General features: G+C 38.5%; 5 protein-coding genes across 5 annotated transcripts; 2 read left to right on the top strand and 3 right to left on the bottom strand.

The window, feature by feature from the left end:
• Positions 1–38,281: 38,281 nt before the first annotated feature.
• Positions 38,282–40,927, bottom strand: LOC127416196 (insulinoma-associated protein 1a-like). Its single transcript, XM_051655400.1, has one exon. The coding sequence runs from the start codon at positions 40,515–40,517 to the stop codon at positions 39,261–39,263; it is 1,257 nt and encodes a 418-aa protein (XP_051511360.1). The 5' UTR covers positions 40,518–40,927; the 3' UTR covers positions 38,282–39,260.
• A 2,023-nt stretch (positions 40,928–42,950) lies between these two features.
• On the bottom strand, positions 42,951–94,019 carry LOC127416201 (cilia- and flagella-associated protein 61-like). The gene is made up of 25 exons (XM_051655408.1): positions 93,877–94,019; positions 93,441–93,576; positions 93,280–93,356; positions 92,956–93,023; positions 92,735–92,852; positions 92,036–92,168; positions 89,195–89,413; positions 89,004–89,072; positions 88,768–88,889; positions 84,861–84,900; positions 83,488–83,627; positions 82,998–83,124; positions 82,832–82,909; positions 80,796–81,002; positions 80,587–80,715; positions 71,587–71,714; positions 65,744–65,836; positions 63,605–63,773; positions 60,893–61,067; positions 52,795–53,087; positions 52,184–52,511; positions 48,055–48,137; positions 46,626–46,831; positions 43,916–44,012; positions 42,951–43,727 (listed from the first exon to the last, which is right to left on the bottom strand). Exons 1-25 carry the CDS (start codon positions 94,017–94,019, stop codon positions 43,530–43,532), a joined length of 3,576 nt encoding a protein of 1,191 aa, XP_051511368.1. The 3' UTR covers positions 42,951–43,529.
• Positions 94,020–95,614: 1,595 nt separating this feature from the next.
• Positions 95,615–108,172, top strand: LOC127416174 (crooked neck-like protein 1). Its single transcript, XM_051655369.1, has 14 exons — positions 95,615–95,798; positions 95,959–96,111; positions 98,631–98,722; positions 98,814–98,972; positions 99,095–99,261; positions 100,101–100,279; positions 100,373–100,543; positions 100,654–100,845; positions 100,946–101,005; positions 104,289–104,369; positions 104,459–104,698; positions 104,797–104,898; positions 104,985–105,233; positions 107,702–108,172. Exons 1-14 carry the CDS (start codon positions 95,751–95,753, stop codon positions 108,065–108,067), a joined length of 2,259 nt encoding a protein of 752 aa, XP_051511329.1. The 5' UTR covers positions 95,615–95,750; the 3' UTR covers positions 108,068–108,172.
• Positions 108,173–110,339: 2,167 nt separating this feature from the next.
• Positions 110,340–113,706, bottom strand: LOC127416175 (N-alpha-acetyltransferase 20-like). The gene is made up of 6 exons (XM_051655371.1): positions 113,606–113,706; positions 112,654–112,678; positions 112,467–112,557; positions 111,051–111,186; positions 110,827–110,972; positions 110,340–110,665 (listed from the first exon to the last, which is right to left on the bottom strand). Exons 1-6 carry the CDS (start codon positions 113,704–113,706, stop codon positions 110,580–110,582), a joined length of 585 nt encoding a protein of 194 aa, XP_051511331.1. The 3' UTR covers positions 110,340–110,579.
• A 2,341-nt stretch (positions 113,707–116,047) lies between these two features.
• On the top strand, positions 116,048–143,917 carry cd109 (CD109 molecule). The gene is made up of 33 exons (XM_051655318.1): positions 116,048–116,140; positions 116,854–117,020; positions 117,136–117,164; positions 117,299–117,535; positions 117,853–117,978; positions 120,031–120,070; positions 120,409–120,490; positions 121,066–121,159; positions 121,588–121,723; positions 121,883–121,992; positions 122,435–122,713; positions 124,384–124,482; positions 124,580–124,642; positions 126,017–126,193; positions 127,078–127,230; positions 127,740–127,829; positions 127,949–128,018; positions 130,399–130,504; positions 130,822–130,936; positions 131,041–131,154; positions 131,796–132,014; positions 134,349–134,490; positions 134,588–134,764; positions 134,844–134,925; positions 135,067–135,295; positions 136,540–136,711; positions 137,051–137,232; positions 137,811–137,969; positions 139,913–139,978; positions 141,564–141,700; positions 141,834–141,990; positions 142,129–142,231; positions 142,637–143,917. Exons 1-33 carry the CDS (start codon positions 116,070–116,072, stop codon positions 142,831–142,833), a joined length of 4,380 nt encoding a protein of 1,459 aa, XP_051511278.1. The 5' UTR covers positions 116,048–116,069; the 3' UTR covers positions 142,834–143,917.
• Positions 143,918–144,179: the final 262 nt, after the last annotated feature.

Raw genomic sequence — 144,179 nt, 5'->3', positions numbered from 1 at the left:
TGCTCAAGCATGACAGATGTGTGTGGACACACCAGACAATGGCGTGGCGGGATAAGTGGGTTCCTGATCTCTGAGGCGGGGGGGACAGCAGCTTGTGTCCGGGACGCCCGCGTGGGGCGAGGGAGAACTCCACAGTACCAGCACTGCCGCACAGTGCCGAATGGTAATACACACTCTCTCTCACTTACACACACAAAAACACACACACACTCAGACCTGTCACGGCCACTACAGAGACGGACCCTGCTGATCGGCTCCTAATGGACATCTGCTATAAATGCCTCACACCCGTTTCTCGGATGAGAGAGAGATTAGCGTGTGTCGTAAATGGGCATCCTTTCTCTCTGCTCACCTCAACCAATCAAAGCAAACTTACAAGAAATTATGCAAAATCCCCTCGGCTGAGTGGAAAATACACCATATGAAGTAACACACGATCCATGAGAAAGGATGAATCAGCAGGGATTCGCATGTCAATACATCTGAAACTGGGCTGACTTTAAATTAGCAGTGGACAGCAGCTAATTCACTCCCTGCTTCCGTAGGGAGTTCACCAGAGTTGGGGATGCTCCTTTGAAACTGGAAATAGCTTTATCAAATATTAACACCAATAACATTGACCACTGCAGTCCAATTCCCGAACAAATGACTCTCATGAGCAAGTTTTTTTTTACTGCGCAATTGAATCTACTGCACGACACATACAATGTGACCAGTGTAGTCTGATTCCTGAAGAAATGACTCTCATGAGTCAGTTCTTTTGAATCTATAGTGTAAAACATACAGTGCAACCAGTGTAGCCCGATTCTTGAATGAATGATGCTTATGAGTTGGTGCTTTTGAATCTACAGCACGAAACTTACATTGCAACCAGTGTTGTCTGATTCCTTAATCGAATTACTCTAATGAGCTGGTTCTTTTTAATTTACAGCCGGTTCTTTTTCATTTACAGCATGATACTGTACATACAGTGCGACCATTGCAGTCAATATTCCCAAACAAATGACTCTTATGAGCCAGTGCTTTTGAATGTACAGCACGAAACACACAGCGTAACCAGTGTAGTCTGATTCCTGAAAGAATGACTCTCATGAGCTGGTTCTTTAGAATCTATAGTGCAAAACATACAGTGCAATCGGTATTGTCAAATTCCCGAACAAATTATTTTTTTGTGTCGGTTCTTTTGAATCTGTATTGCAAACCATACAGTGCTGCCTCCCGAAAGAATGACTCTTATCAACTGGTTCTTTGTGGTGAATGAAATAGTGGTGAATAGTGACACTAGGGGTTCGCTCTTGAGAGCCCCGAACACCTCAGATCTTTGAGAAAAGACCAATGAGAACTGGCATGTGGAATTTGCGTGCCACTCCCCCGGACATACGGGTATAAAAGGAGCTGGCTCGCAACCACTCATTCAGATTTTTTCTTCGGAGCCGAGCAGTTGTACGATCAGCGAGCTATGCTGTTGGATATACGGCGCATTTCCAGTGGCTTTCTCTCCTTCTGCACGACGAGTGCAGATTTCGCCCCTGGGCGCTTCAACAGCGCTAAAAGAGTGTATATTCCTGCTAAAGAGTATATTTTCTATATTAGAGTACACACATTGATGTTGAACGTCTTTTTAAAGACGCGTCTTTATAAAAATGCCTTTGCGTCTTTGTGTGATTCCTGGATGCGGTCGATATCTCTCCGCTTCCGACAGTCATGGGTGCTGCCTCACTTGTCTGGGCAGCAATCACACTGAGGCAGCGTTTATGGATGGTTCATGTTCTCATTGCGAGAATATGACCATGGCAACGTTGTGGTCACGGCTTTCCTTCTTCCGGGGGAAAGCCACTCTAGCAGCCCCCTGTGCCTCGCCTTTTACCTCCGGGTATGAGGCCGGCCCGGCTGGTGCTGGAGGCGATTTGGGGGCTTCAATGGGCGTGTCTCTGCTGGGTAAATCCCCGTGGACCTCCCATTCCCCAGCACGCTCATTTGCCCCAGCGAGTGGAAACTTCCACCCTCCCCTGAGCCCTCGCGGCTAGATGATTGGTTCCTGGGTTCAGGGCGCCACTCACAGCCATGCCCCTTGGTCCCTTTCTTCCCGGAAGTGCACGACGAGCTGACGAGGTCATGGAGGGCACCTTTTTCTGCCCGAAACCGACCTCCCAGCTCATCCGCTCTCACTACCCTCGATGGGGGGGCGGCCCACGGGTATACGGAGGTCCCTCAGGTGGATAAGGCAGTTGCGGTGCACCTGTGCCCGCAAAGCGCAGCCACCTGGCGGGATCGCCCGGCACTCCCTTCCAAGGCCTGTTGGAAGATATAATTTCTGACGGCCAAAGCCTACAACGCCACTGGTCAGGCCGCCTCTGCCCTGCATGCCATGGCCCTCCTGCAAGTACACCAGGCTAAGGCACTAAAGGAACTGCACATGGGTAGTCCTGATCCCGATGTGATATAGGAGCTGCGCTCGGCAACCGCCCTCGCCCTCCGGGCGACGCAGGTCATGGCGCGAGCACTCGGGCTGGCGATGTCCACCCTCGTGGTCCAGGAACGCCACCTGTGGCTGAATCTAGTCGAGATGAGGGATGCGGACAAGGTTCGCTTTCTCAGTGCCCCCATCTCCCAGATCGGCCTATTCGGTGATACCGTCGAGGACTTTGCCCAGCAGTTCTCGCCGGTGAGGAAGCAGATGGAGGCTATACAACACATCTTGCCCCGGCGCAGCTCAAGATCCCATATCCGCCTCAGCCCAAGCCCAGTTCTCGGCCCTAGCGTAGAGCCCCCCGCAGGAAGCTGACACCCCCCCGCCTCACGGGCTGGCACGAGGACCCGGAAGGATCCTAAGCGCCCCTGAGATGGATGACCCAGGGAGCGAGATGTCTGCTGCAAACCCAGAGCTGGTATCCAGACCACTCCATCCCCCGGTGGAGGGCCGGGAGGTAAATCCTTGGTTTCCTTTTCTTTTATGTTCACCACACCCCAAACAGGCTGCGGTACCCACATTCTCAAAAGAGCAGTTTCCTCACTCCCTGGGTCATATAGCCTGTGTTTACGACTGCTGTTATCACGGCAGCCGGGCACTGAGCACCTGTGACTTAGACGCCATGAACGCGGGCCCCCTGCCTTTGCGTGTCCGGTCGCACCACACTCACACCCACAGCCAGGTGGTTGTGACGGACTATGAGGATGGACAAAAAGTCCCTCCTCCCCTGTTGCCGACCCCCCCGACGCCGGGTACATGGAGCAAGGTAAGTGCTTTGAGGGTCCCCTCAGTGCAGCCACAAGTTTGAGACGAAGTGAGGCTCCTCGACGTGGCATCCCCTGCTCCCTCCCACAGCGAGGCCCCACCCACAGGTACATTAAATGTGATTGTCCCCTTAGTGCCCCTTGCCTGGAGCTTGGATACGTGGCTAGCGCTTTCCAACCCATTGTGATGGTTGGCCAGGTCCATCCGACTCGGCTACGTGATTCAGTTTGCCAGGCGCCCGCCCCGGTTCAGCGGCATCCGCTTCACTTCTGTGATGGGCGAGAACGCCTCCACCTTGCATGCGGAGATTGCGACCCTTCTGTGCAAGGGCGCGATAGAGCCTGTCCCTCCAGCTGAGATGAAGAAAGGGTTTTACAGCCCTTACTTCATCGTACCGAAGAAAGGCGGTGGGTTGCGGCCAATCTTGGACCTGCGAGTTCTGAACCAGGTCTTGCACAGACTCCCATTCAAGATGCTGATGCCAAAGCACATTTTGGCGTGTGTCCGGCATCAAGATTGGTTCGAGGCGGTAGTCCTGAAGGACGCATACTTTCACGTCTCGGTTCTACCTTGATACAGACTCTTCCTATGGTTTTCTTTCGACAGCCGGGAGTATCAGTACAAGGTCCTCCCCTTCAGCCTGTCCCTGTCCCCTCGCATCTTCAAGAAAGTCGCAGAGGCAGCTCTTGCCCCGTTAAGGGAAGTGGGTGTCTGCATACTCAGCTACTTCGACGACTGGCTGATACTAGCTCACTCTCGAGAGTTGCTATGTGCACACAGGGACCTCGTGCTCAGGCACCTCAGCCAGCTAGGGCTTCGGGTCAACTGGGAAAAGAGCAAGCTCTCCCCGGTTCAGAGCATCTCTTTTCTCAGCATGGAGTTAGACTCAGTCTCAATGACTTCCCGGAAGTGCACGACGAGCTGACGAGGTCATGGAGGGCACCTTTTTCTGCCCGAAACTGACCTCCCAGCTCATCTGCTCTCACTACCCTCGATGGCGGGGCGGCCCACGGGTATACGGAGGTCCCTCAGGTGGATAAGGCAGTTGCGGTGCACCTGTGCCCGCAAAGCGCAGCCACCTGGCGGGATCGCCCGGCACTCCCTTCCCGGCGCGCGCGGTCGGTGCTGAACTGCCTGAAGTCGTTCAAGCAGAGAACAGTGGTTCCACTGAAACACTTTCAGAAGCTCCTGGGGCATATTGCATCCTCGGCACCGGTCACGCCACTAGGGTTGATGCATATGAGACTGCTTCAGCACTGGCTTCAGACTCGAGTCCCGAGATGGGCATGGTGCCGTGGCACACATCGCCGATCTGCCACCACTTGTTCAGCCCTTGGACAGACCTTACATTTCTACAGGCAGGAGTTCCCCTACAGCAAGTGTCCAGGTGCGTTGTCATTATGACAGATGACTCCAAGCGAGGCTGGGGTGCCGTGCAATGGGCATGCAGCTGCTGGTTCCTGGACAGGACCGCGACTGTGTTGGCACATCAACTGCCTCGAGTTGCTGGCAGTATTGCTTGCCCTGCGGAGGCTTTTGCCACTGATCTGGGGCAAGGATGTATTGGTCCGGACCGACAACACAGCAACAGTAGCGTATATAAATTGCCAAGGCAGCTTACGCTCACTGCACATGTTTCAACTTGCCCGCCGTCTCCTCCTATGAAGTCAGTGGCAACTGAGGTCGCTGCAGACCACTCACATCCCGGGCAACCTCAACGCCACAGTGGATACGCTGTTGCGGCAGGTGATGCTCAGGGGAGAATGGAGACTCCACCCCCAGGTGGTCCAGCTGATTTGGACTCGGTTCGGCAAAGCACAAGTAGACCTATTTGCGTACCGATAAACCTCCCACTGCCTGCTCTGGTATTTTCCGACGGAGGCCCCCCTTGGTCTGCACGCACTGGCACACAGCTGGCCCCGGGGGCTGCGCAAGTATGCGTTTCCCCCAGTGAGCCTACTTGCACAGACCCTGTGCAAGGTCAGGGAAGATGAGGAGCAGGTCACCCTCATGGCCCCATATTGGCCCACCCAGACTTGGTTCTCAGACCTCAAGCTTCTCACGACAGCACCTCCCTGGCGAATTCCCCTGAGAAAGGACCTTCTTTCTCAGGGACGGGGCACCATCTGGCACCCGTGCCCTGACCTCTGGAACCTCCACGTCTGGCCCTTGGATGGGATGTGGAAGACCTAAGTGGCCTACCACCAGCAGTGGTAGACACGATCACTCAGGCCAGAGCTCCCTCCACGAGGCAGCTTTATAACCTGAAGTGGTGTCGGTTTGCGAATTGGTGTTCTTCCTGAGCTGAAGACCCTCAGAGATGTGCAGTCGGGTCAGTGCTTTCCTTCCTGCAGGAGAGGCTGGAGGAACGGCTGTCCCCCTCCACCTTGAAGGTGTATGTGGCCGCCACTTCCTTAGGGAAGCACAACCTGATCATCAGGTCCCTGAGAGGCGCCCAGAGGCTGAATCCTCCTAGGCCACACCTGTTTCCCTCATGGGATCTCTCCATGGTCCTCCTGGGCCTTCGCGGAGCCCCCTTTGAGCCGCTAGAGTTGAAAGCCCTCTCCTTGAAGACGGCCCTCCTGATTGCGCTCACCTCCATCAAGAGGGTCAGGGACCTGCAAGCGTTCTCTGTCAGCGATACCTTCCTGGAGTTCGGTCCGGGTGACTCTCACATAATCCTGAGACCCCGGCCGGGCTATGTGCCCAAGGTTCCCACAACCCCCTTCAGGGATCAGGTGGTGAACCTGCAAGCACTGCCTCAGGAGGAGGCAGACCCAGCCCTGTCGTTGCTGTGTCTGGTGCGTACTTTGCACATCTACTTGGATTGCATGCAGAGCTTTAGACTCTCTGAGCAGATCTCCAAACACTGTCTCCAAACAGAGGCTTGCCCACTGGATCATGGATGCCATCGCCCAGGCCATGCCCGCCCCTTCAGGAATATGAGCACACTCCACAAGGAGTCTGGCATCCTCGTGGGCACTGGCCCATGGCACCTTTCTAGCAGACATCTGCAGGGCAGCGGGCTGGGTGACACCCAATACCTTAGCGAGATTTTACAATCTCCGGGTTGAGCTGGTTTCGTAAAATGTTCTGTCAGGTACGAACAGGTAAGTTCGGGAATACGGACAGCTGGCCGGGTGTATTGCTTGCGTATAGCGCCTTTCCCCTCCAAAGAGGTGAAGATGTGCGCTTCTTTTCCCATGCGAGTTCACGAACCCGTGAACCCTGGATGTCCTTCCTCCCTAGCCCTGTGGCTTGCAAATTCAGCGGAGGAATTCACAGCCGGAACCAGTACATGTGCTAATATGCCCTTACTGAGGTAGGTGCTCCAAAGGTGCCGGTTACTCCGGTAACCCCCTGTGATGTATTTTACGCAATACGGTCTCCCTGTAGTCAGACCTGCATCTCCCTTCGACAGAGCCCTCTCTGTCCCGGTCGCCATGTTTGTAGAGCTCATCCCCATTCAGGCAGGACCTAACACCGCGCCTCTTCCATGTGTGGCTCTGAGCCCACATGACGTGCTTGCCACATGCTACCTCCCCTCTGGCCAGGATGTGGTCTCCGTGGGGTCTTTTCCCCCTGAAAGAATAGGATAGGAAAAGAACACCTTCCCCGGTGCATATATTGAGCATTAAAATGGCCCCAGCCGAATAACTGAATACTCTGTGGAGAGAAAACATAGAGAGAAAAGGTCGTGGCTGGCATGGCCTGCTTCCATATTAGCTACGTCTCTTCCCCCCCAAGGATGTGGGGAACTACACGATGTTTTTTGGGGCGTTGGGGGAGGCTACGTGCAGACCGGTGCACCTGCTACTATGCACGCAGCAGCTTGCTTGCACCGGCAGTCCACGTAACATGGTTCAGCTAATTGTGGCGTTTCGTATAGGGACCCCTAGTGTCACTACATTGACACAACTTCAAGTGAGTGACAGAAGGGGAACGTCTCGGTTACTGTCATAACCTCCGTTCCCTGATGGAGGGAACGAGACATTGTGTCCCCCTTGCCACAACGCTGTACTACCCGCTGAAATGGCCGGGACCCTGTCTCGGCTCCTCAGCACAAAACCTGAATGAGTGGTTGCGAGCCAGCTCCTTTTATACCTGTATGTCCGGGGGAGTGGCATGCAAATTCCACTCGCCAATTCTCATTGGCCTTTTCTCAAAGATCTGAGGGGTTCACTACATCGACACAACGTCTCGTTCCCTCCATCAGGGAATGGAGGTTACGACAGTAATCGAGACATTTTTAGGTGAACTGTCCCTTTAAGTAGACTTATCAATTGGATCTCCATTTAAACACATTTCTGTCTAAGAGAAACAACATTGTAGATTTTTCCTTCATGTGGGAAGTTAATAGTGATTTCTCTAGCCGACTGATAACTGAAGTAGTCATTTTGTCACTTGATTAAACCAAGTTTGTCTCAGAAATTGGGTTTGTTTGTGTTGAATTCTCTGCCCTTTGTGTTTCCTGTCAGGAACAGCATGGCGGCGTGCCTGTGGAACATGTTGGAATGGCATGTGAGGACATGTCGGTGCAGAAGGCAGCTGCCACCATCAGGTGCCGGAGGAGGAACCTGCTGTCCTCCTGTGTAGCTGTGACTTGCTGGCACCTTCAGTTGCAGGAATCTCCCGATGTGAAGAACTCATTATTCACTTGTGTCCTCTCTTTGTCTCTCTCGCTTTCTATGGCTGAAGCTGTCAAACTTGTCATTGCCAGCAGAGCTGAGTGATTCCTCTGGGTTTCTCTCTCTCCCTCAGAAATGAAAATCAATGCCATGTGAAATGGAATCGCTGTTGCCCGTTCCTGCTTCATTGAAGGGAATGTTCTTACTCCAGTCATTTTTAATCAGCACAAAAGCCTGAGAGAGTTATGTTCGGTTTCTTGCTCTGTCCTTCCTCTTGTTCGTTCGCTTTTTTTTTGTTTTGTTTTTTGTCAAACATCAGATTTGTGGTTATTGCAACATGTTGTACAGTGTCCCCCCTAAAAGCATTTGCAGACTTAAAGGGTTAGTTCACCCAAAAATTTAAAATCTGTCATTATTTACTCCCATTCATGCTATTCTTTTCCACACAAAGAAAGTGAATGGTGACTGAGGCTGTCAGTCACCCAACATTCTGTGTGAGGGTGAGTGAATGATGACAGAAATTACATTTTTAGATGAACTATTCTGTTGAGCCTCATTTAAAAATGTCAGAATATCGTTGCTTTAGATAACACAATTTCAAGTCTAGTGGAATTTTCAAACAAATAATGCTAGTGCTTTTCTCAAAACTAACCACTTTTGAGAGCCATTTTTGTAACTTTTAAACGACTAATTTGGCAGTGATTTTTAGTGGATGTTTGAAGTCAGTTCCCCTCAAGTTTACACAGGTGTCCTAGCACAGTGTTTCCCAACCTTTTTTGCCGTAAGAACCCTCACAGCACCATCAGTTAGGCTCAAGTACCTGTTCATCAACACAAAAATACCAAAAATCTGTACCAAAGACTAAGTATAATTTAACGCTATCATTAATATTGATTATTATTGATCAATCCCTATTGGTTTGATCTGCTGACATCCCTATTAGGGCTGTGTATTAACAAAAATTGCATGATTTGATTCAGATTCAGTTACGATTTTGGTGCATTTAATTTGGGTATATTTCAGTTATAATGTCCATTTTGCTTATAAAAATTCTCTCTAAGCTAATGATTTTAATTATACAGGGGGCCTTCTAACTTGGTACTATTATGAAATATGAGTTTTACCATTTTTATTTTATCATTAGTTTTCCATCGTTTTGGTTACATTTGAGCTTTTGTAGAACAAGCGCTAAAACAGTACGGTCTCTTTAAGAATACCGGAAGTTAACAGCCGTGTTTTGGTTGAGTGCATGTTATCGAGAGTGGAGTCGCACAGCTACTTTATTAGAATTAAGTGTTTCTTTTTTGTAGTTTTTGATCAACAACTGACTGTAAAGAACAGTAAGGGTATTAAAAGAGACATTATTCAATTACAAATGGATCTCGTCTTTGGACACACATTACACGGAGTGAGTCGGACCAAACTTTAAATCTCAACATGTAGTAAAACGATCTCTGTACATATTTAACGACCACATTGTGTCAAACTATTTTTTTTTTTTAAACCTATCAAACTTGTGAAATTTTTTGCTTGAAAAGTGTAGAGTTGATTCCAAATAAGAGTTTGAAGTTAGCATGTTGCTAAGCTAACAATGTGATACTTTAATAAGAACACACAAATGATATGTAAATATTGGGTAAATAACATTTCGATTTCGTCCTCCAACTTGGATGGATAATTTTACTGCGTTTTTCCAAATACGTTCTGCAGTCTGTTGTGAAAAAAATCAATAAATCTTTATTTCCACTTTTTTAAATTTTCCCTGTATCTGTCTTCTGTAGTCATTTACTGTCTTTTCTCAGACTGCTGCGCTTTTGTCTGACTATCACAGATACCCTGAGGTTTTTTCCTTCCAGTTTGATGGAATCGTCTTTTTCTTTGCACTAATGACCTTCAGCACAGCTGAATCCAGAGCAGAACTCTCTGGTAAAGGTTGCAGAAGTAAAGGTTGGAGGAGTTTGAGTATAAAACCAGCTGAATCAAATGCAGCAGCAAGACTGATGTGCCTTTATTTTGTCTTGTGAAGTCAAACATCAGAAACAAAAAATAATTAATATCATCATAATCTCTGTAGTGTCTTTTATTTCACTCCCACTTCAAAATATCAGTGCTTTAGTTGACACTTGCCACTTGCACATTTGTGAACTGAATCTTAAAGCAAAATCTAAAAGCTAGTGGGTGCAGCTATCGCTAATCATTGCAACAACTAGCAAAGAACTTAGACTACATGAATATTCCAGGTTAAATACAACTAAAATAACGGTTTGCTAGCATTTTTCTTTCCTGTGTTGACATATTTCCTATTGAAACCAGAAGTTGAAATGGGACATATTGAAGGGCTTTTGTCCTTTTGTTTTTTATTAACCAACAGCCTTTAGTTTATGTCAAAGCCTGGTTAGTCTCATGTACACAGTCTTTTGACTATCAACCCAGAGCTTGATACACACTACAGCAGGGGTGGACTGGCCATCGGGAGCACCAGGCATTTTCCCAGTGGGTCACTGGGTAATTTGGGCTGTCCTGCTACTGCGTAAGTACCGACCGTCCTACAGGTGATATAGGCGGTGGCTCCAACATCCGCGCGGTAATCTCAACAAGCCAAATTGTAATAAACTCTTTAAGACAAGACCGATACAATTGGCTTTTCTCCCCAGTTTGGAATGCCCAATTCCCAAGTCCTTGTGGTGGCGTAGTGACTCGCCTCAATCCGGGTAGCGGAGGATGAATCTCAGTTTCCTCCGCGTCTGAGACCGTCAACCCGTGCATCTTATCACATGGCTTATTGAGTGCTTTACCGCGGAGACATAATGCGTGTGGAGGCTTCACACTATTCTCCGCGGCATCCACGCACAACTCACCACACACCCCATTGAGAGCGAACCACATTATAGCAACCACGACAAGGTTAACCCAACGTGACTCTACCCACCCTAACAACCAGGCCAATTTGGTTGCTTAAAAGACCTGGCTGGATTCACTCAGCACGCCCTGAATTTGAACTCACGACTCCAGGTGTGGTAGTCAGCGCTGCTTAGCTGAGCTACCCAGGCCCCCCAGTTGGCTTTTATTTTGCAATTGCTTATGCATCTGAGCACAAATCCGTATGAGCATATCAACTTTGTACCTCGTGTGGACCTGATTATTTGACATACAAATCACAATAACGGTGACAACCAAAAACAACATATTACAGTTTTTCTCAATCGCATTGGCTCAATTCTCGAATGAGAATAATTTTTTCCAAAACAATAATTTCAAGTCTCTTGAACAATTAGTTTCTTGTTCACACCAGATTTGAATTTCTTATTCATTTAAGCAAATTACACGTGTTTTGGCACATGTGTGCAAAAGAGTAAGTACAATTGTCTACAATCTGCACAATAAACTTTTCAGGGGCAGTGGTGGCTCAGTGGTTAATGCTCTAGGTTACTGATCAAAAGGTGCAAAATGTGTGATAAAATAAAAAAAAAACTTGTTTTAAAATTAAATTAAAAAGAACTAAATGCTCATGACTTGCTGATCAAAACTGATGATTTGATTCTCCATGAAATTGTCATACTCTTCACAACTTCTAAACATTCTTTCATCGTGTGAGCCATCACATGCAAAATGATCCATTCAATTATCAAAATCTGTCAGACATACATGTATATTCCATAAATATCTATGATATGGGAAGTTTGTGATGTATGCTAAATCTCTGGCCAGACCAGCAAGAGCGACAGGATGTCCACCAAGAAGATGGAAAATTGTAGTGTTATGTACTGTGAGGAGGTACATTTTGTGGCAATTTTCTGTTCACTATATATGGAGAAATGTGTAAAAATGGACATGCACATGTGAATTTTCTGTTTAAAGATAACACATTGCTTAAAAAATAAATTGACTGTATACATACAAATGTGCATATACTTTTTCTGTACAGTATTGACTTTTCCCAGTAAACTTTTATCTACTGTTGAAATCGGTATCTAAAAAGCTCAGTGTGATACACAATAGCATTCAGCTAGACAAAACTGTCATTCTTGTATTGTACAGTAAGCAGTCAGTGTCAACAAAAAAGTAGAAAAAAATGAAATTTGTAAATAACAAACATTTCCAGGGTTGACTGCCATGGTGAAAAAACATCTTGACCAGTACGGCTCACGGGATGACAAAATAAATTTTCATTTTGGTGGCATTGGCCAATTACTGACACAATAACTAGGTTTTGAAGCATGAATTAAATGTTTTGGGTGAGTTACTACATTTGCAATAGAGTTGTGATGTCCCATAAAAAAGTTGTGACAATTGCACTTACAGTTTAAAGAATGTTAAGACTGTTTCCAAAAATGAGGCAAAGCGATTGAGAAAAACTGTAAGTATAAGATGAGCTCTGAATAATCACTAAATGACAAATAACTGCAAGTTACAACAAATACAATAACATGAGCAGTACATAGTCATTTGCATAATTTATTCATACCACAAAGCATTTCTGGGAGCTGAAGCACTGCTTGCTGAATAATGCTCACCCCTATAAACATGCAGAAAATAAGTCTCTGGGCCAGAAAGTCCAGGGCCACTTTTTAGTCCCAGTCTGCCCCTGCACTGCAGCTTATTCTGGCCAAGAACCGCCCACATAGACAGGAAGATTCCATCTAACCAACATGAAAAGCGACCAAGCACAGTTCATTTTGTATTATGTGCCATTTAGAGGCAATTAGTTCAATAGTCCATGATAATGCACGCTCAACCGTGTTGGCCAAGTGCTCACATCTGTATACTCATACTTGCGTAAAGTATGTTTCTGGCTCAACATCTTTTAAAGATTTGAAACTTTGGCAAATCCAGCAAAAAAGTAACTTCCTTACTTATAGAATCATCCCGGTGCCTTTTAAACATGATTTTGTTTCCTGGCAAACTGATTAAAAACCTCTGCACCCTGACTCACCCAGTTCTTGCTTGCATGCATGCATGATTTATCATTGATAGCATTACATAGCATAGTTCAAAGGCTTCTGATATGTGTGTGTGTGTGTGTGTGTGTGTGTGTGTGTGTGTGTGTGTGTGTGTGTGTGTGTGTGTGTGTGACAGCTCTCCTTACCTCTTGCACCTTATCCTGTTTAATTTGAGTGAAATTTGTTCTCTCTCTCCACACGTGGCTGAGTAAAGAGGATTACAGTGATGCTGCATCTCCAGTGCACAGCTTTCAGTCCCCAAGCTTTGATGTGTTAAATGGGGCATCTTCAGCATGTGTGTGTTTGTGTGTGCAGGGGAGAGCAGAGAGGATAGAGAAATGCGTGTGATTAAATTAATCATTTGTCTAATGGAGCGCACAGCCTGTGCAAACCATTAAAGTTCCCTCAACCCTCGACAAATGCAAAATATCTTCAGCCTGGCTGAAAGAAGGATAGGCCATGCTTTTTTGTTCATTTGTGTCTTCATCCGAATAAATCAATGTTCGGGAGAGCTTCGTTTGCTCAATTAATCTTTCTCTGTGTTTGTACTCATTCACTGGCTCTGCAAAGTCTTATGGCGACACAGAGTAACAGGCATTCTGATGGCTGATAGTAGTCAGCTCAAGCCACAGCTGTTTCAGTTGATCTTGTAATTTGTGTTCACATATAACCACTGATCATGACCTGGGCATAGAAATCTACAGGTATTGTTATTATAATGAGCATTGTTCACTCAGCTCGCATTATGATGTCAAGAAACAAAAGAAAACAAATAAGAAAAGAAAGACAACAGAAGATCAATGTTCTGGACTTGTTATTCTATTTTTTTTTTTTTCACATTGCTTTTTAATGATAAAGTCCAAGATGCAACAAATATACCCTAACAAAAAATTATTGAGGTAATACCATATTTTTTTCTTTTGACATATTAATAACTATTAAACTTAACTTCAACGTCATTTAACTTAAAGACACATTAGCAATCGCCTAGCAACACCATAGCATGACCTAGCAACCACCCAGAACACCCTAGAAACCACCAAGTAATGCCCTAGCAACTGCCTAGAACATTTAAGAAATTGAATGGAATCCAGAATGCATTCACTTAGTAACATCCTAGTAACCTCCCAGGACACCTTAGCAACCACCTAATAACCCAGACTACCCTAAAATGCCACAGAAACAATTTAGAACACCTTCACAACTGCCTAGCAACAACAAAGAAAACCTTAGCAACCACCCAGCAACACTCTATCAAACACCAGAGAAATGCCATAGAAACCAATCAGAACACATAAGCAACCACCCAGCAACACTCCAGCAAACACCCAGAACACCCTAGAAACACCATAGAAACCAGTCAGAACACCTTAGCAATGCTCTAGTGAACACCATAGAAATGTCATAGAAACTACTCAGAACACTTTAGCAACCACCCAGAACACCCTAAAAAATGCCATAGACACCACTCAGAACACTTTAGCAACCACCCAGCAACACTCTAGCAAACACCCAAGAAATGCCATTGAAACAACTCAGAACACCTCAGCAACCACCCAGCAACAATTTAGCAAACACCCTAGACATGCCATAGAAACCAATCAGAACACAATAGCAACCACCCAGCAACATTATAGTTAAACAGCCAGAACACCCTAGAAATGCCCTAGAAACCACTCAGAACATCTTAGCAAGCATATAGCAACAGTCCAGCAAATACCCAGAACACCCTAGAAATGCCCTAGAAACCACTCAGAATGTCATAGCAACAATACAGCAACACTGCAGCAAATACCCAGAACACCCTAGAAATGCTCTAGAAACCACTTTGAACAACTTAGCAACCACCCAGCAACACTCTTGCAAACACCATAGAAACGCCACAGAACCAATCAGTACACCTTAACTACAACCCAGCAACACTCTAGGAAACACCCTAGAAAAGCCATAGAAATCAGTCATAAACACATTAGCAACACTCTAGCAAATACCATAGAAATGTCATAGAAACCACTCAGGACACCTTAGCAACCACCCAGAACACCCTAAAAAATGCCATAGACACCACACAGAACACTTCAGCAACCACCCAGCAACACCCTAGAAATGCCATAGAAACTAATCAGAACATCTTAGCAACACTCTAGCAAACACCCTAGATATGTCATAGAAACCGCTCAGAACACCTTAGAAATGCCCTAGAAACTACTCAGAACATCTTAGCAACCATACAGCAACAGTGTAGCAAATACCCAGAATACCATAGAAATGCTCTAGAAACCACTTTGAACACCTTAGCAACCACCCAGCAACACTCTTGCAAACACCATAGAAACACCACAGAAACCAGTCAGAACACCTTAACTACAACACAGCAACACTCAAGGAAACACCCTAAAAAACGCCATAGAGACCACCCAGAACACCTTAGCAACCACCCAAAACACCCTAAAAATGCCATAGACACCACTCAGAACACTTCAGCAATCACCCAGCAATACTCTAGGAAACACCCTAGAAATGCCATAGAAACTAATCAGAACATCTTAGCAACAATCTAGCAAACACCCTAGAAATGTCATAGAAATTGCTCAGAACACCTTAGAAATGCCCTAGAAACCACTCAGAACATCTTAGCAACCATACAGCAACAGTGTAGCAAATACCCAGAACACCATAGAAATGCTCTAGAAACCACTTCAAACTTCTAAGCAACCACCCAGCAACACTCTAGCAAACACCATAGAAATGCCATAGAAACTGCTCAGAACACCTTAGCAACCACCAAGCAACACTCTAGTAAACACCCTAGAAACACCATAGAAACCAATCAGAACACCTTAGCAACCACCCAGCAACACTCTAGCAAACACCCTAGCAATGTCTTCGAAACCACTCTAAACACCTTAGCAACCACCCAGCAACACTTTAGCAAACACACAAAACACCATAGAAACACCTTGGAATCCGTTCAGAACACATATGTAGTGGGTTTTAGCTTATAATGAGAAAATATGCCAGGCCAACTCCAACATCCTTGCGACAAGTTTGACACAGGCAAGCACCACTCTCATACTCGTCGGGAAATGTAAAAATCTTGTTTTTTTGTTTTTTTTTTCTGATAAGGCTCCTTTGTGATTCACTCTGTCTGCCACAATAGACATGAAGAAATCATAGAGGCCCCTTAAACATCTGGCCCCGCCCTCTGCGCAGGGATCCAGCCCCTTAACTGGGTTTAAACTACATTGTTTCTGGGCCTGTAAAGAATAAATAAAGAATACATAGTTTCTGTGAAAAGGCTGGGCGGCAGGCCGATCAGGGAGGGGGGCGCGGTCTTTATTAACCCTAGAGTGGCCAGCTAATGTGATTGAAGAGGTGCCACCTGGTTGTGTGTGTGTGTACAGTCAGCTGCCATAGATTGGGGAGAACCAGGTGCTGAGATTTGGCTCTCCTAATTGTTGCCATGTAACAACGCGCTTGACTGCACTGTGTGGCTTGGGGTGAGAGGATTAGAGCAAAGAAAGACGCTGTTGCTGAAATAGAAGTCCATTTTCTTTCTTTCTTTCTTTCCAGAACCCCACCCCCCATCCTCCACAATCCTGAAGAGGAACGAGGGATGAGGGCAGACAGAAGGAGGGACAGAAGACTGCCGTATTGTTTACTACACTGGAGGTGGAGATCTGGAGTGGATTTTGAGAGAGCGAGATATTGGCTCCATCTGTTTACGAGCTTCATGACTCTAAAACTCTTTTAAGAGTGAGACACTACTTGTACCCATTAAAGTGCACTTACTGTATACTGTAAATCTTTGAAACAAAATACCAATATGTGTCCAGCTGTGCCAAAGAAATAACACAAATGAAACCCCTTTAATATCTTGATTCTCCAAAAAGGAATGAGACTAAATAGAGAGCCAGTGAAGACGTTTGCTCAAGTTTCAGAAGTGATCTTAACAATGTCTGCTCAGATTTTCTGAGATACCATTTCTTGTGATATACTGTGAATGCATTTGACATCCTTCTGCATCCATGTGTGTGTGTTCCAGTAGTCTGGCGTCTCCTCGGCGATCCTCAGGAGTTCTCTGTCAAAGCTTAATGTGAGAGTGATGACCCCTTTCTCAACAAACACACACTTTTACTGGTTAACCCACCCTCGGCCACAGGAGACTCCATTAAAGCCTATGGAGAGATGTGACTCAACTTCGCCTCCACCCTTTCAAGCTTGTAACGACTCGTGTGTTTAATGTAACTCTATGCTCAGAACTGTTTATCTAATTGTTCGCTATTGTGTTTAACCCATCTGAGCCTCTGACAGCAGTCAACAATTGGAAACGCGGTTAATGGGTAGCAGTTGTCAGCGCGAGCTTGCTAATTTGAATAAGCAGCGAAGAGGGGCTTTCAGAACGAGACAGAGAGGGAGGCCATGTTGAGAGCCGCCATCTGTGTCCGTGTCGCTCAGTGCGGCCAAAGCAGGGAGCTCCCATATGTCACACCAAACCCCGCTGGGTATAGCACTCTTGCTGCTGTTTGTTGTTGTTATTTATTTACGAAAGCCCAAGGAATTAGAAAATCGAGAAGGGTTTTAGGTGCCAGGGCCAAAGTGGTGACAATCTGGCATTGTTGTGACTATCTAACGAGCAGGGGTGGGAATCAGCAGAGACCTGGCGATACGATATTATAATGATATCTGGATTGCGATAATATATTATTGCAATTCTTTATGTTTAGTGTAATTCAATCTTTTACTCACTTGTTTCTGATCTTCATTGGACTCTTGCGTGCTTTGCGCAACAGCGATTGAACTTCATGCTTTACTAGAACGTAGAGCCGTATAAGTAGTGTAGAGCATCAGCACGTCAGTGTCAATTGAAAAAATTTTGTGAGGGAATAGCAAAGCTTGATTCCAGCATATTTATTATTATACGAAAACAAGTTATAGACTTATATACTCAGCTTGTTCTGAGTTTGCATTTTGGTCGGATAGAAATAATTGAGCATTTGTCTTCTCACAGACTTGTTCTGATTAGAGGTATTTTTCCCCAAAAAAATAAACTGCATATAATGATTCTTAGTATTAGAATATCGGTACAGTATTGAGGTAAAATATCACAATGTTCCCCCCTTCTTCTAATTTTAAAACAGTATTGTACAGAAAAATATCACAATATCTTAAAATATTGATTTTTGTCCCAAACCTCTAATATAAATATAGTATTGTGCTGTGAAATATTGCAGTATTTTGAAATATCTATTTTATTTCCTCATCCTTAAATATCAATACAGTTTTGCATGGTAAAATATCACAATATTTTTAAACATTGATTTTCTCCCCCCACATAATATCAATAGAATATTGTGCATTAAAATATAGCAATATTTTGTAATACTGATTTTTGTCCATAATCTTTAATATCAATACAGTATTGCACGGTAAAATATCACAATATTTGAAATATTGATTTTTGTTCCCAACCTCTAAAATGAATACAGTATTGTGCTGCAATATTTTTTAAATATTAATATTGCTACAGTATCATGAGGTAAAATATTGTGATATTATTATTTTTTTTTTCCCCACCACATCTAATAAACATACAGTATCGTGAGATAAAATAGCTAAATATTTAGATATTTTTCCCCATGCACCTCTAATATCAATACAGCATTGTCAGGTTAAATAAAGTAATGTTTACCATCTCTAATATCAATACAGTATCATAAGGTAAAATGTCACAGTATTTTCAAATATTACCCACACCACCACCTCTAGTGGTGTGTGTGTGTGTGTGTGTATGTGTGTGTGTGTGTGCACGCACATGTGTTTACCATCTGCAAGGCGGTATGTGCTCATCTGCTGAATCACTGTGACCCGTTGGCCATTGTGGGACCATTTGGTGGCGTGACAGAGGCAGTCCCCAGAGCTTTTAGTGACAGGCTTGGTCTAGTGACATCACAGACACACCTCATGAACTGACATCATGGCTAGACGCTCAACTAGAGATTAAGGTGACATATTTTGCCTCAGGGCGCTTTTACACTAGAGCTTTTGGTGCAGACCCAAATCTGTTTAAAGTCCAAGTTTGGTTGTGTGGTTGAAGTGAAAACAGCGCTTATCTTGAAACAAAATTGCTGAAGAAAATTTTCATTGATAAGGTTTTTTTTTATTATTTATTTTTTTATTTTTTTTAAACAATAATGAACATGAGAAGATGAAAAAGAAAATAATAATGTGAGATGTTAACAATGCACAAACTGTTTTTGGAGAGAAAAAAAAATCTAGAAAGAATTTATTCAATAATTTCACAAATTAAAGCAAAAAGAATTTACAACTTAAAAAGTAGCTAATACTTCAGTGTACTCACTATATATTTGGATTATTTCAGGAGCTCAAGGGCAGTTTTCACATATTTTATCTTTTGATACACGCTTAATAAATGTTTACACATTTTTCAAAATGAAACACTAAACAAACATTACTATAGCGCATGACTTGTAAGGTGATTTATTTTAACGATTGCATTAAACAACCAACAACATCTACAAGCTTGTTCAGTGTACTTGTTCTGTGATCAAATTGCACGGTAGCTCAACTGATGAAGCATTGCACTTGCGATGCAAAGGATCAGGGTACCAGTCCTGAAGAGCACGTGAGTCGACACGTGAGCCAAAAGTGTCATAGAAGCACCACAAAATGAAATGGTTGCTCCAGAAATTGTGTTTTTTTATCTCATGTTTGCTTTTCTGACACTATCTGTTACGTTTAGGTCTTAGGTTTAGGGTAGGGATGTTAGTTTTGTTGATTTAAAACTCAATAGACCATAAACCTTAAAAATCTTAAAAATCTGTTTGGGAGAATATTTAACTCACTTTTAGTGCCATACAGTAAACTTTTCACTGTGGAACTGCCGTGATATGTATAATGAACACATTTATTGTCACCACAGTCATGTAATTTTCATTAGATCAGATTGAACATGTTAGTCATTGAATTTCTCATTGCTGCTTCTCTCCTCTGAAATTTATGTTGGAGAGCAGCTTGCATTTTTCATATCTCTTGCAAAACATCCACGGCATCCATTCTGTGCATGTAAAACTGTAGTTAAAGCAAAACGACAAAACCATGAATCAAAAGAATCTTCTCCACCAGAGTCGTTACCTAGCTACAGTGGTAAACAGCTTCCGCTTGTGCTCACGGTGGCACTCACATGATGATGCAAGCATGCCGTGGAGTGTAACTAATAAAATACGGTGTAAAAGGAGACCGGGTGGGGCTGGGGGTTGGGGGTTTGAATAACTCTGGTTCAGACCTAGCAATCGAACCAAGTGTGAAAAGAACCTCCGATTTGTTCTCCACAATAACCACTTCCGATCCCTCAAAAGCAGCTCCTAATGCAACTCTGAAAACCCACATGCAGATTCATTGTTCTGGGAAATAGGATCAGCCCTTACTGTAAGAGAATGCCCTATAGGCTCAATTAATCTGCCAACACAGTGCTTTTTTCTCCCTGTGTTAATTAGATGGCTCTGTTGCCTGCCAGCACAGCATGAAGATGTTGCTGTGCATCGCACAAGAAGAGCCATGGGGTCTTGGGACAGGCTCCACCCACAGCTAGCCTCTGGTGTCATCTCTGAAACGGTAATGATAACTAGTCTTATAGCTCCAGAATCCACCAGAGTTGCAGGTGCGGCCCATTCAATAAGGCATGCTAATGAAACAAAGGTGAAGTCTTACCAGCATGCTGGGAAGCTTCTTTGACTTCGTGGTCAATTGTGGTAACACTTTCCAACATTTTTCCAAGCACTTACCCAAGACTAAAGGCTGAAACATAGTCTAAGCAAGTAAGTGAAGGCAGATGCTTCTAGTAATGCAAGCTCGATTTTGTGTGTTGTTGCATTCCAAAATGTGCCAGACCGTGCAATTCGTAATACAACACAAGTACACGTTGCATTCTCAATGTTGCCATAAGAGGCGCTACAGCAGACATTAGTGTGAATTATCCGTTTCTATGATGAGTTTTCTCTTTCAAGTCAACTACTGTCATGGCAGAGCAACAGTTTAAAGAGAAATTGCTGAGGAAGTTAGTTGAAGTCACTGTATTTATAGCAATTTACCTGAATAATCCAGTTTAATGGCACAGATATTTTATGGTAACTCTTATTGCTTTCTGAGATTTGTTACTGCCACAGTAACGCAAGCAGTGTTGGGAAGAAGTTAACTATGAATAGCAACGCTACCAACTTAATGACATTTTTCAGTAGCGTGAAAGTAGCTCAGCTATTTTCACAATAGTGTAGCTTTTTCAATAACAAGCTACATTTTCCAACGTGTAGCACTGTAGCTTAAAACGCAACATTTGTAACATTGTATTGCAAATGGAGCAATGGAGCTGAGGTTGTGATCAAACACACTCACCTAAATCGTCCTCTCTCATGTAGCGCTAGGAAAACTGAATAATTTATGTGAATTGGTTCTTTCAGACAGTGTAAATGACCCGATTGCAATAAACGATTCCCTTATATTTAGTGTTGTAAACTCCAATTCATTTTAGCGAGTTGGTTATTTCAGGCGGTTCATGTAAATGAACTAGTTCACATAAATGATTCACTGATTCAGTTGAGCATCCTACAGCTTTAAAGGGATTTTGCCTTGTTCTGGGACTTTGAAAGCAAAAAAGTTAAAAAGTAGAGTCACTTTGGGTTAACCTCCTCGTGGTTGCTATAATGTGTGGTTCTCGCTCTCGGTGGGGCACGTGGTAAGTTGTGCGTGGATGCCATGGAGAATAGCGTGAAGCCTCCACACGCACTAGGCCTCAGCGGTAACGCGCTCAACAAGCCACATGATAAGATGCACGGATTGACTGTCTCAGACACGGAGGCAGCTGAGATTCGTTCTCCGCCACCCTGATTGAGGTGAGTCACTACGCCACCACAAGGATTTAGAGAGCATTGGGAATTGGGCATGCCAAATTGGGGAGAAAATAAAAGATAAAATAAAAAAATAACCATAGTAACCATAGTTTTCCTAAAGTAATATTGTAGGAACCAAAACTGTAATTACCATGTTTTTTGGTGGGAACCATTGTTTCACTATAGTAAATTCGTAGTAACCATGACCATGTAGCCATGCTTAATTCTGTGGACACTATGGTTTACTACAAATACCATTGTTAAACTACTGTATGTGTACTGTAATAAAACCATGGTTAATTATTTTCTGATTGCAGAAATAAATATCCTTTGATTGTTATAGATCCAAATACAGTATATTTTCTTCTTTAAATAGCTTTAATGTAGTTAGCTACTTTTTTTGTTAGTAGCTTGAAGTGTAGCTAAATACTTTTTTTAGCTTGTACTTTTTTAAGAGTAGCTTGTAGCTTGAGAACCGGAATATTTTTGAATCTAAATATTTAGGTAATTGCTGCTGTTCATCACTATATTTTGATTCAGTTATATAAAATAAGAGTGTTCTGTAATTTTAATAGTGTATGTAAAGTATACATTTATGTTCAATTTAATGCTGTCACCCTATTTGTTTAAACTTATGTAAGGAAAATAGAAAATAGCCATAGTTTTAAAAATAACCATAGTAATCATAGTTTTATTACAGTAATATTATTGTAACCATGATGACTGTAGTAACCATGTTTTTTTTTTTTTTTTTTTTTTGGGGTGGAAAACGTGGTTTTATTAAAGTAATGATGCCGTAACCATGACTGTCGTAACCATGGTTAATTTTGTGGTTTCCATGGATTTGCTACAAATACCATGGTTAAACTATGGGTACTATAGTAAAACCAAAGTTAATTTTTAAACTTTTTAATTTTAAACTAGAAAATAAAGTTTGTCAAGACAAACTTTGATGCTGGCTTGACCAAACTTGTCTGAAAGTTCAAAATAGATTTAAAAGCTTGAATTTGTAAGGTTTTTCAGATCCTACAGTAAAGGATAGATAGACACTGTAGATTGATAGATAGACAGACAGACAGATACGTCAATGTATGTTTATGTCATTTTTTTGGCCACTTAGAAAGTCAGATACAGGAAAACTTAAAGTCTGATTAGTTAGAAAAGACAAAGCATACTAAATCAGAGTAATCTGAAGGTCTGTACCAAATTTTGTGGATGTAGATTAAAAGCTCTAGGTTAAGAGTTAGTGTTAGAAATTTTAGGCTTTGTTGAGGGTTTTCCAAAACAAAGTCTGTTGAATGTCAAGACAACATACAGTAATAATATCATCTAATTGTTGTATATCTAAAAATATTTTCTTCTTTAAATAGCTTCAATATAGTTAGCTACATTTTGTTAGTAGATTGTAGCTAACTACTTTTTTAAAAGAGTAGCTTGTAGTAGTTTAACTAATAGTAGCTTGTAGCTTGAAAATCTAGTTTCAAAGTAGCTTCCCCAACACTGAATGCAAGAATGCACATTAAGGCAATGCATTGGCCAAGTGCTCAAATCTGTGTTTGTGTGCGTTCGTGAAGAGTTTTTTGGCCTTAGTCACTAAGAGACAGATTTTCAAATGAGTCATACTGTTCTGAGTCAAACAAGGTTTTATGTTTTTAAGATTTGTGCACCATGCGGATTTCCTTGACTGATGCGATGTATTTAGCTCAGATGTGATTACTTCAAGCAAAATTACTTTAACAGCATTCATTTTCCTCAGCACACTCACCATCATACTGATGCAACATGGACTTCTTCCAAAAAAAACGTTTGATGCATAATCAAGCTGACTTGCTGTGCTAGCGGTAAACTGATCTATAAAGGCCCTGAAATGCATATGAAAATGTAATTAGTCTGCTTATTTTGAGTAATGGAAACGAGATTGGATTAGCAGGCTCTGATTCCATCTACATCACGACAGCGGATGCATTTTCTTGCCGCTTTTAGCACCTTGTTAAGAAGCACGAGCTGATGAGGTTAATTGGAGTCTTCCAGCATGGCTTTAATGACTCGGAGGGGCAAATCTTGCGACTAACAGAACGCGTGGCACGTCTGCATGGACAAAATTCTCACAGGCTTGGGTTTTGTGATTGGCTGAATGTCAATGAGGCAATTATCCTTCAGGATTCAGGTTGGCCCGGTTGCAGAGTGCCAGGGAAGGTCAGCTTGATCCGTCGAGGTTAATTAGCTGACCTCATCTGAGGTAGGATAACTTGTGAAGGCAGCCGGCACTTTTCCACATGCTACTAGTCAAGACTGTGTACATCATTGAATTTGAGAGTTTGTTTGTTTGAGTCTTACTCTTTTGAAGCCAGTTTGGCTGACCCCTGACCTTGTTTGTTCTCACACTCGAAATTGTATCCGTATTTGCCAATAGCTGCATCTTTGTGTTCCGAATGTCGCCATTCTCAATACGTCACGGATCTACAATTGGTTAGTAATGGAGCAACCTTGTTGTTCCGTTTTCCCTTCTGTTTTCTGCTTGTGTCTTCTATCAAGTCAACACACCCACTCTGGACCACATTGAATGTCAGTGTAGACCGTTGCTAACCCTCGTGACCCCTGGAACGGGTGTCATTCATCTCAGAAAGGACAAACAATATGATGTGAACAATGAATTCAAAGCAGGGCTCTCTTTCGCTAAAATTAAATGTTAAATAGTAACTCTTAATGAATGCAATTGATTGCATCCATGCTGTCCATGGTACTGTGAAACATTGCATGCTGTGCTAAATAAATTTCACTCGAGGAATTAATGATGAACAGATGTTCAGATGGAGGTCACTAGACTGTAGGAAGATTAATCTTCTCCTGCTCGATTGACGTATTCCTTAGTGGTCTTTTAAATACCAAATGTCCATGCTTTTAAAAATATTTTGAGACAAAAACTTGTTGCTTGGTCCAAACAAGCAGATTACAGTTTAAATGTCCCTTTAAATGATTGAAAAAAATAAATAAATAATATTTCAAACACATAGAAAATGTCGTATCTACATAATAGGCATGCTTGTTTTGTTTGTTTTTAAGTTACATTCAAGGGTGTTTCTTCAACTTTGGGCACTTTTATGTCCCAGGGGTTGATTTTTTTTATAGAATTAAGCAGATTTCAAGTTGTTTTCTTTTTGTTATCATTAAAAATGGAAAGTCTCATTAAAACAGAATTGGAAACTTTTTATCAGGCCTTAATAATTTATTTTTGGGACTTTTCAAATACCTTTTATGTACAGATTTGACAGATTTAGCCTTGTCCCAGACCCAGATTTCAACATCAAAGTACGAAAATCCATTATAAAAATACAAATCATTACATGTTTAAAACTATGATCATAAGCAATGAGTGAACTAAACATAAACCATATACATTTTTATTGTGTGTAAATAATTTCTATCATTTTTTTTTTTTTTTTTAAATAACATTAGACAGTTGTGGCATCAATTCCACCACACCAATTTTTATTTTTTTTGCCACTAATAATGTTATTTATTTATTTATTTATTTTTTTTTTCAAATACTTGTGTACTTGTTAACCAAGTCAAAAAAAAAAAAAAAATGTCAATGAAGAGCATGCTTGAGATGAAAAATGAGACAAATTATGTTTGAAGAAAACAAAGAAAAATCAAGGTAAATATCACTGTAGTTTTGCCAAATTACGTGAAAAGTGTGAAAATATTATTTCATTTAGTGAATTTAGGATATATAAATGTTAGTTATGAAATTAGCCTTAGCAAGACAAAGGAGTCGGCCATTGCATTTCAAAAACTTTAAAAATGTCATTTCCATCAGCGTCATTTCCAGCACTGAATTCCATTAAACACAAAACAGAATTTGAGATGTGCTGGAAATAACACTATGCTGAGAATTTTCATGACAACATTTTGCATAATTCTCTAGTGATGCATGTACACACACTATTGGACATTGTTAGTAGAGAATTAAAAAAAAAAGTGATAAAATGTTTTAAGGAGACTAAACTTTCTAGACATACACAGTGCATATTGAAGTTGAAGAAAGAAACACCCTCAAATGTCTGTGCAATTAAAATAGATGTGTTATTGTTCAGGTAGCTAGCTATAAACGTCTCAACAGGTTAACTAACTTTAACTTATTTCAAACTGTTGCTTCACCATTTTAGTAGTTGTCCTGAAAACTGCTTGCTATAGCGCCCCTTGTGGCTTTTTCCGAGAATGCAACGAATACTTCCAACCCGATCTCATGAAAAGTCATACATAATTTACGAGGTTGCTATTTCGTGTGATGTTGCACGATTTTGTTCGTATAAACTTGTACGATTTCATCACGTGCAAATTCTCGGAAGTAAGCGGGAGTTTCGCACACGAGGATTTAAGAACATGCTTATTAATATTACGCCTTTACCCAAACCCCTTATATAAACTTAACTGATCAGTAGAGTATGTAAACATGATAGGAAGCTGTTGTGTGTGAGGCTGTAGTGAAAGTCGTGGGAATTAAAACGACTGCAGTCACACATTATCATACGAATTAGCCAAATTAAAAAAGTCGTAGGAATCCTGACGATTTCGCTGTGAGAGTGTGTTGCATACTTCCAATGCGTTATAATTCTGACACATTTCAGATGCTTTATAGTTTCTTTTACAAAAAGTGCTGTGGCAGGGCAATAGTACATGAATGGTATCAGATGGTAATACTGTGGTACTTTGACGACTGATTAGCATATTTATTTACCATGGTATTTACATGTTTTTCAAAGATTACTATTGTACAAAAAACTCATTTGTATTATTTCTAACTGAAATTTTGTTTTTAATTAGATGCCAAAATTAAATCAAATGTGGCAAAATTGACTGTAAACAAAGCACTTTATCAACAGTGAACTTTCTCTACACATGTCTCTGGTGTTGTGTTCAATCTGTTGTACCACATGTCAGTCATATAGTTACCCAAATACTTCAAATACATAAATAAAACCAAAACAAAGACACAATCGACAAATGAGCATTGCTTTTCTGTGAATTTGAGAGCCCTTTCAGATGTGCTCACAATATATTCTATGCTGAATACCACCACGGTACTCAGGAAATAACCCCTTGTGACATAGTCCTTGTTGCTATGGCACCATGGAAAGTGATACACTTCCAGAGTCCCAACAAAATACGGCGTATTTTTAAAAATGAAAGTGCTTTAGGTAGAAAATCCACCATGAACCTTTTATTGTTTGATTTTATAGAACGAAAACATCTTGTTTTGTGTGTGCGTGTGTGTTTTGAATACAATGCATTTCTGTACTTTGTGTGTGTGTGTGTGTGTGTGTGTGTGCTCAAATTGCTGGAATTCTGCTGTGTGTATTTATGTGCGTGTGTGTATGTGGCAGTTCTGAGAGTGTCCTCAGGTGCATGGTGTTGCACGCTTGAATTGGACCCTTTCAGTGATTTGTCACGGTTCTGTTGGGCCCTGCTGCGCCGGCACGTGCCAGCTAACTGCTGTGGCCCTGCTCCCTGTGTGCCAGACGGCCCACCGCTGCCGTCACCCGCCCTGCACCCGGGCACCCGGGCACCAGCTCCCAGCCCTGGCAACACAAGCACAACCCCGACACAGAATAGATGCAGCCCAGAGGCCAGACAGAGCCCCACAGGACACACACACACACACACACACACACACACACACACACACACACTGTACCCTGCAGCTCTGCAGGCTGTTCATGTGCTTCAGTCATCAGGACATCAGACAGAATCAGACAAGGTCAGTCAACATACAGTACGTTACACTACATGAAAATTAGTAATGGGGTAAGAAAAATAAACTGAATTCAAAGGGAAATCAAGATTATTTTTCTTACCACATTGGCATATAGTTTCTTGTTGTAAGTATCAACCTCGCTAAATTTGTTTAGAGTTCTCTGAAAATTAGACTAGTTACCAAAAAAAATTATCTCATCATTTACTTACCCTTATGCCATCTCAAACTCAAATGATTTTCTTTCTTCTACGAAACACGTTTTTTTGAAGGATATATGATGCTTTTGTCCATCTCATGTAAGTCAGTGGGGTCCAAAAGGGGTTTCAAGCTCCAAAAAAGACATAAAGGCAGCATGAAGGTAATCCATTTGACTCCAGTGTTTTAATCCATGTCTTCTGAAGTGCCTAGGAAACTGCAACTTCAAGATTTAGAGTGAAAAAGGAGTTTGATGGCAAAACCGATCATATTGCTTCAGAAGACATGGATTAAACCCCTCGAGTCATTTGGATTAAATTTATGCTGCCTTTATGTCCTTTTTCGGCACTTGAAAGTTTTGGACCCCATTGCATTGAATGGATATCAAACATCATATCTCCATATTAACATAGTCATTCAAGTTTGAGACGTTATTAGCGTGAGTAATTAATGAGATGATTTTCATTTTTGGGTGAACTATTTCTTTAAGGTTGTTAGACAAAAGTCAAAAATACTGTGTAAAAAAATTATTCGTTTTTTGCAGTTGATATTAAATGGAGACTTATGTATGAAGTATGAAGTGATGCTCAGTTTCAGTTTTGGTCGAAGGTCTTGCAGGTATTTTCGAAAAATGACATTCTCAAACATTAAACAATGTTCCATTATAAACGAATAGTTCTAAATTCTAATTTCTGATTGAATGAGCCACACTGAGTCTGAATGATTGCTTCTTTTCTTTCTTTCTTTCTGTCTGTCTGTCTGTCTATCTATCTATCTATCTACAGTAAATGAGTAATGAATGCTTTGTTGCTCCAATAGTGGAGGGGTTCCATGCATTCATTAGACAGCAGTAGAAACTAAATTGGTGAAAAGGGCACACACACAAACACACACACACACACACACACACACACGTTGGTGTGGCTATACTTATGAGGACTCCCCATAGACATAAAGATTTTTACACTGTACAAACTATAGATTCTATCCCCTAACACTACCCCTCATGAAAAACTTTCTGTATTTATAAATTTTCCAAAAAACATCGTTTAGTATGTTTTTTAAGTGATTTGAATTATGGGGACACTAGAAATTTCCTCATAAACCACATTTATAGCATAATACCCTTGTAATTAGGGTTTGTAACCTAAAAAAATGTCCTTGAAAACCACCCGAACCCGCCCACACACACACACACACACACACACACACACATAAACACGTTTGCTTGGCCATCTAAATGAGGATGCCCCATAGACTTCTATTGTTTTTCAATAAAGCAAAATGTTGTCAAATTTAGCAAAATTCTAGGGACAATTTTGTTCCTGATGTAATAAAAATAATACAATACTATGTTGAAAATTATTTGTTCTATTTTCATTTGATTAAAGTCACAACACTTGTGGAAATTTATCTTTCTATATATAGCCTATATGTTTAATTTCAAAATCCATTCCAGCTTCTGTTGCATTTTCATCAAAACACAGAGCACACATCAAACACACACACAAATTGATGTCAGATATCAGGTAGTCTGATGCAATCCTTCCAAAACCTTTGGGGACAATGTGTGTGTGTGTGTGCGTGCGTGCGTGCATGCGTGCGTGCGTGCATGCATGCGTACATGCGTGTGTGTGTGTGTGTGTGTGTGCCTGTAGCGGTCTGGCCCCATCAGCAGTCTGACACTGACGGAGTAGCCAGGTTTATTTGCATGATTATGGTTGTGCTTCCTGAAACAGCCCTGCCCACCATCGACCTTTCATCAACCCAAATCCTGAGCAACTCAGGGACACACAGCAGTGTGTGTGTATGTGTGTGTGTGTGTGTGTGTTGATGTTTGTAGATGCTTCTGAAGTTGCATCACTATTACTATTGCTCGTACATAGGGTTAGTAACTTGAGCAAACCCTACACCATAAATATTAAACTTCACCCAGATCGTTTGTGCTACTGACATAAATGAGACTTGGCACTTTGTGAAACTAAATGTCTTTCTATACTTGTCTGTCCTGTTTTAAACTTCAGACGTCTCGGCATTTTCTCATGATTTTCGTCTCTTGTTTTATAAATGCATTGGGACTGGCATGTTGCCGTGTGCTCTGATCAGTGAATAGATTTACAAGCATTAGGACAGGGCTATTGTGTGCTGCGGGTGAACAGGAGGTGCAGATCTTTTGTGTGGATCAGCTGTCCAACCCCCCCAGAAAGCCATCTGCAAACCTCCTGCAGAATTGTGCCTAGGGTCCCGAAACACAATAGACATGTGCCACATTTAACTGACACTCCAAACTAGCCAACACTTAACACACACACACACACGTAAGATAATTTTAATTGATGTATGTGTTCAAGAATTTCAGCCTGTGCAGATTTCTGACCTATTTTGAGTCATTAAAGTAATATTGCTGCAACTTATAGCACTTGAAGGCACATACATTTCATATGATGACAGAAAGCATAAATAAATGTTTCAGCAGCTACTTTTTCATCAACCCTGCAAAAATGCTTACCATCATGTTGTTCCAAACCTGCATGACTTTCTCGGCCTGATCTCATGAAAATTATATGACGTATAAAAAAATTAAAAAATTATGCAAATTGACATTACGCGGTTCCTTACACTTATCGCAGCAGTTCCAAGGTGAAATATCCACTGTGTCGCTAAAAGCGAGTTAAATGTTCTCCCAAACAGATGAGGTTTTTAAGTTTAATGCTCTGTCAAGTTTTAAATGAACAAAACCTCCCTACCCTAAACCTTAAACCTAAACCTAACCAATAGTGTCAAACATGAGATGAAATACGCAATTGCTATACCAACCATGTCATTTTGAGGCGCTTCTGACACTTTCGATTCATGCGTCGACTCGCATGCTCTTCATGACTCGTACGCTGGTCCTTTACATCACAAGTGCAACACTCAGTTGAGCTACTGCTCAATTTGAACACACTCAAACAAGCTGAAAAATGTAGTCGGTTACGTATAAACGTTAAAGTGTATCGCCATACAAGTCATGCATTATAGTGAAAGTGTTTAGATGTCATAAGATAGTATTGTGTGAGGAACAACGTGAACTAATAATCTGCTGTTTTACTCGTGATTTGTGTGAAAGGGAATAAAAGTCATTTTTAAAGCACCCTCTGGTGTTTATTTCACCAGGAAACTGCCTTGAAACGTATTATGAGCCATGTAAAAATCAATTTGCAAAAATGTAGGTCTGAAGAACACAAACTGAATTTTTTTTTTTTTTGTAGAATGCTTGAAAAGAGCTGAATTCCACAGAAAAATGAAATTCATACAGGTTTGCAATGACATGAGGGTGAGTAGATCACATTCGAGCGTTTCGACAATTAAGTGGATAGTTTACCCAAAAATGAAAATTCTCTCATTATTTACTCACCCTCATGATATCCCAGGTGTGTATGACTTTCTTTCTTCACCAGAACACATTTGAAGAAAAGTTGAAAAATAGAAAAATATCTTAGCTCAGTAGTTCCTTAAAATGCAAGTGAATGGAGATTTCTCTTTTGAAGCTCCAAAAATCACAGACAGTCAGCATAAACGTTATCGATATGACTCCAGCGGTTAAATTAATGTCTTCTAAAGTGATATGATCACTTTTGGTGCAAAACAAGATAAATATTTAAGTACTTTTTAACTATTAACCATCACTTCCGTTAGGCTTCACGAGAGGGTAGAGTACAAGCGGTCTCTTGTGCGATGCATTCGTGTTGCTATGATACAGACGTAATCTCAAAATCTCCACCTGGGTGAGACATCCAGGATAAGCACACAACCACACCATTGTGTGTAAAGAAACAGATAAATACAGATCTAAACCAAAATGAACCAAGCTTCTGTACAGCGTTCCTCCTTCTCACTTGTAAACAGCGCTGCTCTTCCAGATCGCAAACTTCAAATGCATGATTTAGAGTTTAAAAAAGTTCTTAAATATTTATTTTTTCTGCACCAAAAAATGTGATCGTGTCACTTTAGAAGACATTCATTTAAATGCTGGAGTTGTATCGATGATGTTTATGCTGACTGTCTGTGATTTTTGGAGCTTCAAATGAGAAATCTCTATCCACTTGCATTTTAAGGACCTACTGAGCTGAGATATTTTTCTGTTTTTCTTCAAATGTGTAGTGGTGAAGAAAGAAAGTCATACACACCTGGGATATCATTAGGGTGAGTAAATAATTAGAGAATTTTCATTTTTGCGTGAAATATCCTTTTAAATACAGGACGTCTTATTTTCGGGCAAAATACGGAGACATCCCGGCTAATACCGGACAGTTCCTAGTTCACATATGTTTGTATTTGTGGCCTACTGTATATCTTGTTAACTTCGTACGTGTAAGCGTGTGTGTGTCTTTGTCAGCCCATGTCAGCAACACCTGCCGTACTGGAAAATGCCTTGAGGTTTGTGTGCTTTGCAGTGCACACACACATACACACATGGCCTGAAAGTGCAAGTGTTTACTTTGCTCTCACTGTCTTTTTGTCTGAAAACAGAGCAGATAAGAGCTGCCATGCACCAGACCGCACACCCACGCCAACCAGAGTCTGTTCTCTCTCTTTCTTTACTTATGAGGAATGACAGCAGACAGAGAGAGCAAAGACAAACAGACGAGTGTGACCTGCAACAGGTAGGTGTGGTGGAACATGCCTGATGCAGGTCAGTATGAAGAGAGATAACGAGTTTTGTTTCATTTAAGTATTAAGTATCATGCTCATATGTTTCTCCTTAGGAGAATAGAGCTCCACAGTCTGTGACACCAGAGAATGAGGCTCAGGACCCAAACGCAGAGTGAAAATAAACAGGGAATTTATTAATACAAAATAAATAAAAAACAAACCAAAACTCCCACAAGGGGGAAAAAACAATCATAAACAACTCCATAGGGGGAAAAAGTAATCCAGGGCTGGGGCAGAATGCAGCAGGAAACAGGACTGACCGGACCGGGTAGGGATGAACAGGAACGAACATACAATAAACAGGACCAATCAACTAGACTGACTGGAAAACAAGCACACAAGACTGGAAACAAGACGAACTGGCACTGGACAGCAAACACGAGGAGACTAAAATAGGGAGAGAAATCAACAGGTTAACAAGACAGGGCAGGTGTAACTTATAAACAAATAATGGGCAAACAAGGAGGGACTGGATGACGTAAGACCGAGAGAAACGTTACAGAAAAAAACAAAGACACATGCTCTCACAAGACAACAAAACACCCGAATGGCATGAGTGCACATCGCCAAGACATTAGGCAATATACGCTCATGCCAACTGACAAACCAGACGGGAGAATCTATAGCAATACCAAACAAAGCAATACCACGCATTCTCACACAAAACAAATCCTGAGCGTACAACGTGAGGCAAATGCCACGCGATGCACGCAACAGGTGACAAAAACAAGACAAGACACCTGTGCGAGAGTTTGGCCACACACAACCCCGAAATCTCAGACCGAAGTGACCGAACCTCAGCACAACGTGAAGACAGCTTGCGTCCCGGGCGCGCAGCGTGAAGCGAGGCACACCCATGTCGCGAGAGATAGACATAAATTTGCATGCTGCAAAGATGACATAAGCGTGATGCACCCACGTCAGTAACAGACAGACATGGAGCACGTGTGTCCAGATCCCAACACAGACACAGACAGAAACCGAACCAGAAAGGAAGTCAGGACCCAGACACTGTGCTCCAGACATGAAACAAGACAGACCAAAGAGCGCACAGCAGGGAATACAACCGAAACCGTGCGCATACACAGAGACAGACAACGAAACACAAGACAGACATTGGACGATCATGCCAAGGTCCTGTCATACAAAAACCCAGACTGACAAAGTGACAGGACCATGACAGTCTGGTTCCGGAAGTAAAAATCTCCTTCACTTCCTCCATAGGGGAGTAGATTTTTTTGCAATAACTTGTAAACCTTCAAATACAGACCTACCGTGAGTTCCGTGGTTGTTAATTGATGGTAAATGCCTCTGATGAAGAAATCATTCTAATATAGTATTTAATTATGGAATTGACTATACTAATGAAGAACTACGCTACCCATGACTCTGAAGAAAAAGGATCCACCAGAATTGCAACAAACAAAGTGCGCCAAAAGAGTTCTGCAGCAATCGAATGAGGCAACAATCGGTCTCCCTACATTCTCAAATGACTTATATTTGTATATATCTGAATATTTTACAAATATTCGTTTTTTTACTTATAATCAACAACTTTTAACAGTCAATAGCTTTGTATTTTTCCATCTTTTTTCATTTGATTACGTCATTCGCAGTGCTTCATGGGATTGTAGTTCACTCCCTCCTTAAAGACATTAAGTACACAGTCTTGTATCTTTGTCTTTTTGTCTGATTTTAAGTTTGTAATGTTGTGATTCACCTCTTAGGTTGGTTTGGTTCATGACTTAGAACTCTTTTATGAAATCCCTATGGAAGAAATGAATGGGGAAAATACTTCTGGAACCAAGACGGCTGAAAAAGTGGGCGGGCACTTTTATGCTCTATTGCAAAATTTATCTCATAAATGAGCCAGTTGTTGACATAACAAGAGTATAGAGCTATGAAATTAATGTGAATAACGTAACTCAGATCATTTGGAAGCATTTGTTGAAAAATGTTTGAGTTCGCATTGAGATCCCTGCGTTTTGATTGCAGACTTTGGGATTTTATTCTTGGCAAATTTGTGACATTGTTGAAATCTTAGGAGATAAATCAGGAGACTAAAGCAAAAGTCTCCTTTTACTCTCCATTTAATCTCATTGCCGTCTGGAAAAACAAGTAGATATTAAAGAGATCTCATGTTATTTGTTAGTGGAGGAAGTATTGTGTATTTTCACTTTGTCTCTCTGTCTTTCTCCTAGCATGCACCAGTTTCATGGACCTCAGATGATAGATACCAACTATAATGTGTCCAGTTAAATCATTAAGATAAACACACACTGTAGGCAACAGCAAGTCATTCAGAGTGCCAGGTACAGTCAACATCCAACTCTCAGTGATGCTGAACTAATGCTGACTGATCACCCTGCACTGTGTGTGTGTGTGTGTGTGTGTGTGTGTGTGTTTCAGCTGTAAATCTAATGAACTGGCATTGTTCTTTGCTGTATGTTCAGATGCCTACACCTTATGTTGTTCTGATTTTTAAAAGTTGGCTACAGTGTGTGTGTGTGTGTGTGTGTGTGTGTGTGTGTGTGTGTGTGTGTGTGAAAAGGCTTTATCTGCTGTTATCTCCGCCGGCCCGCTCTGCAGCTGCTCTCCACCTGTCACTCACAGAGGGAGTGGTGCAGTCTGCGCCTGCACATGTGTGTGTGTGTGTGTGTGTGTGTGTGTGTGTGCCTGTGTGAGTTAGTTAGTGATTACGGGGTCGCAGAGGGTTGCATTCAGTAATAAAATACACTGATGGAATGTACATTACAAGTAATTAATATTTAAGATTCATTAGTTTCCAAGAAAATATTGTGTTCTGTGCAATTTCTTCATTCTTGAATGGAAAGTTCACCCAAAATTTAGAAATATTTTGTTGTCCAAACCTGTATGGCTTTCTTCTGTTAAACACAGAGGGAGAGGTTTTGATTTTGAAGAATAGTCTCACTGCTGTTTTCCATACAATGAAAGCATATAGTGACATACAGTTGATGTTCATTTAATTTTAATGGTGACATCCTATCTACAGTGGTTATTCAGATCATTTTTCTATTAAGTGTTTGAAATATTAAAAAAAGATAAGCTGTGATTTTTATAAGGTTTGGAAAATGATGCCCTCATAAAGGTGAAAATGTCTCCTGAAAAGCAGTAGAGGGGGCAAATATAGCCCTTTAATAACATTGTTATTAAATTGTTATTAAAGGAATGTTCCAGGTTTAATACAAGTTGAGCTCAGTCGACAGCATTTGTGACATAATGTTAAAATAAAAAATGACTCATCCCTTGTTTATTAATAAATGCAAAAATCTGTTACAGATGGAAGTGAATGGAGCCAATCCATAAATGTTAATATATTCACTGTTTCAAAAGTATAGCCATAAGACATAAACAATATGTGTGTGTTAACATGAGTTTAGAGTGATAAAATCACTTACTAATCTTATTTGTGTAAAGTTATAGCCAATATTATAACTTTGTTGCCATGCCGATGTAACACTGTAAACCCTGAAAGCAATTTTATCACAATAAAGTTAACATGTATAATGTTTGTATCTTGTTTTTTGGCTATACTTTTGAAACAGTGAATATATTAGGCTCCATTCGCCTCCAATGTAAATGACTGATTTTGCTTATTTTTTAAATAATTTGTATTAAGTTAATTCTATAATTCTAAATTATTTTCTGTGGTAATCAACATTATGCTACAAATGCTGTCAGTTGAGCTTAACTTGGATTGAACTTGGAACATCCCATTCATTTCTGACACTGCAAAAATAAACCTTCATAAAAGTCACACAAAGGTATTGCATAGCCTTAGAAGACTAGGACTATTGCACTAGTAATGTTGAGTCATTTGGGCTACTTTTATGTTGTTTTTGTGATGCTTTTTTTTTTAATGAGTTATTGTATGAAAACATTCTTGTCCTTTTGGTTTCCATGGATGAGGGAGAGTTAAACAGGTTTAAATGACATGAGGGTGAGTAAATGATGACAGACTTTTCATTTTTAGATCTGAATTCTGTTTCCAATACAAATAGTTTTTGTATGAAATGTAGTTTTTAAATGAATTTCTTTCAGGTTTTTAAGGCTGTGCATCCTCTTTCACTGCTTCTGTATGTTTCTTTTCTCCTGCGGTAAGGTGTGTGTATATGTGTGCATGTGTGTGTGTGTGTGCGTGTGTGTGTGTGTGTGTGTGTGTGTGTGTGTGTGGTGCTCATGGCCTTTGGGAGAGTGACTGCATAACAGTAGTGTATGTGAAGTGCTGCTCTGTGTAACAGTGGGGATTTGGTGTCTATGGTGAATTTTCTTTTCAGCATCTGCGTCTCAGAGCGACTAGAAAGTCTCCTGCATACCGACACCAAGCAAAGACTATTTTTGGTGTTTATTTGTGGTAATCGTTTGAAATTGAAAACATTAAATTAAATGACATGTAGCTGTGAAGATGTATGGAGGTAAAGTAGTAAAGTATACAGTAAAGCTTTAATGATTTAATGTAATTAGGTTAAAGGCAAAGACTTAGCAAACTGTATGCACACGGTCTGTTGTGTAAGTAAATCACTGTAATTGCTGGCTTTGTACCTTAGGTTTCAGTTTAGTTATATTGAGCTAATAAGACTCCATTTATACCACAACAGTCTCAGGTTCATATATAGCCTCAGGTCTTATCTCAACTTTAGGCACACTGTGGACTTGAAAAAAGTAAAGTCTCATTAAAACACGTTTCACTCTCTCACTAGTTTATTGAATTTGTCTACTAACAATGACATAGATTTTTCTGAAAGACATGAAAGGTTCCATCACAGTGTCATTTCACGTCTCAGATTCCGTATTGTGTTCAATAGAATTCGGTGGAGGAAATGAGGATGATGGAAATGATATTGAAATGAAATGATACAGTATGTCTAACTCCTTTTTCTTGTTGAGGCTAATTTCATAGCGAACATATTATGTATCCTAAATACACACAATCAAATAATGTTTTCACACTTTTTGCATACAGTAATTTGGCAAAATTCCAGCTTGACTGGAAATGACTCCCAATACAAATACTCTGCTCACAAGTGATATTACATTTATGTATTTATGTATTTATTTATTTTCAAACATCACTTGTCTCATATTTCATCTCAAGCATGCTCTTCACTGACAGTTTTGTTGACTTGGTTAAGAAGTACACTAACTTAAAAAAATGATTTATTAGAAGTAAAATTATTTTTTGTGGTGGAAATGATGCCACAATTACAGGACTTCTACTCTTTGTATAATATACTTTTTATACTCATCCTTTCTCTTTAGATCATAGTTTTAAACATGTAATAATTTGTATTTTTTAAATGGATTTTCATAGTTTAATATGGGGGTCTGAGACCAGGTTAAAACAGTAAAATATGCACAAATTTGAAAAATAAATGAGGCATGGTTAAAAAAATGTTTACATTAGTTTTAATGTGATCTTCATATAACAAAAACAAAAATCTATTAGTTTTAATAAAAATCAATCCCTGGGACAAGTTGAAGAACCACCTTTACATATAAATAACGGAACATGAATATTTGAAGTGTTTTTGCACTATACTAAAAATGTGGCATCACTGGGTAACCAGATACCATTTCGTTTAAGCTTTTCACCATTTGAATCACCTTTAGTATTTTTTAAAGTCATTTAAATAGTCCTGTTGTATAACAAATTCATTTTAAAAGGATGTAGTCTGTCTATTAATATGAGGTCATAAAAGTATAATAATTGTACGAGAGTAAGTATTACTAGTAAGTTATTTAAAATGCTTTTAGATGATGTCACACAGCTTGAGTCAACAGTTGCTGGACATGACTTCTAAAATGTCTGTAAATAATCTGTTTGGGCTTATTAATGCTGATTATACAGGATGTTTTGTAGAAATACACGCAAGCATCAGTGTCTTATTTGAAAAGCAGTGTTTTTCCTTTTTATTTGTTGGTTTGATTTACAGTACATAAAGACAGGTGCTATTTGTCAAAAACACTTTAAAGAAACTGTTTTAGGTTGATGTGTTTTATTAAGTGCAGATGTATCTTGGTACAAACTTCAGTTGGACATGCATATCATTGTCAAATGATGTATTTCTATGTGAATCACAGTGTCACATTTCTCTGGATTGCTGAAATGTCTTCATGGCAACAACACAAGTGGATCCCATTTCAACTTTTTGGACTGTTTATTATTATTAATATTATTATAAGCATTTTTGGACAAATAGCAGAACTGCAGAGACACACAAGCGCTGAAAACATAAATTAAATAAATAAATAAATAAATAAATAAACGATTGTATCTAATGCAAAGTGAATTCCAAACTTTCGGTTGACGAAGATCGATCTTTAGATCAATAAAGGGAAACATTTGGTTGGCGACACAAATTCAAAATCAATTAGGCGAACAAATAATTTAAATAAAACATTTGACATAAATAAATAATAATAGGATAAATAATCACAAACATATACACACAATAATAATATAAAAAAAAAATTACAAAGAACCACAATCACTCCAACATTTACATGATTAAGGCAGTTTTACAGCATGTTCAGATCTAATTCAAGGCATTTCTGGCTACACTAAAGGGAGAAACCCTTGTCGATAAGTTATTTAGAAAGCTACAGTCAAAAGTCAACAGGTTCACAAGCTATATTAAAGCTAGAATGATGGAAACACATGTACAGCCTGTGAATTCAAGGCATGTTCTAGGAATCTTAGGTCTAAAAGCTAAAAGCACTTGTGCGAAGATCCTAGAAAAATAAACGAACAGTCTAACCTGTTATTTCACCTCCTTCGGATAAACTAGGTACCTTACATTTGTCTCTGGTTCAACTGTCACTAGTGATCATCCAGGTTCATTTCTGTGGTTTTTAAGGCACAGGTTTTTTTCTTTCTTATTCTCAGCAGGCTGGACGCACAGGCATTTGGAGCAGAATAACCTGCCTGTTTTCCGACGGATGGCATTTGTTGATGTGTCTTGTTAGTCCAGGTGAGCTGTAGAACATGACGGGGCAGTATTTACAGGGATACACCTGCGCGGAGTGCTGCAGACGGATGTGCCTCTCCTGGTTGACTCTAGAGGGGAAGTTTTCTCCGCACACCGGGCACAGGTGGCACTCCGAGGCGCTCAGATTCAAAGGTGCTTGGCTTTGGGTTTTGTCGGCTCCATCGTGATGCGCCATAATGTGCTTTTTCAAGTACGCCTGACGTTTGAATTTCTTCCCACAGTGCTGACAATCATACAGGCCATCTTCAGATCCAGATTCCGACAAGCCGGGACTGGGAGTGTCTCTGTCGCTGGAAATTTCCTTGGGCTCATCACAGGCGATGCTCTTGTCGGGTGCGGGCATCTTGTTGCTCTCCTGGTTGGTGCCCGGTGGGTTTTGCGGTTTGGGTTTGTGCCAGCGCCTGTGCGATGCCAGGTTAGCCGGACAGCTGAAGAGCTTGTCGCATTCGGGACACCTGTACTCGATCCGCACAATCCGGGAGCATTTGTGTTGCGCCAGAGAGAACGGATCCGCGTAAGCCTCCTGACACAACTGGCAAATAAACTCGCCCAGCGGCTTGTCACCTGCTGCTGACTGAGATCTGGGCTTCACGGGACCCTCTTTGATCTTCAAGCCCAGCACTGGAGAGGTGGTCACCTCGTCCTCGAACTGCAGTTTCCTCATGACTTTGACTTTCTTGGATGCGGGTTTGCCTTTGCGCTCGCTGTCCGATGCGGGTCTTTTGGTGGTTACTGTGGTCGGGTTGCTGGTACCGGTTCGGTTGCTGTTGCTGGTGCCGATTTTAAGATCCACGGGGGCGAATGGCACGTGATCGGAGGTGTTGGGCTCAGCCGGGAAGGATTCCGCCGAAATTGGCGAGCCCAGATTGAAACGCCTCTCCAAGCACGCCCTCTCGTGCTCTCTGCTCACAGGTCGCGTCGGGCTGTACATGGATCGGTACACCGTCTCCGGGTTCCCGAACTGCACCGGTTTTGCCTCCTGCGCGGAAATCATAGCGCTCGAATCCGTGCGCGGCGATGCCGGACTGTGCGTAACGCGCGGCGCGTCGTGCGCGACTGGAAACACTGCCTGTTCATCCTCGTCCGAGCGGATCCGGTACGAAACAGGTATCGCTTTCTTATTTCTCTTCACTAGAAATCCTCTCGGCATCTTCGCCAACTGAAAAGGCACTCGAATCAGAGGCACACCTGGTACTATATTTGGATTGCGTGTGGCGAACTTTCCATCACAGAGGCATAGCAGCACTCTTTTTAAGCAGGAATGATGACATTGTTCTCGCCCCTTGTCGCATCATCCAATCAAATGGCATTGGAATCCCTATGGATTTGGAGAGGGGATGGTCTGCTTTGGAAATGCGGGAGGGGGGAGATTTGCAGATTGCTCAGCAGATGTACCTGAGCTTTATTATATTAGGATGCTTTAGGCACACGCGGGTTCCTCCTCTTTTCACGCTCTGATGCGTTCTATCAATGCGCGCGTGCCCTGCCTTTGTCAGCGTGCTTTCAGGGCTCCTTCACTCAAAGCATCAGAATTTGAAATTAAAATGGGTGGAAATGGCAACAAAGAAGTCGTGCAATGTGTCAATTGTTCAGTTTTACTGCGTATGCATCAAAAGCAGGGTGCAATTTTAGCATTTCAACCCTGTTTGTGCAGAAAAAAGGCAAGCTGCAAGCATAATTTGTCTTAAAACTAATTAAATAAACTATTTTAAACATTCTATTTAAGTGTTTATCATTTGCATTGTGCCATTTTAAGTTTAATTCATCATTTTAATAGCCTATATGATAGGACATAACTATGATTTCAGAACTCTATAGTAACAGGGTTGGTAATTTTATAGTTCATTTTAAAAGCTTTTTGCACCAAGTCGGGAAACTACAAGATGCTTCTTTCTTAGAAATACAATTTAAAGATGAAATGTCTACAAAGTACAAATATTCACTTTTCCATTAGCTTATCAGTTGCTGCCTATGTAACATCATGGTAACAGAGTTGACAGTTTAATTTTACATTCTCACAAGGGTGTGAATCTACATGGTGCTTCTGAAATAGAATTTAATGACTAGGCTATATTTCTACAAATATTACATTTTCAGTTTGCTTACCAGTTGTTTGCTATAAAAAATATTAATGGTAACAGGGTTGACAGTTTTACAGTTTAATTTGATATTAACAGGTCACAAAACTACAAGACGCTTTTTCAAATATTCACTTTTCAGTCATCAATTGTTTGCTATACAAAATCACAGTAACAGGGTTGACAGTTATACAGTTTAATTTGACATTACAAGGGTGTGAAACTACTCTGTGCTTCTGAAATAGAATTTCATTATAATATTTTTACAAATATCTATTTTTAAACTAGTTTAGTTGTTTACTATGTAAAATCATGGTAACAGAGTTGATATTTTAATATAGTCCCCTACAGGCAAACATAACAAAACAAGATAAAATAATAAAAAGAGACTTTAAACCTTGAACCATTTACTTCGGATGATTTTTTTATTTATTGTTCATTTAAAGAGAAAATGTGATGGTAACAGGGTTGATGCACAGGCCTACTAAGGGCAACTTCAAATCTTTTAAATAATAGCTTACATGTGCATATTTGTGAATAAATTACAAGGATAAGTTGGAAACACTGATATAGGCGTATTAGGAGTGCAGTGGAGTGTAGCTTACATAAAAATAAAGTTACTGGATTCGTGGTGATGATGTGTTTAGAATATTGACACATTACATAAGTTGCCATCAGCTATTAATTGTTATGGCAGCCGTTTTGTAGAGAGAGAACGGGAAAGATTGGAACATGTGCGACAGTTGAATGCTGCACGTATTAATCAGTCATTGCACGCATACATAATTCATAAAAAGAGGCTCCTCTCGTTTGCATGACAAAAGACACGCTTGTGCAAGCTGCAGGCAGACACGTGCGTCCACAAATCATCCTTCTGTTCAAACCGACCCATTCCTGCAGCTTTAACGGCAGTCTGTCTGAGTGTGCGTCTGCAAAAATCATCCATGCCGTCATGCTCATGCTAATATGTGGTGATGTCATTCCAATGCAACTGTCTAGCAATGGTGGAATTTCCTATAATTGCCCTACTGATCAAATCCAAACTGAGGTATACCATCAGAACCCCATAAAAAGACATTAGTTCTAGGTTAACGGGCTTACTTGCTAACTCAGACGAAGACATTTGTTGCATCTGGCAATTCTTGCTTTAGCTTTTTTAGAGTAGCCTGTGCAATTATTTCATTTAAGACCCAAGCAACCAACTTAATTACTCAGGTATGACAACAGTTAAAACGCAACTATTATTATATATTAGAGTAGCTTTAGCTTGTGAAATTATTTAATTAAAAATAAAAATCATTTTCAATTGCAAAATAAAGACCTTGAAACAAACTTGTATGGCATGAAAAAAGATAAACAAATGTTCCTATTAATTATTACAATTACAAATTATTATTCTCATCATCTGATCTGGTTGCATTTCTGTCCTTCAGAACAAAATTGACTTAAAATTTATTGTCAAGCACATGTGTTATATGACGTGTGCCTGTTGGATCATGCGTCTGTGATTTTCTGCCCAACATTCATTATCATACAGCTGCTCCTATGGTCTGTCTTTACAACCCTTCAGAGTTACCCTCATTCTGTCCTTATCTGCCCCACCACGCTTAGAAGTCATGCTGCATCCAACATCAGATCTGTACATAACATGTCACAAAGTATGTCACATGCATGGGTTATTCAAAAGCGACATACGCTTTTTAAAGGATTGTCACTCATAACACCAAAAAGGTTTGCATGTGACAAAAGCATGAAGCTTTTATTTATTTGCTCAAGTTCTTTGCCACCCCACCCCCAACACAATATGTGTTTGACCCCCAAAATATATGGTGCAGCAAATACAAAGAAATTACAAAGTACTGAGTTTTATACTCCTTAATATTTAGGGCATAGTTGACCCACAAATGAAAATTCTGTGGTCATTTACTCACCCTCATGTTGTTCCAAACCTTTTTCTGAATGTTAGCCTCAGCTCCTTTTGTGTTTCACAAAAGAAATAAAGTCATACGGGTTTGAAACTACATGAGGGTGAGGAAACGATGACAGAATTTGCATTTTTGCGTGAACTATCCCTTTAACAATGATTACAGCAGTCCTGGCTGCGCATACATAGTCAGGTGATATCTGTTGTACTTCAGATAATCCAGAACACTTTTCTTCAGAGCAAAATACGCCTCACTCTTCTGAAACATCTCGCTGAGATTCATCGGCTGGTCTGTCTCCGGTTTATCATCCACAATCTTCTGAAGAACCTCTTGAATTGACATCAAACCACACTCACCCTGCGGGACAGGACATATTAGACTTCTTGTTTGTAGTTTAAAAAATATGTAAAAAGACACCTTTGAGTGACACTTGAAAATGGATTAAAATGATCTGAAGTGTCTAGCTGACATCAAAACAGCTGTTTTCAAAAGATTGAAAGTTTGTCACAGATAGGGTAAATGGCATAAATTAAAGGATAGCTGACCTCTAGTTTTGCTGAATCCATGATTTGGCGAACTTCCTGCTCAAAGTCAGAAAAGCGGTCGTGATAAAGAGCCAAACACCAACTCTCTTGGAAAAAACTGAGGGGGAAATGTCATATCTGGTTTTAAATGGTTAGTTCACCTAAGATAAAAAATGTCATCATTTACTTGTCTTCCTGTTGGTCCAAAACTTATGGCTTTCTTTCTTCTGTGGAATACACAGGTAGAATTTCTGAGGAATCTTCAAACAGCTCTTTTTCATGCAAAGACAGTTCACTGCTTTGAAAAGGAACAGAAAAATAAATGTAGTCCATGACTTATGCGATATATTCCAAGTCTTTTGAAGCCATACGATAGCTTTGTGTGAGAAACAGATTGAATTTAGGTTGTTAATCAAACTGGCATGTCACGTTTGCTTATGACATATGCGAGACCCAATGACGTTAACCCTGGTGTGGTGCGTCAATGCGTTTATTGACTTTTTTTTAAAATCTGAACGAAGCCCAGTACTAAGATGCGATCTTTAGGGGGGCATTTTGGGCCCAGCCCCCCCTTACACCCTGCCATGATCTGAACGTAAACATTAATGAGATTTGAGAGCTTTGGCAGAAGGGAAAATTTTCAGTGAATGCCGATTTTAATATTTTGGACTGTTTCTCAAACAAAGCTATATTGCATGACTTCAGAAGACTTGGAATATAGTGCACAAGTCATATGGACTACTTCTATGCTGTTTTTTTGTCATTTTTGGACATCAATGTCACTATGATCTGTCCTGGTAGGGAAAAGAGTTCTGTGAAAATTCTTCTTTTGAGTTCCGCAGAAAAAATAACAGCATATGGGTTTGGAATGACAAGAGAATTTTTGGGTGACTCTCTGGACACACACACACACACACACACACACACACACACATGCCACTTAGCATGTTCATCTAATATGGTCCATGCAGCAGCACGGTCAGTGAATTATCTTTACGGCTCTTGATGTTCAGCCATTCTCAGTAATGACACTGACTGTCAGCCACATTCAGAGTCATGACAAAAGACCAGAGAAGAATCCTGTTTTAATAAGTCTGATCAGCACTGCTGGGTGGCTTAACTATTGTCTCATGGCGCTGTGGCCAAGCGGATTGCACACCTGCATAAACAGATTACTAATGCAGGACAATGGCTCTGATGGAAAGAGGTCACTGGTGTTAAAATATTGGAGCAGAGGTCACACCGTCAGAAATGGATATTTATATAAAGTGTGACCAGATTAGATCGGATATGATTGAGGTTTGGAGTGTCGTAAATAAAGTTGTGGTTGGAGTGTAGTTCTTCACTGGTGCACAATGTCACAAAGCCAGTCAAGAAAACATCCAGGTCATATTTTACCCCAAAATTAAAAGAATGAAATAAGAAATTATTATGCTTAAAGAAAGTGAAGCCTATTTTTTAGGCATATTAAGATCTTTTCAATTGTGAGGTTTCATGACAATTAAGAACATTTCCCCTCTAAATTCTCATTATTCTAATCTACAAAAATACTGTAATGTGCCACAAATAATGCTCTATAAATTAAATTATTAAATATTTACATGCCAATGTAGTATTTGCGGTACTGCTGTAATTTATGCTAATTTAAATATCAAAACCATTGTATTACAGTATTTTTTGTAACCTTTTTTTTGCACTGTGACATCATTTTCATGACAATTAAGAACATTTCCCTTCAAAATTCCCACTATACCAATGCAAAAACCCTGTAATTACTAAAATCTGCTTATTATAACGCTAAATTGATTAAATTGTTAAGTATTTATACATATATCATTGTAGTATTTCTTCTGTTGCCTTTAATTTATGCTGATTTAAGTAATATAAAAAACACTGTATTACAGTATTTTTTGTACTATTAAGATTTTGGTGCATATAACATTACTGTCATGACAATTAAGAACATTTTCCCTTAAAATTCTCATTATCCCAATGCAAAAAACAAACAAACTGTAATTACTAATGCACTAAAATAATGATATAATAATGAAATTGTCAAGTATTTATATCTCAGTGTAAAATTTCTTGAACTTCTGTTAATTTATGTACATTTAAATAATATAAAAACACTGTATTAGGTATTTTTGTACCATTAAGATTTGTTATTTTTTATTTTGCACTGTGACATTATTTTTTGCAACAGTTAAGCACCTCCTCCCCAAATTCTCATAACCGTAAAGAAAAAAAAAATCTCTTTTTATAGGTAAAATAATGACATATTGTTTTCATTTATAAAGTATTTATACTTTTATCTATTTTTTTGTGTATTTTGTGGTGAAATGTGAACTGGAGTTCTCCTAAAATGTACAAATTACTTACATTAAAATATCTAATTTCAATACTGTAATGAAAAAATCTAATTTCTCATTACTCGTTATTTATTTCTTTATGGTATATTTTGGGGACAAATGTGACCTGGAAATGTTTTTTTTGAGATACACCCTCTTGCACCTCTTGCGAGGTGACTTTAAAAACAGGATGTCCATTACATTGTAGCGTAGATTTAAGTGAAAGGCTTGACAAATGATCCTAACTTTCTATAAATGAGATTCAGATTAGGTCTTGGATCTGAAAGCTGTACTTTGATGAGGCCTGATTTCAGTCCTGATTTACAGTATCTGTAACAGGACAACAAACTTGTCTCTGTAAGATTTATTTAGCATGGCAGCACCTGTACATGTCATGGATCAAACCCTCGTCGTAGCGTGAGCACAGATGATTCAGCAGCAGCTGGTGTTTGCCGTAGAGGCACAGGAGGTTTGAGACAGGAAGTGCATTCTTAGAAAGACACGTGATGCTCTCCACTACATCGTGCTGGTTGAGATACAGGTGAAAGTAGTTCCCGGTTTCAGTGCGGCCGGTCACAATATCACGACCCTGCAGGATGCAAATAATTCAGACAGCAACTCAGTTCTTAAAGTCAAGTTACAGGGTGAGGAATGTATTGCGCATGTGTGATACAATCACTTATTTATAGTGTTTGTGCTATATAAGTTGTATTGAATCTTTCAACATCATGACAACTTTACACCGGTTACTTTCAGACAATTTGTGCAAGGATACTTTAAAGGGAATTATTGTAACTTTCTGTAAAGCACTGTTGACATCAAACAAATTACACACCCAGGATTTAGGTTGGAACACATACCAGAAGTTCTTCCACTTACAAAAGCATTCCCACTTCAAAAGGCCAATTTTAAAGGAATAGTTCACCGAAAATGAAAATTCATTTTCTCACCCTCATGTCATCCCAGACTTTGTTTCTTCTGCTGAACACAAATGAAGATTTTTAGAAGAATATCTCAGCTCTGTAGGTCCATACAATGCAAGTGAATAGTGGCCAGAACTTTGAAGCTCCAAAAAGCACATAAAGGCAGCATAAAAGTAATCCATACGACTCCAGTGGTTAAATTCATGTCTTCAGAGGCAACATGATAGGTGTGGGTGAGAAACAGATCAATACTTAGGTCCTTTTTTAATATGAATTCTCAGTAATTTATAAATTCCAGTAGGTGGCAATATGCAAAAAGAATGTGAATAAATCATATTTATAGAAAAAAGGGTTTACATATTGATGTGTTTCTCACCCACACCTATCATATCGCTTCTGAAGACATGGATTTAAACACTGGAGTCATATAGATTACTTTATTCTGCCTGTATGTGCTTTTTGGAGCTTCAAAGTTCTGGCCACCATTCACTTGCTTTGAATGGATCTACAGAGTTGAGATATTCTTCTAAAAATCATACATTGTGTTCAGCAGAGGAAAAAAGTCATACAGATTTGGGATGGAATGGGGGTGAGTAAATTATGAGAGATTTTTCATTTTTGGGTGAACTATCCCTTTAACAACTTTACACACTTTTCACATAATAAACAGGGTTTTACTGAAGAATTCAAATAAGTGTTTTAGCAGAAACACAAGCTTTTAAAATAAGGTTTATGTATAAATAATAATAAGCATTCTGTTGTTTTGCATTTGGCTTGACTGCTTACTGCTACTGAAATCTATAAAATACTAATTGTAGGCTTTGAATTTTGCAGTGATATAACTAATCTTTGGCCTTTGATCAATTTTGCCCCACTGCATGCTACATACTTGCCGAGCTGATGCAGTTCTGTGCTCGTTGGCAGCCGGTTTGGCAAGACTGAGGTAATTGTAGCCGCCTGGTAACCTTCCACCTGTGAATATGAAAATGACAGTGAATTATTCCTGTTGATTTTACAAATGCATTAGTTATTCATTACAATGCCAAAAATATGAAGAAGAAGCTGTTTATCTCATATCAGACATTGTTTCCGTGTAACAGATGGTCCATTTGGCTGTAATCACTTAGCCCATGATTAGATTATGCAAATTAACGGTCAATAGTTTGGTGTCAGTCAGAATTAGATGAGAGAGAAAATTGGATGACGTAATACATACTGAACTTCATGAGCTAAAAAATTTGAGCAAATCCTTCCAGTTTTTGGAACTTCGATAAACTCATCAGACCAGTCATTCTGAAAAGTGTGAGTGCTCTTTAAGTGAGACGACTTATATCTTGTAAATGCAAACACTTTGTTGTGGGTGGTTACCAGGACATTGCTATGCGGTTGTTAGGGTGTTCTAGGAGGCTCCTTACTTAAAGGAATATTCCAGGTTCAATACAAGTTAAACTCAATCGACAGCATTTGTGGCAAAATGTTGATGAATATAAAAGTTAAAATCAAGGTTACAGTGAGGCACTTACAATGGAAGTGAATGGGGCCAACTTTTGGAGGGTTTAAGGCAGAAATGTAAAGCTTATAATTTTATAATAGCACTTACATTAGTTTCTCTGGAAAAAAATTTGCAATATTTGAGCTGTAAAGTTGTTTATATCGTTGTTCTTACGGTCATTTTAGGGTTTTAGGGTTTACTGTGTCAAGGCATTGTGGCAACAAAGTTGTAACATTGGAAATATCTTTACACAGAAAAGGTTAGTAAGCAATTTTATCATGCTGAAATCATGTTAACATGCATACTGTTAACGTCTTGTGTAAGAATACACCAATATAACGGCTGACAATATTTATTGGCCAATTATTGTCCAAATTAGAACCATCTGATTATCATTTATATGCATGAAAACACTGATATGAAAACTGATGGTTAATTTATAATTAATTAGTAACACACATTGTAAAAACTCAGTGAATTCAAATGCACAATCCAGAAATAATACTAGCCACAATATGTAGAAGGGTTGGCACTCCTAAGAGCAGGTTATATTTATGTTCTCAAATTTATGTGGAAAAACCACCATTAACGGACATGACAGTTGTGAAAGCGGCAATTGGCTATAGGCTACATGATGAGGGAAACCATCAAAAATGCTTTGAAACCAGCAGACTTTGACTTCTGAAACATCAGTATAATATCCAATAATGGTGCATGATTGATTGAATTAAGATCAAAATTAAAATATGGCCTTGCACGATTACTAAACCTTAAAAGGTTATGTTTCAAAATAAAGTCTGCATTCAGCACTTCAGTCAGTGCTGTGTGAGCAAGCGGCACCCTCTAGCGGTCTTGACGGCGTAATCCATTATTCATTATACCAATATAATACAGAATTTAAAAGGGGGTTTTGCTTCTTTGGCTAAATCTTTACATTTTTCCATGATGTGGTTGACATTACTGTGGAATTGCCCAACATACTTTATGCATATTATGAACTTCTAGTGTTCTATCATGTACTGTACATGCGTGTCAAATGTGAGTTCTGTTGATTTTAACTGCACAAACAGAAGTGGAAAAATGTTTTAGCAGTACAAAATTACCTAACCTTTTCTTATAAATTAACATGTTATCATATATTGTGTTTGTTTTTGTTTTTTTTAAAAATCTTTTTAAATAGGTCTGTTATCTTTCATTGCTTTCTCTCTTTAAAATTTTGGCCTGTCATGTGTTCAACAGATCCAATCCATGTTCAATAGAAATTATTTATTGTTAGAGCAGTAAAAAAGCTTCTGTACCTCTTTCTGCATTTTAAAGCAAAATTCTTAAAATGGTCATGCCATGCATATATTTTATTTTCTTCCTTGAGGTTCACTTATAATGTTAGTAAAGATTTTAGCACAAAAAACAGTCATATGCAGTATTACATTACCTTTTTCTACCCTGTCTTTGGCCCTCTGTCTGAAATGCTCAGTTTGCTGTGTACTTCACCTTTAAGTCACACCCACTGTTATGGCCAACATCATTGATAAGCAAACGCCCTCCCGCTTTTACAAGTGTGGAACTGTATTTTCCAAGAATGAAAGAATGAAAACTCACAAGTGATTTACAAGCAATCAGTCCAGGCAATCACTGATATGAACATATGAACATATTTCCCAATTTACGAAAAGCACACAATCAAACTACAACAGTTGTTTGACTGAAATAACAATAGAAAACTGAACAAAATGATCACACTGTTTCTCCCCAATACTTATCAGGCATACAAGATTTAGTGATAAAATAACGAATGCTATTTAAACAGCGAAAATAGTCTAACACAAGCTGTGAATGTGAAGGGTTAATAAATGTGTATCAAACTGTAGGGAGAGTGTTATACGGGACGGTCGGCACGGGGATTCCCCTATTTGATCTCCCGACTTCAATACGCATCCCATGTCAGGAAATAAGCGATGGCTAGGAAATCTCCCTTGAATGATTTGCTGGTCGATCGGGGAAGGAGGTCACCCTCTATAAATTTGTGCTTAAATATGGAAAAATGGGTGTTCCAGTGCGTTCATTTCGGCCAAAATGCGTGACATCATGGCTATAATGAGACTTCATTGTTTTTCGTAGCACTCTGTGGTCTTCTGCCGTATTTCAATAATTTAATCTCAAATCAATATTTCGTGAGGAATTATGTATTTCTTTGGTAAGTAACCATGTAATAAGCATGATCCTTTGGAGTCATGATCATGGTTTATTTTGCAATAAATACAGCTGACTATACAACTCCTTACATATCAAACATACACAGGCAGATGAAACAGTAGAATTACACTGTTTACGCATTGGCATTACTGTCGTTTGCAATATTGTTGCCACTGCTACATCTTTCAATACAAGTTTCGTTGCAAAGCCTGAATCCTTGGTTCTCAGAAGAATTCATTTCATCCATGAATCCAAATAATCCAATCATTTGAATCCGAACTTCATTTGAATTAGCCACTCATTCCTAATGTTGGGATCTTTAAGAAGGTTATGCAGATATACAGTTTTTCCACAACCAGGAATACAACAACATCTGGGAACCTAACTTAAATCTTTTCACTGGTTAAAAGCAAACTACAGTTACAATAGTACCAGTTTCAGTGTTACAGTATCCCTGCTCACCGGCCACGACGATTACGTATGTTGTGGAGGTGGGGACTATGCAAATGACACTACACTGTCATGCCACAATGTAGCCTATTTCAAAACGAGTCATTTTTGCAGGGTGGAAACAATAAATGCTCTTTTTGGACTGGAGAGGAAGCTTTGAGTTCTAAAATTTACAGTATGCTTTTATATTACAATGACCTCTTTTTATGTCAAATATCAAGGAAAATTTGATTCTTCATGTCATGACCCATTTAAGTTAAATAAGTGATCTGATGACAAAATGAGGTGAGTGGCAAAATGTCGGTATGGGTATCGGCATACAGTTTTTTGTTAAAATTGTTATCGGCCAAAACTTTTCATATCGGTACATCTCTAGTCTTGTGCCTATACTTTCAAAACAGTATTTTAATGTTTACGGATTGGCCCCGTGGTGAGACAAGGTGAGACAAGTCGAAATTAATTTTTGTGAAAATCAACATTACGCCACAAATCCTTCAATTGAGCTTAACTTGCATTGAACCCAGAATATTCCTTTAAGTCAACAGAGTACACTCTAAATCTCTCTGATATTCCGGTCCTCCAATTACACTTGGGTCTCTCGTTCAATGTTTTGTGGTTCTTTTGTCCATTTTATCATCCGCCAGGCCAAATCACTCTAATCTAATTGCAAAAGTAATAGCAAACCTCTCCTCAACACGTCACAAGATTTGAGGTATAATTCATGTCGGTAGCAGAACAAGTTGCATGCCGACATTTAATACTCAAGGGGTTTGTTTAAATCCCTAGCCCGAAGTATGAGCAATAGTAATAGTGATGCTTGCCTTAGCAAACACCACTAATAGCAGCAGATGGGGAGATTGTTGACAGTGTTAGAGAGAGTGACCTTGGATCTTGGCCTGACTGTAGAGTGGAATGAGGTTCTCCAGGTCAGATGGGGGGCTGATGGTGGGCTCCAGAGTCGGGTCGAATAAGGGCAGAAGAACAGATGCCAAACTCTGCCCCACCTCCTTAGAATTAAAGCTGGAACCGGTCCATTTGTCAGCATGGTAACGGCGGGAGTATTTGGTCAAGGGGCCAGCAGCATATATAGAAGGGTCGTTGGTATGGAAGGTGCTATCTATGACCAGACGGCCATCGAACACCAAACAGGCATCATTGATAGCCTTAAAGGCATTGTAGTCAACGGTTTTATGAGAGAAGTTGAAGAAGACCTGTAAAAATCAGTTAGGATCAGTTATATACTAGATACCGTCATGTTGTTTCTAAACTGTTTGACTTTCTTTTTTCTGTGGAACACAAAAGGCAATGTTAGGCAGAATGACAGCATCAGTCACCACTGACTATCACTGTATGGAAAAAAAAAGGCAATGAAAGTGAATGGTGACTGAGACTAACATTCTCGATTAAGACATTAGAAACAAGCAGCTTAAGTTTATTTTCAACAAGATTCCTGATCATTTCAGTCTGATCTTATTAAAAACATTTTCCACTCACTCCACACTCCAGTCGTAGAGGTGGGCCATCAGTGGTGAAGGACACTGATGTTATTGGATCTGGGTGCTGTCCGTCATTGAGTTGAGCCAAGAGGCAGTTGTGATGGATGTGGACTTCCTCTTTCTTAAGAGCCTGTTTCACTGTATTTTCCACTGAGATGTCATGGAAACAGAAGGATGGGTCATCATCAGGTAGGTGGACTACATGAATCCTCCCGCCACTGATACCTAAACACATGAGGGTCTCCACGCAGGTGTAGACATCTATAGTGTTTCCATAAACCACAGCATCACCTGTTGATACACCACACACAAGCCCAACAATCAACATCATAATAGTGAATACTGAAAGACAACCAAGGCTGGACTGAATTGAAATATAATGGGCTCTCATCCAATCGCTAGCATGCTGCCTACCTAGACAGCACTGTGAGGCATCATTGGAGCCCATCTGACGTGAAAAGCAAGGCAGCAACATTATGCAGCCTTCAAAATACCTTATTTTGGCCAAAATCTAAAGTAGCATTGCATGTATCCTTCACAGAGAGGCAGTCCTAGAATGCCTTGCAATGCAATGTGTGAAAAAAATAAAATGCAACATATGGCGAGATAAAATTTGATAAATATACTTGTAGTTAATTAATTGCTGAACATTAATAACAAACCAAGTTAAATTTATTTAAGAATGGACTGTTTACCCAATATTTGTCTGTGTGTGCTATGTATTTTAACGCTTATTGGACTGTTGTGCTGTTAGCTTAGCAACATGCTATTGTCAAATTGTACTGGAATAAAATCTATGTTGAGCTTTTCAAATTCAGACCACATACGCACTAATCCGTTTTCGTTTGAACACTCCATTTTCAGTTTTCTTATGCCATAAATTTCCAAAGTATGCAGTTAGTGAAAGTGTTTTAGGTGTGTACGAGAAGCGTAAATGTAGCAAAATCAATGTGTTTTTTCAAATAAAAATGTCTTAGTATTAACATGGCCTTAAAGTTTTAGTTTACCCAAAAATTTTAATTCTCATTTACTCACCCTTATGCCGTTTCAAATTCAGATGACTTTCTTTCTGCTGCTGAACACAAAGATATTTTAATGGATATATGATGTCTATTTGTCCATACAATGCAAGTGAATGGTGACCAAATTTTAAAGCTCCAAAAAGCACATAAAGGCAGCATAAAAGTAATCCATACTACTCCAGTGGTTTAATCCATGCCTTCTGAAGCGATCCATATGTTTCTTGGTGAGAAACAGACCAAAATATAACTCGTTTTTCACTATAAATCTTGTCACCTGCAGTCTCCAGGATTGATTATGATTTGGTCGATTACACTTCCTAGTGCTTGATGCATGTGCAGAGCGCTAGATGACGCAAGGAGGTGTAATCGAGCTTGAAATCATTATCGCCAAGGAGATTGCAGATGTCAAGATGTATAGTCAAAAAGGAGTTATATTTTGGTCTGTTCAGTTTGTATGGCTTCAGAAGACATGGATTAAACCACTGGAGTTTTATGGATTATTTTTGTGCAGCTTTTATATGCTTTTGGAGCTACAAAATTGAATAACCATTCACTTGCATTTTCATTGACTCAAACTCACCTCTTGTACACTGTAGGACAAACGGACATAATTTCTACTTTAAAATATCTTTCTTTGTGTTCTGCAGAAGAAAGAAAGCCATACAGGTAGGATACTTGTTAAAACATGCATTATATTTTATTCCTTGAGAAAAAAGGCTGACTAATAATAATAATCTGATGAAGTATAAAGTGAAAAAATTATCATAAAGTGATCAATATATTGGGAGTGTGTAAAAAATAATGAAAGAAAAACGGAAACAGTGCTTCGATCAGAGTATGTCAAGTTCAAGCACCGTGGCAGTGTGCAGCAAGTTAATTTGAGTTCGAACATTGTACATTTAGCAGACATGACACAGTGTGGTGATGAAAAAAGAGCAACTGCGCTATAAACAAGGAGAGTATCAATGTGCTGGTCAACTATAAGGACGATACTGGCATGCACAGAACACTTTCCATGTGAATTTATGTACAAGAATTACTTAGAATGAATGAATTAGATAAAATCAGCATATACCGTGTGTGTGGCCTAAATGTGCCAATCCATATTAGCCTATGTGCTGTTTTCCGATTAAATGTGTGTTGTATGCAAATTAAACAAATGCATTTCACATTTGAATGAGTTACGGTTTTAAATGCAAAATGAACATTGCATATGCAATTTATACATGTGCATTTCACAAATTTAATAAGTTGTGGAATTAAATGCAAAATTTTAAACAGATGTTAAATTGTTAACATAAAATGTTATGCTATTATATTTACATAATATGTCTTGTAAGGACTATTTGAGACGATGTGCAAAAAAAAAAAAAAACATTCTGGTACTACATTGTATGTTTTTGACTTTCTTTTTTTATAAAATGTTATCATCCAAACTAATTAACAAACAAACAGATAACAACAGCAAATTGAGTACTACTGTATCAACAACTCTTCAATAAATGCCATAAATAATATACAAAAAAAGAAATATTTCAAGTTCAATACAAGTTAAACTCAGTCGACTGTTTTTGTGGCATAAAGCTAATTACCACAAAAATATTATCGACTCGTCCCTCCTTTTCTTTAAAAAAAAGCAAAAGAGGTTACAGTGGAACACTTACAATGGAAGTAAATGGGGGCCAATTTTTAGAGGGTTTAAAGGCAGAAATGTGAAGCTTATAATTTTATAAAAGCACTTACATTAATTCTTCTGGTAAAACTTGTTTATTATTTCAGCTGTAAAGTTGTTTAAATCATAATTTCTGCAGTGGACTACTAAATGACCTGGATTACAGGGTTTTACAGCGTTACGTCGCCATGGCAAAAAAGTTTACATTTAACTTTACACAGAAAAGTTTAGTAATTTTATCACACTAAAATCATGCTTCATGACATTCATATTGTTTACGCCTTGTGGCTATACTTTCAAAACAGTATTTTAACGTTTACGTATCGGCCCCCATTCACTTTCAATGTAGTGCCTCACTGTAACCCAGACATTTAGGGGTTTTTTTAAAGAAAAGGAGGGGAAAGTCAAAATCAGTTTGGGTGGTAATCCACATTATACCACAAATACTGTCAATTGAGCTTAAATTAAAACCCAAAATATTCCTTTAAAGTTGTATGGAGTTCAATTTGTTCACTGTGTTTGGCTTGGGCCTTTTCAGGTTTGAGGCAGAAATAAAGACAAAAGATTCCTAAATAACTTGACAATACTGTCTTAGAAGGCAGTAGACAGCAAGGCAGCTAGATCTTTAAGCATACAATAAAAAGACAAGTGAATGACAAGTAATCAAGTAACATTTCCTCCAATAAAAATGTGGTCTACTTAATAGTAAAATTAACTTAAGGCCATTTACCATCCTCTGGTACACACAGGGGGGAGGGAAGCAATTTATTAGGGCCTTTTGCAGAGATAATATCAGCAGCTATGAAACAGAAAAGGGTCACTTAGCAACGCACAGAAGGTCCCATTAGAAGGAGGAGAAAGAGGTAAAGAAAGGAACAGAAAATGAAGAGATCCTTTATAGCAATGTCTTTTCACAGTAGAGTCTAAAGAAGCAGAAGCCCCTCTAGAAGCCCCTCACGCCAACAGAGCTGAGATTGATTTAATTGAGATCTTTTGTGAAGGAAGGGCTTTAATGTTAACATTTAGATTCTCAAGGATGAAACTATTCAGACAGCACGCACAACAAATGCTAAATTATACAATGAATGTACAGTTACCAGCACATATACATCACTTAATACATAATGTGAAAACATCATATGAGTATTACCTAAGTGTGTGTGTGTGTGTGTGTGTATATACATGATGTACACACATTTATACACACATTTTATTAATTTACTATATTTTACATTTACATTAAAGCAATAAAGCAGGAAATAAACTATAAATGTTTAATAAAATGTATAATCAGAATAAACAATTCTTCCACCAAGTACTGTAGTTCTTAAAGGAATATTCCGGGTTCAATACAAGTTAAGCTCAATCTGCCATTTCTGCCATTAAACCCTCTGAAAATTGGTCCCATTCACTTCTGTTGTAAATGCCTCATTGGAACCTCGATTTTTGCTTTTTTCTAAAGAAAAGGAGGGTCAAAATTAATTTTTGTGGTAATCAACATTACGCCACAAATGCTGTCGACTGAGCTTAACTTGTATTGAACCCGAAATATTCCTTTAAACCTAATTGTAGTCTGTTTATGGTTGTGGAACAATGTAAATAAATATAGAATATGGGATCACAAGTGTGTGTTTCAGCATTTTACAACGGCTTAAAATGCAGCTCATTGAATCAGAATTTAGAGTCAGAACAATCCTTTTATAATAAAACAATAAGTCAATTGACGCTGTGCGTTATAGTGATTTTACCACAGGTAAGAGTGTTTTTATGTGTCACGTATTCCCTGTTTTTGTGCTTACACTTTTATTTTGAAATTCTTGTTTAGTTCCTCGTTCCTGTTAGTTTTGTAGTCCTTTGTAGTTTCCTTTCATGATTGGTTTTCCCCTGATTGTTTTCCCCAGGTGTTCCTCGTTCCCTTGTTTGCCCTTGTGTATTTAAGCCCTTGTTTCCCCTGGTTTCTTTGTCAGTCTTCACATGTGTTGGTTCCCTGTGTTTTGTTTCCTTTTATTCTGAGTTACCTTGTTTATCTTTTGTTTCATTAAAAGCTACGTTTAGATCCTCATTCGTCGTCTGCCTCGTCACATTATGCACAACATAAATAGTATTTAAAAACATAAATAACACCCTTTAAATAGTGGGAAAAACACTGTTATGCACGGCCTTTAGACATTTGCCGATATTCAATAAAAAGGTATACCGTGATAACCATGCACAATATTGTTATCATGAGCACTTCCAAATATCGTGAATATTTATAGATAACCTATTAACCAAATTGTTTAGATTTTTCTGAATACACTGTAGCATTTCCATCAATAAATCAACATTCCCAACACTCTAACTCTTACAGGAATAGGAAGACATTCCAAATTACAAGGAAACTCCAAAATTCATGTTTCTTTTTCAATTAAACTTTTCCTCAATGTTACCATTGTTGTTACTTGTTCATTTGCAATGAAAATAAACCTTAATAAATTAGATAAATGCTAAATAGAAGCACTGGACTCAGACTTTTGCAAGCTCACAAAGTCAGAAATTGTGAAAAAATTTAAATAATTGTGCTCATTGATGTCAGTGGCAGTTTATGGTGATTACTAGGGATGCGCACGGATAGTTGACATTCGGTTAACCGTTCAGCATGCCACTATTCCAATACCAAAATTACTATTTGGTTATTCTACACATGCAATAGAGGTCTTCAACCCGACCCAAACTCGATGAGTTCCAACAAACCGATGGGTTTTCCGGCCGGGTTCGGGTCGATTTTTCAAGTATAGGACCAGTTAGAGGCTGTTCAAACATGCTTTCGTGTGTATCTGAGCTGTTTTTTATATACTGTTAACACGCACTGGTTGAACGTCTTTGACTGTTGTGCTGAATCTCACTGTTTTTTCATTCAACATCTCTCACTGGATCACCGCATTTTTAGACACCAAGTAAAGTGAAGAAGAACTTAAATTTTTTTTAAATGCATCTCGAAACACCTGCGTTGTTTTTATTTCGTTGTGCTTGGTAGGTTGCAAAGAGGACTTAATGTGACCGTTACACCATGAAACATGATTCCAGGTTGTTCTTCACCGAACAAAGTTTCAGTGCTTGAAAAACAGTAAGCAGTAGTGGATTTAGGCATGGGCGACATGTGCAGTTGTCGCATGTCGCCCAACAACTTTTAACAACTTTGGGAGCGTATTGAAGCAGGTTTCGCCCAGGGCGCCATACAAGCTAGAACCGCCACTGACAGTAAGACAGTGTTTTTTCCCTTTTTATTTGGTGTGCATATTTACATACAATAATTAGTTTGATGCCATTTGATTTTAAACCATATAAAAATCAAAGGACCCCAAAGAGGTTTATACAGGCAGTGACAATTGGATTATTTTAGTTTAACTTTAATATATGATTTATGATTTTAAAATGTGAATATCAATGTATTGTGATGTTTACACTCATAGCTCTGTGCACTTTATTTGTTGCTATTTTGAGTAGTGTTTGAGGAAACTCCATAGCAATAAACGTTCTTTATCCGCATCGCAACTCCCAATGAAAAAACGATTTACCGTTTGGGAAACCTTGTTAAAAACAGAAACTGTGCACATCCCTAGTGATTACCTCTTCAAGTTTCATAAAGGATGCAAATGTATAATTCAGAAGTCTAATAAATTCTTGTGTGCAACTAATGCCTTGATTGCTGCTTGTTCTGAAGGCATACGATAAGGTTTGGTGAGAAACAAACCGAAATCTAATGTATTCTTTAGTGAAAATGCTCACCAACCGTTGCTCTCAAGTGTGCACTCATGACAGTGCACGACAGCAGCAGTTACACTGCCCCCAAGATGAGTAAACAATGACAGAATTTTCATTTTTGGGTGAAGTATCCCTTTAAGAAGATTGTTGCTTTTATAAAATGGTGGTAAATTGATAATACATCAATGTTCAATAAATAGTTATATTTATTAATAATAATACTTATTATAAACAATTTTAATAAATAAAATGATATAGTTAATTAGTGTAAGGCCACAATAATATGTTTTGGTTTGAAAACGCATTAATTTCGCTACGTTTACGCCTCTTGTCCACACTAAAACAACGTTTCCTTTTACCGAAAATTGAGCATTTAAAAAACACTACACTATCGCATACTTTGGAAAACAATGTTATTAGGAAACTGAAAAAAGAGCTTTCAAATGAAAACCGATTAGTTAAACCATGTCCACACTCATCCGTTTTCGTTTGAAAATGCATTAATGTTTAAACTTCTCATCCACACTAGAACGTTTTCATCCACCGAAAATGCTTTTCATTACTGGAAAATGATACAGTTATGAAACTGAAAATGGATGTTTCAGACTTACATGGATAGGTGTAGATGTGGCCCTAATCTAATCGTTAATTGCTATTTAATCTAACACAAATGTGATACTAGAAAGTGTTTTCGAAACTCACCATTTTTGATGGAGGAAAATGCTGTTCCAGTATGGATGAGATGTGTAAAAGCAGCAAAATCAATTCATTTTCAAACAAAAACATATTAATGTGGACGTGGCCTAAAGGCAGGCTGTTTATGGTTGCCGAGCAACATAGCAGCTTGGTGAATTACTATAGAATTCAATCTACAGTCACAGGTGTGCGTATATCGAGGATTCAAATGCAACTCATGCAATAAGATAAACATTCAGTCCAGTAGCTTGGCAGTCTCTAATGCCATATGTGCCAGTGTATGTTAAATAGACTTGTGTAATGGTGGTAATTTACATCTGTGCCATGAATGAAAAGCTGTCTTTCCCCATGCAAGGCTTTATGGTTGCATTGTTTCAGAAGCCCCAGCTCAATGCTCTGTCCATGGTGCTGATCTACAGCCACACAACACTCAAGCTTTGGGCTGCAGGATGTTTTCAACCCTATAGAATTTTTGCCCAAAACAATTATCATGTAATTTGTTCTGACAACTTATTTGAAGCCAAAACCTAGCGACGCATCTCTGGTTGACCCTCATACAAATTCACATGCCACTAAATTGATATCTTTCAAATGCAGACGGTATAATTAGCATTTACTGATAATTGCGTTACATCCCGGATTATTAAAGGAGGCTGTAATTAGTAAATATAATAGGCTTAATCAGACAGATAGTAGCGGCTCATCTCTGCCCATGCAGATTAATTCTTCGCTCACTCTGCTAATATTAATATTCCCCTGTAAATGGATGGAGGGAGATGAGATTTCACTCACACTAATTAGCTACTTGTTATTCTCTGACAGTTGGATGCAGCTTTGGAATAACAGTGGCTTGGTAAATTAGACTAATGCATGAGAGGGTATGTTGATCTAGAATCAGCGCTAGTCTTCAGAACTCAGAGAGAAGCTGGTATCTTTGTAAATAGCTCAAATTTACTGTGTACCTGTCAACTCCACAAAATTGTTGATGAGCCAGTGTTTGGCATTTGCGCAGTCATACTGGTTGTTGAGGGTGAAGAGGCTGGCCGGAATGGGTCCAGTGTATCTGTGCCTGGGCTGATTTGGGTTCGGACCGCTGGTAGTCGAGATATAGACATCAGTACTGGTGAGACTGGGAATCTGAAGAGTAATTAAAATGTTTTATATGTATTTAAGAATGAAGTGAAGGAATATCATGTCAAATTAAATGATAGCAATAGAGTCATTCAGTCATAATATCAATTTGTAGGCCAAACTGGAGTGAGTCCACACTCAAAATAGGAAAAAACTCACATCAATTTATTTATACAGAGGCTCCAACAGAGCAAAAGATGTGCAAAAAGTGCCAAGTGCAGTAGCTAAATGTTTTCGGGATCACCCCTTCATCAGTGCTAAATACTTATAAGCAACACACCAGCAATCATTTTTAGTACAAATATTTACCATAAGCATTTTAATATTAGGTATACAACTAGATCAAAAGTCAAAAAGACGTAGTTTTAAACATCTAAAGAAACATTGCTTGTGCATATATCCATGAAATTACACTTTTGGACCATACATAGAAATTATTTCGTATTAATACAATTATTTTTGGGTCTACGCACCTGGACAACTGTATAATAATTTTCTGAAACTTGGACTGGTGTTTGTCGCAGCATTGATTGTTATATTACTGTTTTTAACCATTGAAAATCTAACAATTTTCAGATTTGAGCCACATTGAGAACCCCATATTTCTGGAACTTAAAAATGAAGATACAAAAAGGACAGTTGTTCTGAACCAGAATCTAAAGGGATATTAAGATATCTGTAACACCTCTGGAATTATAGGCACTCCGACTTTGGAAAAACAACACAAAAAAGTGTTTTTCCCTAATTTTTGGACTCACATAATTGCCGTATAATGCAACTAGGGGTGCTGAAGTCAGCTGATTTTAGTTATAGACCTACCTATCTCTGAGTAAAAATAAAATTATCAAGCTGCCATCTTTCTAAGGTTATTTTTTCTACCTGTAGTTTTGCTCCAATATCATTTGTGAAAATTGTACTTTTGACCTCCCTCTACAAAATAATGGATTACACAGTAAACATTGATCCATGGAATTTTATATTTTGGCTTTCATAATCATTTATGTTTATCATTCAGCCAGGGACCTCTGGTAGATTTGACACTAAATGAACCAAATGCTCATTTTCTTCCCAGTTTTAGGACAATAAACTGACCAGCTCAATGCCATGTGATATTCTTATATTCTTGTGGTGTCCCCCAAGGCTGGGACCTTTACTATTTAACAATAAATGCTTCAAAGGTACTTCTGCCATATCTATATAAATTCATTAATTCCTAATAAAATAAATTATTATTGATGGTGATAACTGTGAGTGCATGAATTTGTAAAAGCTTCACTTTTGAAAAGTATATAAAACAGGACAGTTTGTATTAACATACAGTATGTTGTGTTTACACAAACACTACTATGGCCCTGGCACACTCACGGCAATGTGCTTCTTCTTTCTTCGCTCAGAGCCAAAAAGTAGTTCAACACAGCTAAGCAACGACACTGTTTGTGAACTTTTAGACACCCGCCACACCGCTGTGGGAGGCATTTAGAGGAGCATGTAAATATGAGGACGCTCAAGACAACATGTAAATCATCAACTAAAATTACATTAAAATGTGTTATCATTCTATGAGTAGATTTCACATGAGATCAGTAAAAGAAGCTGTTTTAACCACTCGATGATGATTTAAAGTATTATATATTCAGTAGATAATGTGTTATTTGTAATGTTTACATTTTGCAATCATGGCACTAATACGCTAAAACACTATACGCAGCCAGAATATGCGCCGATTACACTCTGTTATTGTAATTTATGATGACACTGATACTACTGCAAAGTTAGGTGCATAAAAGAGTGTTAATGGGTAGAATACAGACAAAGGAATGATGATAGGCATATCTTACTTCAGGCAGATGTGTGAATTGCTTTCGGCTGCAGGTGGCACATGAGTGAATGGGCACAGAATTTTTGAGTAGATTTGATTCCTTTTGAAGACTAATAAAACAAAAAAATTGCATGACATGTTCTTAGAAAATGTCTCTATATGAATAATGGTTTTCACCAGCTCGCTAAAAACTATGCACAACTATGTGTGTTCATGATGACTGATCCTAACTGACTCAACGTAAATTAGCTGTTGGCCTCAAAGCAGGAGGAGCTTCAGGTCACACCCACCGATGATGTGTTTAGCAGCCGGTACAACATTTTCCTGCAAGTTCGCCCTGTTGAGCTGTTGCGAACCACCAAAACAAACTCAAAAACACCTTCTTTTTGGACAGATTTAGTTCTAAATGACATCACACCCGTTCATTCTTCGATTTTGTTTTAAAGGTGCCAGGGCCCATGTTGAGCTCATATATATAGCATAAAAATCACATAAATCTGCAATGTACCAGCTTTGAATCAACTATCAGACAAAGCCAAATACAGCACCATCTACACAAGCTGAATTCTCATGTTCTAATTATTGTGTTCTGCATGAAAAATTAATTTGCACTGGATTAATTGCCAAAGACTGAGCTATGATGCAGAATACATGTCTCATAATTCATACTGACATCTTGATTGGATTCATTGTGTTAATGAGAGTCACTGTGTGTGTGTCTTACCTGATACTGCAGTCCAGTGCAGAGGATCAGATAGTCATAATTCACTTTATGATTTCCTGCCAGTTCCACCTGTTTGACCTCCCGGTCGATGGCCGTCATCTTGCCCGTCACAACACTGATCCAGGAACGCAAAGACAGCCGAGACTGATCTTGATCGCTGTAGGAATGACTGTGGAGGAACAGATTCCAGATCATTCTTAGGTGCTGTTTACACCAAACGATTTTTCTATCTGTCTGTGCTGTTTTTCAGTTGTTTTCCTATGTAAACATGCACAAGACAGAAGACCGTTGCATGGCACCCCTTCTCACTGATTTTAGCGGACCTCGTGCATGAGCGCCATGTTTTTTTTAGATGCCGTATCAAATTAAAAAGAAATTCAACTGGGGGCCTGAGTAGCTCAGCGAGTACTGACGCTGACTACCACCCCTGGAGTCGTGAGTTCGAATCCCAGGGTGTGCTGAGTGACTCCAGCCAGGTCTCCTAAGCAACCAAATTGGCCCGGTTGCTAGGGAGGGTAGAGTCACATGGGGTAAACTCCTCGTGGCCGTAATGAGTGGTTCTCGCTCTCAGTGGGGCGCATGGTAAGTTGTGTGTGGATCACGAAGAGTAGCACAAGCCTCCCATGCTGTGAGTCTCCACGGTGTCATGCACAACGAGCCACATGATAAGATGCGTGGACTGACTGTCTCAGAAGTGGAGGCAACTGAGACTTGTCCTCCACCACCCGGATTGAGGTGGGTAACTGCGCAACCACGAGGACCTACTAAGTAGTGGGAATTGGGCATCCCCAAAGAAAAAGGGGATAAAAAAAAGAAAGAAAAAAACTGTTAAAAACATGTCTCGAGGCACCTGTGTTATTTTCGTTTACATGTTAAGGCTATAGTATATTGTCTATAGCTTTTTTAACGAAAAAATGCTTTCGGTCTGAATGGCCCCTTAAACTATAACACACTTGAGCCTATATATATATATATATATATATATATATATATATATATATATATATATATATATATATATATATATAGCTTGATGATACATCAGATATTCATGATATATTCGTGATGATTAAGCTGACGATATAAAATTAAACAACATAGTGAATATCGCGATTTTAATGCGCCATTAAGTTAGACCTAAAGACCACATCAAGTTTCGCAATTTTATATGAATTTTGTATTTTGTTTTGAGAGTGACAGAGATGTTTGAATAGTGTTACTGTATCTCATTTAAACTTCAGTTGCAACACTAGCATTAGCTTGGGTGAGTTCTAGTCATTTCCGTGAATCTATTCAAACTGTCTGTTCAATCATTTATATTTAAACACTGATTCAATTATTAATTTGCGTCATCACACAAAAATGTTCACGGAATTCCCCACATGGCATTGTTCATAGTATTAAAATGTTTTACTAAAATATACTGTATGTAGGTAAATATTGCTGTTTAAGATTAGGTATTATTGATGCATGATGCACAAATGAAAATGATTAATATAAGTATAATTATTCCTTATGTTCAATACATGAAAAAGTGTCTAAGACATTTTATTTACTATTTTTACTGTATTTCTTCTATATTTACCTCTTATCTCTATATTCTCAATCCTCACGATTAACTGATTCGTTCAATATTTCATGGCTGAATTTCATGCCACAATTTTTAGATGCTCAGAGTCAAGGTTTCATATGAAAGCTCTGATTTGGTGTGCTGTATCACTTGTTTGTGTCAGTGGATATGATCAGATGGTTAGGGTTAGTCATGTAGGATCACTAACAGTTCATTTCTTACTTTTCATCATGAGTACAAAATCAAGCAGGTGAGGCCTTTGGTGAAGCCATGCTGTAGTTATGGTCTTAACTTTTGGCCTGAGTGAATTATAGTTGGTTGGTTTTGAATTGCAACTGTCTAACATTCAAATTCAAGATAGGGCTTCATGGTTGGAATTCCCTAAAAGACCAAAGCAGCTAAAATGCTTTAACACTTCTACACTTCACGTTTGTATGATCGAGGCTGGTAATACTGATGTCTTTTCCTCTTCAACAGAGAGGAAATGTGCTGTTTGAAAAGAAGCCAATCTCAAACATCTCTTAGTCTTTCTGTCTCTGAAAAACGTTGCTTTGTAATGCGTCTCTCACCTTGTAGCCAGAAATCTCATGTTGTCATCAGAGTAGCAATCTGAAAGGCCTTGAGTGGATATGAGAGTGAGATTGTTGAATCCAAGATGAGGACTGAGAATAAATGGAGGAAAGACATTTCTGTTAAAACCAAAGACAATCAAATCATTCAACATTTTACCAAGCTTCAGCATTTTGACATTCTAAACATAACTGGAATCCAAGGCTGGGTATCCCGAAGCACTAAGTAGAATGTTAGTAGCACTTAAGTAGTACTAAATCTCTAAGGCACGTTTCCCAAAAGCATTGTTATCTAAGTAGTTCGTAAAAACATTTGTACATTTAATAAATTGTATGTATATATTTTGATAATTGGAAAGCCATTGGAAACTATCTCAGAGGATAAAAAAAAAGTGTTGAAAAAAATTGCTATGAAATCAAGAGGCAGTCTCCACAGTCTGCGCATCCGATGTGATACGGTCTAAATTTACAAGACGTGTAATAGAGTATAATGTTATATCAGCCTTCTTTGATAAGCATAATTGTAATGGTAATAGTCATGTTCTTATTAAACAGATTATTTAAGACGACATATATGTGTAATGTGACCATGCAGTTTAAAACTTAAATAAATATGCCTTAATAAATAATTTAAATATGGATAACAGAGGAGATTAGAGCGAGAGTGTGCAATGAGAGATTCCCCTCTCTCTCTCTTCATCCTCCTCCTCATCTTTCTTCCTCCAATGGATGTTTCAAATCAGCTCATCTATAGTCTTTTTACAAGGCAGTAACAAATTGCATGATGCATAATGGTAGTAAGGCTACAAGTACACAGTACCTTGAACTCTAACCAGGTGATTTATTAATATTTAGACAGGTCTGTGAGTAGTTCAGTACTAATGCCCATCATTTTAATCCTGTTCTGTGTGCATTTGTTCATTTGTTCAGTTTCCAGCCAAAGGAACAAAACTTTAGGTTACGCAAGAGCCCCTTATGATTCACATAGCATGCATTCATGTTACATGCATTTATTGCGTCACTTTCATTAATCTCTGTGATTGAGCATCAATACATCTGAAACTCCGTTTTACTAAAGCCATAATTATTTCTTTAATTCAATTCTGTAATAGTTAGGTAATAAATTTCAACGCCTCGACAAGGTTACAAACAACTTCCATGTTTGTCAGTATTTCCACCTTATCTTCATTTTGAGAAGACAAACACCTGGACATACTGGCCAAAGAGATCAGCACCTTTGGACTGGACAGCTCCCGTAATGAAGCACTTAAGTTCTACTTTATAACAAGCGATCTATGTGCTGGTTTGGGAAACAGGCATTACTGCAGCATAAAATAACGAGCGATGTAAATTAAGATGATCGTTAAAGCTTAAGTTGCAACGTTATCTGGAAACCCAGCCCATATATTTGATCACACATGTTCGCTATATATTTTGACAGTAGAGTTTTTGCTTATATTCACTATGCCGGATGTCCTTAAAGTCAATACAAAATGGCATTTGCAACCCATTTTACTTACATGAGTGAAACAGTTCAGTGAGAAAGCAATTGTAGATTGTAAATGTAAAATCAATACTTGATTTTATCCATAAGGAATTGATTGGATCATGAAAAGGTGTTCCATACAGGAATGCAGCCAGACCTTTATGCGAGTTATTAGGCTGAAGGTGAAGTGAGTCATTTTTTTCGATTTTAAAATACTTTCTCCTATTCCAACTTAATATGCACAGACTAAACAATAAAAACAATTGAAAGGCTGATTCCCCCTAAAATTGTAAGTATAGCCAAAAAGGTAATTTCAAAGGTAGAGCAGGTATTTATATTTTGATGAAATTCTTTGGAATGACATGCACTGATGAATGGTTCACAATTAGACCAGAAATGTATATTAAGAAAATCAATTCTGAGTTCACGCTGGAAGTGTGTTATTCCTTTGCCTCTAGTGGCACCAATTGGAATTGCAACAATAATGGCTGTTTGCAAACAGGTTTCCCAAACACCCCCCATATGCACCACAGTCTTTCCACTTTTTAGACAAATCAACCTACTAATGGCTTACTTAAAGCGGTCTCGCATGCTATGCTGGGATGGGGGAAAGTATTTTAACATTAAAAAAATTAAATCCTTCACCTTAAAATCTGTTTCAACTGTAGAAAGTATGATTGTCTAAAGCAGCAGTGGCATGCAATTTAATATGTTTGCCTATAAAAAAACAGACCCTGTGTACAGAACCGATTTTGTTCGTTTTGGATAATGAGGCTGGTTTATGTAAAAAAAAAAAATGTTTTTTATTTTTTTTCTGTACAGAAATGAATAAAGGTAGGACAGTAACGAGATCCGAACAAAAGCGGTGTGGTGTGTGTGGGGTTATTCCGCAAACACTCGACGGACAGATGCTGAAATTATTTCCACTGCTGCACTGGGCCGCATTAAAGCTCTTTCTTCTCTGACCATCACAGTAAAAGCCCTTCCTTTTGTTTTGTGCTTGTTTTGTTTCCTGCGTGTAGTGGTCTCCCCCCGTTGTCCTCCCCCTGTCCCCTCAGGAGTGTAAAAAGGTCTCTTGTCATGTAAATGACCTTTTTTGTACGTGCTAGAAAGACGTGATCTGTATCTGTGGCGGGAGAGGAAATCAGGCTGGTGCGTTAAAAGAAAAGCGCTTCTGAGTGACAAGGTCTGCGGATTGTCATGATTGATTAGGCAGAGGACAGCAGACAAACAGCCACAGATCTGCGTTCTAGCGGTCTAAGTGGTGTGGACAGACAGTGCTGCTACTGCTAGTTTTCTTCATTTAACTCCCTCCTGTCTGAATTGCACAAAATGGTTAACTGCAGTGAAAGTTTAAGCAAAAATGGTTTTTAATTAACAACACTTTTCAAGTAGAACTTGAAGCTCAAAAAGGTTCAGTGAAAAGAGGTGCTTTTGATTGATGTTGGTCCACCTGTTTTATTTTCGGTGTATTTTATAACCAATTTCAACCTTGTTACCAAAATTTGAGACATGTCTAAATACAGTTTAAAAACACTGATTTGCGTGAATTCATTAATTTCTAGCAATAAATATTAAATAAACACAAACATTTAATAATTAATAGAAAATATGCCAAAACGGGTAACAGGGTTGCAGATTCAGTCTAAATGAAGCTATCACTCAGTAGTGGATAGCAAGTTTGGGACCAAATGCTGGTTTGTAGTTATTGATAAATTTGCCATAATTATATCATATTATATTATAATACTGTATATTATATTATTTTTCTTATTATAACTTGGGTAACAGGGTTGAATTGTTGGGCTTGACGAATGCTGTCAACACTAGAAATTATATAATATTATATTATATTGATCACTTTTTTACGTCCTGTAATAAGTTAGGTGGCAGGGTTGATTCGTTGAGCTCGACGCATGTAGCCAATTTGTTTTAAAAAATTATGTAATGTTCCATAATAGGGCAGGAAATCATGCGGGAAACAGTGTTGACCTCAGAATATGACACAGTTAAATATTACACTTTTGGTTTATTAAAATTAGTTAATAATTAAAAATATCTATATTTTATACAGTACTATAATTGATTACTTATTTTAGATGCAAATTGATATTATTGTTATTTTCAGTAATTCTGTAAATTATAGAACTATTTGTCCATCTTCAACACAAGAATAAACGGTGAATCTGTGGCGTGGTGAAATGTTGATCTCAAGCATGTGGTTTTTCTCTCAGAGGGCTGTTCTTGACCATCAGCTCATGGCTTTCCCTTCTTATCAGCAGCTGACAGGCCTGTATTGTGGCCGGTGTTTGACTGCTACATTTGGGGGCCATGCAGGGGCCATGCATATTTAAAGGCCCTCTATGGTTCTGCATTTCACCCCATCCTCAGGGGCGATACAGGCAGAGAGAGAGAGGGCCAATGGTTTTGGCTTGACAGATAAGCACTGTCTGCCATGCCCTACACCCTCTCCATTAGTCAGGCGGCCTCTACAGGGGCTGACCGGCCATAAGTTTCCTGGACACTAACTGCCTCATTAGTCAAGTCATTAGTGACAGCAAACACCAATTGCGGCCTAGAGAACAGTGGCGGGGCTAATTAAAGGGCCAGCGTGTGACCCCTGCACACTGCCAGCTCTAGACAGCTGCATGCCCGCAGTGACTGCCAAAGCTGCAGGAGTTAACACACACACACAACCGCAGAGCGACCTCTGGTTGCCAGGCAGTTATCAGCTTTCAGGAAACAAGTATGGCCTTAAATCACTACTTTGTTTGGAGTGGCTGAATCCAAACCCATGACATCTTCTGATTTTCTCTTGAGAACTGACATTCTGAAAATGTAAATCCTTTAGTAGCTAAAATGAAGACTTAATATGTAGGGGGGAAACTTGAGTCATTGTTAGTGTCTATGCTTAAAAAGAAAGGAATAGTTTGCCCAAAAATAAACATTCTGAAATGACAATCATTTATTTACTCTCATGTCATGACTCTGTTTCTTCAATTGAACACAATAGTCTGGGCCATCAAGCTCCAAAAAGGACATAAAGCACCAGAAAGTAACCAGAAAAGCAGTCTATATGACTATATGCATTATATTCCAAGTGTTACGCAGATTTTCAGTGAATATTACTTAAATTTTGGCCACAAAAAAACTGTTGTATGGCTTTAGAGGAATTATGGATCTACCAATATATCAGAATCAGAAAGAGCTTTATTGCCAAGTATGCTTCCACATACAAGGAATTTTTCTTGGTGACAGAAAATATATGAACTTTACTTTCACTGTGTTTTTGTGTGCTTTTTGGAGGCTGACAGCCCCTGGTCACAATATGCTTTTATTGTATATGTATATAAACTAATTCTGTGTTCCACACACAACCTGATCTCAAAGGATCACATTACTGTACCTAAAATTTTGCTAAATGATTGTTACGTGGCTCGTTGTATATATCGTGGCAGTGAACAATAGAGGTGCTACAACAACAATGACTTCTATTACCTTTCAAACAAATCACAAGTAAAACTGCAGACTATCAGTTTATAAACACGTACTTTTCACACCGTTCCTTACACAATGCTATCTTATGACATCTAAACACTTTTACTATGGCGCATTTGTAAGGTGATACTTTTTCATGTTTGCATTACATAACCAACTACATTTACAAGCTTGTTCGAGTGCGAAATTGCGGGGATAGCTGACTGGAAGAGCATGCGAGTCGACACATAAACCAAAAGTGTTTTGTGTTTTTCATATCACATTTGCTTTTTATGACACTATCAATTAGGTTTAGGTTTAAGGTTTGGAGTAGGGAGATCGGTTTTGTTGATTTAAAATGCATTGACCTTAATAACCTCTTCTGTTTGGGAGCGAACACTCTTTTAGCACCACACAGTGGACATTTCACGTCAAATTCAAAATGTCACCACAGTCACTTATTTTTTATAAGATCAGGCTGTCCACACAAGAAAGAAAGTTGGGTTTTTAACAACAAAAAAGAGAGTAAATGATAACTGAATTTTTATTTTTGGGTAAACTATTTCTTTAAAATAAAAAGAGATCTCTGTGCAGTGGGAGTATAATCCAATATACAGGTATTAATTGGAGCATGCTGGGCTGAGTGTTATTGTACAAAGCCGTAAGCTCAGATTTCATGCAATGATTTTTTTCACTCAAATCCCTGAGGGTCACTCTCACTAATTACAATCACACGAGAGATGATGTCCTCCACCCAGAAAAACCTGTTTCAGAAAGACAAATCTTGCTGTTTGTTCTAGGGAAAATCATAAATGTTATTTAGGGCCTCATTATCAGTGTTAAACATTTGATTGTCTTTCTAAAAATATAAAATGCTTACCAGAAAGTCAGTGCTTCAAGGAGAGCTAAACCTGTGTCAGATGCTCCTACAACCACTATTCTGGCATTGATGGTGACCTTTGGCTCCATGGTCAGCTTTATGTTTGTGTAGTACAGAGCAAAGGGAGCCTGGCAGGAAGACATGAGAAAAGATGTCATTTTTAGGAAATGGTGCTATTTAGATGCCAAGTGTGTTCCCAAAAATTAACCTCAAATTATTTGATAGATTTGAATCTGTAATGGATGCAGCAAAAAAACATAAAATAGAATTTCATTACATTTTTTGTTCATTTTTTAATGGAATATCTGCCAGTTTGCAAGTTCTGTTCAACCATGTTATCCTGTGCCATTTGCCCCTTTAAAAATAATGGCCATATTTTTAGGAGTGACATAAAAAAAAGGAAAATCTAACCACATGGTTCATACAGAGGGATGTTTCTCTAACAGTCTTTTTCAGAATCTCATTATTTATACATTCATAAGTTCAGCTCTGTAAAAGTTTAAAGTTCAAATCAACTCTATCTCCCATGATACCACCGCCACCACCAGTTGCTCTCGATGTCAAAGAAGCGAGATAGGTTGTTGGGTTTAATTACCATCAGCGAGGGAGATACGAAATGATAAAATCAAATCTGACAAAAAAAAAAAAAATGCCTAACGAACCTATCTAGGATTTAATCTGCGAAGCAGTGCGGATGTACTCAAGGTTCTTGTGGTCAGTCCACACAACAAATGGTACCCCTGACCCTTCCAACCAGTGATGCCACTCCCCCAGCGCCAACCTGACTGCCAGTAATTGCCTGTTCCCAATTTCGTAATTCCGTTCCACTGAGGAAAGGTGGGGAGTAAAAAATGTGCAGGGATGCATACTCTCATCCAACAGATATCTCTGGGACAAAACGGCCCCTAACTCTGGCACATCAACCACCAAAACAAACTGATGAGACGGGTCAGGATTTATGAGAATGGGAGCTGACACAAAGAAGCTTTTGAGTTTTTCGAATGCAGATTGAGCCTGCATGGACCAATCGAATCGTGTTTTAGTGGAGGTTAAACTTGTCAGAGGAGAAGCGATCTGGCTAAAGTTCCGGATGAACTGCAGATAAAAACTGGCGAATCCCAGGAACTGCTGGACTGCTTTACAGGAATCTGAGATTGGTCAATCTGCAACCGCTTTTACCTTGGTGGGGTCCATACGGATATCGTCGCCTGAGAGGACGAACCCCAGGAACGGAACCGATTGTGCGTGAAACTCACACTTCTCCATCTTGACAAACACACGATTCTCAAGCAGTAGCTGAAACACTCTCCTGACGTGCTGGACATGGTCACGACTATTCTGGGAGAAAATGAGAATTTAGTCAAGATAAACAAAAACAAACTGATTGACCATGTCTCGAAGCACATCATTAACGAGTGCCTGGAAGACAGCCGGTGCATTGGAAAGGCCGAAAGGCATGACCAAGTACTCAAAGTACCCATTAGGGGTGGTAAAGACTGTCTTTCATTCGTCCCACTCCCTAATCCGGACTAGGTGGTAAGCATTGCGGAGATCCAATTTCGTAAAGACAGATGCCCCCTGCAAGAGTTCGAAGGCTGAGGATATCAATGGCAGAGGATAATGATTCTTTGCCGAGATGTCATTCAGCCCCCGATAATCAATGCAGAGACCCAGAGAACTGTCCTTTTTCTCCACAACAAAGAACCCCGCCCCCACCGGAGAGGAAGAGGGATGGATGATACCAACTGCAAGAGAATCGTAGATATATTTATCCATGGTCTCCCTCTCAGGGGAAGAGAGTGAATACAGATGACCCCAAGGCGGAGAAGTGCCAGGAAGTAGATCAATCGCACAATCGTATGGGCGGTGAGGAGGCAGAGATGCAGCCCGGGACTTGCTGAAAACCGCCCTCAGATCATGCTAGATATCGAGAACACCAGAAAATACAGAACTCTTTAAGCAATCTAAATGTGGATTATGTTTAATCAGCCATGGGTGTCCTAAAACCACAGGAGCTGAGGGTGAGTGGATGATAAAGAATTTAATCTCTTCAACATGATTACCAGAAATAATCAGGGTGAGTGAGGCAGTAGTGTGAGTCACTTTAGTGAGGGGGGTATCGCAGTTATGAGTGCTGGCAGTTATGGGTTCCTTCAATCGTGTAATAGGAGTCAACCAGAGCAGAGATTGAATGGATGTTGTTGCCAAACTGCAGCCTGGCTGGTAGGAGAGTCCGACCCCCAGGGGATTTATCCAGCAGAGTAACGCTCACCATTAACCCCTTCTTTAATGGTGAGCAGTGCCTTTTAATGAACATGAAATGACAATGTGCCCCGGTCATCCACAGTAAAGGCACAAGCTATTGACCAGGCGATGACGTCGTTGCTCGGGTCCAGCCAGGCTCTCCCGATCTGCATGGGCTCCTCCTCCGACACGGGTTCGGGTGCAGCCGAAGAGGAAGGTGAGGTAACAGTGGGAGATCACTCACGACGAGTGTAAGTTCTATGGCGATGTTGGCATAGAGTTAGACGATTATTCACTCGAATGGCTAGATCTACCAAGTCATCAAACCCAGTGGGAAGATCCAGAGTGTAGATCTCATCCTGAACCTAAAGAGCCCATGCAGAAACCGGTCCCACTGAGCCTTCTCATTTCAGCTGCAGGTGACGATGAGGGTGCGGAATTCAATGGAGAAATCCGAAACCGATCTCTCTCCCTGAAGAATGTCTGACAGGATCCTTGCTGCAGTCTCCGTAGCAGATCCTCGCCTCAGTCCCCATAGCAGATCGATCAAAGACCTTGCGGAGTTCAGCAGAGAAAGACTGGAACAAAGCACAGCAGCCATTGTTGTTGTTCCACACAGCGGTTCCCCACTCACGAGCCCTCCCCGTGAGGAGTGTTATGACATAGACCACCTTGGAACTCTCAGAAGGAAAGGCTGATGATTGAAGAGCAAATACCAGAGAGCACTGTGACAGGAAGGAGCAACAGGTATTAGGCTCACCTAAGTAGAGTGGAGGATGATTCAGACGGGGCTCGGAATGTCTGGAGATGGTGGAAAACGCTGGGGGTGGAGCTACTGCAGCCTCGTCATTGGTGGTTGCGGGACCGGTGTTGGGAGAGAGTTGTTGTACCAGCATAGTTAATTCGGCCATCTGCCTGGCCATGTCTCTGATGGCTTGGTTGGATGCCGCAAGTTCCTCCAGTTGACAACTGAGGAGTGCTCCTTGTTGAGCGATGGCACTCCAGAAGCTGGCTCCCTCTGCTGAGTCCATAATTGGCCAGACTGTTCTGTCAGGATCGGAGTAAGGATGAGGACTCAATTGCAGAGAAAGTTTTACAGTCTTTATTGAATGAACACAGCAGGCATGTGGAAAGTGGCAAAAGTTTGTAAAACCGACACAGACTTCAGATTGGAATGTCTAGGAAGAATATTGGAGCACCCGGGCTGATGATGGTAGTGAACTAAATGCACAAGGTGAATAATATATTCCACAGCATAAATGACAGAGTCCAGTAAACAGGTAATCCACAGGGTGAGGTATAACAAACTGGAAGATGCATACTAAACAGAGTAAAACAAGAAAACAGACTGCAGACAGACAGAGGGCGAGACTACATGACAGGGGTACTGGAACAATCTGGCGACGAGACAGAGAAACGAAGGGGAATAAATAGCCAAACTAATGAGGAACAGGTGAGGGTTCTGCCACGTGAGCGGTGTGAATCAGCGTTCCCATAGAAACGCTAATTACACTGGCAATGTGGCAGAGGGAAACACACGAGGGAAAAAAAACACACAGAGATGCAGGAATAACCAGATAACTATGACAAAACCTAACCGATAGTGTCACAAAAAGTAAATGTGAGGTGAAAAATGACATTTTCGGCTCACGTGTCAACTCGCATGCTCTTCAGGACTCGTAACCTGCCCTTTGCATTGCAAATGCAACGCTATATCAGTTGAGCTAGCACACAAATTTACCAAATTTACATGCACTTACGAAAGTGGTTTATTCCAGGGTTTTTCAGAAAGCGGTATTCTGAAACGCCATATAAACGAGAACACCGATTTCCTTATGCCGCTTAAGGGATTAAGAGAAAGTGGTTAAACACACATGGGGTTCTCTCGGAGAACACGTCTTAATGTGGTCATGTAAACGCATAAGCGCCGTTCTTACAGGTGTTTGAAGAGTGCGCATGTGTGGAACAGACCGGCTAACAAGCGTCATAGGATAGAGCAGGTCAACACAGCAGAAAGAATTTAACATTTCTGGGATTACAGTTGTAAAAAGCACATGCACTATAAACTATATCCATTTATACACACCAATGTAAAATATCGACTGTCCCTCGCGTTCGCGTATATGCGCTCATATTGAGGTGGGAAATTATGATTTCTTAAGTAAGCAGTAGCATTTTCAAATTAAATTGTAAAAAACAAACCAAAAAATAAATAAATCTTTTTATATGAAATCTCAAGATCTTTACTGTCATCTTGATCACATAAATGTTCATTTGGTGCAACAAAATCATTCCTCCTTACTGCCCTGTATTATGTCAGGTACATGTTTCTCCTTTAAGTTAATTAAACAGTAATCCTAAAAGCACTGCTGATTTCCTACACATTTTTCTGTTCCCCTCCGTGACAATAGTTTAATCACAGCAAGCACTACAGAATATTTCAAAAAGCACTTATCTAGCTAAAAAGATACCAGCACACTGAACAGGAAAAAGCCTTTGCATTAGCAAGCACTATAACTAATCTCAAATATTGAAATTTTCTAATGTTAAAGAGTTCCATAGCCGCCATCCATCGAGAGAATTGAAACCCATGCCTTCAAAACCATTCATTTCAATACGCTCTACACCTAATATGAGGTATTGAAATTGTAGATTCTTAAAGCAGGTTTAGCCAGAGGGACACAATCGTCATCTTTGAATCAACTCAAAGCGAACAGCTGCCGTGTTTCCCTAATTATTCTCTCTCTAGATCTCTAATTGGCCCTTGAGCATGAATCATTTTAGGGATTTGTTCCGTGGTACACCTTATCTGATTTAACATGAAAGAATAGAAGCAGACACAGTGCACTCTAGGAAGAGAGAGACCCAAAACTGGGGTTTGTCATTGTAATATAAGGAAACATAGCTGATTACACGGCCATCAATGATTGGCTCTTCAGAGCCATTATTTAAATACTATAATCAATGGCAGAGACTAAAAGGGTTTTCAATTCTGGACATGTGGGGCCACTCAAAGACACGCAAAACCATAAGAGGATTTGTTTGCTCAAAAATGGTTGGGACATTGGGAGAATTCCATTCGGAAGTGAGCATCCCTATGCCCAGGGTCGCATTGGCCATCGGAAGGGGTGGGCCGCTAGGTTGATGTGTGTTATGATATGAAAATAAAATAAATAAATAAATAAATAGCCAATTAAATCCCCTTTAAAATATAATATTATTATTGTACAAAATATTTAATTTTGAAAATAAAAACGCCCCCAAAAATGCCTTATTCCTGAATGTTTCATGCTTCCATCTATGTCATCACTGATGCTAGATCGATGAAAGAGAAACGGGCCATTCAAGCTGAACGCACTCTTGCGCTTAAAAAAAAAAAAAAAAGTTTACGCTGCGCAACAAACAGAGGTGAATGAAGGTATCTCAAGATGCGTTTTTAACAGTTTTTTTAACTTGACTTGGCATCTAAAAAATTTGGCACTCCCACGCGACACGCTAAAAAACCCCCAGTGAGAACCAGCATGGAAATATGCAAAACTTTGTTTGGAGTGAGCATCCCTAAAGGGTGGTATGGAAAAAATGCACATCATAATATATTATTTTATTTTATTATTTTGAAAACCCTACAAAACTGCCCCTTGCAGTGAGTTTGGAGCTGGACTATCTGTTAGGAAAACTGTTTGAAAACATCATTATTTCTGCAATTTTGTATGGGGATGCTAGTGATGCAGAAATGACACACTTTACCTTAAAATACTTGTCAGAAGTACTGTTCACTGATGTAGATGTACAATGTTTTTACTTAATGCAATGGCATCAATTCTTATAATAATATGGCAATATGGCATTAAAAGCAAGCTGACCATGTCCTCTCTGCTCAGGTAAAGCCAGCACAGGTGCGTCCATCTCAAACGCTCAGGGCAAAGCAGGACTTCTGTTAAACATAATGGCCTTCGTAACACAACACTATATCGACGGAGAGCGAACAGGTGCTGTAACTCTGATTAATTCATCTGAACCGGACGGAGGATTAGCACAGTGATTGCGCTCTTATCTGTGGCACTGCCTGGACACCAGCGTTGCTGAGCTACCAAATGGACCTTTCTAGATTGAACGGAGTAAAGTGACAGCTTGTGCATTTTCTCTAATGCACTGCATGCACACACTCACATAATACTGCATATGACACAGAAGCTCTGTTCCAAAACAATGATCTGCCTTGCTGTCTACTGCCTATTTAGGCAGCTACCTTCTAAGGGCCATTCACACAAAACGCATTCTAGCATTACATTTATAAGCGTATTAACTCCAATACACCATTTCTACCTCATACTGGAACACTACATAGGCAACAACTCAGCGCATCAAACAAATAGCGCTCCTCAAACGAAGAACACTGAAGATTCGACTCGCTTTTGATTACAGTCAAATTTGCCGTTAGCTTGTTGCTAAGCTCTCGCCACGATTCTCTAATGAGCATAAATATAAATAGCACACACAAATATTGGGTAAAGTAGTTCTCTTTAATTAGATTGAACTATTTTTTGTCTTTTTTTTTTTTTTTGCATTTAACGAAAAGGGCTGTTCACACAGGATGCATTCTAGCATTAAAAAACACAACAGAACACAATGGAATTAAACAGAAGCCATGTTTATAAGCTTATTACCTCCTATACACCATTGCTAGATTATTTTGGAACACACTACATAGACAGCAACTCAGCAAAATAGTGCTGCTCAAGCGAAGAACATGGAAGACATTACATTTTATTTCAATCGAGTTTACCGTTAGCATGTTGCTAAACTAACGCCACAACAGTACTCTGAGTTATATACAGTATGTTTACCGATATACAATTTTTACCTAAATGTTTAGGTATTTAATGAATTTCTATGCTTGTATAGATATTAATATATATATATATTTAAATATAGGTACATAATCAACATCTCCCTCGCTTCGTACACCATCATGGTTTTATCCATGAGCTTGTTGCACATGCGAAACTATTTAAAAGCCAAAATATTCTTCGGTTTCCATGCAGTGTGCGGAATGAGATAAAGTATTCTTGCGCTAGACATAGCACAATGAATAGAATAGAATGCAAGTGTATCAAGACGCATTTTTAATGTTATTTTTAACTTCACATGGCATCTAAAAAATGTTGCGCTATTGCGCTAGATGCTGAAAAACACAACGGTCAAAGATGTCAGTCTAGCGCAAATTAAAGTTCTTTTAAATTCATATGGCATCTAAAAAATGTGCCGCTCCTGTGCGAGAAGCTTAATATACAGTGAGACATATCATAAAGGTCAAAAATGTCCATCTAGCACATGTTTACATAGAAAATGGTGTAAATGATGCAATTACGCATTTGGTGTGAACGGCCTCTTAGAAGGCAGCATAGCCATGCTGTCTAGCTTTTGTCTGAAGTGTGCCTTAAGACTGCCTTAAAATGCTGCCTAGGTAGACAGCTCTCTAGGTTTTGAAATGTAGCCAAGGTCTTTAGCCACCCACAAGCTTTGTGTTTGGAAACATCCTTATTCTACCTGATGTCTTCTATTGAAGAAATTTGTGAAATTATGTATGCTGAGTGTGCATTCGTAACAACCCATGATTAATTTAGCCCCTTTAGATTGTAGAGAAGAAACATTGTTTGAAGTAAAAAATCCCCTCTGGCTAGAGAGTGTGTGTGGTATGTCACACTGCAGTAAACACACACACACAGGTCTGCAACAGATGTTGGTTGTTCTGATGATGGCTGGATAAGAATGCTGCTGCTTTACCTGTTAAAAAACCAGAGTAAACATTCACCACCATCTGCCACCATACATCCAATTGTTTCTTTACAACCACACACTCTATAACCTCAGGCAAAAACTGCCTGTGATCTGTTTCACTTACGGCTAATGATTGTGATGCACAAAACGCATAATGAGTTGAATAATGCGAACAGCTAGAGCGTTAATTATTGATAAACGTAAGTGAGAGAAACAAAGATACCCCGCAGTCCCTTGACAGTTTATGGATGGATAGTTTTAACAAACCACAAGTGTGATGGCACATTCATTTACTGCACAGCACCCTCTTGTGGTGCATAATTTCCCACAAAGTGATTTTTAAGTTATTTTTAGTTCATTCTTAGAACTTTGTCTGTCATGACAGATATTTAAAGGAATAACCAGGGTTCAGTGCAAGCTAAGCTCAATCAACAGCATTTGTGGCATAATGTTGATAACCACAAAAATTAATTTCCACTTCTTTTTAAAGATAAAGAAAAAAATATCTGGGTTTCAGTGAGGCACTTACAAAGGAAGTGAATGGAGGCCCATTCATAAATGATTTTAGAGTTATAAAATCGCTTACTAACCTTTTCTGTGTAAAGTTATATCCAATTTTACAATTTCGTTGCCATGACGATGTAACACCTATGGATGTTAAATCCTAAAACGTGATTTAAACAACTTTACAGCTCAAATAATACTAACATTTTAACAGAAGAGTTAATCTAAGTGCTTTTATAAAATTATAATCTTCACATTTCTGCTTTTAAACCCTCTAAAAATTGGCCCCATTCACTTCCATTGTAAGTGCCTCACTGTAACCTCGATTATTTTTTCTTTTTTTTTTTTAAAGAAGTGACAAGTCAAAATTATTTTCTGGTAATCAACATTATGCCACAAACGTTGTCGATTGATCTTAACTTGTACTGAACCCAGAAATTTCCTTTAAACTTGGTTTTGTAGAAGTCTGACCTGTTCTCTGGTGATCCGACGGGACGGTGCGTTGATGCCCAGCTTTTCGAGTGGGTAGATAATTTGTCGTCTCGCGCTCACGGGCACCATGAAGTTCATCACAGCTGGCAGAGACTGAGAACTGTCTTTCTGAGAGCAAAATGAAGAAATGAAGTGAGATCCTGTTATAATACAATGCGAATGTTTCATAAAAACACAATTTTTCTCACCTTCTGTCTGTTATGGTGCAGATAGAGGGGGTAGTTCAAGCAGGACTTGTGTGCCAATCGCAGCACCTCCTTAAAGAAATGTTTAGTGTGGTGCTGGAATATGGGTTTGAGAAAGAAGTGACAGAGTCGACCGTGTTCCTCTCTCTGGTGAATGCTGAAGTACATGAATCTCTCAACATCAAAGTGGGCTCGGATGAACTCGATGTCCTGGGAGAAACAAACACAGGAAGACATGGCACAGGATTTGTCGGATGGAACAGCAATCACCATAATGAATCATTGATGGAATGTTACGGGTTTAATAGAAGTTAAGAATTATGAACCGCATCAGTGACAAACGTTGACTGGTCCCTCGGTTTGTAAAAGCAAGCAACTGATTTGTTTACAGTAGTGCATAAACAATGGAAGTCTGTGGGGCAAGACATTGCACTGGAAGAGAGCACACAGTGCTTGTCCACTTTTTCAGCCTTCTTGGTTACATGTTTTTCCAATTCATTTTTTTCAAAGGGATTTCATAAAAATCCTTCATGAAAGAGTTCTAAGCCATGAACCGACCCAACCAGCTCCGAGGTGAATCACAACATTAAAAACTTTGATTTGAAGTACAAGACTCGTTTCCCCTCAGGATCATGGGTAGTGTAGTTCTTCACCAGAAATTCTGCTTTTAAACACCATTTTTTAAACAATGAATATAAAATAACATGAACTGATGGCTTCAACAGAGGCATATACCATTGGAGCGCACCTTGGAGCGCACGGTAGGTCTGTCTTTAAAGGTTTATAAGTTATCCTTGAAAATCAATTCACTTATGGAAAAAAAGAATGGGGTTTTCACTTCTGGAACCAGGCATTTATGCTCTATAAATGCTAAATACAGGAAGTTTAGCCACAAGACTTAAACATCATATGTGTTAAAGGGATAGATCACCCAAAAAAAATAATTCTCTCATAATTTTCTCAGCCTCATGCCATCCTCATGTGAGTGACTTTCTTTTTTTTCTGCTGAACACAAATTAAGATTTTTAGAAGAATATTTCAGTTCTGTAGGTCCTCGCAATGCAAGTGAATGGGTACCAAAATTGTGAAGGTAAAAAAAGCACATAAATGCAACATAAAAGTAATCCATACGACTCCAGTGGTTTAATCCATGTCTTCAGAAGAAATATGATAGGTGTGTGTGAGAAACAGGTAAATATTTAAGTCCTTTTTCACAACTCTCCTCCTTGTCCAGTAGGTGGCAATATGCACGAAGAATTTGAATCGCCAAAAACAAAAGAAGAAGAATGCAGTGGAGATTAATAATAAAAAGGACTTAAATATTTATCTGTTTCTCACCCATACCTATCATATCGCTTCTGAAGACATGGATTAAACCATTGGATTATTTTATGCTGCCTTTATGTGCATTTTGGAGCTTCAAACTTTTAGTCACCATTCACTTGCATTGTATGGACCTACAGAGCTGAACAATTCTTCTAAAAATCTGCATTTGTGTTCTGCAGAAAAAAGAAAGTCATGCACATCTAGGATGGCATGAGGGTGAGTAAAAGATGAGAGAATTTTCATTTTTGGGTGAATTATCCCTTTAACATGGACTAGTGTGATAAAACCACTTAACTAACCTTGTCTGTGCAAAGTTATAACTTACATCCAATATTTTAACTCCTGTCATGACAATGTAAAGCCAGTGCAAATGGTAAATTTCACTTGATATGTGCAAAATACCATAAAGGTATCAAGATAGGTAGGTGTTAAGAAGAATAAATCCACAGGATTAACCAAAAGTTTGTCTGCCAAGTAGTCCCATTGGTTAAAAGGCAATTTATACAACTTTACAACTCATAGAACCCCCTTTTTTTAACAGAAGAATTAATATAAGCACTTTAACTAAATACAAGCTTCACATTCCTGATTTGTGGAATGTCTTGCCCCATAGACTTCCATTGTAAGTGCATTACTATAAACACAATTTTTATGTTTTTCCCAGCTGAAGGGAAAACCAATTCAAAATTGCTTTAATATGTCCTGGAGTTTACCTCTTCATCTCTGATGATTATTAAACCAACAATTTGCCCCTGAACCTGAGCCACAAATGCCTGAAGAGCAGTGCCATCCTGAGAATGAGAGTTATCAGCTCAGAAATAACAAACACAGCTTGAATATCTTAAGTCTTAAACAGTTATTGTGTGATCGGTGACAGACCAAGTCTTTCCGTTTCTGCAGGAACAGATCCAGATCATCTCTGATGGATTCCTGCTGACCGAGACTCTCAATCAAACTCTGGACTGCTGGGATATCGGACGACACAACCACACGCACATCAAACATCCTGACAAACAGAAAATATATTAGCACATGACTCAAACATGCATCCATAGTACAAAGTTGACTTTTTGAGACACCTGACAATGGCAAGTGAATTGAGAAAATACAGTATACCAGCCATAGAACATACTCGTGATTCATTTAAGGATTTGTTTACTGAATCATTTAGAAGATTTAGAGCAGGGCCGGTACTAGGCTGTGATCTGTGGGGGGGTATTTTGATCTTTAATGTGGGCAAGTGCTTGTCTCTTCGTCGGATTGGGGTAGGGGGGTCCCCTTGATCATTTCGCCATCCAATCGGAACCTTAAGGGGGTACAAGGAAAATCTAGCCCCACCTTAGACCCATAATTCAGAGTGTGTGTGTACCTGAGCAGTGCCCAGCGGTGGCACAAGTAGAGCTCCTGTGGAAAAGTGCTGGTGTCACGAGGAATGACTCTAATAAAAGACTGCAGCAGTGGGAATTCTGGGGCCGGTTTAGGTACAGAGATCACACAGAAATCACGATCCTGTATGAATACCACCACACATTGTATCACATTTATTAGAACAAAACAAAAACAAAAAATTAAGAAAAAGGGACTGTGAATTTTTATTAAAGGGATAGTTCACCAAAAAAATACAAACTCTGTCTCTGTTTCATGCCGTTGCAAACCTGTTTGGCTTTTTTATGTGAAACACAAAAGTAGCTGCTCTTTTCCATAAAATTAATGTATACAGTTTCCAGGGGCTATCAGGTTCCAAAAAATTATGAAACAACACTAAGCACCATAAAAGTAGCTGATGCGCTATATTCCAAGTGTTCTGAAAACATACATAGTAGTTTTGTGTGAGGAACAGACTGAGATGTAAATCATTATTCACTGAAAATCTTCCCCATTGCAGTAACTTCCAATATTCTTGCACATTTCAACTTGCCAATTTCGTTTTTATTTGTTTGTTTGTTAGTTTTTTGTTTTTTTATCCACTGTTAATGTTTTTCTAGTTCTTGGTTTTAATTTTGTCTTGTTGAATATGATCGACTTTAGTTTGTGCTGTAGTTTTTATAAATATATTCTTTACACAAGGCTATCATATGGCTTCAGAAGACTTGAAATGTAGCACACAGGCCATATGGACTACTTCTACATTACTTTTAATAAGCTTTTTTGTGAATGTTTGGAGCTTGACAGCTTTGTGATCCACAGAATATGAGCTTGGACATAGTGTATTTATTTATTATTATTTTTTGTATTTTTTATTTTTCACCCAATTTGGAATGCCCAATTCCCAGTGTGCTTTTAAGTCCTCGTGGTCATGTAGTGATTCGCCTCAATCTGGGTGGCGGAGGACGAATCTCAGTTGCTTCCATGTCTGAGACCATCTTATCACGTGGCTTGTTGAGCGCGTTGCCACGGAGACATAGCGCATGTGGAGGCTTCACGCCATCCACCGCAGCATCCGCACTCAACTCACCATGCGCCCCACCGAGAACGAACCACATTATAGTGACCACAAGGAGGTTACCCCATGTGACTCTACCCTCCCTAGCAACCGGGCCAATTTGGTTGCTTAAGAGACCTGGCTGGAGTCACTCAGCACACCCTGGGATTCGAACTAGCGAACTCCAGGGGTGGTAGCCAGCGTCTTTTACCACTGAGCTACCCAGGCCCCGGACATTAGTGTAATTGAGTAAATGATGATAACATTTTTGGGTAAATTATGCCTTTAATAAGCCGGTTGAAAGGTAAACATGTACTTACCGGGAAAAGTTTAAACAGGTACGATAAGAAGTCTGCTGATCTTTGGAATAAAGAAGAAAACAATAGACATGAAAGCTTTAAATCATCATCTGTCCTTTAGGAGCAATAAGAAAGCCTGCTATGTTGGGCACTAGAAAGCGAGGATGAGCGATTGATGGTCTCGCTGTCACTTTAAGCATTCTACTCATTAATTACATGTTCATGCTCTGTGGGGAGCGACAGGCCTCCATATTCCACAACAGCTGGCCAATAAGGTGGCAAACAGACCAGCTCCGCATGAAGCCAAGTAACACTGACTGATTTTTACAACAGCTCCTGACTGAAAGCCACTGGAGCTCCACCAGACGACGAGATAGAGTTCCGTTGCCATAGAGTTACTTTAACCAAAATGAAAGCATACAAATGACATATTTTAGTGAGTTAAAATAGTTCTTAAAGGACACATATTTTATTGTTTTCCCTGGAGTTTACACATAATATTATTCAAAGTTTTCTTGCACCAGACAAAGTCATAATTTAGTTTTATGTGATCATTTTCTACCCTTTCTCTGACCGTTAGAAACAAACAGGCTGGTTTTGCTGCTGCTCTGCTAAATTGAGCTTTTATGTAAACTAGATATTAACATTTTTTGAAGACAATGTCAGTAGTGGTGCTTGGCTGTGCAAAACCATCCAACATGATGCTAGAGTGTTGGGGGTGGTTCCCAGGGCATTGCTAGGCAGTTGCTAAAGGTGGTTTCTCACTAGCCGATTTTTCCAATGATTTTCAGGTGTGAGCTTCATTAAAATAATCACCGGCCAGGCAGAGAAACAGAGCGCACATTAGCGTCTCTCAGCGGGAGGTGTTAATCACTTGACTGTCGGACTGTCTGCTGAGTTAATGGCTTCAAAGTCTGAAAAAACACATCCGTTTTGTTTGAAAAAATCATTCTGTCACTGAGGTGGGGTCTTGTGTTCTCATCAGGTGACCAATGAGCTTCTTCTTTTACTGAAGAATGGAAAAGACGTCAAGCTGATGTGAACGTTTTCATCACACTCAGAGTCTGTCACCAAGCTTATTTCTTGCACAAAAATGAGCCACAACAGTCTGTTTTTATTGGATGCATTTCTTTACTCACTGAAAGCTGAATGTGTACATGTGTTCTATGACAAGCCTCGATTGGATAAATGAACAATCACACACTTTCACGAGGAAAAGTTACTCCATCTTCACGAATCACTTCTTTTGTATTGCGGCAAAAAAGATACAGGAAGAGAGAGAGAGCTCCATGACTGTGAGTACAGGTACTTTTCAATGCAGAAATAATGCAAAAGCAACTAATGACGAATAAAAATAACCACAACGTAAATTTTCCAGTTTTGGTCCATTTTAAAATATAACCTTGCGAAAGCAGACCGAACCTGCATTTGGATGAGAAGCTTATTGCTCTTTTGAGTCAACAAGTATGTTTGTATGACATACAGTATCTAATATGTCATAACATGACAGACTAAAAGAAAAGAAATTCTGCTGGCCAGATCTTTGCACAACGTGACTATAAATGTGTAAAAACTTTTACATTTAATACTTGGGCCATATATTATTTTATATAATGTAAACATAAGCTTTATATCTGTATACAACTTTAGATTATATAAATATATTGTAGTCTACATTTATATAACATCATGTATAAATATGCATACCTTACAAGTTTGTACTTTTGTATTATTTTAGTTCATGCCGCTTTAATATATTTTCGAATAGTTCACTTTCTACCAAATGACACACGTTTGTTGTCCAGCTCTTTGCACTTTGTGACAATAAATGTGTGAAAGAAAAGGATGCAATTTTTTTTTTGCTATGCAGTCTCAATAGGACATGTCTTTAACAAACAACCAAACATAGCAGATGGTGCAGAATCTTTGAGTAATATTGAAAAATACCTGTGTATTCAAAAGCTTCAGGTTGACTGGCTGTGAAAATGGGGTGTGACAGTGAAGCGTTGAGAAAAATCAAAGGCAGTCGTTAAGTGTGACACCCCCAGCCAAATCAAGTTGTTCTGAGTCTGCTAGTGTGGAGCCAGCTTTAGATGTTCTAGTGGTCTTTGGTGCATCACTATGAGGTTTCTAGAGTATTCTGGGCAGCTGTTAGGATGTGACCAGGTGGTTGCTAGAGTATTGCTAGGGTGTTCTGGGTGGTTGCTAGAAAGTTACTAGGTGGTTGTAAAGGCATTGCGAGGTTGTTGCTAGGGTGTTCTGTGTGGTCTTTGATGCATCGCTATGGAGTTACTAGAGTGTTTTGGTCGGTTGTTGGGATAATACTACTGTAGTTGGTTGCTAGAGTATTGCTAGGTTTTTGCTAGGGTTTTCTGGTTGATTGCCAGAATGTTCTGGGTGGTTGCTAAGATGTTCCTTAGGGTGTTCTGGGTGGTTGCTAGGATGTTACTAGGTGGTTGTAAGGGCATTGATAGGTTGTTGCTAGGGTGTTCCGTGTGGTTGCTTAGTGGTAGCTATGGTGTTCTGTGTGGTGTTTGATGCATCGCTGTAGGGTCACTAGAGTGTTTTGGTCAGTTGTTGGGATGTTACTACTTTAGGCGGTTGCTAGGTTATTGCTAGGTTGTTGCTAGTGTTTTTTGGGGTGGTTGCTAAGTGGTTGCTAGAATGTTCTGGAAGGTTGCTAAGATGTTAATCAGGGTATTCTGGGTGGTTGCTAGTATGTTACTAGGTGGTTGAAAGGGCATTGCTAAGGTTGTTGCTAAAGTGTTCTGCATAGTTGCTTGGTGGTTGCTAGTATGTTACAAGTTGGTTGCAATGACTTTGCTAGGTTGCTAAAGTGCTCTTGGTGATTGCTAGGTGGTTGCTAGGGAATTCAAGGTTGTTGCTTGGGTGTTGATGGTAGTTGTTGGATGTTACAAGGTAATTGCAATGGCATTGCTAGGTTGCTAGAGTGTTCTGGGTGGTTCTGGGAGATTGTTAGGTGGTTGCTTGGGTGTTGAGGGTAGTTGATAGGATGTAACTAGGTGGTTGCAAAGGCATTGCTAGGTTGTTGCTGGAGTGTTCTGGGTGGTTACTAAGGTGTTCTGTGAGGTTTCTAGATGGTTGCTATGGAGTTCTGGATTCTGACTGCAAGAATGCCACTAGGTGGTTGCAAGAGCATTGCTAGGTTGTTACTAGAGTGTTCTGGGTGGTTGCAAGGTGATAGCTTGGGTGTTCTGGGAGGTTGTTAGGAAGTTCATGGTGGTTGCTAGGGTGTTGTGAGTAGTTGATAGGACATTACTAGGTGCTTGCAAGGGCACTGCTAGGTTGTTGCTAGATTGTTCTGGTTTGCTAGGGTGTTCTGGGTGGTTGCTAGGTGGTTGCTAGGGTGTTCTGGGCTGTTGCTAGGACGTCACTAGGTAGTTGCAAGGGCATTGCTAGGTTTTGATAGGGTGTTGTGGCTGGCTGCTAGGACATTACTAGGTGGTTTGAAGGGCACTACTAGGTTGTTGTGACTGCTAGGACATTAATAGGTGGTTGTAAGGGCACTAATAGGTTGTTTCTAGGGTGTTCTGGGTGGTTGCTAGATGGTTGCTTACTGGCCCTAGACAAAAGAGTCCACCCCAAATCTCTGATATTCTGGTTCCTAGATATGGTTGGGGTCCCTCCAGTATAAGCCTATGTGATTTAAAAGTAAAAGCACTGTATACGTTCCTCAACAAGCAGCATAATTTGAGTTATAATTCACGTCATAATTTAATACTGTCTGTTAAAATCTCTAACCCTAAATACAAGCAATAGTAATAGTGATGCTTGCCTCAGCAAACACTAATAATTGAAGATACAGTAAGTCTGCAGTTCGAAAACTGCAAATGCTTTCCAATTGGATGGTTATTCGAATGCTTACCAAACATGAATGGGTTTGGTGGGGTCACATCTGTGAGCTCACCTCATTTCAAACCTCTTTTCCATGGTGAAGAGCTGGATGCAGAACACATTAGGAGAATCATTCAGTTCTGGGTCTTTACTGGAGTCCACTGTTTCTTTGATGCATGACTCAATATGCTCTGACTAGTTGGAATAATCAATAAAGAGACAAAATCATGCATTTTTACATGACGTACTTCACATGTACCACATTTGTAGGGATTACAAAAAGAGTCAATGCAATTCAAATGCTCTGACCTGACATATGCCATCAGGCCCACTGGAAATCTCTTCACATCTCATATCTTCTTCTGTCTCCAATTCACCCTGTGAAGTTCACTTTGGTTAGGAATGAGACTGGCACATCATTTAACAATTAAGAAATAATAAAATAAGTATATCTTTAAGTATTTTTGCATGTTCTGAAGAATCTGTAATTTGAAACTCACTTCCAAAGTTCCTTTGGCTTCATCTGATTCCTGAGTATCAGGGACATTGTTCTCCTTCTCTGAGGGGTTTGGTTCCTCTGGTTTCACTGTTTCTTCTGTGTGGTCAGCTGGATTTGTTTTACTCAGTCCTTCAAATACTCCAAGTTCAAAGCACTTATTGAGGAGCTTCAGGTCAATGTGACCACTCACACTGACGAAACCAACAGTAGTTCCTTCACTCTGTGTGAACACAAAAACATATACACATAAACACATCTGACTAACAATAAAACAAAATCCTGTAATACATTACAATTGCAATGTCATTATTTTTACACTGTCTTCTTAAAATGTCAGCATCTCTGTATTGAGCACTTTGTGTTCGTAAAACATAGTCTCATTACAACTAATAAGTAAGGGATAATGTACAGTCAGCCGTAGGTCTGAAATGTTTAGTCGACGTTATCGACAACGTCGACAATAAAAAATTGTCGACAAAAATTTTCGTTGTCGAATAGTCATTTGATCTCATTTAACATAACATGAGATCACATTAAATCTAATGATGATGTGCAAGAGCAGCTCTGCAGTTCGCGCCTGACTGAGGAGAGGATTACACAGCTCACAGTCCAGAAGCACTCTAAACTTTCCAAACAGCTTCAGGTGATGTAGATCGCAAAGTATGAGGGAATTATACAAAAATATAAAATAAGTAAATACAGAAACACTCTCATTGTGGAACAAGTGGAGCTGGAGCGTCTTTAAAGGAAACACCCCGGCGTTACATCTTTAATGCAGTTATATTTAAAGCATTATAGCTTTATTAAAGTTCAAATAATACGGAAGCAGATCATGCAAATACAGTAAGTACAAACTCCGAAACTAGCATTTCTCTGTGCGGTCAGTGCCTCTTCTATGAGTCACATGAAGTGTCCCGATCTAAGGGGGAGAGATTGAAACTGCATACGGCTGATGCACACTCTGTCGCGGGGACGCTAGTCCATCTGGCGCGCACGCTTAATGCAGCTAGATTATAACGTGATGGCTCGCAACTTATTGAACATAATAAATGTCACTATGCATTTCTTATCGTGAAGAAAATTGGCAATACGCAGCTTTATTAATAAGAGAGCGTTTGTTTTTTGTGAGTTAAAGATGGATTGAAGTGAACAGAATGGTGAGAGAGGGTAGTCTTCGCCCCATTATACACTGAAACAAAATATGTTTTTGATTTGTTTTTGTTTTGGCTTGTTTTCCAATATTAATATCTAAAACTCCTTTAATACAATGTACATTTACTTTAGCCGCTATACTGCAGAAGAAAAAATTGTTATCTGAGAATGTTGAATGTTGAATATAACATTAAATATACAAATAGATGTTTAGACTCACTTTTAGAGAACAGATCTTGAATATAAGTATATTTTGTCTAATATTTTGTATAACCAAGTGAAAAAATACACATATTCAAAATACACTTTTATTTAAGACACGTTCTCTTAAAGCAAGTCTAAATATCTTATATGTTGCTTCTCAAGTAAATGTATCTTGTTTTAAGGATTTTTAAGGATTTTAAATGGAAAACAAGACAAAAATACTTGATAAAAATAGGATTTTTTTGCAGTGATTTTTTTTACTTAATTAAACTTGATAAAAAGTACTTTTTCCTTTAATTCAGTGAATGTCATTTAGAGGTATTTTTAAAAGATGATTTTAAAAGTTACTTATTAAGACTTCTGAATTATAATTACAGATCTGTATGTGTGAATCTCAGGACAACATATCCAGGTCATATTTTTTCACCTAATTTTTTATTTTATTTTGCACAATTAAATAACATTAAATGACATAACATTATTTATTATTATTTATTTTTTTTATTTCACACACACACACACACACACACACACACACACACACACACACCCATGAACACACACACACACACACACACAAAAAAAGTTGTGATGGTTTATGCCTAATTGTCATGAAAAAAGTGTCCCAAAGCAATAAACATTACTGGTCCAAAAATAGGCTTCTTTCTAATGCTTTACATTTCATTTCATTTTTTTTTTTTTTTTTAATGCAAAATATTATTCTTGCATCTTTCTTTTGATCTTGGGGTAAAAAATTACCATGTTCTTGACAGGTTCTGATTCACCCGTATATAATTTAAAACACTCATAACAATGAGAGTAAAAAAGACCTTGAAAAACAACACCTCTGTAATCATTTATGAATTGTCTATGGAAAAAATATATTCCAGGACTTTTTGTAACCCTCCTGGGCGATGTAGTACAGTACTCCTGCTCAATGGATGGGCCTTTTAGACAAAAGGCAAAACCGCTACAGATGTCTGGACACAATATGTTCAGTGTGAGTATGTCTTGGCAAGGCATGAGCTCTCATCAGCCATATGTCGAATGAACACATGTCAGCATGCGTCGCAGGGGAGGGAGGAGGCAATCTGTCAGCCCGTCATTCCTCAGAAAACACAATTTCTGTCCCGCTTTGCATAAAGAGTCTGTGGACTTGAAAGACATTGACCTAATGATATAGTAAAAAATGCCACTGCTAATTTTAGCATTAAATGAAAAACGGTAGATGGACGGACGGATGGACAGACGGATAGATAGATAGATAGGATGGACGGACAGACGGATGGACAGATAGATAGTTAGTTAGACAGACAGACAGACAGACAGACAGACAGACAGATAGATAGATAGATAGATAGATAGATAGATAGATAGATAGATAGATAGATTGAGCGATGAAATAGCAACCTCTGAGCAAAATTGACCTCTAGTGATACTAGGTTTCCATTTGTACATTCAAGGAATGATAATGAACATGACTAACTTCACAAACAGCTGCATGATTCTCCTCATCTTGAGTCTCGATTAGTTCAGACAGGAAGTACGGCCCATGGGATTCCACCAGTGACGTGATCTGATCTCCAAATATGTGCATGAGGTCATCGTGATCTTCCACTCTGGAGGATATAAAGTTATTGCACTGGGATTTTAGTACATCACTGTGGAAAATGTTTTGAATGATGTTTATGAATAAAAAACTGTTTTTTTGATGTAAACTGTGTACAATCGTGTCTGGTTCAAGTTTCATCCCATCCAAAAGATAAAAATAAGAAATTATATATATATATATATATATATATATATATATATATATATATATATATATATATTTTTTTTATTCTCATTATTTTTCGTGATGATTCTCATTTGATTCTTGTCACTGTAATATAATTTTTATCTGTTGACAGTGAAACATACTGCACAACCTAAAGGCAGTACAACAAATATAATCATGATGTACTTTGTTATTAAAATTATAATTATTATTTTGCATTACAATAATGAGAATTTGGGGGAAAAATATGCTTAATTGTCGTGAAAATAATGAAACTGCCATGCAAACAAATATTTATGGTCCTGACAATAGGCTTCATTTTCTTTATTTCTTATTTCTTTCTATTTTTGGGGTGATTTTGAGGTGAAATATGACCCGGACATGAGTGAGCAAGAACTGTTGTTTAACCTGGCTCTGCGAACATTAAGCCGAGGGCAGTGGCTGTGTCGATGACAAACGTAGGCCGAAAACTGAACATCCTCCTTAACAGACGTCATGGGTTCAAAGATCTTCTCCAGCGCTGGCTCTGACATGAAAAATTATGATTAAAAAATGCCTTAAAATGTGTGCCAACACATTCAAATGTTAAGAGTACAAAGTAATGTCACTGATTCAAATGTATTTCCTACCAAGCGTGCCTCTGTAGGGAGTCATAAGGCAGATGTATTCCAGCTCAATTATGGTATTGAAGACTGTTCTAAAAGTTGCATTGGAGGAAATATAAATCTTTGATCATGAGATATTTGGAATTTTAATATAGCATGATTGAAATGCCACAGTAAGGCATTGCTATCAGTAAATACAACTTGTACTGCATAAAACCAGATTATTCATTGAGAAGTTAAAAATTGAAATTAATAGGAAACTTTTCATGAGATTCACCCTCATTATCATTGATAACCAAATGCACAGAAATGAACTCCCAAAATAATAGCAGTACTGTCCCCCTGTACCTCACTATCTCTTTGGCGCCCCCTATGGAGAAACCAGGCTGAGCCACAAATAGACGCAGGAAAAGAGTATTCAGCGGCTGGAAAGTTAAAAACAAAGGAGGCATGTTAAATATTAATAGACATCATGGTTGGTTTGCTTTGCCTATGGTGAATGTCTATACTTTGAAGTCACTCTGAAGTACATTCTCCCAGCATGCTGGATCAACCAGCTCTTCCATGGGGTGGTCGGAGAAAGCCGCATGAGCAAGCACTTTATTCTGTGTTGTGCTCAGGGTCACCGCTAAATTTGCTTTCTCACTGTAAAGAGAAAAAGAAAAAAATATTTTTATGATTTTTAGAGCAACAAGTCTAAACAATGGGATGCTTCAAGGTTTAAAAAAATAAATACAAAAATAAATTGTACTGTTAACCAGAATGCTTCTATAGTTTCTTGTAGGCTTTTATTCCAGACTATATGATATATTTCTATTTTATAAATTTCTTTTATTTCCAACAATGACTACTTAAGATACAAAGTACAATTTTTAATAATAAAATAATAAAAATATTTTTGATTTTCAGAGTTCCATATGAAACACTATGACACCTGCTACTTACAGAAGGTGAATAACATTGACTCTTCCAAACACAGCAACAGTTGACGGACTGATCAGATTATTGATCTCTTCAGCATCTGAGGATTCTGTTCTTCTGACTGTCACACTTTCAACTTTACCAGCTGAAGAGGTGATGGAGCTCATATTAAATCTGAGAAAAAATAGTAAAATAGATATAGATGAAAAAGATACAGACTGAAATTGTGTTACAGCTGTACAAATTTAACAAAATGTTATTTTATTTTGATATCTACACTACAAGTCCAATTTTTGGACATGCCTATTCATTCTTTATTATTTTAGAACAGTATTAAATGTATTAAAACTATGGGGGAAAAAAACACAAATCGGAGTATTGAAATTATTCATTGATCAAACAAATGTTAAACAAATCAAAACTATCTTGTATTTGTCGAAGTGGCCAATTTCTTCACAGTAGAAAGCAGAATTGGCCCCATTGACTTCCATTGTAAGCAGGGCCGTTGCTAGTGGGGTGAAAGGTGGGAATGATTCTAGGGGCCCAAAGGTCCAAGGGGGAACGATTTTACGAAAAATTTGAAATTGTATTTTTTAATAGGTAAGGGGCCAAGAGAAATATGGAGTCAAGGGGCCCAGAATTCCTGGCTACGGCCCTGATTTGTAAGTGCCTCACTGTAACCCAGATTTTTGCTTTTTTTCAAAGAAAAGGAGGGACGAGTCGAAATAATTGCCACAAACACTGTCGAATGAGCTTAACTTGTATTGAACCCGGAATATTCTTTTAAGCCTGTAGTATTTACTTTTTAAGATCAAGACAAACATATAACCTACATTCAATCAAGTGTTTCCAGACTTTTGACTGATAGACTAGTTCTTATAGTCTTAATGTAGACAACCAGTGTAGGGTAAGTTACTCTAAAAAAGTAATTAATTACTAACTAATTAGATTGTAATTAGATTACAGTACTACTCTGTCTGAAATAGAATTGCATTACTTATTACTAATTACTTTCTAAAACCCTTATCAACCTCGACCAGATGAAAAATACAAGGATAGACATGAAACTGTTCTTTTAATTCTTTCAAATAATTCATATAAAATCAAATAAATTATTCATGAACTGGCCAAATAATTTATGGGAGCAGCGTTAAATTAGAAAACATATATTTTAACATTAGACGTTAAATTTTGATTTTAAATTCACTATTGTTTTATATAGAATTGTACTATAGTCTATACAGTATTTAACACAATTACATCAGAAGTAACTGTAATTAAATTACTGAACAATTAAGAGTAATCCCGTACTTTACTTTTTTCACTGAAAAAGTAATTTAATCACAGTAATTAATTACTTAGTAATGCATTAAACACAACAATGTAGATAACAAACGGTTTAGAATGCTAAATATGTTTCATAAATAACCATACAGTTGCCATTTATTTTCAGAAATATGTTGGGTAAAATTCACATTAGTTTCCACCAATGTGTTTTAAATTTAATCTGAATAACAAAGCACATCCGAGTATTTCGACACAACAATAAATGTTCAGATAGATAGTAAATATGCATTGCCTTACACTGAAACCAGTTACAATATAAAAACCCAAGAAATTAATTAAACCGACCTGTCGCGGACTGGTGTTTTCAAAACAGTAAATTTCTCCTGATCTGTCAACCAAAAGCTAACACTAACCGTTAGCAAGCGTCCTGTAACCATGGTGACGGGACTCGATGACGTAGCTGCGTAATAGGTCACAGACGTCACGACAGACGCGCCGCACGAAACACGCTAGTGAAACGACACTAGTGTTTTAACGCTTTATTAAAGTTCATTAACTTGAAATAAACAACTATAGTCGCGTTATAATAAAGTCTTGGGAGTTTTATAATCATGGCGTCCACAGCAGCGGGCAAACAGAGGATCCCGAAAGTGGCAAAGGCAAAAAAAAAAAAAAAACGAGTGTTTATGAGTTAGCATTAGCATGTAAACAATGTGAAGCAGTTGTATTTTTCTCTGTAAACACAGACTATACACTTACATCGGTAATTATATAATTAAAACAATTTTTAATGGGTTAACGTCATGTGAATGTTTTCAGGTGAAGAACAAAGCACCGGCAGAGGTGCAGATCACCGCAGAGCAGCTGCTCAGAGAGGCGAAAGAGAGAGAGCTCGAGCTTCTGCCTCCTCCACCCAAACAGAAGATCACTGATGAAGAAGAGCTCAATGACTACAAACTGAGGAAGAGGAAGGTATGACCTGTGCGTGATGTGATCAGGATGGCGCACGACATCCGTTACAAAACGTACTGTGGTGTAGTGAGCAGATGTTAATACTATGGTATTTGGATATTATTTAATGAATGATGAATGCCACTTTCATGTACCAGGGAAATTCAAAGAATACCATAGTATTATCATTACACATGTTCTAAACAATGGAAGAGCCACTGTCAAAACATGGTGTTGCCAGTGTTACATGTCCAAAACATGGTATTGTCCAAAATTACCAGGCTACTTATACAAAAAAAGCATTGTATTGTCATGGTACATGTCCAAAAAACATAGTATTATTTACTGTGATGTACGTATGTCCAAAAAAATAGTATTACCATGGTACATGCAAAAAACAAATCAAATTACAATGGTATTACCAAGGTATATGAAAAAAAAAACAGCGTATTAACGTGATGCATGTTAAAGAAACATGGTATTGATGCTATATAATATCTCCAAAAGCATGGTATTACCATGGTGCATGTCCAGAAACATGGTGCTACTTTGGTACATGTCAAATATATGGTACTTGTGTGATACGTGTAAATAAACTGTGATATAGTGCATGTCCAAAAACATGGTATTGCCATTGTAAATTTTCAAAAGAACTTGACCTTTGAGCTACTCAGAGGTCATTCGAGGACCAAAATGTCCACATCAAAAAACTGCCATAATGATATTATATATTAATATTATTTTCCACTTTCAGTTAGTTAATTTTTTTTAACCAACATCAGTCCTGATCATAACTACCAAATATTCATTCATTTTCAGGATTTTAACCCTTTAAATGCCAGTTTGTTTTTATAATGTCACTGTTGTTTTTTATGAAGAAAAAAACCAACAGATGAATTATTTTCCATATACTAAATACTAAGGGGATTTTTTTTTTTTTCTTTGTGATCATTACAGTCTGGGATATGTCAATGATTAGCAACAACATTGATTCTGATTATTATTTTTTGTGCAGTGTCAGATTTAAAAAAACAAACAGCACCTTAGAGGACAAAAATGTTGTGTAAAAAAAACTGGCATAAAAATATTATATATTAATATTATTTTCCACTTTCACTGACTTAACCAACATCAGTCCTGATCATCACTACCAAATATTCATTAATTTTCAGGATTTTAACTCTTTAAATGCCAGTTTGTTTACATAATGCCACTGTTTTTTTACACATACACGCACACATTTCTCAGTACACACATACAAAACACTCTGACATCCATACCAACACACCCACACAATTTTAACTGCATCATTTATTAAACTGGCCTGCAGTGCTCTATAATACTGCAAACAGAAAATAGGAAAAAAGCATGTATATGCTCCATAGGCTAAACATGAGAAAAATGGCACCATCTGGTGGAAAATATAAATATTTTGAATTTTAAAGCCAGGGCTCCGGAATGAAAGCATAATATCATAGAATTCATGATTTTATGCTTTAATGGCACTGGGATCAAATATTGCAGTTTTAATGGGTTTCAATGGGGACATTTTTGTGCTGAAGGTCCCGAGTGTAACTATTTTGTGTGCACAGTGTATTATAGATGTATTATTGGAACTGAGGTGGAAATATCAAAATTCCCCCAAAAATGCACACCTTTGGCAAAATTTATGCTGTTGGTATTAACACAGCCAAAATGATCGAAAAAACAAAAACGGAAAAAGATAAAAATGTCCCGAATGTCGCACAAGGGTTAAAAGAACTTTACCTTAACGTGGTAAAGGTAAAACATTTATTTCTGTGGTACATGTAAAAAACACGTTATTACTCTGTGATGAATGTCCAAAAACATTTTACTTCTGTGGTACATGTAAAAAATATTGTACTATTATTGAACATAGTAGAAAACATAGAACAAAAAAACATAGTAATACTGTAGTGCATGTCTAAAAATATAGTATTCTAGTCAGTGGTATATGTCCAAAAAACCATGGTGTTACCATTGTAAAAGTCCAGAAACATGGTATTTCTGTTATACATGTGCAAAAACATGGCATTACCTTGTACAGTAACATGTCCAAAAAGCACGGTATATAATGACATATGCACAAAAATAGGATATTGCCATGGTACATGTCCAATGCGTAGTACATGTAATCATGAAACATATTATTGCCACGGTATATATCCAAAAACATGGTATTGTCTTGGAACATGTAAAAGCAAAATGGTATTACCATGGTAAGTCTAAAAAAAAATGTCAAGTAATTTGTATTTGTGTAGCACTCTTCAAAATACAACAGTTTCAAAGCAGTTTTACAGAAAAATAAATCTTGGCAAAACATCAAAAAATGCCATAGTACATAGTCTAATAACATGGTATTACCGTGGTACCAACAAAAACAATACAATAATCATTTAAAAGCAGCTTTACAGAAAGAAAAAGAAAAACTAGCTAAAATATGGTATTACCGTGGTATATGTTAAAAAATCTTGGTATTACTTTGGTACATGTTCTCGTCTTCTCTCATTTCAATACAGGGTTTTGAAGACAACATCAGGAAGAACAGAACAGTCATCAGTAACTGGATCAAGTACGCACAATGGGAGGAGAGCCTGAAAGAGGTCCAGAGGTGAGCTTCCGTTCAGTACTGTGCTGTTATCAGAGTCTTATGAAGGAATCAATGTGGAGGAGTTTGGTTAACTGTCCCCAAATCTCCACAGGGCTCGTTCCATCTACGAGCGAGCACTGGATGTGGATCATCGCAATATCACACTTTGGCTGAAGTACGCAGAGATGGAAATGAAGAACCGGCAGGTGAATCACTCTCGCAACATTTGGGACCGAGCCATCACCATCCTGCCTCGCGTCAATCAGTTCTGGTACCTCTTACTCATTTCTGTATGATCATATTGATGATGACGTGCTCAGAGAACGTTCAATCAACACTTTTTTTCCTTTCTCTGAGTCCCGATTGATTGTTTGTTGTTTGTTTATCATCCAGGTATAAGTACACGTATATGGAGGAGATGTTGGGGAACGTTGCAGGCTGCAGGCAGGTGTTTGAACGCTGGATGGAGTGGGAGCCGGAGGAACAGGCCTGGCACTCATACATCAACTTTGAGCTACGCTACAAGGAAGTGGACAAAGCCCGCAGCATCTATGAGAAATATATCCTTTTACATAGCTTTTAACTGTACAGCTCAAATAATACACACATTTTAACAGAAAAATGAATGTAAGTGCTTTTATTAAATTAAAAGCTTCACATTTCTGCTGTTAAACCCTCCAAAAATGTGCCCTATTTACTTCCATTGTAAGATTTTTTGCTTTTTTAAGGAAAAGAAGGGACGAGTTGTAATTATTTTTTGTGGTAATCAACATTGTCTAAAAACGAGGGGGCCTGGGTAGCTCAGTGGTAAAAGACGCTGGCTATCACCCCTGGAGTTCACTATGGTGGCGTAGTGACTCGCCTCAATCCGGCTGGCGGAGGACGAATCTCAGTTGCCTCCGCGTCTGAGACCATCAATCCGCGCATCTTATCACGTGGCTTGTTGAGCGCGTTCCCACGGAGATGTAGCACGTGTGGAGGCCCACGCTATTCTCTGCGGCATCCACGCACAACTCACCACATGCCCCACCAAGGGTGAGAACCACACATTATTGCGACCACGAGGAGGTTACCCCATGTGACTCTACCCTCCCTAGCAACCGGGTCAATTTGGATGCTTAGGAGACCTGGCTGGAGTCACTCAGCATGCCCCGGATTCGAACTCGCGACTCCAGGGGTGGTAGTCAGCGTCAATACTCGCTGAGCTACCCAGGCCCCCAAATTTAGCTTTATATAAACGAGAGACGAGTCAAAAAATTTTTTTGTGGTAATCAACATTATGCCACAAATGCTGTCAATTTAGCTTAACCTGTATTGAACTCAGAACATTCCTTTAAGCTTTTAAAATTATAGAGTTTCTCACTTGAGAATTAGTTACGTTCCTTAACAACGGTTGCACTTGTGATGGTTCATCCTGAAGTGAAGAACTGGATCAAGTATGCTCACTTTGAAGAGAAGCACGGCTACATCGCTCTCGGGAGGAAAGTATTCGAGCGAGCTGTGGAGTTTTTCGGTGAAGATCACATCAGCGAGAACCTCTATGTGGCTTTTGCCAGATTCGAGGAGAAACAGAAAGAGGTACGACGTCCTGTGTTCATGTTACTCAGAAAACACAAGATCCTTCTATTGTTTTCCTGTTCGAATGTGACCATTCTCTCTGTGTCTTTTCAGTTTGAGAGAGTTCGGGTCATCTATAAATACGCTTTGGACCGAATCCCCAAACAGCAAGCCCAGGAGCTGTTTAAGAACTACACTGTGTTTGAGAAGAGGTTTGGAGACAGGAGAGGAATCGAAGATGTGATCGTCAGCAAACGGAGGTTTCAGTACGAGGAGGAAGTCAAGGTATGATAAATATCCATATGACATTCATTTTAGTGGGATTTCTGTTACCATTGCCATTGCTCTAGGGATTCTAAGTATTAAACGTATTCACCAAATTTCCTCGTTGATAGGCAAACCCACACAATTATGATGCCTGGTTTGATTACCTGCGTCTGGTGGAGAGTGACGCTGATGCAGATTCCGTTAGAGAAGTGTACGAGAGAGCGATAGCAAACATTCCCCCCATCCAAGAGAAAAGACACTGGAGACGCTACATCTACCTGTGGATTAACTACGCTCTCTATGAGGAACTGGAAGTCAAGGTGTGATAAACATCAATAGCCTATTGTGTTCATTCATTTTCATCTGAAAAAAAGATGTTTAGTGCTTGATATAATTGGGTCGGTTCCTTCATATGTTCAGGACCCTGAGAGAACGAGGCAGGTATACCAGGCATGTCTGGAGCTGATACCACACAAGAAGGTAAAATAAGGCTGTCAAATTAAAATGAGAAATTCACATTATCATTGAATTTAAGATAAAAATGCTTAACAATACGCATGAGCGCAACGAATAAAACAGAACATGGTATCTCGAGATGTTTTAATGGTTGAATTTCCTTTTAAATTGACAAAGCATCTAAAAAATTTATCGTTACTGCACGAGACGCTGATAAAACAGAGACACAACACAACGGTCAAAAGGCAGACGCATTTGGAGTGAACGGCCCCCAGAGGTGGAGGTCTTTGGTGGTTGTGTTTTGACTATGGCTTGCTCTCTTATCAGCGTCTCACTGCATAAGCATTAAAAACTGCATTTAATGAAAAACACTGTGGTACCGCCAGTATTATGAAGCTTGAGTGCATGGTAGTACTATGACTCCGGTATATGTCTACTGTGCAACACTTAGTTAACATAGAACCATCTATTGAAGCATTTCTTCTCTCGTTTTACTTTTATATTTATAGCTGCACTACAGAACTTGGAGCTCTCTAGTGACGTGTGGTTAATACCTAAAATTGCAAGCAACTTGCGGAGGAACATTTTACGAGTTGTGGTTTGGCACTGCTCTTCTGGTGGATGAATCTCATGGTTTTAGGTTATCTGGACATTCACTCAGAGGCCTCATCACTCTGAGATATTTATCTGCAGAGCAGGAGTCACGACGTTCTATTTTCATGTTTATATTATGCAATTCGTTTAAACATTTATAACCAAGATTTTGGTTTGAGGAAGATAAAAAACACTCTGAATTACATATTTAAATATGATTTTTCAAGTGTTTTATCCACTACTACACAATACACATTAAGGTTTTAACTGTACTACACAGAGGTGAGGTGAAACTCATGGAACGGCTGATATTAGTAAAACATTTTATATTACAATCTACAGCCTGAGTGGACAATGCAAGTGAGCTGTAATACTACAATAGTAGGTCTATTAGTAGGTATGCACTGCAAACAATAGACTGTAATCTAAAAACACAAAACGAGGATTCAATAATGGTTGGGAGGAAATAAACTTTGTTGAACATGAAAATAGTTTGCAGTAATATGCAATATAACAATTACAGTAATAAACTTTTAATCATTTCTTTAGAAGCTATAATGGAGGGATAGTTACAGGCTAAACAAATTAATATACATTACTATGCTATGAAATCGGTACATTATAAACAACATAAAAAGTGACAAAAACTTGTGCATTTCTGCGACTGGGGTAAAAGAATTAAGACAACAGTGGCGAGCACACACACACTAAGGGACACACACTTAGGGAACCTCGAATTTGCAGCAACATTACAAAAACAATCAGAAGTCATGAATATTAGTAATCATGTTACAGTAAATGTGTAAACACAAGTAATGTTCGATTCATAATAGAGCATAACAACCAATATAAGCTTCAACAACCCCACCAGAAAACAAATCCAGACATTACAGCAGGTAAACAAACAACTTCGCCATACTGTTAAAAAAAAATATAATTTTTTAAAACGGCCCTGCTGTCCTGAAACCGCGACATGCAGAACATCTGCCGCACTCGCGTCCCGTCTCTCTGAGCTTACAGATGTGATGTAAACACACAAGGACGAATGATGTACAGTAAGCCTGCAATTTATTTTTTTTTTTTTAATCAAATCTAACCTGACAGCTCTAAGTTAAATCATTATTGTAGGCTTTCCTTAGTGAATCACGGTCAGACAAGGACAGAGTTTTGAACATGGATTTTTATGTACTCACGCAGTAATTAACTTTTGTTAATTGTAACCAAAATAATCTTAAGTGCAGCTTGAATATTTGAGAATATGCACTTGCAAAATCTTTTGAATTTATAATTTTACGCACATTTGTTTTGTTCTTTGCAATAAACAATCACTGTAACTTGGTACTGATTGATTTATATAGATATGTCACGCCCATTTGATTTATTGGACGTCAGAGACAACATCTAATTAAAAATCAGATGTCTTGTTGATTTTTCCCCCTACCTGAAATAGGGATGCACCGATCCCTGGATCGATACTGACGTTTTTAGACGGATCAGGTATCGGTCCGATGAGCCCGATCCAAATCCGATACTGTGTATTAGTCATGTTTGTTACTGTCAAGCTCCAAAACTGACATAAAACCATAAAAACACCATTAAAGTAGTCCATATGACTCGTACATTTTATTTAAAGCCACTTGAAGATATGCAATAGCTCTGTGAATTGCAAAAGGCTGTGTTTAATAAGTAAATACAGCTCCAGCATGTTAGTGAATGGCGCTGCTCTATTGACAAACATACTGGAAGTACGCACAGGCTGATTATGCACTCGCGGCTATTTTCAGCCTTCACAGCGGTGTGCAATATGAGTGCTACTCAAGAACATCTCAGATGTACACCGATCAGCCACAACATTAAAACCACCTACCTAATATTGTGTAGGTCCCCCTCCAACCCACCACAATTGTACAGAGTGGTTATGTGAGTTACCATAGACTTTGTCAGTTCGAAACAGTTTGGCCATTCTCCGTTGACCTCTCTCATCAACAAGGTGTTTCCATTCACTGAACTGCCTCTCACTGGATGTTTTTTGTTTTTGGCACCATTCGGAGTAAACTCTAGAGACTGTTGTGTGTGAAAATCCCAGGAGATCAGCAGTTACAGAAATACTCAAACCAGCCCATCTGGCACCAACAATCATGCCACGGTCCAAATCACTGAGATCTGATCACTAAGAAGGACTCTTAACATCTGGTTCTTTTGAATGAATTAAAAACTTACTGAACTGCAAGTCCTTCATTTTTTTCATGTCTGACACGAAATGCCATTGGTTATGTTGAGGCTGTTGAGGGCAGTAAATAGAATTGCATTTCTTATATCCAAAATTGTATTTCTTAAAGGTAGGCCTACTAAAAGAGTCCCAACAGGATTTTGTGGCACTTTTTCCTGTTTATTGAAGCCCCAAATTACTGAATTTGCTGTGGTTTTGCTCAAATCTTTTTTATTTTTTTTATTTTTGGGTGAAGTAAAGCTTACACTTTTAAGAAAACAATTATCAATTCTGCATCCTTGTGGACAGTTTGAACAACAGCTGAAACTTGCAGACTGAACTGTTGTGCTTAATACAATATTCTACCTGAAAAGATAAAAACACTTTTTTGTTTTACACAATAACTATAATACAGTAGATTCCAGCTTCTGTAGCTACCTTTTGTAAAGTAATCATTTTTAATTGTTGTCTAGTTATATGCTGCTGTTGTTTTTTTGTACGCAGTTTACATTTGCCAAGATTTGGCTTTTATATGGTCAGTTTGAAATCCGACAGAAGAACTTGCAGAATGCTAGACGAGGCCTGGTAAGTCTCTAAAACATTTAAAAACTGATTTATATGAATCAAACTCTACACACATTTCTTTTTTGACCATCTGACCTCTCTCCTGTCAGGGCACAGCCATCGGAAAGTGTCCCAAAAACAAGCTGTTCAAAGGCTACATCGAGTTGGAGCTACAACTGAGAGAGTTTGACCGCTGCAGGAAGCTATATGAGAAGTACCTTGAGTTCAGTCCGGAGAACTGCACCACCTGGATCAAGTTTGCTGAGCTAGAGACCATCCTGGGAGACACAGACAGGGCCAGAGCCATATTTGAATTGGCCATAGGACAACCACGACTGGACATGCCAGAGGTCAGCCATTCAGCATCAGATTTATTCACTAACAACTCGTCAGTTCTGACTTTATTCCTTGAATGGTTTTGTATCACTAACTGAATTGTTTACTTCAGGTGCTGTGGAAGTCTTATATAGACTCTGAGATCGAGCAAGAAGAATATGATAACACACGAGGACTTTACAAGAGACTGTTACAGCGTACTCAACATGTCAAAGTAAGCACATGAAATAACGACAACACAGTGTGTCCATTTCACACAAACATTTGCAAAGCAGTTGATTCCTCTCATTGTATATGTAGGTCTGGATCAGCTATGCTCAGTTTGAGCTGTCCATCGACAGTGAAGACAGACTGCAGAGATGCAGACAGATCTACGAGGAGGCCAATAAGAGCCTGCAGAGCTGCGAGGAGAAGGAGGAACGCCTGATGCTCCTGGAGTCCTGGAGAAACTATGAGGAGGAGTTCGGAACATTTGCCAACAAAGAAAGAGTCCACAAACTCCTACCTGAGAAGGTGAAGAAGAGGAGGAAAGTCACGGCAGAAGACGGGGTGAGAGTTTAACATCATATGTGTTGTTTGGTGTTGAGGAGTAACTAACTACAAGTAGTGGTGCTACTTAACTTCATATTCCAGTAGTCTGATTGCCGAACGAATGACTCTGAGGGGCCGTTTAAACGACAACGTTTTCAACTAAAAACGGAAAACTTTTTATGCGTTTTGGCTGTTCGTTTACACGACAACAGCGTTTTGGGGCCTGAAAACGCAAACTTTTGAAAACGGGTTTCAAAGTGCAAGTTTTTGAAAATTATGCCGTTATTGTCTCCGTGTAAACATACAAAAACGTGAATTTGTGAAAACGATGACGTCATGCGCACGCGTGTTACGTTTTCAGTCTATAGGCATGCGCGCAAGTACTTCAAATATACAGTGGCGGACTACAGTACTGTGTCTGTGCTGCTCAAGATTTTGAGTTTATTGACGCGTCTCCAGCAAAGTGTAGATTTACTGCATCACTACTACGACCAGCAATCGCCATCTTCATTGTTTGTATTCACCACACTGTGGAAGAATGCTTATGTGCGCAGGCGCGTAGTGTTTCTTTACAAAGTGACATCGCCAACTAATGGCCTGGCATGCATAATGCAGCGTTTTTAGCCGTTTTCGTGGATCCATGTGAACGGGGATCGTTTTGACAACTTTGTTGTCTGTACTCGAAACTTTTCAAAAATGCAAAGGAAACCTTTTCCATTTTTAGTACATCGTTGTCATGTAAATGTACCCTGAGTTGGTTCTGTTGAATCTACAGCACAAACATACAGTGTGACCACTTTAAACCTGGTTCCCAAACAAATAATTCTTAAGAATTGGTTCTTTGAAATTACAACATCACACATACAACACTACCTCAGAACTAAGGACTCTTTTTTTTATTTTTATTTTTTATTTGGAATGCCCAATTCCCAATGTGCTCTTAAGTCCTTGTGGTGGCGTAGTGACTCGCCTCAATCCGGGTGGTGGAGGATGAATCTCAGTTGCCTTCGCGACTGAGACGTCAATCCACGCATCTTATCACGTGGCTTGTTGAACGTGTTACCGCGGAGACAAAGCACGTGTGGAGGCTTCACGCTGTTCTCCGCGGCATCCACACACAACTCACCACGTGCCCCACAGAGAGCGAGAACCACATTATAGTGACCATGAGGAGGTTACCCCATGTGACTCTACCCTCCCCAGCAACCGGGCCATTTTGGTTGCTTAGGAGACCTGGCTGGAGTCACTCAGCACGCCCTGGATTTGAACTCATGACTCCAGGGGTGGTAGAGAACGAAGGACTCTTAACATCTGGTTCTTTTGAATGAATTAAAAACTTACTGAACTGCAAGTCCTTCATTTTGTCATGTCCGACACGAAATGCCAATGGTTATGTTGAGGCTGCTGAGGGCAGAAAATAGAATTGCATTTCTTATATCCAAAATTTTATTTCTTAAAGGTAGGCCTACTAAAAGAGTCCCAACAGGATTTCGTGGCACTTTTTCCTGTTTATTGAAGCCCCAAATTACTGAATGTGCTACGGCTTTGCTCAGATTTGTTTTTTACATTTGTGCCGTTTTTTTATATATTTATTTTGCAGTGAAAACCCACAAATAATCATAGTATACTTGTGTAATTTGTGACAATATAAGTGCAGTTGCCTGTAATTATTTTAGTGCATAATAATTGAATATGCACCTAGTGTCACCGGTACTACTCGACCCGCTCCGAGCGGGAATCAAACCAGCGATCTGCAGCATGGGAGTTGGATGCCCTAACAAGGAGGCTATAAAGCCATGGCCTCTAGCCTCGGTCGCTAGTGGGACTCTTAAGGCCAGGAGAGTGAGGTTAACACACTGCACAGCTATCACGTACCAGCTGGCTACTGTTACACATATTGGGACATCTGATTCATTTTAATGAATCAGTTAGTACGGATGGTTCATTTGAATAAACCGGTTTGAAAAACAATTCACAGATTCACTTGAGTTCCTACATGGATAGCTGTGCTAATTTTGTCATTTTTGTGGTGATATGCAAATGAATAATAATCATAATATTTAATACATTATTTTTTTACTGTCGAATGCTGCAATGCATCCCTGTGTTGGATTTTTTAGTTGCATTCATTTTTGTATATATTATATATATTTGTATATTTGTGGTATTTAAATTGTTGCGTTCAAATTTTAAATGCTGTTTAAAGCTGTATCCCTTATTGTTTTTCTGTCAGTAAAAATATAAAAAAAACCTTGTGATTTTTGTGGATATCGCCCACCCTCCTTAAATAGCTTCAGTGAAGTTAGCTACTTTTATTAGTTGCTTGTAGTGTATCTAACTACATTTTGTAAAGGGTAGCTTGACTATAGTTTTAACTAATTTAAATGACAAGCTACAGTTTCAGAGTAGCTTCCCCAACCCTGTTCAGAGCTCTACGGTGGTTGTTTTTTTTTCTAACACTTTGTCTTCTATTTTTTGTTCATCAGTCGGATGCAGGTTGGGAGGAATATTATGATTACATCTTCCCCGAGGATGCTGCCAATCAGCCTAACCTCAAACTGCTGGCTATGGCCAAGATGTGGAAGAAACAACAGCAGCAGCAGGAGGAGGAGGAGGAGGAGGAGAAAGAAGAACAAGAAGAAGAACAGCAGGTTCCTCAAGGGCAGGAACTACGAGAGAACTCCGAAGCAGAGGAGCAGGAACCCGTGGCCCAAAGAGAACAGACAGAAAATGAGTACGACGATCGTGATGATGATGACGAGAGCAGTAGCAGCTCTAGCGAGAGTGACAGCGACCATGAAGACGACAAAGAAAAGACGGAACAAACCAAGACAGACGCAGAAACACACTGAACCAGAACGGTTGATGAACAGTGATGATCTAGAGCCTTACCCATTATTTGTATCGGTGTTTGTCTCTCTTTTTTTTTTGTAACAAAATAAAGGTGAGAACCAAAATGTGCTTGTGCCGATCGCTGTTTTTGTTGAAGAACTCATGAAATGGAGTGACGAGCAAAGTATTCTTTCCTGTGTTGACGTACTGTATTTCCTATTGAAACTGCAAGTTTTGGTGGGACTTATCTAAAGGCTTGTCCCATTTTTAATTTTTTTAGTAGCCAATAGTTAATGTCCCAGCCGTGATCCATGACCTCATTAGCTTATATTCTCATTCTAGAGAGCATTTTCATTTCTTTTTTTTTCTTTCTTTTTTTGTATAAAAATGACAATACGCCTGTGACAAGGTTCCCAAGGAAATATATTTCCAAAACTTGGAATTTTAGCGAATTTTACATTTGTGTTTTCTAGGCCCGGAAACTACCTAAAAGTCATAGAAATTTCTTTAGTGATTATACATTTTTCTAGGTAAACTCTACTTGGAAATATTGAATCACCTAGATATTGCTCTTTAATAGCTTGTGTAGTGTAAAAATTTCTCGCACAACATGGTGATATTTGATTTTTTGCTAATCATTCGAGACAGTTCTTTAGAATAAATTAGCTAAAATGGTCCACAATTTGGTTTAAATGATTTATTAACCAATTTTCTAAAGTTATAAAAACTAGTAATCAGAAACACCTGGGAAATTTGTGGAAACTTAATGGTCAAAAGTGTTTTTTCTATGACTTTTTTTGACATACAAATGTAGACAGATTTTTAAAAATCATTTTGATTTGTAAATGAACTGTGATGAGGAGGAGGGCATGGCTGGGCCGTGAGGATGCACGCCCAGCCTTGAATTGTTCTAATCAGCCAGGAGGGGTATAAAAGATGAGCCGGAGGCGCCAGTTTGAGAGAGAGGCACACGCGGCTGCTGTGTGTGTGTGTGTGTTTAAGTTGATTTATGTCATTAAACATTTCGTTGACAGCTCAGTCGTTTCCCCCCGCCTCCTCGACCATCCTTACCCATTACATAGACCAATTTGAAATGTGTATGTACACCGATCAGCCACAACATTAAAACAACCTGCCTAATATTGTGTAGGTACCCCTCGTGTCGCCAAAACAGCACCAACTTGCATCTCAGAATAGCATTCAGAGAAGATATTCTTCTCAGCAAAATTGTACAGAGTGGTTATCTGAGTTGCCGTAGACTTTGTCAGTTCAAACCAGTCTGGCCATTCTCTGTTGACCTCTCTCATCAACAAGGCATTTCCATTTGCAGAACTGCCGCTCACCGGATGTTTTTTTGTTTTTGGCATCATTCAGAGTAAATCTGTTGTATGTGAAAATCCCAGAAATACTCAAACCAGCCCATCTGGCACCAACAATCATGCCACAGTCCAAATCACTGAGATCACATTTTCCCCCCATTCTGATGGTCAATGTGAACATTAACTGAACCTGTACAACCTGTATCTGCATGATTTTATGCATTGCACTGCTGCCACATGATTGGCTGATTAGATAATCGCATGGATGATTGTTGGTGCCAGATGGGCCTAAACGTTCGACATGTTGTGCATTCTGAGATGCTATTCTGCTCACTACAATTGTACAGAGGGGTTATCTGAGGTACTGTAGCCTAATATATACAGTGAAATTCTTTTTTTCACATATCCCAGCTAAGCTGCGGTCAGAGTGCAGGGTCAGCCATGATACGGCGCCCCTGGAGCAGATTGGGTCAAGGGCCTTGCTCAAGGGCCCAACAGTACAAGGCGTTTCCATCCACAGAACTACCGCTCACTGGTTGTTTTTCACACCATTTGGAGTATGGACCATTTGACCACACTCTAGAGACTGTTGTGCGTGAAAATCCCAGGTGATCAGCAGTTACAAAAATACTCATACCAGCCCTTCTGGCACCAACAATCATCCATGTGATTATCTAATCTATAACCCATCTGTACAATTGTAGTGAGCAGAATAGCATCTCAGAATGCACAACATGTCGAACCTTTAGGCGGATGGGCTACAACAGCAGAAGACCACGGTCCAAATCACTGAGATCACATTTTTCCCCATTCTGATGGTTGATGTGAACATTAACTGAAGCTCCTGACCCTTATCTGCATGATTATATGCATTGCTGCCACACAATTAGCTGATTAGATAATCGCTTAAATAAGTAGGTGTACAGGTGTAACTAATAAAGTGGTCACTGAGTGTATATACTGAATATATTAAGACGTTTTTATTTTGACCTTTATTTAATGTAATTACAATTCTAATGTCTTTGTGTTTCAGCATTATTAATCAGATAGAAAACTATTTAAACAAGCTGTTCAAAGCAGTGACTCTCTGACAATGAAATGATCAAAACTATAAGCTCAGCTGGAAATACGTCTATATATATATATATATATATAAGTAAATCTCTATTTTCCCAGTTTGATGCAGATGAATTCAGAGAGCCACATGTCAGTGTTATTCAATGTCTTCTGGCCGGACTGGATGTGGAAGCGGGATTATGGATTTCTTCTCCGTGTCTCTGGATAAAGCCTTCCTCATATCTGTAAATAAAATATTTTTTACATGTTTTTTACATTTCCTAGAGAAAATGTGACTGCTGCTCGACACAACGTTAGGGTGATGGGGCATACGGGTTTGGAATGTAAATTGTGACAAAATTTTCATTTTTGGGTGAACTAACCTTTAATTAGCAATAACTCACCGTAAGCGTCTTCATCTGGCTCTCCGTTGCTGGCTGAGTAATATTCTATTACTGTTCTGTACACGCTGTAGCCGAGCTGTTTGTACATGTTCACTGCGACTTGATTGGAGACTCGCACAAAGAGATCAACAAAGAACCCGCCCTTTCTAAAGAGAAAAGAATGACAATGATCATTTAGAAGAATCCCTTCTCCATGAGCCAAAGGTTCTGATCCAGATTCACACCTTTCTGAGATCTCCTCTAACATCTCCATGAGTTTGGCAGCCAGTCCCAGCCGTCTGAACTCTGGTGCCACAGACAGAGCTGTCACATGCCCGTGCCACTCTTCCCTGGCGACTGATCCTTCTGCCTTTCCCATGACTACAAGGTGAAAATTAACATACAAGTTAACAATTATTCTCCATCACTTTGGCAGACTGGGTTGTAAATTTTGTGTCATGCCCAAATTTTTCCATCAGTTAAGTAAATAATGCACCTCTATTTTTGTATATGGTTTTATAAATGATTAAAACATTTCAGTTAATGCATAGTTCTTTAGTGATCCGGGACCTCATCCATTTTTTGGAGTTATGCCCACACCTCTTTAGTATTACTCATAATTTCTCTTCTGAATAGTGTTAAAAAAAAAAAAGCACTAAAATGCACAATATATATAATATATATTATAACTGCTTAATTACCAAAAGTGTATATAGGGTCATTAAAGACGCAAGATATGTGTTGCTTTTTTTGCACTTCCATTTATCATATTTTTATGATTATTTAATATCTAAAGTTTACTCTTACAGGACAAATATTTCAAATGACTACTATATCATGTTGATATTCTGTGTGACAATGAAAAAACAATTTCTATTTTCTATTTCTTACTCAAGGTTGACTTGATTTACATTTGACATTAACGAATAGGCATTGTGCAAGTAAACTATATACTGTTCAAGTGTAACACGTGAACGGTATGATTTGGCTGTTGTCATTTGTGTGTATTATTTAGACTCAAAAAGTGCCTGAGAAAATACATGAGCAGCTTATGTGTAGGTCAATATGTGTTGAACAGCCAGATGCATGTCATGAAATTTCAGTGTGGAAGTAATGAATCCTGTTCTATATTTGTTGCATAATCTCTTTGACACATGAAAAAAATAAAACAAAAATATCAGATTATATTCTATTATTTTCTAATCATCTTGAAAATGTTATTTTGTAGATTTGTGTGTGATAGATTTACGTGCCGGGTCGCAACCTCTGGTTACTGGAGTGGTGGTGGTGTAGTGGGCTAAAGCACATAACTGGTAATCACAAGGTTGCTGGTTCAATCCCCACAACCACCACCACCATTGTGTCCTTGAGCAAGGCACTTAACTCCAGACTGGGATTGTCCCTGTAATAAGGGCACTGTAAGTTGCTTTGGATAAAAGCGTCTACCAAATGTGTAAATGTTACTACTTTTATGATACTCTTGTTGTGTTTTTTTTTTTTTTTTAATTATTATGCTTTTAGATGCTTGACAGCATTCGTCCCTATCAACTTCCATTGTTTGTAAACAGCCACGTGAACATTCTGCTAAACTTTTACTTTTGTGTTCCACAGAAGAAAGTCATATGGGTTACAAACAAAACAAGGTGTTGAAAGGCACTCACTGTAGCCCATCAGTTCACCGCCTGGAGCTTCTGCTACAATGAAATACTCCGGCCAGTGTGCCAAATACTGCAGGTAAAAGGGAATGCCATACTGTAAAGAGAATCAACATCAAGGAAAACAGAATAGTGCATATAACAATGTGTTATATAGTTATTCATCTAATATTCAGACTCTGGTAAAGGATACAGTCTCTGTCAATGGGTCCAGGTTACTGTGCAGAAAAATACACACATAACTGTTAATATGATCACATGCACATAAAATCGCTTACAGAAAAGTACTATGGCAATACCATGGTACAATGAGGGTATCAGAAGGTAATGCCATGGCATTTACATGGTACTTCAATGAATACCACAGTTTGATCATCGTTTCATTTATGTTGTTGTTACCAGTGTTGGGTGTAATGCATTGCAATGAGTAATTAATTACTGTAATTCAATTACTTTTTCATTGAAAAAAGTAAGGGATTACTCTTAATTTTTCAGTAATGTAATTAGTTACTTCTCTGTATAGACTCTAGAACAATTCTATATAAAACAACAGTAAACTTAACATCTAATGTTAAAATATGTTTTCTAATTGAACGCTGCCCCCTTAAATTCTTTGGCCAGTTCACGAATAATTTATTTGATTTTATACGATTTATTTGAAAGAATTAAAAGAACAGTTTCATGTCTATCCTTGTATTTTTCATCCGGTCGAGGTTGATAAGGGTTTTAGGAAGTAATTAGTAATAAGTAATGCAATTACTTTACAGACAGAGTAATTTGTACAGTAATCTAATTACACTGTTGGAGATGTAATTAGTAGTTAATAATTCATTATATTTGTAGAGTAACTTGCCCAACACTGGTTGTTAGTGATAAGATTATACACACTGTTAAAGATGGCATGACATAAAAAGTCATAATAATACACATTCGATCAATATTCAGATCATAATCAATAATAATAATGCAACTCTGTTACAGCATACTAACAAAAGTACCATGCTAGTTGGACATGGTGCATCCTAGAACCATTGTATTCTTGTAAATACCACGATATTACCATCTGATACCATCAGTATACCACGTGTTTTTGTAAGGGAATTTATCGGTGTTATTAGTTAAGTTTATATAAGTATAAAACCCACATATTGTTGAATTTAAAGAGATCATCGCACGTAAAAGCTCGTAATGTTGTCATTCTCCCGTGCGTGCAGGACGACGCTCTGAACTCTCGCCATTGCGTCATACGTCATACGTGTGACGTATCTTTGTCTGTTTAAACAGCGACATCTGTCGGCATGATGGAGAAATATAAATGCTGTTTTTTGTTTTTTTTGTTTTGCGGGAAACGACTCGATTACTCAGTACAATATACTTGTATTAGGTAACATTTATAAACTACGTTCGTTGTTATAACATTACACTATTGAATGATAAATATTTAATTAATATATAGTTTTACTACAGTACATATTGGAATAGGACCTGTGAGAATGTTGACATTTCGAAAGCGTTTACTAATTGCACTCCTTTCTGGCACATATTGCTTTTTTAAAGGGTAGCATGAAAACAGTTTAATAATTTTAACTCTGTTAGTAAATTTAGGTGAAAAGTATATAATGCTCAATTTTCAAAAGTGCTTTTTTGAAGTAAATTAGGTCTCTATTACAACCCCAAATAAAAATAAATAAATAATAAAAAAAGAAATATGAAAAATGCTAATAAAAACACAAAGGAGTGATTTGTAAATTATATTTATTTAAACATACACTTATTTCCAACCAGACGATTGCAACATGCTCCAAAAAAAGTTGGGACAGTTGAGTGTTTACAACTGTGTAACATCACATTTCTTCAAATGACACTTTATTTATTTTATTTTATTTATTTATTTATTTTTTGGATTTTGAACTCCAGGTGTGGTAGCCAGCGTCTTTACCACTGAGCTGCCCAGGCCCCCCCTAAATGACACTTATTAAGCATTTGAGCACTAAAGACACAAGTTTGTTAATTTTAGCAAGCACAGTTTCCCCCCGTTCATCCATTAACATCATCACTCTCTCCTCTCCACCAGTAGCTGGTGTGTGGTGCAATAGCTGGTGTGTGGTGCAACAGCTGGTGTGTGGTGGGTGTTCTGGCTCACTATGGCTGCCGTCGCATCATCCAGGTGGATGCTGCACACTGGTGATGGTTGAGTAGAGTCCCCTGTTCACCATGTAAAGCGCTTTGAGTGTAGTGTCAGAAAAGCGCTATAGAAGTCTAACGTTCATTCATTCACCCATTCATTCATTCATTATGCAATTCTTCAGTTGCACTATTTTACGTGGCCATTGTTGCAGTATTTTTGCTTCATAATGCGCCACATGTTCTCAATTAGAGACAGGTCAGGACTGCAGACTGGCCAGTCTAGCACCCGTACTCTCTGCTTACACAGCCATGCATTTGTAATCCGGGATAGTATGTAGTTCAGTGTTTTCCTGCTGAAAAAACACTTATGAATGTGCATGATTTCCAATCCCTCACACGTCACTGTCTTAAAAACCGTTATGCGTCTGTAATGGATACCATGAACATGGGCTCGGGAATACATTGGTAAACCTTTGTCAGTCAACACCATTCGATGCTGCATCTACAGATACAAGTTAAGGCTTTACTATGTAAAGCAAAACCATACATCAACACTGTCCAGAAGCGACATGGAAAGTAGAACAGTGGAATCGTGTTTTGTGGTCCAACAAGTCAACATTTCTTTTAATAGTTTTTGGAAAGAGAAAAACAGAAACTGAAGACCTGCATATTGGATGACTAAGGGAAAATTCTGCTTGCTAAACTTAACAAACTTGTGTCTTCAGTGCCCAAATGCTTAATAAGTGTTATTAGAAGAATAGTGGTAAACACTCAACTGTCCCAACTTCTTGGAGCGTGTGGCAATCATCCGATTTGAAATTAGTGTCTAAAACAAAAAAAAAAACAATTCACAAGGTAAAATTTTGGTGTTGTAGTGCTTTCAATAAAGCAATTTAAAATCACTCCATTGTGTTTTTTTATTAGCATTTTCCAAACTGTCCCAACTTTTTCGCAGTTGGGGATGTATAACAGTATGTGTTGAAAATATGAAACGAACTTTGTGATTTTTTGTGTCAAGTGGCATTAAAATGTCAGATGTCCACCTCCATGTCATCACCACTGCGTTCAGCTGAAATGGGGTTAAGAAACTGGATGGCTGCACTTTGAATTATTATAATACTGTTTGAACTATTTCAATGAAAGTAACCATCAAAATATCTCAAGTAAATTCAGACCATTTTATCTGCCCTGTTCCTGCTACAATGGCCAAGCAATTAAATTGCCTTCATCATAAAATGAACCTCTGAAAATTTAATTCCTCTATTATCTACTATTTAATAAATATTAATTAATTGATTTCTCCTTCTCGTTATCTTTATCTAATGCCTTCTATAAGTCCCTCAGTTTCATGTGAATGGCTTGTTATTCCCTCAGGTGTGTAGGTGGAGTGATGAAGGATCAGGTGTTCAAAGCACCTTTAAAAGCACCTGCTAGTCTCAGTTGTTCAGTAACTGTGATTTCATTGGAGTTTGACACCTGCAAATGGAGTGGCTTCAAGTCTTTGGAGTCCTGGGATTTTTACTAGTTTGCAGTGGAACTCCAAGCACACCAAGGTTTGTTTACTCTCCCATTCCATTCAATTACCCTGTTTATCTCTCGTCCTTTTTGGGGGGTTGGTTTCGTGGAAATCATTTTTTCTTTTTCCTGTTTTGTAGCTTTGTCTATGTTCTCTGTGGTTCGTCTGTCTTATTATATAGCTTCTCTAGCTTCTGTGAAACTTTGGCAGAAATTTTTTTTGATTCATATTAAATAATATTTAAGCGAATGAGAGAATTTGGGAATCCAGTTACCTAAACAATTTTTATTGTAACTATGATTGAATCGCACGAAAGCCTGGTCATATTTCACCCCAGAACCTTAAGAAAAAAGAAGAAAGTATATTTCATATGAGGAAGATTAAGTCTGCTTTAGGAATATTTATGCACTGTGGCAATGACAATGAAGCACATTTCCCATCCAAATTCTGATTACCATAATGTATATAATTGAATGCAAAAATTAAAAGCAGTGGTGGGGGTGTACTCAGTTTTCATAAAAATAATGTCATAATGGGAGAAAAAAAAAATTATTGTCCCTATGAGCTTAACTTGTATTGAACCCGAAATATTCCTTTAAGCTAATTGTAATTTTTTCTTTCTTTCTTTTGATTTTGGGGTAGAATGTGACATCATCTTGATAGGTTTATAGTTTTTCTAATGCATTGCATTTAGGTGATTACGGTATGTTTTATAACTAATGCTATGGTTTGATTTTCTGATTGTTTTAGCCCAATTCAAAATCCAACCTATCTAATATCCGTCTCTAAAGTTCTGCGCTGTGGAGTCCCGACCACACTATCAGTCACTATTCTCGCAGAATATCCCATCAATGTCACATCTGATCTCATTCATGGAAACAACAGTGTGGCTCAGACACAGAGCACCATCCCAGCAGGTGCTTTGATATAAGATTTCATTGTATTGCTATTGTATTGTATTGTGTTATTGTACAATATACCACTGCTCCCTGTACAAACAAGCTGTATGTCTGCTTTGCTTTGATTTTACAGGCTCTACCATGCGATTGGTTCTCCCTCCTGTGAGTATTGGGACTGCATGATATTTCAGATACCGAATAAATAGAAATACTGAATAAATTAAATAAATATCAAATAAAAAAAATGAACTGATTGAAAACCAGTAGGTGACTTATGTACGGATATCTCTGTGCAGGTGTTTTACAGTGAGATGAGTTATTGGTATCCATACCAGCTGAATGTTCAGGGCTTTGTTGGATCCGATCAAGTATTCTCCAACTCCACCATGTTGCTCTTTAGCCCCAAGTGCATGTCCATTTTTATCCAGACCGACAAGAGCAACTACAAGCCGGGGCAGGTGGTGAAAATTCGGGTTGTGTCTGTAACACCTGATGGAAAGCCGTACAACGGCAAGATAGACATTTTCATCAGGGTAGGTGCCTTAGAGAGATAGTTCACCCCAAAATGAAAATTCTGTTACCCTCATGTCAGTCCAAACCTCTATGACTTTATTTCTTCCGTGGCAAAATGTTACGTCAGTCACCATTCGCTATTATTGCCTCTTTTTTTCTATACAATGAAAGTAAAGTGTGACTGAAGTTGCCACTTTAGCTTCACCAGCACGTAAACATCTCTAGCCATTATAAACCAGCCTATAGATTGCATGAATCTGGTCTTAGCTAGTCTTTTCAGCAGGGGTCTCCAGCTTTGATGCATCTGAACTTGTTTTTGTGTGTTTATTGTGAGCAGGATCCCAAAGTGAACATGATTCGACGGTGGCTTTCTGTGCAAGGTGTTTTAGGAGTTGTTTCAAAAGAACTGATACTCTCTCAGAACCCACCTCTCGGCCAGTGGAAAATTGTAGCTGGTATCAATGTGAGTTGTGTGAAAACCATGTGCATTTTTAAAGTTTAGCCCATACATATTATTTTTATATTAGCAAAGCATCTCTGTTTCTATTGCTCGTACCACATGCTTTTGAATATCTCTTACCCTAAGTGTTCAGTTTGTGCTAAAAACATGAATGATGACTCAAATCAAGCAGCGTGTTGTGATCTTACGTATGGATTGTTGCCTGGTACATCATAAACAGGTTGAAAAACTCCCATAGCATTATATTGAAGGAGGGACCCGAGCCATATCTAGTCCAGAATATCATAGAGACTTAAGGGTGGACTCTTTTTATTTTTTTATCTATTTATTTATTTATTTTTTTATCCCCTTTTCTCCCAGTTTGGAATGCCCAATTCCCACTACTTAGTAGGTCCTCGTGGTGGCACGGTTACTCACCTCAATCCGGGTGGCGGAGGACAAGTCTCAGTTGCTTCCGCTTCTGAGACCGTCAATCCGCACATCTTATCACGTGGCTTGCTGTGCATAACACCGCAGAGACTCCGCATGTGGAGGCTCATGCTACTCTCCGCAATCCACGCACAACTTACCACGCGCCCCATTGAGAGCGAGAACCACTAATCGCGACCACACGGAGGTTATCCCATGTGACTCTACCCTTCCTAGCAACCAGGCCAATTTGGTTGCTTAGGAGACATGGATGGAGTCACTCAGCACGCCCTAAATTCGAACTCGCAACTCTTGGGGTGGTAGTCAGTGTCAATACTCGCTGAGCTACCCAGGCCCCAAAGGTGGACTCTTTTGACTTGGACCATTATGGGATATTCCCCATGGGATTTTTCAATGGAAATTTCCGTTAGCTTACATGCTAAAAACCATTTGGAAAACCTTAGGGAGCGGCAGACTGATCGCACTGTGAATTCAGCAAAATTTTTCAAAATTTGCTTTTGAAATCAGTCTATGTTTACTAAAACTCGAATCACTGCCCCCAGTGGCTGAATTTGGTGAAATGTTTATAGAGTGGCATCAAAGTCAAGTTGTATTTTTTTTTATTGTAAATGGTGTAATGCAGTCAACAGCAATGCATATTTTATTAACTATATGCCCTAACCCCAACCCTAAAACTAACCATCTGTGGAGTAAAAATTACATTTTTAGAGCGAAAATGCAACCTTCGAATTGCCCTCACCATTGTTTATGTGAACATGATTACTTCCTGGTTTCCATGGGACTAGAGTATGTCTATGACGCTACTCATGCAACACCCCTTACATAAAATCTAGAGTTCTGGCAAACTAGTCGCAAACTTGACACAAATTTGCTGCAGATTTGCCACTCATTATTTTCACTGCAAATGAGCTTGTAATTCACCACAAATGTTTGCCAGAAGTTTGCCGTTCTTCACCGGTAGTGGTGAACCTGCAGCAAACAATGAAGAGTTTGCCACAAGTTTGCCACAAAGCTAATTTGCATGTGAAAATTATCAGTGGTGAATTTGCAGCAAGTTTGTGGCAAATTTGCCATGAATTCTCAATTTTTGTAAGGGATGCTATCAGTGGTGCTAGAGGGAAATGTAGCTGCATTTGAATTTATGCAAACCCTTGCCACAAACTTGCCGCAAATTTCCCAGTCATTATTTTCAAAAGGCAAATGAGCTTGCGATTCACCGGTAGTGCTGAACCTGCAGCAAACCTTTGGCGACAATGAAGCTCTATCTTTGCTGTAGAGCTCATTTGCATGTGAAAATAATGAGTGGCGAATTTGAAGCAAGTTTGCCAAGACTCTCGATTTCTGTAAGTGAAAATGTCTGATGGGGGATGGCGCTTGACAGTTTGAGTCAATTTCAGGGTACATGTTCTTTCGGAAGCAACACGTCGATGTCCCATTGCATCATATTGGAAGTGCATAGCATGCCCTGGCAACCACACTCAAATCCCTAACATTAGTCAGCGAGTTTTGCACTGGCAACGCCACTAAAATTCTTATCAGTAAATGTGAAAATCTAGTATTTTATTGATTTAAAGTTGTTTTGCTGTTTGATTTCGCAATTTTAACAATGATATTTTTGGAATGCAGGAGGTTGTACAGGAGAGGCAGTTCAATGTCGACTACTATGGTAAGATATTATATACATGATCAGTATTGTGTCTAAAAATCTATTTGAAATCTAAAGTACATAATTTCTGCAGCACTGGCATCTTTTATTTGTTGGAAAAACAGATAATCCTGCTCATTGGTTGAGCTAATGTTATGGCACACTGTTCAGGTCACTCAGACAAAGCAATATTTTAAGAGCCACAGTGTCGACATTGTAGGAATCAATCTCCTAATTACTTACCGTATTTTTGTCTCTGCTTGTTAAGCTGGGATAGGCGAAAATATTTGAACATATAAAAATGACACAATTTCAACGTCAAATTTGTTTCCAATCTTTAATATCTATTGTGTGTGCAGTGCTTCCTAAATTTGAGGTAAAGCTGGACATCCCCTCTGTCCTGCATCATGAAGACACACTGATGGGGACGGTCACTGCCACGTAAGTGTTTGTCCTTCTTTGTCCAAAGGGCCTCATTCACGAAAATTTCATAAATATATGGGATCATATTGTCAATAAAAATAAAAATGGTTTGACATGAAGCTTTAGTGTAAAAAATGTGCAGTTCATGCTGACAGGAGGATGTCCACCCGCATTAACCTTCTCTGGTTCAGTGTAGCACATCGCCAGCATCATTGGTGAAACTTCTCGAGTAAATCAAAGACTGTAACAGTGATATACTCCCTTGCAACAGGAAAAATCTTCAAAAAAATGTATGAAATGCCTGTAAGATATTACAGATTTGCAAGCTATATGACAGTGTGCGATGCCTATACTAAATTATGAAACCTAAATTATAGAGCGATATACGATATACACATGGTCGGGAGCAGGTGTACATTTTGTTCGTACCAAATAACATTTTGAAAATACGAAAACTTTCATGAATCCGAAAATTTACGTCAGACATGCTTTACGAAAAATGTACACAAAAATTAGCTCTGCTCATGTTTCATGAATGAGGCCCAATGATTCTTGGTCAGGTGAAAAAGTTATGCTTTAGAGTCTTTTTTCAGATATCTTTACGGGAAGCCTGTCAGTGGGACAATGAACATATCCTATGTTTACGGTCTCCACGGCCTAGATATACGTCACGAACAGGAAGAATCTGTGAGTACTGTTTCAGAAGAAACATCTATACTCATTTAAACATCTTTACTCATCTGTTAAATTTAAAGCTGAAGTGTGTAATTTCTGCGTCACTACCATCCCCAAATGGAATCACTAAATAATGACTTTTTCAAACAGGTTTTCCATAAACTCTGCCAATCCCCATTGGTCAGACGATCAAATAGTCCCGCCCCAAACTCAAGCCATTGATTGAGATAACAAACTTTTATACTTTTATTTAGATAAAATTTGATAGCACCATAGAGTCACAGTGTTTAAAATTTGAATCAGCCATTGAATGGCTTACTTATAGTTGACTCAGCGTATTAAGTAGTATTATAAAGTATTTTAACATAGGAAAAATTACAAACATAGCCTTAAATGTTAAATGGATTAACCGTTAATCGGTTGTATTGTCTCCTGCATAGATTCATGGCTCTGCTGATATCACATTTTATGTGCCCAACTTCTACAAACGGTCTCTCGATTACCCATACCTATATGATGGATACGGGCCAGGTGAATATATCGACATTACCGTGAACGTCACAGAAAGTGTTACAGGTACATTCTAACTTGCCTATACTTAGCCAGCTCTAAAACACAAATAATATGAACATGCATGCATGCAACTGATAAATATACAAATTGAGAAGCCCTTTCAGGTGTAATTCTGTAGATACACATTGCATTTTAATTTGTGTCTAATTTCTCTCTCTGTAGGATTAACGTACAACAGCAGCACAAGGGTGACTATAGTGAGGAATAAATATAACCTAGAATTTCTGCAGCATCCACAAATTATTAAACCTTCCATGACCTTTACTGCTCAGGTAAAGACATTTTAATCCATAGCTCTTCAGACTTTTGTTCAATGCATTGTTTAATATTTCAGATTCTGAGATCTAATGCCAGAAAGATTTGAAAAGTTTCATACATTCAAACCTGAAGATAAAGATGTTTATGCTTTATAAATGTTTTGATAATAAACTAGATTATACAGAACACCATAAGGAACCACCTAGGAACTCCCTAGCAACCACATAGAAACACCCTAGAAACCACCCAACACACCCTAGCATCCTCCAAGCAAAACCCATGAAACTTTCCAGATGCCCCAAATAACCATATAGCAACATGTTAAAAGCCACCCAGAACACCTTAGCAACTGCATAGCAACTCCCTGGCAATGTGGCGCCAACATTTGCATGAGTCACCACTCATATTCCCTTCAGAAAATGTGAAAATGTAATATCTGTATTTCTATTTAACAAGTTGAAGTTATCCACCTATGATGACCGCCCCCTGACTGTAGAAGATCAGAGCAGGAGTGTGCGGCTGGCAGTGACCCAACACAAGTTCAGTCCCTGGACGTGGAGGTGGGATGAACAGGGATCCCTGGAGCCACGCATGCTGAATACAACACCTGCCTCCAGCTTCTTCACTCCCATTTACAATGTTCCAGTGGAGGAGATGCAGCTTCCTGTAACTGCTGATGGAGTGATGACATTCCAGATCCACCTCTCAGAAAACGTTGCCACACTTGATATAGAGGTGCGAACACTGCCAGGTGTTGCTTCTAAAATACGACACATTAAGGCCGAAACACACTCTACGCAAGTATGTGAGCACAGATGCTTCTAGCCACTCAAGCTCGATTTTATGCGAAGTTGTGTTCCAAAATGTGTTAGACATTCATAACACATCGTGTTGCATTCTCAACAATGCCACAAGCGAACGTTAGTGTGAAGTTGAACTGTTTTCTCTTTCAAGTCAACTACTGTCATGGAGCAAGTTTTAAGTATATTGCTGAGCAAGTACGGTAAAGTCAATAAATGTATAGCAACTAACCTCAATAATAACAAATCCATTTTTATGGCACAAACTTTTTAAGGTAACTCTGTCGCTCCATTGAGTACTAAGTTTGTTACCGCCACAGTAGCGCAAGAATGCACGTTAAGCATCATTCAACCAGACCACGTGTTGGCAATCTGCTGGTCAAGTGCTCGTAACTGCATAAGCGTACTTCCAGAAGGTATCCCTTACAAAAATCGAGAGTTCATGTCAAATTTTCTGCAAAAATTCGCTACTGATTATTTTCACATGCAAATGAGCTTTGTGGCAAACTTCTGGCAAATTGTCCATTGTTGCCAAAGCTTTGCTGCAGGTTCACCACTACCAGTGAAGAGCTGCAAAGTTCTGGCAAACATTTGCAGGGAATTACAAGCTCATTTGCGTGTAAAAATAATGAGTGGGAAATTTGTGGCAAGTTTGCGGCTAGTTTGCCAGAACTCTAAATTTTGTAAAATTTACCCTGTTTATTTTCTTAATACACCTTCATGGTCATATTGTGAATGATTCATCAGTGCTCCATATTGTAATGAAAAAAAAAACGTTCATCGTAAACGTTCTTCAAAATGTGATTGCATGCGCTAGCACTGCTCATTTTCCCTTTGGACTGACTTCACATAGGCCACATGGGCATTTACATTAAATAAAGAAAAAATGTTATATATAAAAAGTTTGGCGTTGTCCTTTTCCGCATATCGCTGCCCCCTTCCGCATATCGCGGCGCCGTTTTTTGGCCCGTTCTGCATAACGCGGCGGCCCATTTCAGCTTATCGCGGCCCATTCGGCCCCGTTTCGCGGCCGGCCCATCTGGAAAAGTCCCGGTTCTCCCGATGGCCAATCCGCCCCTGATTGTTGCTGAAGTTTTGCTGCAGGTTCACGACTACCATTGAAGGTCTGCAAACTTCTGGAAAACATTTGCAGTGAATCCCAAGCTCATTTGCATGTGAAAATAACAAGTTGCAAATTTGTGGCGAATTTGCAGTTAGTTTGCCAGAATTCAAGATTTTTTTTGTAAGGGTAGCATTAATTGAGAGACATTTCGTTTTGTTCTACAACATAAATTACACACAGTCCTACCTTAAATGTGTATTTAAAGTTGTTTTTTTTTCTTCTAACAAATTGCAAAATATGGACTTAATAAAGTAAATGTGTAGCTAGATGCTAACAATATGCTAACAGTAACTGGTCTGTGATATCAAGATGCAATTTTATGTTTTGCCTCTATGTCCTAATACTGTCCTACTGTTTTACAATATACTCAAAAATATGTACTTCCCACCACCTGCCAAGTAGGTGCTTTTATTGCATACTAGCATGCAGCCTAGTGCTAATTCTTGTCTTCTCTTAATATTGCCACCTGCTGTTTGTTTCAGGCCCAGTTTGAAGACTCAGTGAAACGCCTTCAGCTGTACTGCAGTTATTCTTCACCCAGTAAATCCTACATACAACTTCACAGAGATAGTGAGCCTCAGGTACTTGTGCCATTAATGAATGGTGTAGCATGCTGTAATTTTCCTCTCCAACAAAGAGACATAATATTGACACTAACTTTCTGGGTGACTTTTGCAGGTTGGAGAACCGCTGTACTTGACTGTGGAGAGTAATATTCACCTGACCAAATTCTACTACCTTGTAAGCATGTCATCAAGGAATATGTCCTTTTTAAAGACAAAAACTAATATATATATATATATATATATATATATATATATATATATATATATATATATATATATATATTTTTTTTTTGGATTAGGTTTTTATTTAAAGTTTTTATGTGGTCATTCTCAGCAAATGGTGCCATTTGTGCTAGTGAATTACGGTTTACAATGGAAGATTCTTAAACTATTACCTCCATTACTAAATATGTTTTTACAGGGTTGCATAGTACCAATAGATAATAAATACATATCAAAGCAAATAAAAGATGAAAACACAATGTAAATAAGCCACAACACAATGGAAAAGCCACAACACAATGGAAATTAGCCACAACACAACAGAAAAAATGTAGCACAATGAAATTAAACCACAGCACAGCGGAAATTAGCCACAACACATAATGGAATTAAAACTGAACGAAATCATGATCTTGCCTGCATTGAGTCAGAACTTCCACTGTTAATTTTCGATTTGTGTTGTGGCTTATTTCTGTTGTGTTGTGGCTTAAGTTTGATGTGTTGTGGTTTATTTTTGTTGTGTTTTCAACTTTTGTTCGCTTCGCTAATTTTGTTGTGTTGTGCATCTCTAGGCACTGTAAATCTGAATAGATAACTGAGTAAATTCTGATAGTATCACTTCATTTTATTGTGCTTTTTCACAAATGACATACTGTAATGTAATTGAAATATTATAATAAACATTTTGGTGTTGAAGAACAGTGCAAAACTGTCAAATAACAGCCTTAAATATTGCAACACCATACCACACTGCTTACAGTCAGTATTTTTGTGATTTGTGCAAAGATCAATATTTTATTTTTTTTTTTTCAAAAATTGATGCTTTTGATTTTTGTCCCATAACAACGTTGAACTTTTGTCACAGAATATTGTGGTTGCGCTAAAAGAGCAGAGATAAAGACAAATTCTGCCTTTCAGAAAAAGCATAAAGCATTTTGGAAAAAAATACTTAAACAGTGAAAGCATGCTGCTTTCATTTCAATTGAAGTAATATTTATTTAGAATTTAATTTTGTTTTAATTCTATACAGTGTGTAACCCATTCAAATTTAATGCTGATAAATGTGAACATACTCATTTTCAGGTGAAACGCTAATATTCTGATACAAACAAATGTTGTAATATTCTAATGGGGGGGAAAAACAATTTAAAAATCAATGTTTTATTTGAACATTTTGACTAAACTTGTTAGTTATCAGTAAGTCATGGGGATACATTTTACACACAAATGGCATGGTTTACTGAGAATGATCATGTGATTTTGGCAGCTTTCCATATAAGAAAAAAAAAGCCTGTTGACCCCTTTATGGATTATATCTGTTTCGTAGGTGATGTCCCGTGGTCAAGTGGTGGATGCTGGAACTTTAGAGTCCCCCTCCTTTAGTTTGAGTACAGGTCACTCCTGGACTCCATCAGCTTGTGTTCTGGTGTACTACACACTTCCAGATGGAGAGATTGTGAATGATGCTCTACAAGTTACTTTTACGCAAGTCCTGAGAAACAATGTAAGAGTTCTTGACAACAGTAACATTGCAGAACATTCACAAATTAAAGACTTGAAATGCAATATTTATGTTAAAACAAGAGCAAGGTGGAAACGTATGTGATTAAATAGGTAATTAAGCAATGAGTTACGAGAGGCAGTGCTATATTGTGAATTTATTCACAGCAATAGGATGCTGTTAGGAAAGAAACGCAGAGGTTACTACCATTTTTACTATCATAAAAAAAGTTATGACTGTCTACCGCCCTAGCAAGTAGCAACCAATCAGAAAACCCTAGCATCAGCATAGCAAAGCACTAAAACTGGCTCAAAACACCTTCACAACCAGTGTTTTTATCATTAACAAAAAGAAAATGAAAACATTTCCGTCAACTGAAATAAAAGTAAAAACTAACATGAATGAAAAAACTGAACCACTGTAAAACACATTTTCATAATTCCAAAACAAACTAAAATAAATTAAAATGACCTCAAATTAATTGTACTTGTAGTTTTTACAATACATATATTATACAATTTGAAAGAACAAGTCTTCATTAAAGGAATATTTCAGGTTCAATTCAAGTTAAGCTCAGTCGACAGCATTTGTGGCATAATTTGTATTACCACAAAAACAAATTTATGTGATATCACTATCATTAACGCATTAACTTTGACAGCCATAAAATACTAAAACTAAACTGAACGTTACTAGAAAACACTGAAACAACTAAAACTACAGACACACAGTCAGAGAGTGAAAACTAATCTAAATTGTAATGACAAATTGAATATAAAATATTTGCATTAGAAAACGAAATATTAGCAAGCCCCAAATTTAGTTGAATACGTGTGAGTAATGTATCACGTGAAATCTAATTTATTATTATTTTTTTTTAAATTTAGGTATCTCTGAGCTGGAGTCAGGAGCGTGCAGAACCAGCGGACTCTGTGTCTCTCTCCGTCCTTGTGTCTGAGCCTGGATCTCTGGTGGGAATTCTGGTGGTGGACAAAGGAACGCTGGACTCCAAGACAGACAATGGCATCACAGAGAAGACGGTAATTTATACCATGTCTTTAATCCATTCACTTTTTCCAGAATAATCAACACCGGACAACACAGGAGTCCAAAGGGATTTTAAGATCCTTTGTTTCCCGAGTTTCACACCTAATGTCTTATCTCGTTCAGGTTTTCGAATTTGGGAAATGTGGGAAATCCTATTTTGAGATTTAGGCCTGGTTTTCCATTATTTCCCCCTCACTAGGGATCACACGATAACTAAAGCTGCTTTTCCTATGTAACCAAACACAGACACCACACCCAAGTTTCAGTTCAGGACAATAGAAAGAAACAAAGAGTGTTTTCCAGAACAAGGTGAACAGGTTTTAATAGTACAGACTACATTGTGTTGCTTGGTTTGTTGTTTACAACAATAGCAGATTTATAATGGCAAATCACTGACCTCGGAACAGTTTGTCCTATTCATATAATGTAAGTTATGCTAATAGAAGCCATAAAACTAATGATCAAGATCAGCAAACAGGAGCTCTGTGTTGTTTTTTTGTAGGTGCTGGAGGAATTGATGGCATACAGCAGCGAGCTGACCCAGACGGATTTCAGCGGCATGAAAATGGGAGACCCATATTCTATATTCATGGTAGATCAGATACATGAATGTCATCCGATGCCTTGATTTAATCTCAGGCACAGTACATTTGTATGCACACAGATAAGAGCACAAAAATTAGCTTACAGTTATTTTGTTTCATTCTGCAGATGTGCGGTGTCACGGTTCTGACGGATGCCAGACTGAATCAGGAGACGAATCAATTGATTCCCGCGTTCCGTAAGTGTTAAGGCTGAATTTGATCAAATTGAAACTCCATCCCCAATCCTAAAATGGACATACTGAAAATACAATGGCCTGTATTGTAATACAGGCATAATTGTGGTCTCTTTTGAAAGTACACACTTGGAAGGTTATTTTCAAAAGTCAGAATTAATAAAAGTCATGAAGAAAAATGGCTAGAAAAGCTCAAATTTATTGTAAAGTGATCAGCAATTTCTTTCCCATAGCATATTTTTACAAAATACAATGAAACTGAACTGGGCTGCGTTTCCCAAAAGCATCACCAGCTTAAGTTGATCGTAGAGACCATTGGCTCCAATGGTTTCTACAATGTACTTTGGCTTACGATGCTTTTGGGAAACACAGACCTAGTAGATCCATAGAAACACAATGGAGCTAAAGCCACAAGTCTAATAATGTTTAATTTCAAGTTTGAGAATAACTTTAAAACATATTATTTAAGTATTATTAAACATTTTCCAAGACCTTGTCATGTGATTTTGGATTTGTAAAGCATTAGCCATTAGCATTAGCACCATGAATGCAGAATGGTAAACATGACAAATTACACATTATCTAGTGCTTATTTCTTTCTTCTAATCATTACCGATTGATATAATAGTGCTCCAGCTCCATTATGTAGACAATAAACATATACAAATACCAAAGACAACCCATACACTTTTGTTATCATCTATTTATTTACAACATGTTTCATCAGTCAAATCATTAATTTTATGCTTATAAGGCTCATGTCCTTCTATGGTATGACATGGTATGGTATGGTATGCGGAAGTCCTTGTCATTTGGGCACTGAGGTAGGCATGATGTCATAACTGTCTTATTCTCTGACCATATTTAGAATGAGAAATGAACTTGTGCGCCTCTAGCGTCCTGGGCGAACAGAACTTACAGCATATGAGAGTATTAGACAGCTTCAGTGCTTCATATCGCATAACTTTTTAGAAAATGGACATGAAGAATAATTTTTTATGAAGTAAACATACTGAGAATCCATCAGTATTTTTGTAAATGTGCACACTTTTGGAATAAAATGTTCTTTTGGGTGTTGTTCACTGAAGCTTGCTAGGGGCAAATCAAAGGGGGTTTACGTCAATGAATAGGTATGTGCGTCTTTATAACATTTCATTTTCATAAATCTCGCTTTGATGTTTTGATATGTTGACATGAATTTAGAAATGACTTTTATAGTAACATGTCTATCGTGAAACAATCGCTAAACAGCAAAGCTGGAGTATTCGACTTTTCTAATAATGTATAGTTTGTCACGATTAAATAAGAGTTGTTTGGTTATAACATGTAGTTGATGTAAACAGTACTGATTGTGAGGTCTCCTGCGATCCATGTGTGAGAAGGTAACTTTTAATTTTAAGATTTTTTTGCACCAAAAACTAAAAATTTTTTTTTTTTCTAAATTGTTGCAATTTAGTTTTTCCACCCACTCTTTGACCTTTAGAATAAAACAGGGTGTTTTTGCTACTGTATCTTTAAAACTTTAATATGTAAATTACCTCTGTTATGACTGGCAGTGCACACTGCTGCCAAAGTTGCCAAATAGGTGTAAAAATTATTCACGAAAAAATGTCCTGGTCATTTATCACCCTCAAATCAGAAAAAAAATAAAATAAAAATATGAAAAATAAGGAAAATCAAGCTTATTGTTAGGACCATTAATAATTTTGCATTTTGACATTAATTTCATGAAAATTAAGCACATTCTCCCCAATATCTCATTACCAAGAAAACAAAATACATAAATAAATCTCATTCTCATGACTGTAATGCAGTAAAATCAAATATATCAAATTAAACCTGCATTTTTAAAAATAAATCATAAAATAAATGTTGTACAAGTACAACCACGAATAATCTTACAATTGTACCTTATCTTTTAAATGTACTTTAAAATCGAAATAATATATCATTATTTTATTTCTTTTTTCTTTTTTGCATTTCAGTAATGAGAATTTATTTCTCATTACAGTAGCCTACTGACACTTGGGGGCAAAATTAGCCTAATTGTAATGATAATAATGTCAAAATACAAAATATTATTCAGTAATCTCTGTGGACTGGGGAAGGAGTTTCAAACTCTTTTTATTTAAAAACAAGGACAATTCTGTTTTACGTGATATGATCCCTAAATAAAGGAAATATTAGACTATGCAGCCTGTCAAAATTAATCGTCCAAAACGGTTTTAGGTTCATCCATTTAAAACACCGCCTATTTGCAAATTGATGGTTAACAGTCTACAGCAAATAAGTTGCATTTGGCATGGAATTCTGCTTGTGTTTGTGTCTATTAGAGTAATTACTAATCTAATCTTTCTTTCACTAATGCTCATGTGTTCCACAGCAGGGGAGGGACTGTTCCTGACTCAGCAGGCGAATGGGGTTTTTCAAGACATCCGAGAGAGAAAACACTTCCCTGAAACATGGATCTGGATGGACGCTAATATGAGGTAAAAGGGAGGAAATATGTCAGTCCACCTATTTGTCTATTTTGTAAGAGGGTGACAAGAAATCACAAAGGAAATCTCTTTACTATCTCAATTGTTCTTGACAGCAATGGTACTATATTGAGAACAAATGGAGACTTCTCCTGCCTCTTAGATGTTTCTCCTGACAAAAAGACCCCAGTAATCTCTCATGTGTTTCCTTTAGAGTTTAGAAGAGATCTCAACAATCAACCAATCAATTTATTCTTCATGTTGCTTCTTAATATAAGATTTAACTGAACTCCATTAACATTCTCCTCTGGGTTTTGTTCATGTTACAGTGATTCCACCTCGGCTTCTTTCCCGTTCACAGTGCCAGACAGCTTGACCTCTTGGGTGGCCTTTGGCATCGTGATGTCAGAGAACCTTGGCTTAGGTATCAGCACTCCTGTAGAGGTAATGCATCATTTACAGTTTATTTGTAACTGATTATCAGTATATACAGTATAAATAATAGAGTTCCAATGATACTAATTATTAAAACCGAGTGTCTTTCCCAGCTGACCGTGTTCAAGGATTTCTTCCTATCTCTAAATCTCCCGGAATTTCTCATCCGTGGAGAAATGCTGCTGCTGGAAGTCAATTTATTCAACTATATTGATGTGGATTTGGAGGTGAAATTTGTATTTGTGAAATAGTTGGTTATATGCAGGTATCATTTCCTAATACATCAACATCTTGAATGATACTAGAAAACAAACCTACTTGGATGTGAGCACAGTTAAAGGAATAAATAACCCAAAAATTTATTTCTGACATCATTTACTTACTCTTACTTACCCTTGTTCCAAACTTGTACAGTGTGGAATACAAAATTAGATGTTTTGTAGAATGTTCAAGCTACTCTTTTCCATACAATGAAAGCATAGAGTGAAGCTCCAAATAAAACCAAAAGTAAAATGATCTCAAAAGTAGTCGTGCTTTATTTCAAGTCTTCGGAAACTACACGATAGCTTTGTGTTAGGAACAGACTCAAATTTAAGTCATTATTCACTGAAAATGTTCAGTTACCTGAATTTTTATTGACTGAAATGTCTGTTCCTCACACTAAACAAATGTATGGTTTCAGAAGACTTTCAAAGTAGTGCATGAGTCATATGGACTAATTTTAAATTTCATTTTTGGGTGAATTGTTCTTTGAACCTCAGGTTAATCAAGGTGAATTGAAATTGTAATAGGTGTACTGTCACTTTGAATAAAAGTATCAAGTTAAAGACTAGTTACCTGTAACTGTTTGCTCTCCCCCCCATCACAGGCATTGGTTGTTGTTGCAGAGAGTGAAATGTTTGAGTTTGTGGCTGCTGACAATGAAGAAATTTCTCTGGCTCATGTGAGGAAAGTCTCAGTGCTGGGTCAGAATGTTACATCCACTTTGTTCCCCATCAGAGCAACTGCACTGGGAGAGATACCCATCTCTGTGAAAGCTACATCCATCTACAGCTCAGACTTTGTCTACCAAACGCTTCTTGTCAAGGTGAACTTCTGACTGAAGACCAATTACAAACAAGTCTAATTAGACTATGGGGGTGAATTAGTCTCAAAAAATACATCTTGGTCATATCTAAAATCTAAAGAAATCTAAAAATAAAATAAGAAATTATATTTAGTAAAAAGCCTTTTTTTTTTTTTTTGCATGGTGCCATTATTTTTTAATGACAATTAAGAATTTTTTTGCACCAAATTCTGATTGCTGATACTGACGCTGATGTTTTACTTTTTATTTTTAATTTTTATTATTATTCACATTATTGTCAAGAATGACTCTTATTAGCTAATTATTTAAATACATTATTTTTGTACAATATTACAGTAGAAAATATAAATAAAAATTTTAAGTGGGGCTGGGTAGCTCAGTGAGTATTGACGCTGACTACCACCCCTGGAGTCACGAGTTAGTAGACCATGCTGAGTGACTCCAGCCAGGTCTCCAAAGCAACCAAATTGGCCCAGTTGCTAGGGAGGGTAGAGTCACATGTGGTAACCTCCTCGTGGTTGCGTTTAGTGGTTCTCGCTCTCAATGGGGCGTGTGGTAAGTTGTGCGTGGATCGTGGAGAGTAGCATGAGCCTCCACATGCTGGGAGTCTCCGCGGTGTCATGCACAACGACCCACGTGATAAGATGTGCGGATTGACTGTCTCAGAAGCGGAGACAACTGAGACTTGTCCTCCTCCACCCGGATTGAGGTGAGTAACAGCGCCACCACGAGGTCCTGCTAAGTAGTGGGAATTGGGCATTCCAAATTGGGAGAAAAGGGGATTAAAAATAAATTAAAAAAATTACAATTTTAAATTAAAATTTAATATTTACAGTAGATTCATTATAAGGGCTTTTCTAAGGAAGTGTCAATGTTCACATGCGTCAGACGGATGCTTTTGGAGCATCTCACTTTGGTTATGTCGTTTCATAAACATACTCTTTATAGGTCGCTGTGTCAAGTTAAACGTAGTTTGAAACTTTGTAAAACACTTCTTGAGATCCCTGCATTCAGATTTGCGCTCCATCAAGCTGTGTTTGAACGCAAGAATGAGACTCATCTTGTGCTGCCTGCTGTTGGTGTTTTGTTCTCTGTTTAAGATGCATGTTGCTTAAACAGCTAGAGTTCGCTTACTGCCCTCTGGAGAAGACAGGTGGTACTTCAAGCTTGAATTTGCTCCAATGGTAGGGATATTCGTTCAGTGCTTCTCAGTCGGAAGGCTGCAGCCTAGTTAGGCTGGATATCTCAGCTGCCACATCATCAAGCACCATCGAAGGCCGTCTCAATTGTGAGGACACTTGGAAGACAGCCTCATTTCGCATCCTTCATTCGGCTTATTTTGGAGGATGCATCAGCTGCATCCTTCGCGGCCTTCAATCACCCATAATTCTTTGCACAATTAAATTTTTTTAAAGAAAATATCGGAAAACAAATCAAATGGATCTGCACCCTCCTGGTGGCTTTCTCCATTTCTACAAAGTAGTTGTAGTGGTTCACAAATAATTTATTTTCCAAATTTTCACGCCGTGACCTCAGAGGCGGAAACAAATATGACGTAGCCATGCGAACTTACTAGACCATCTCATTCATAGCGGTGAATGCTGAGGAGGAGCCTAGCCTACAGCCTCAGAATGACTGGTCTAGGAAGGAGAAAGCCTTTCGTTTGAGAAGCACCCCACATTACGTTTTGGTGACACGATTAATTGCGTAAATTTTTTTATATAATTAATCGTACTGATTGAATGCGTTAAATCGACAGCCCTAATATACTGTGTATATTATTACAAGTTCACTATATATATATATATATATATATAAATTTTTTTGTTAATTTAAAACCAGCATACAGAAAAAGTAATGCAGTAAAAAAAAAAAAAAAAAAAACATTTTTAAATTAAAACCAGCATAAATAAAAGGCAGTACAATACTTCTACGATTTATTAATAGTACTTTAAATATATACAATTTATGTACTATTACTTTTTAACATTATACTAATAAAAATTGTGGGGTGATTAATTGTGATGAAATTAATGTCACAATGCTAAAGAAAATCTTAAAAATCATAAAATAGGCTTAATTTTCTATATGCAAAATATAATTTATAATTTTTTTTCTTTTTGATTTTGAAGTAAAATATGACCTGGGCATGTTCTTGACAGGTTTTTCATCATATTCTCCCAATTAAATATCTAGTCTTAAAAGTATACTAGCTTCGTAGAGCAGAATGTTTGTTTTAGAAATGGAGTGATGACAATTGAAATGTCAAATGAAAGCCACCTAGGAAAATGGAAAGTCCATCTTAAATCTTTTTGTGGATCGATTTCTCTTCAGCCAGAAGGAATGGAGCAGTCGTTCACTCAAACGTTGTTTCTGGAGTATTCACTGAAGGAGAGAACGCTGTCTAGAGCGATGGAGTTCAGTTTTCCTGCAGATGTGGTATCCGGCAGTCAGAGAGCCACTGTGTATGCTGTTGGTATGTCCACTCTGATTTCTGATTATAATTACACCACTTTAGCAAATTCAAGGCAAAAATCTAACCCTTCCCTATTTGTGTTTGTATGAATGTGAAGGTGACATTCTGGGTCCATCCATGGGCAATCTGGACTCCCTCATTCAAATGCCTTATGGTTGTGGCGAGCAAAACATGATCCATTTTGCTCCATATATTTATGTTCTCCAGTACCTGAGGAGCACAGGACAGGCCGAAGAACAGACCAGGAGCAGGGTGATAAGCTACGTAATGGAAGGTGTGAATTTTGACTTGTAGTCCAGAGACACATAGCAGATCTCATGGTCTTTTAACACATCTTTTCTGTTTAACTGCAGCTTATGAGCGTGAGCTGTCCTATCAGAGGCTTGACGGCTCCTTCAGTGCTTTTGGAGACAGTGATTACTCTGGCAGCACATGGTATACACACATAAATATCAAATCAAATTATATGCACATGATAAAAGGGGTAGTTCAACCAAAACTGATTCAGTAATAACATCAAACACAAATGTATAAGTGATTGTGGGTTGTTTGTGTGGTGTGTTTTGTTGTAATAAGGTTATCAGCGTTCGTGCTGAGATGTTTTCTCCAGGCTCAGACCTTCATCTTCATTGACCCAATGGTTATGCAGAGGACAGCTGATTGGCTTGTGACTCAGCAGGAGCCTGACGGGTCGTTCCGAGAGCCGGGTCAGGTCATCCATACAGAACTTCAGGAAGGTTTGGATGGATCTGTTTCACTCACTGCATACGTCCTCATAGCACTTCTAGAGGATGCTGAATACAGAGTGAGTGCAGTTTGATAAATGACTGACAGATATTTAACTGAATCATTCTGATATTTTGCTGAACTGCAAATTCACAAATCATCACAAATTCACAGACCGACAGACAGACAGACAGACAGACAGATAAATAGATAGATTTACTGATAGACAGACAGATAGATAGATAGATCGATAGATAGAAAGATAGAGAAGCAGACAGACAGATAGACAGACAGACAGACAGATAGATTTACAGATAGACAGACATACAAATAAATAGACAGACAAACAGTCAGACAGACAGATAGATAGATAGATAGATAGATAGATAGATAGATAGATAGATAGATAGACAGGTAGAAAGACAGACAGACAGATAGACAGACAGAAAGATAGATAGATAGATAGACAGACAGACAGACAGACAAATAGATAAACAGATAGACAGACAGAGATAGATAGATAGACAGACAGTCAGATAGACAGACAGATTGATAGATAGATAGATAGATAGATAGACAGATAAATAGATAGATAGATAGACAGAAAGACAGACAGACAGGCAAACAGAAAAATAGATAAACAGATTGACAGACAGTCAGGCAGACAGAGAGATTGATAGATAAACAAACAAATAGATAAACAGATAGACAGACAGATAGATAGACAGGCAGGCAGACAGACAGACAAATAGATAGATAGAGAGGCAGGCAGGCAGGCAGACAGACAGACAGACAGACATACAAATAAATAGACAGACAGACAGATAGATAGACAGACAGACAGACAGACAGGTAGGTAGATAGACAGACAGACAGACAGACAAACAGATAGACAGACAGAAAATTAGATAGATAGACAGACAGACAGACAGACAGACAGATAGACAGACAAATAGATAGACAGACAGACAAATAGATAAACAGATAGACAGACAGAGATAAATAGATAGACAGACAGACAGACAAATAGATAACAGACAGATAGGCAGACAGATAGATAGACAGACAGACAGGCAGTCAGGCAGGCAGACAGACAAATAGATAAACAGATTGACAGACAGTCGGGCAGACAGAGAGATTGATAGACAGACAGACAGACAGACAGAGAGATAGACAGACAGACAGACAAATAGATAAACAAACAAATAGATAAATAGATAGACAGGCAGACAGACAGACAAATAGATAAACAGACAGAGATAGATAGATAGATAGATAGATCACTTAATGAAAGACTAATTGTGTGTGTTTTTCTCTTGGTAGAGCACATATGAACGGAGTGTGTCATCTGCTTTGAGTTTCATGACGTCTCGGCTGGCTCAGGGCATCTCCAGTAACTACAGTCTATGTCTGGTCACATATGCGCTGTCACTGGCCAACAGCACCGCTGCTCCATCTGCCCTCACAGAGCTGATGAACAGAGCGCTCATTAGGGGTAAATATCCTCTGGAGTTTACATATTTTGAATGAGTCAATACCATTCTAGTCCTGGAATTTAATTTTCATTATATGGATAGTTCCAAACCTAAATTACTTCCTTTGTCCTGTGGAATACAAAAGGAGATGTTCGGCAGTATGTTAGCCTCAGTCACCATTCACGTAGGGAATGGTGACTCAGAGTAACATTCTGTTACATCTCCTTTTGTGTCCACAGAAGAAAAAAAGTCATATGGGTTTAGAACAACATGAGGGTGAGTAAACAATGATAGAATGTTAATTCTTGAGTGAACTTTCCTTTAAAGCAGCAGTCTAACCTGCATTCTGTGTCTTTCAGATGGAGTGCCATTTTGGAGCACCGGCCTGTTAGATTCCTGGCCACCTCGCTCAGCGGACATCGAGATTTCTGCTTATGTACTGCTCTCCTTGTACAGACAGTCAAAAATGGTTGAAGGTTTCAGTCTGATGAAGTGGCTGAGCCAACAGAGGAATCATCTTGGTGGATATGGATCCACTCAGGTAGAAACATTAAACGCTAGCTGCATCTGAATTTGTATACTGTGAGAGTATGTACTGCATTTGGTACACAAATACATAAATAAATAGTCTGAATGCGCTGCCTGCTGTGCTGCAATATGTTCGCAGCTCTGTCTGTAGTGTGTAGTGCTTTCTTAAGTGCACATACTCTGAGCATGCATGAGGCTTATGATAGTGTTTTCAGTGGTTTCAAAGCTGTTCTGTGCTCGATACATACAATTTTATCTCGTGGCTTTTCGACAGATGTGCTCTGAGTTCGGTTTGGTGTGCTAACACCAAAATAATATTTATATTGTATCGCAGTTCAAATTGCAATATTTTTTCAAAGTAATCGCAATAGGATTTTTATCTTAGTTTAAAAAAGTCCTCATGATATCTTTAAATGGATGTCTTAAAGGGCATAGTGTACATTGTTCCAAAGAAATAAAATGTTTGCCTTTGTCATCTTTAAAAAGCTCTGCCTGTGAAATGACTTACCTTTTCAGCTGCTTAGGTTTGCACCTCTGGTTCTGAAGCTCTATCATTTTATTGTCTGTGCTCTGTTTTTGTTTTTTTGTCAGGATACAGTAGTGGCGTTACAGGCTCTGTCAGTGTATGCCACATTCAGCAGTGCCGAGGACATGGATCTCACCATCACAGTCAACAACACCGCCGGCACAGTGGCCATGTTCAGCATAGACAGATCCAATTACCTGCTGCACCAGAAACAAGACCTGCCCGTTAGTATATAACATCTCTAGATCTGTGTTCAAATTTGCAAGCATCATTATTATTATTGTTCATTCTTAGGGTCAGGCATTTGAACTCGTCTTGCACTGTTTGTGCCACGGACATGAATGATTCCTCAAATCATATAGCTTGTTCAGGAGACGTGTGCAATTACTTTTCTAAGTGATCAGACTTATGATTTTCCCCTGGTAGATGATAAAATAGGTGAAGAAATCCCATAGGAATCTAGGCCATATATCTAATATAGACCAGAAATCTTCAACTTAAGGAACTTTTATCCCTGTGAATTTCTAGAGAGTAAAAACCTGTTAAAACATTTTTTTCACACTCACTAGTTTAATTTATCTACAAATCAAGTCCCTACGTTGTCCTTAATTGACCCTTTCTTTATGTTCAAATTCAAAAGCTTGTAATAAAGGCTCTGTTTGCTCTATCTCTCTACTTTTGGTCTTAATTCGTTCGTCTTGGTGCCAGCTAACACTAGAAAAAAGTTTTTCTTCTATCACCTTCTATCACAATATACAGATCTGAAAGGCAGGGGGAGCCCCAACTCTACCCATAGACATCGTCTTTTTTGAGCCTCACCATAAAATTGTACAAAAGGTCAAAATGTTATTATAAGTTAGTATTACATTCAAACTCAAAATTTCAATATATCATCTCTTACCTTAGGTTGTTTTCTACAAAATGTGTCTATTGTTAATTGTCTCTCAGCTTGTCTGGGTAAATAATCCACTGTTATGTCTCACATGCCCATAAAGAAAATGCACTTCAGCAATAAAAGCATTATAAACAAATCATCATTTGAATATGTTCCTAACTACTGATGATAAAATGTTATACATCATTGCAAACCTGAGGTTCTTAGCTTTCAAATGACACCAAGATCACATTTGTCCATTCAGAGGCCGAAATATCCTACAAAATATGGGGAAAGGGCGGGGCTTCCCAAAAAAGACTGGATGTCTATGGGAAGAGTCACAAACCATGTTGGGGCACCCCCTGCTTTTCAGATCTGTATGTTGTGATAGATAGTGATAGAAAAAAAAAATTCTAGTTTTTGCTGTCATCTAGTGGAATGATCTAAGACTTAAAGTAGGGAGATCGAGCAAACAGAGCCTTTATTACAAGCTTTTGAGCTTTTTTTAACAAGATTTTTTAAGCTGCGCTGGGGCGTCCCCTGCCTTTCAGAACTGTATATTGGAATAGAAGGTGATAGAGAAAAGTTTTTATTTTAGCTTTAGTGTTAACTGGCACCTAGACAAATGATTTAAGACCAAAAGTAGAGAGAGAGAGCAAACAGTATTATAAGCTTTTGAAGTTGAACATAAAATAAGGGGTCAATAGTCCCTTAAGGACAAAGTAGGGACTTTTTTTTTTTTGTAGCTTTGTGTACAAATACATGAAATAAAAAAATTAAAAAAAGATATTTCCAGGTTCAGATCACCTCTGTGGAAGATGTCATGTGGGTTCAGGCCGAACACTTAAAGTTAAGTTGATGTAAATCAGTGTTAAAAATTCAAAAGGGTCAAATTGACCCATAAGTTCAAGGAAGGGTTAATAGAATTCTGTGATGGAAATGACAATTTTTAAATAAATGTAAATAAAATTCCCAATTGCTTTGTCTTGCTTAGGCAAATTTCATTGCTATCATTTTATGCATCCTAAATACACAAATTGCATAAAATTCTTGCATAATTTGGCAAAATTACTGCATGATTGGAAATGATGCATGGTAAAAATATTCTGCTCACATGTGATATTTACCTTGAATTCTCTTTGTTTTCTTCAAACATCACTTCAAATCATATTTCATTAAACAACAACATATTCCTCTGTGGTCATATCAGGCCCAACTAGCTGACGGCTTCAAAATGACACAGTAATTCTTCAAGATAAGAGAAGCTTGCTATTATTGTGTTTCCCTCTACAGATCGTGGCAGAGGACTCGGTTCACATTCAGGTGGTGGCAGAGGGGAAAGGCTTTGCTCTCGTTCAGGTATGTTAAACATCTATTACAAGTCTCTCTGAATACTTGATGTCAGTTGAGTTTTTTCAGAAAGAAAACTGCAACTGTGTCCCTTTAACTACACGTTCTCATATAAAAAGTCAGTCTAAAATGCAGGCCACGCAACTGAAAGATGTAATATCATGTCATTGCAAACTTGCAATACAGGTTAAATATAGTATTACAAGTTCAGCATTATATCACATGGCATTATTATAGTGTACACTACCGTTCAAAAGTTTGGAGTCACTTGCCTGAAATGTTTCTCATGATCTTAAAAATCTTTTGATCTTAAGGCGTGTGCTTAAATGTTTGAAATTAGTTTTGTAGACAAAAATATAATTGTGGCAACATATTAATTTATTTAATCATAAAACTAAAATTTGAAATTTATGACTTAGACCGAATAATAAAGAAAAGCAGCCAATAATGTTTTAAAAGCATCCCAGGGTGATACCTCAAGAAGTTGGTTGAGAAAATGTCAAGAGTACATGTCTGCAAATTCTAGGCAAAGGGTGACTACTTTGAAGATGCTCAAATATATTATAGAATATATATATATATATATATATATATATATATAGAATTTTGTTTAGTCACAACATAATTCCCATAGTTCCATTTATGTTATTCCATAGTTGTGATGATGGTGGTGTACATCTTTTAAATGTTTGCATGAACAGAAGAATTTATAAATATAATTTTTTCATCACCTATCGGATCCACCCTTCTCTCTCTCTCTCTCTCTCTCTCTCTCTCTCTCTCTCTCTCTCTCTCTCTCTCTCTCTCTCTCTGTTGAATGTGTAATTACACCTTTGATTGCTCGCCATGCAGTAAACTGACCCCAGACACTGTTTTCCTCATCAGTCAGACATCAACAACATCTTGAGCTGCTTTGAGAAGCCTCACCATAGTCTGTCCAAAACACTGTTCTGCACAAGATTCTCAAAAGAAAACACGAGCTATTCAGAGTTTTACTCTTGTTTAGTTTTAGTTTTAGTTTAAGCATCACTATTGTGCTACAGATATATATATATAATATACTATACAGTACTGTGCAAATGTCTTAGGCACATAAGGTGTTTCACAAAAGTTTTTGCCTTAAGATAGTTATTTATATCTTCAGCTTTAGTGTGTCAATAGAAAATATAAATGTTAGACTCCAAAACATTACTTTTGCAAATAGAAAAGATTAGAATAGAAGAACAGAAGTCATTGCCCCCACAGAGCCCCCCACTGAACATCGTGTCAGTCTGGGATTACATAAAGAGACAGAAGCAATTGAGACAGCTGAAACAGATAGAAGAACTGTGGAGAATTCTCCAAGAAGCTTTGAAACATCCTATCTGCCAACAACCAAGAAAAACTGTGTCCAGGTGTATCTAGGAGAACTGGTGCTGTTTTAAAGGCAAAGGTGGTCACACCGAATATTGATTTAGCTTTTTTATGTTTACTGGACTGTATGACATTAAGTGTTAAATGAAAACTATTTATGGCATTATTTTTTAAGACATATATATATATATATATGATACTAATGATAACTATTATTTATTTCTATCTATCTCTTTTTCAGTTTACTGTATTTTACCACGTGAACAACCAGAGAACGTCACTCAGACGTCGTGACGTATACACAGATGATGCATTTTATTTGTATGTAGATGTGTTGGACAATGACATGTTCCGTGTTAATCTTTACATTTGTTTCAGGTAGGTGGGCAAATTTTTGCAGTTAAACTAAGTTCTTTGCCAAATGATTTTACCAGTTCCAGAAAAAGTAATCAAAACATTAGTATTGGTTTGAAATGCACTTTTAGGCATCTTTTAATTCTGTTTCTTTAAGCCTGAGGGAGGACCAAGGCCTCTATCAGACAGGGATGGCCATACTGGACGTGGGTTTACTCACTGGCTTCGGCTTGGCCCAAGACGCCATCCACACAGACGATGTGGTCAGAAGAATAGAGATGCCTCTAGGACGAGTTATTCTTTACTTAAACACAGTGAGTTCCTCTTTGCTACTTATTTAAATGGATAGATCAACCAAAAACAAAATTATAAATATATATATAAAGAAACGATTATTCGGTAAAACCGATATATTGGTCTACTTTCAGTTGTTATTATCTCTCTCATCACAGGTCACCACATCTGAAAGGTGTGTTGAAATACCCACTATTCTGGACTACAAGGTTGCCAATGTTCAGAATGCAGTGGTTATGATCTATGACTACTATGAGCCCCGTAAGCCCTTTAAGTAATTTGTTACATTTCAAAGCCATTAAAATGATCATTATTAATGTACTGTACAGCCAGAAACATTATTGATATACATTTTAATTTTACTTAATGGAATATTCTGGGTTCAATACAAGTTAAGCTCAATCGACAGCATTTGTGGCATAAAGCTGACTACCAAAAAAAGTTATTGTGATGCATCCTTCCTTTTTTAAAAAAAAAAAATGCAAAGATCGAGGTTACAGTGAGGCACTTACAATGGAAGTGAATGGGGCACATTTGTGGAGGGTTTAAAAGCAGAAATGTGAAGCTTATAATTTTATAAAAGCACTTATATTAAGTCTTCTATTAAAACTTGTGTGTTATTTGAGCTGTAAAGTTGTTTAAATTCCATTCCCTTGTCCTCTGCAGGACGAAAGACTATGCGGTCCTACACATCAGAGAGAAGAAGGGACATGTCTGTGTGTTCGCTGTGCGGGTCGGATTGCTCTCAGTGTGGATCTCAAGACGTCCCGGTGCAGGATGGAACGCCTTCATTCAACCAAAATCAACTTCTGATGCTGTGCATGACCACAGCACTCCTCATACTCCTGTCAATCTACAACTAGTGTTTTCCCTTTACACAGGTCTGAGATCAGACTTTCCCAGAAATTCCCATACAATGGACGTCACTCAAGCAGAACACCAGAATTTCTGTGTAAAATGTTCATAAAATCATTCTTAAGTAATTATGCATATTCATGGATTAATAAGAACATTTGTTCATAAAACAATTCTTAGGTAAATTGTTGCATCATAGGCCCCCAAAGTCAAATGGTCACATTCATGAAACACAAGCCAACAAACTTCTGTGTAAATCATTTGTATGTCCATTCTTAATCATTAGAATACTTTTTTCGAACTCTTTCAAGAACACAAGAATGTTTCAATTTACGTAAGAATGGTTCACGAACAAATGGTTTTACAAATGCATGAATATGTCGATTAACGTAAGAATAGATTAAAGCATGGTTTTACAAACACGTGAATGCAACAGTTTACACAAAAATGGTTTGCGAACAAATACAAATGCATGAATGAGACAATTTACAATTATGTTTTTGCGAATGCTTTTTTTTCTGAACGAAACGCTTTACAAATGCATTTACAACAATTTACATAAAAATGGTTTTACGAACAAACATGTTTATGAATAACTGTTTTACAAACACACGAGTGCTCAAATCATTACACTGTGAGATGAAGATAAGATAAATGCACTGATGGCTTAACTAAACAAATTTTACTTAAGATTATATTTTTATAGTGTTTAAACAAAGTTGACCCTTGACCCTATTTGTTTATAGCTTGTAGTTAGCAAAAAATTGTTGAAAGCATGTTAAAAAAATGTTGCACAAAGAACGTTTTCTCCTAACATTGTGGGAACATTTATCAAATACTTACCATCATAAGGACGTTTCGTTAACATTAATTGATGAACCTTTATTTCTAAAATTTAAACAACCTTCATATAAGCCATAATTTTTGGAAAGTTCCTTGTTAGGTGACTTGGAGACATACGGACATTGCAATACGCAGTCATAAAATACATTATATAGCTTTACCACAATATTTCTGAATCAAAATGACATTTATTTAACCTTAATCTCTTCAGACCTGCATTTAGAATTTCCCTTTTTGATTTGTAACTAGTAGCACCTAATAAAAAAAAAAAAATAAAAAAAAATAAAAAATAAAAAAAAATATATATATATATATATATATATATATATATATATATATAAATAGTTTGTGTCCAGGTGTGTTGGTTGTTCATGTGTTTTAGATGTTATAGACATTAAAGCTGATTTTCTATAAAGCTGAATAAATAATTCTGAATAAAAGTATTGGCCAGCAACATGAAATCACTGCCAATTATATTAAAATAAAATACATTATAAAATTTCTATTATAA

The sequence above is a fragment of the Myxocyprinus asiaticus genome, chromosome 25 (assembly GCF_019703515.2).
Source record: "Myxocyprinus asiaticus isolate MX2 ecotype Aquarium Trade chromosome 25, UBuf_Myxa_2, whole genome shotgun sequence".
Classification (NCBI taxonomy): Eukaryota; Metazoa; Chordata; class Actinopteri; order Cypriniformes; family Catostomidae; genus Myxocyprinus; species Myxocyprinus asiaticus.
This window is presented reverse-complemented; position numbering and strand designations above follow the sequence as displayed.

Excerpts from the sequence above, each read along its gene's own strand:
- LOC127416174 (XM_051655369.1), top strand. The coding sequence starts at position 95,751 with ATGGCGTCCACAGCAGCGGGCAAACAGAGGATCCCGAAAGTGGCAAAG. Across the intron at positions 96,112-98,630 it reads ACAAACTGAGGAAGAGGAAG|GGTTTTGAAGACAACATCAG; the intron begins GTATGACCTGTG and ends ATTTCAATACAG. Across the intron at positions 98,973-99,094 it reads CCTCGCGTCAATCAGTTCTG|GTATAAGTACACGTATATGG; the intron begins GTACCTCTTACT and ends TTTATCATCCAG.
- LOC127416201 (XM_051655408.1), bottom strand. The coding sequence starts at position 94,019 with ATGAGCTCCATCACCTCTTCAGCTGGTAAAGTTGAAAGTGTGACAGTC. Across the intron at positions 93,357-93,440 it reads TACTTCAGAGTGACTTCAAA|CCGCTGAATACTCTTTTCCT; the intron begins GTATAGACATTC and ends TTAACTTTCCAG. Across the intron at positions 93,024-93,279 it reads GGCGCCAAAGAGATAGTGAG|AACAGTCTTCAATACCATAA; the intron begins GTACAGGGGGAC and ends TGCAACTTTTAG.
- LOC127416175 (XM_051655371.1), bottom strand. The coding sequence starts at position 113,706 with ATGACGCAATGGCGAGAGTTCAGAGCGTCGTCCTGCACGCACGGGAGA. Across the intron at positions 112,558-112,653 it reads TGGACCCATTGACAGAGACT|TATGGCATTCCCTTTTACCT; the intron begins GTATCCTTTACC and ends TTCTCTTTACAG. Across the intron at positions 111,187-112,466 it reads CGGTGAACTGATGGGCTACA|TCATGGGAAAGGCAGAAGGA; the intron begins GTGAGTGCCTTT and ends TTCACCTTGTAG.
- LOC127416196 (XM_051655400.1), bottom strand. The coding sequence starts at position 40,517 with ATGCCGAGAGGATTTCTAGTGAAGAGAAATAAGAAAGCGATACCTGTT.
- cd109 (XM_051655318.1), top strand. The coding sequence starts at position 116,070 with ATGGAGTGGCTTCAAGTCTTTGGAGTCCTGGGATTTTTACTAGTTTGC. Across the intron at positions 121,160-121,587 it reads GTCACGAACAGGAAGAATCT|ATTCATGGCTCTGCTGATAT; the intron begins GTGAGTACTGTT and ends TCTCCTGCATAG. Across the intron at positions 134,491-134,587 it reads AGCCACTGTGTATGCTGTTG|GTGACATTCTGGGTCCATCC; the intron begins GTATGTCCACTC and ends ATGAATGTGAAG.